The sequence below is a fragment of the Sylvia atricapilla genome, chromosome 6 (genome assembly GCF_009819655.1).
Source record: "Sylvia atricapilla isolate bSylAtr1 chromosome 6, bSylAtr1.pri, whole genome shotgun sequence".
NCBI classification, from domain to species: Eukaryota; Metazoa; Chordata; class Aves; order Passeriformes; family Sylviidae; genus Sylvia; species Sylvia atricapilla.
The window spans coordinates 50,172,381-50,295,415 of NC_089145.1; the positions used below are offsets into that span (position 1 = coordinate 50,172,381).

General features: G+C 38.3%; 4 protein-coding genes across 10 annotated transcripts; 3 read left to right on the forward strand and 1 right to left on the reverse strand.

Annotated features, from left to right (window-relative positions):
• Positions 1-56,356: 56,356 nt before the first annotated feature.
• CPSF2 (cleavage and polyadenylation specific factor 2) lies at positions 56,357-70,681 on the reverse strand. 2 transcript variants are annotated; one of them, XM_066321900.1, is made up of 15 exons: positions 70,533-70,681; positions 69,526-69,711; positions 67,802-67,961; positions 67,612-67,717; positions 65,991-66,120; positions 65,543-65,658; positions 64,810-64,997; positions 64,108-64,398; positions 62,930-63,030; positions 62,396-62,596; positions 61,647-61,799; positions 60,872-61,097; positions 58,905-59,204; positions 57,816-57,950; positions 56,357-57,667 (listed from the first exon to the last, which is right to left on the reverse strand). In XM_066321900.1, the coding sequence occupies exons 2-15, from the start codon at positions 69,672-69,674 to the stop codon at positions 57,575-57,577; spliced, it is 2,349 nt and encodes a 782-aa protein (XP_066177997.1). In that variant the 5' UTR covers positions 69,675-69,711; positions 70,533-70,681; the 3' UTR covers positions 56,357-57,574. The 2 variants fall into 2 exon arrangements, with proteins under 2 accessions (XP_066177997.1, XP_066177996.1); XM_066321899.1 differs by lacking the exon at positions 70,533-70,681 and adding an exon at positions 70,219-70,288.
• Positions 70,285-73,267, forward strand: NDUFB1 (NADH:ubiquinone oxidoreductase subunit B1). 4 transcript variants are annotated; one of them, XM_066321910.1, is made up of 3 exons: positions 70,285-70,443; positions 71,667-71,811; positions 72,952-73,267. In XM_066321910.1, exons 2-3 carry the CDS (start codon positions 71,672-71,674, stop codon positions 72,986-72,988), a joined length of 177 nt encoding a protein of 58 aa, XP_066178007.1. In that variant the 5' UTR covers positions 70,285-70,443; positions 71,667-71,671; the 3' UTR covers positions 72,989-73,267. The 4 variants fall into 4 exon arrangements, with proteins under 4 accessions (XP_066178007.1, XP_066178005.1, XP_066178004.1 ...); XM_066321908.1 differs by having other exon boundaries at positions 70,306-70,431; XM_066321907.1 differs by having other exon boundaries at positions 70,321-70,443; positions 71,670-71,811.
• Positions 73,268-73,927: 660 nt separating this feature from the next.
• ATXN3 (ataxin 3) lies at positions 73,928-91,415 on the forward strand. Of its 3 annotated transcripts, none has more exons than XM_066321895.1 (11): positions 73,928-73,996; positions 77,493-77,657; positions 78,189-78,233; positions 79,521-79,606; positions 80,054-80,120; positions 82,524-82,611; positions 82,856-82,988; positions 84,045-84,220; positions 84,626-84,749; positions 85,500-85,588; positions 86,143-91,415. In XM_066321895.1, exons 1-11 carry the CDS (start codon positions 73,973-73,975, stop codon positions 86,235-86,237), a joined length of 1,092 nt encoding a protein of 363 aa, XP_066177992.1. In that variant the 5' UTR covers positions 73,928-73,972; the 3' UTR covers positions 86,238-91,415. The 3 variants fall into 3 exon arrangements, with proteins under 3 accessions (XP_066177992.1, XP_066177993.1, XP_066177994.1); XM_066321896.1 differs by having other exon boundaries at positions 84,630-84,749; XM_066321897.1 differs by lacking the exon at positions 84,626-84,749.
• Positions 91,416-93,441: 2,026 nt separating this feature from the next.
• On the forward strand, positions 93,442-121,400 carry TRIP11 (thyroid hormone receptor interactor 11). The gene is made up of 20 exons (XM_066321898.1): positions 93,442-93,921; positions 96,293-96,369; positions 97,310-97,420; positions 98,506-98,781; positions 99,585-99,653; positions 100,340-100,505; positions 102,328-102,690; positions 103,393-103,433; positions 104,398-104,601; positions 105,616-108,645; positions 108,855-108,995; positions 109,211-109,404; positions 110,349-110,512; positions 110,834-110,937; positions 111,176-111,275; positions 114,825-114,906; positions 115,727-115,841; positions 116,475-116,597; positions 117,863-118,010; positions 119,329-121,400. The coding sequence occupies exons 1-20, from the start codon at positions 93,783-93,785 to the stop codon at positions 119,535-119,537; spliced, it is 5,856 nt and encodes a 1,951-aa protein (XP_066177995.1). The 5' UTR covers positions 93,442-93,782; the 3' UTR covers positions 119,538-121,400.
• Positions 121,401-123,035: the final 1,635 nt, after the last annotated feature.

A 123,035-nucleotide genomic window follows, 5' to 3' on the forward strand; every position in this document is an offset into this window, starting at 1 on the left:
AATTACCCCTCTCAAGCCTGGGAAGGAACAACTCATGGCTTTTGCCCGTGCTCGCATCATAAAACCTTTCCCTGTGACTTTACTCAGCCTTAGCTTTACTGAACTATGTGTTGCCTGTCGTGAAGGTTACAAAGAAGATCCAATGTTTTCAATCCCGTGTTCTGGGCAAGAAAACTCAAATAAGCCTTTATAATGAATTTTATACTCACTTCAGGCATCAGCAAATTGACCACAGAAACACCTAAAACATTTAAATATTCCATTAAAAATGTTTTGTTCAGAACAGGTTCAGAAACATTAGAGACTTGAGTTTTGTTTGTTCTTTATAGCATTTTAAACCACATTTAAGACCATCATATTTTCACTTGTGGGCAAAGGAAGTGTCCTGGGAGATGTCTAAAACCTTTTCCTAGTGTTGGAAATCGTCTTGATAATTAAAAGAAGTATCATTCCTACCATAAGTGGCGACTAGAAAAATTTTGCACTTGCAGACTGTAGAGTGGACTTCTAGCAAACCACCAGCTCTGGTTTGACTTGCACACTGAGCACCTGCACGTACCAACATGCCCATGGTGGCCTAAAGGATCCACTCAGAGCTGCCTCCCCCACGAAAGGTGCCAGATTATACTCAAAATGTCACCTGCGGTGTTGCCTGGGACCAGCTGAGATTTTTACTGACTTTCAGTTCCTCCAAAGTCCTTCTCCTTAAAACAACGGTTTTCTTCTTCATAGGGATCCGCAAAGAGATGGAAGTGTTACTGGTGGACCTTCTTGCTGAGAAACTTGTCAGTATTTTCTGCTCAGATAAGCCATAGCCACTGGACATTAGGAAAATTTTGAGGTGAAGAAGGGCAGACCAGATGCTACAAGCCTGTAACACTGATTTCACCATGCAGTATTGAGAGCACCTTTCTCCTGAAGGGTCGCACAGATGGTAACTGAGATCTCCACACAGCCCATAACCTCAGTCAGCCATGAGTGGATCATGAGGGAACTGGTCTACTGAGGCTTGGGACACTGGCAAGACCTTGCTCCCAGCAAACGCTGAGGAACAGATCCTACCCACACCCAGCTGGCTTGGAGGCACATGGAAGCAAACAGCCAGGCCAATTCACAACTGGCTGGCAGAGCACCATGGCATCAGACAAGTTGTAGTGATCATCATAAAATATATTTACACCACAGCTTTTGAAAAAGATAATTTTTACAATTATTTCTACGCACACACATCTTCAATAATAGCATAAAAATACAGCTAAATAAATCTTTATCTGGAGTAAAGTGATCGGCTGTCCTTTGACAATCATTTTAAAAAGTTGAACTTAACCTAGAGTCTCACAGAATTGGTTATGTTGTTGGCATTGACTATGAAAAAGAAAAGAAGAGAGGTGGGGCTGTGTTTTCCGCAATATTTTGTTCTTGCTGTTGGAAACCTATTGTAATTTTCCTGTCCAAGCTACCAAGGTGATTGATAAGCTGGAAATAAATCAGATCATTGAGGTGAATGTTTCATAGCAAGCTATTGTGTAACTGAACTGCTTCCTATGTCAGCCTTCCAAACTCTAATAAAATAAAGGCAAGAATTCTGGAAGATTTAACTAGCCTGAAATTTGTTTTCAGTTTTTAAATTAACCCTAATTAATGAATTTTTAATTATATGCAGAGCAAACCCACAAAGTCTCCAGAGGCTTAGCCAAGAAAACCAAGTAAAAGGGCACAGCTTTGTTTTAGTTGCTTTTGTCCCCCCAGAAGAGATCAGAAGCTTCAAGAGCCAGGCTGCCTCCTGCTTTCCTTTTGCTCTGTGCCTGGCACAGCCGACTCTGCCATGTGCCATGGCTGTGTGAGCTGCCATGGCAGACATCCTGCAATGCCACTTGTTTGGGGTGGGAATGCAGCAAGGAATCCCAGCTTTCAGGATTTGCACTGTTGCATGGTTTGTGGTGGTTAGGAAGCTAATAAGCACAAATACCATTCTTTCCCTAGTGATGGACCGTGGACTAGGTCCTAAGGGAAAAAAAAACTCTTCCAGCTTGTTGTCAAAACTCTGAGCAAGCCAGCCATCTAAAAAAAAAACAAAAAAAATTAAAAGTCATACACACAAAATAAAAATCATGCTCAGGCTCTGATATTTTTTCCACAATTGAACAGGCAGTTGAACCAATTCATGTGTGTAGAGTTACATCAAACCAGACCATTTTGCTGTCCCTGAGACAGTGCCCCTGACTCAGAGCTTTGTGGGGGGATCACACTGAATTATTTGTGACCAACGGACACTGAGCATTTGCACGCTCACCAGTGATTTTCAAATGCTAACCTACAATAGGTAAGTATCCTAACTGCTATTTTTCTCACTTACAGGCTGTTGAAAAAGTCTCAACCAGAAATCACTGCAACAGAATCCAAAACACTGAAAATCTTTTCCTTGCCTTGATAAAATATCTAGCTAGAATGAATACTCATGAATTCTCTGTTGAACTCAAAGATACTAAGGCATGATCACACTTTTAAAAATTTAATGTTATTTAGCAAGTAAAATATTTTACAGTCTCAGACTTCACTGAGAAGCATATTTTGAGGGAGGGAAAGAAAATGTTTTAGATCTAGCTCAGCAGTACTTTCAAACTTCTCAGTCATATCTCTTTTGCTACCTAAGGAACGTTAAAGAAGTGAAATCAAATGTCTGTCTGATTTTACGTGATGTGCAGTATTTATTCTGAAGGCTCAGGCAGCTTCTTTCACTCTTGAATTATTTACAACCTGCACACAGTGTCATGTCTCAATAGATCACTCTATAACTCCATTAAGTAAAATGAGTAAAACATTTTATATATGTATGCGTGTGCGTATGTAGAGGCTTAGTAAGAATCAGTATTAATGATCATCCATGCACACAAAGAACTAAATAATTTATTGAAGATAGAGAGAGGCTTTGCTGATGAAAACAAATACAAAAGCCAGCTAGTCCACCATGTATCTTGAGCACAAATTAGTACTGGAGGTTGCAAAACAAGGTTTTGCAAGCAGACTTGGTTTTAATGCCAGATAGCTGGCGACTAGTTTAAATGCTGATACTTAAAGCAGTTTGATCCTTCAGTACATCTTGTTTGTTTATGAAAAAGAAAGTATGAAGAAACCATTTTGCCTTTTCTAACATCTTATTTCCTTTTGCTGGGCTAGGACGGTTGTGCTAAAAAAAGAAAAACAAAGAATATCCTCAAGGCAAATATATTAGTCTCTGCATCAGTATCAGTTTCTCTATTTCTCCAAATGTGATTTCACAGTAGGAATTCCTGTAGGAATTAAAACACTTTCGTACAAAAGACAAATAGAGAATAAGAGCTACGTGCTGCAGAATACATATGGGACTCAGTCCCTAACAAGGCTGATAATTTTCTTTAGCCCATACTACTACGTATACACACAACCATAAAACCATAAAAATCTCTCATTAACAGCAAAACACTGAAACTTTGAATGGCTCCCAGCCCTACAGTACAAAATTTTTGAACATGAAAACTTAGGATTCTCTTGTCTGTTAGCCAACTATTACAGCTCTGAGTGCTCAAACTGGTTTTGTATTGTATAATACACTAATTGTTGTGATCAGGACCCTAACGAGGTTATGACTAAAACAGGCTACAGAACCTGAATAAGAACCTAGGAAAATCAATGCAATTTTTTTTTTCTTTTTTTAATAGGAACCAGATCTTTTCCTTACACCATAGTGAGCCATAGAAAAGAGATGACCATGCAGAAAATAATAAGAATAATAAATGAATTCTTCCCAGTCATCATTATTAATCACCTATTCCTTACAGTCATTCCAGCAATAGCTGCTTTGGATCAATTTGAAAACTGCTGTCTCAGGACAAGCTAAGAGAGATGAAAGGAAGGACTCTGAAAACCTCAGTTGATGTTAACAACTGTGATGGATCCAGGCTTCTGCAATCACCATCTGATCAGACAAACTTGTGTGCAGGGCAACAGAAAAGATCAAAGATAATATGTCTCATTAAGCCTTCCCAGAGCATTTTTTAGGCTTGAAAGACTATTTCAGAGAAGTAGGAATTAAGGAAAACCTTTACGTAGTGCCCTGCAAATATACTTCTGGGTAATAACCCAGTACTGAAATTTGATTTTTTATTTGGAGAAACCCCAGCTAAACCAGTAGACTGTGCATGGAGAGAAACTGCAAAGATTTGTTCTCTGTATATTTGAGGAGTTCCCAGATAAAGAGTTTCTTTGATATCTTCATGAGAAGATACTGCTTGTTTATACAATGCGTATACAACAATGCTTGTTTCATACCTTATCTAGGAAAGGAAAAGTTTAATAAAGGTAATATTTCAGAAACAAAGAAACAGAAATCATGTTGAGATAAGCTTAGCTGCAAAGGGACCAGAACAACTGCCACAGAGCTTACACCACTGGGATAGAAAGTCATATAATCCTGGCAAAGTCACCTGGAAAAAGGTACTTAAACCAGTGATACCACTGCAGCCACTATTGTGAATGATATATAAAATTAATTGATTTTTATAATGAAAAAGGAAAAAAAAAAAAAACCAAACAAACAGTGATGAAGAGCAAGCTAGGACATTTACAACATGAGTCTGTATGTTAGAAGGAGCCTCAAAGGAAAATTAGCAATTCCCCTGAAAACTAGACCCCATTTATAGGATATGCCACTAAGTCAGCAACTGTGACGCATGAGGAACACAACTTTCCCAGTTGTGTATATATAAACAGTGAGAGAGACAGAATTCTCTTTGGAATGAACATCAGTTTCTGTTATGTTTCTCCATTTCAGCAGGAGTTATTAAAAGAGTAAGAGAATGATATATTTTAAAACCCTAGAATATAATCACTATGCACCAGTGTGCTCAGCAGTGCAGAAAACACTTGACAATTCTCCAATTACTGGGGCACGCCTAACAGGTTAACCTTTTGTATTCACATGCTGACTTATCAGGCAGTAGGTAGGTCCATGGAAATATGGGTTGTATGATTACAAAGTGAGAACAGTGTGCCATCTGTCTATCTAATATTATCCATGTGGCAAGCACATCACTATTTTAAGCCTCAAACTTCTCAGTACCAAGGAGGCAAAAGACAAGTGTTGCCATTACATTGTAGTTATATTTATGATGTGTGTACATTTTACCTGAAAATCCAAGATTAACAACCAGAAATATCTGGAGAGTTATCACAGTACCGGTGCATTTGACTTTTCACTACACCCGATGATACTTCATTGTCCCAGAAAGAGCTAAAATTGTTAAAGCTGGCATATCTACAAAATGTAAAACACAGAAAAAATTCTTTTCTGTGTTTATGAAGGCTGAGTTAAAGAAGAAACACCAGTAAGAATAGTCCAGTGGCTAAATGTCACCTGCATAAGAAGCCAGAAATCAACACCTATCAGCTGTCACCAAATGGTATGCTGGGTTGCTAAGAGTGTTCAATGATCAAAAGGTAGAGAAGGAACATCTCCCCACGCTGAAATCAAGAATGGCATTTACAAGAATGTAAACAGCAAAACTAAATCTGAGAATCGTGTCTATGAAAGGAGTTAATCAATTCATATACTGATCCATCCATGAATGTGCATCATGAGGCATATTCTGTACTCATATGTATGTGTATCTGCTATGAAAAAAGTGATGAGTTAACTAAGCCCTGACTTCCCTTAGCAACAGAGAATGTTTTCCTCTTAGTTTAGAACAGTAGCTCTTTCATGCTTTATTACCAGGTAGTTTTCCAGAGAAGTTACTTGTGGCAAGAATGCATGTCTCCAGGAAATGCAGGACATCCTTGGCAGTTGTTCCTGCCCCTGCAGTTCAGGTTTGAGTACTCCCTCCAATAGCTGTTCTTAGATCTATGTATTTTCTAAGAATTGATACTCAGATCTCAAGATTTGAATATTTCACCATCTTTCATCATTGTGATTTTGCTTCACATTTGTAGTGACTGTATATATTCATGTCCCCATAAAATCAAAGTCTTCCCTTTTTGCCCTAAAACAGTTAGATCTTTATATGACCTCACAGTACTTAGAGTTCTTGAGTTTGCTGACTGGCAAGTGTCTCTCTTCCATTTTCGTGCGCTGGAGTAGTGCTGGTACTGCAGTCCCAGCTACAGTATCAGACATTGTGACAGATTACTTTTAACAAGAAGTATTCAAAATATTCTGTCTGGGAACAATTTACTGCTCATTTTCTTTGCTTTTTGCAGATCTCTTTTAAACTCTTAGCAATTTTATCTTTCTGTTGAGCTTTGCTTATTCTTCTAAGTTTTTTTTTTTCCTGATTCATTTTTTGCAATTAAAGATGCCTTAATATTGTGTCAGATATCCATAACTGGCTTGTTAGATCTCTGTGTGGGTCTGTGCTCATCTTATTTCAGTTAAGAATTCCCCTCTTTTTCCAGGTACCATTGTACCAATGTACCTGGAAAATTGATAGTCTCATTTTCTAAGTATCAATGTTTGGATGATTTGAAGGTATATTTGATAGAATGACTTGGGTGTGAAGAGTCAGTTGTACTTGTACAGATGTTGTATTTGTCTCACTGGTTCATTGATGTTTCACAAGAAAGGAGTGTCTGTATTGTTTGCATAGTTTATTTTCTATTGCTGCCTTTTTATACAAGAAGGCTGCTTCTAGATAAGACAACAGTTGTCTGTTTGTCTGCCTGTTGTTCTCTTTCCTGTAATGCAGATTTGCAGTTTACCAAAAATATTTTGGGCTCCACATGGCAGCACTGCAGGGCTTTGAATTTCTCTTCATTCTTAGATTTTTGAATCTAAGTGCTTCCATGTCCTTACATTATTGCAACCTCCATTGTATCAGGGTTGTTTTTATTCTGTTTGCAATACGGAAGCTGATGTCTACATCTTTCTGCTGAGATCACATGAGATTCTGAGCATTCCTAAGAGATTGCTTTCACTTGATTTTGATGTGAAAGCTACCCATCTTTATTGTGGTTCCAAATCTAAGCTCTCTCTATTACATGACTCATTTTTTCTGGGTGATCCAATTTCTCATCTTGACCATAAAGGAACTGTGCACTTTCTTTTGATGTTACACTACTTTTACTTGTGTATCCCTGTCTGACCGCTGCAGTTAAGGCCAGTCAGATGTTTGAAAACTATTCATCTTCCATCATGTCAGAGACATAACCAATCTCACATTTGAATTTGCTACTTTTTGTTTTACTATAGTGCTATTCATTTTTCATTTTATTTATTTGCAAACTATGCAACTATTGTTGCTTGTGACCAAAAACATGAAACATTTTCCACTCTCCATCACTCACCATCATATCTTCATGTTTTTCTTTATATTCAGTTAGTTGCCGCTGCCATTTGCGTTTGCACAAGTACTGGTGTATTTTCTATGCTTTTCAAGAGCAAACTACATGAGTCTCTTCACCACTTATGTCCTGCATTTGCAGATGAATGTGTTCACATGTGCATGTCTATGGCTGTCAGCAGTTAATGAGAGCTCCCTGAACAGTCTTAGTAAAGCACATTTGTCTTTTCTTACAATTTCTGACACTTTCTCCTCTTAGAAATGATGGTGCAGGACCTGACTGCTTTGTGATATGCTGGTTTATTGTTTTTCCAGATCTTTTCTCATGAAGAAAACTTTTCTTTATGACATCTTTTTAAAGATTAAGTGATTTTTAAAGCATCACTGAGATTTTGTGTTTTGTCTTGTTTCGATGGTCCTGCTAACTCATGTAGCTGTTTTTACCAGTTGCAGCTGATGGTGTGGCTGAGTTTATTCTGACTTGCATTATGTCTATAGACAAGTGCTACTAAATTGATCTTCCTGTCAGTCCAGTATTGCAAGGATAGGAAATGAACAGTGTTGCTATAAATATGTTTCTTTGAATTTATTTTTTTCTTCTTTTCCTGTATGCTATTTAGTATTATGAAAGACAGACATCTCACACCATGCAACAGGCAAGTCCTTTCTCCAGCCACTCATCTAGCACTTCCAGAAAGTAGAATTCCTTGAACTTTGAGGTATAATCATTCAACAGCATCACATATATGGAGTAATATCTATTGAAAATCACTGGTCAGTACCCTGCCCAGTTCTTCACTTCCTGTATGACCTTTGAAGGTTCACTCATCTTGTCTGTCCAAGATGGCTAAGTATTTAATTGTTGCATTTATGTCAAAAAGGACTGGTCTATAGCAATACAAATGCACAAGGACCATTATAAGGTTGATAAAGCTTGCAGAAGAAAAGTCACCAGTATCTTGCCCCTCAAGCTGAAATAGATCGATTGCAGGACAGAAAAAACAAAAATTCCATTTTTTCCCCTTCTTCCTCCTCAAGGTTACACAGAGATCAAACCAGTTTTTCTCTCTATTATGATGAAGATATTTTCAAAACAATCTTTAAAAAAACTTCAATCATGTTATGATGCTGTCCCTGTGTTGATATATATATATAAGAATGCTCCATACATAAGGGACTGTGTTGGCACATTTTGCGCTCTTACCTGGCTGGAGATGCCAGGATTGCAGCCTTTCCCTTCTCTTCAGTAAAAACACTTCTTCCTTGAACTGTAACCACTCTGAAGTAATGACATGAAAATAATCTCTCTGTAAACAAGGTAGGGGCTCCTGTCTTAGCAAGATCAATGAAGAATGACCAAGAGAGGTGACACTGTAAATGTTTGGTCCAGAATCCAGGTTTACACATGAACTGCCATCCCAAAACAGAATGAGAATGATAAGGGATACCCTATAGTTGAAAGTACCAAACCAAGCTTTGTAGGATGGGCTGGTTTTCTCTATTTTAGGCTTAGTTTTGTATATATGAGCTTGATTGGCCATATTCAAGGAATTTTCCCAGGCCAGTATTCATTTTCAGGGTTTAAGCCTAAGCAGTGCACAGACATCTTGAGCAAAACCATGCACCAATTTGTCCTTGCCCGTACCAGCAGGGTTAAACAATGTACAAGAACTTTCCAAGCAGCCAAATACACAAGGAACTCTCCCCCAGCAGCTTTACAAACTTAAATCTAGTGGAAAACTAACAGGTTTTAGGCACTTGTGTGGGATTTCCAGCAATCTCAGAAAAACCACAACCTGATGGGATGAGGACCAACTCGTACTCAATCAGACAGATAATCATGACCCACATGGAAAGTCATTTCATTAACCAGCCAAGTAGAGCTCAGAAGAATTTTTTTTTCTCAGAGGGAAAAGCAGTTCTGTTTTATAGAACATTTTCTTAAATATGCAAGAGAAGTTGAAAGGCACTGAAATTGTAGGTTTTGGTGACATCTAGCTTGTAGGTCACATTTCATTTTAAAGTGATTAGCAAACATGATTCTGTCTGCAGATGACATTAACGATGTTAACCAGACCTACAATTCCTGCTACCTTTATATTGCCTAAATTCAATCAGGATTTGTGCTCTTATGCACACCCTTACCCAGTTGATTTACTAGATTCGAGTTAAATTACCTCCAAGTATGTATCCAAAGACTTGCTGGCCCTCAGCCATTAGAGAGAGAAAGCTACCACCAAAATGAAAGCTCAAGTTAGCAGCTCTGTACAGAAGCATGATGCACAGGTGAAGGGTACATGACATTTTTTTGTTCAGTGAAACAACAACATCAATATTGCTTAAAATACTGCCCTCTACATCTGGGTATTTGGCTCAGGGATCACATAAGACAATTAAATTGGACTGAGAAGAGATGAGGAGTTTATAGACAGAAGAACAAGACTCAGGTAAAAGGGACTCTGTCAGAACTGCAGAATGATGAGACCTTCAAATGTACAGACGCCCACCAAGAAGCCAAATGAGTGCATCAGAGAGATAATGCACATCGACAGTAGGGTCACTGCTAGAATAAGAGCTACAGAATAAAGAGCGTGTCACCTTTTCTGAAAGATTTATATTCATGTGGCTCTCTGTAATGGTAATTTGTTACTGACAATAGCTCTTTTATATGTTCCAGACCGTTGTTTCACTGAGACCATCAGCAGTAAAGAATCTTTGTCCTTCATTAACTTCTCATGCAAGCATTAATTATCCCACAGATTCTAGTCATAATAGGCTTATGAAACCAATGTTTGAATATACCAATAACCTCTTCAACGAGCTGTCCCATCCATCAGCAAATCCAGCAAAGTAACTGGGAAGGTAATATATTCTTAGAGACTTTCTACAAAGATCCTTTTCCTCCTTTCAGGACAGTTGAAAAATAGAATGAGGAAACCTGTTTTCATTTCCCAGGCTGGTCTTCTAATTTGTAGCTTCTAACCACCATGAAACTTAGTTTTTGATGTCTCTGAAGTCAGACCTCAGATATTTGGTATATATTGTTACGCAGTTCTTTTGAAACAACACCAAGCACAGAAGGTGCTATTTTCTTCTGCCTGTTTCTGTTACTTCTGTTAATCTGTGGTGAGACTGTGCTGGAGCCTGTGGTGTTGGGCACTATTAAACACTGACCATCAAAGCCACATCCCCCTAGGAGCCAGAACAAGACAGCTGGAGAGACACACCCAGAGAGCAGAGTACAGGGACCACTGAAGCAGCAGGATTTAGTATGACCAGCACTGATTCTAGCAGATGAGCAGTCCCAAGTCCTAGCTTGATTAATGATGGCCCTGGTCCTTGGAAAATGCTCTATATGTGAGGAATGCTGCATGTACAAGGTGACCACTGAGCCTGCTGGAGCCCTGTGCAGACACTGTGGTTTTCCCACAGAGAACACCTTCCTGTGAATGCATAAAAATGCAGAATATCTCCCCAGTCTCCCCATGACCTTTAAGTAGCACATTGTCAGGTAGCTAAAGGAGATACTTCCTTGGAGTAGGGTTAGGAGAATGCTAAGGGTGCTTAGTTTCTGTGACTGCACCCTTGTATAGGCCCTCACACCTCAAGCCATCCCCCCAGTAGTTGGAAAACCTACTAGCATGCATGTTCTAGAAAGCAAAGTCCAGCAGAGTGTTCAGAAAATAGTTCCTACCCACACGTGGGTATTTTTTACAGTGGCTGTTAGATGCCATAATCTTGAAAGAGCAGCACCTTACACTGTGAACTGTGGATTTACATGCAGACCTTTATGCCAGCTCTCCTATTTCTAAAACTCTCATCATAACACGAGTTAAAAATACCTGAAGTACCAGGGCCTGTCTAATTTTCTGTGTGAGAAGTGAGTTTTCTGCCAGCACCACACAACAATGAGACCTGCATTGTACTTACTTTAGTGTGCTTCCTGGCCTTCTGTGGTACAGACACTAATGAACTGTAACCTGGGAAACCACTGCAAGTCTCTTGGCTTAATGCACGTGAGAAGTTTGGCTAGATTAAGGTGTCTTTCAGAATGGAAACTGAAGAGAGCTTCAGCCCCCACAACAACATGGTCTTAAGGCTGTTCTTTTAGAGTAGTGGTTTCTTGAAACTCATGAACCTAGTTTTGGTGGGGCTTTTCTTCTGCCTGCAATGAAGCAATAGCAGGTGCCTGGAAGTCACCAAAGTAACTTGTGAAAGAAAGAATGTATTTTTTAGGTTTGGGTAAATAATATTTTGCACTTTGATAATAGAATCATGCAGAGGTCTCTAAGCACATATATCAGTTAAATCTCTTACCATCCAATTAACACTACCCTTGCCTTATGAATGACAGGGAGCATAGAGGATGGTAAGACATTCTTTCAAACACTCTGGACTGGATTTGGACTAAAATTAAGAGTCCCCAACCTCTTCTGGCCCTCTGTCCATAAAAATGCTGCCCTCCATCACCTGGGCCTGACTTTCACTTACATGCAGATCTGTCCATCTGACAGCTGCTTATACACATGTGATATCTAACACAGAGTCAACAGAGCTACCACTTGTCCCACCATCTCTCCTTTTTTTTTCTCCAGTTCACTTAGGAAACACTGCTAGCCTTTCACCCCTGCCATTCAGTGTCTTATCTTCTGTCTCCATGGCCAGAAGACATGTCAGTCTGACAGGTTGTTTTTACCAGTATCTTTGCTATCTATTCAAAATCCTTGTCTCATTCAAAATCCTTCTAGAAAATTATTTTCCTGTGACACTATTTGGATCCTTCACTTTCTCCTCTCCTTGCATGGCATTAACGTCTTTTGTTTCTCATCTTTTCATTCCCAGTTCTTCAAACCCCTGCCCCTGTCTAGCTCTTGTCTTCTAGTCATTCTCACAGGGATTAAAATATGCTTCTAAACAGACTGTGGGAGGACACACTTATTTGGAACTCTAAAACATGTCGTCTTTATCTTGCCCTCACACAACATGAGTGGTCAATGAAGTTCCACAGACATGTTTATGTGTACCTCAAACATTTCTTTAAAATTCCTATAGCCATGATGTCACCAAAATGTTGTCAGCTAGCCAGGCTGCTGATAGCTGGAGCAACCTGCCTCTGACTGAGCATAATGTCTCCACTGGATCCCACTTACTAAGTGGGATCTTACTTAGATATTCTTACTAAGCTGTCTGCACCCTGCTGGGTTGTATCTTATTCTTAGATGGCAGGCTTGGGGTTAGAGGCAGAAATTAACTTTTTGTTCTGTGTTCGCAGAGTACCTACCACACTGGGAACTGAGTCCATCCTTCCTGATTCTTTGACATTAAAGTGATAAATAAGAAATTACAGTCACAGAATTGTCACAGGGAGCAAACGGCGGCACTGACAACAGAGCAGCAGCATCCCGTCTCCCCTTCTTGCTGTTCATGCCTCACTATTCATTGGAGTACCTCTGTGATTCTGCACCTGCACACGTGCAGCCACTGGAGCAGTCGGATTTGTCACTATCTCAAAGTCTCCTGTGAATTAGATGAGTAAGATCACATGGCTTTCTGCCAGCCAAATAGTTGTAAGCTCTTCATTTACAAGAAGCTTTCACTTGAACTTAGCCGCCGCAATCCAATTTGCTCAATTTCAGTAAGGTTTAAATTGTTCTCCCTGCTCTTTCTACACCAGCAGCCCCAGAACAGTATGTTAAGAAGATATATATAACATGTTTGAGAGAGATTTTCAACTGGATGTGTTAAAATCTTCCTTTTTTGACCGTAAAAATGTCCTAGTAAGAGAAAATTACTAGTTGCAGACACGTGTTTCTGTCATATTTATCAGCAACCAGGCTAAGCTGATTTGCAGCCTTGGACACTAACCACTAACATTACTTTCAGGTTGCTGAGGACTTGATTTATAAACATGCCAAAAGCTAGGATGCTCCCAAAATAGAATACGCTTTAGGATTCAGCATAGTTAAAGCAGAACATTAGGGTGAAAAAGCAAAGAGATGATCATATTTGGAATGGAGTGTAACAGCACACTTGAAAGAAAGTAAGTCACCTAAATGTTGTATAAGAGGAGATCACTAGGATTTAGTGAAGATGAGGGGACAGAGGGAGAGGCAGAACTGAGAATTAACTGGTTGTGTACAGGATAGGAAAAAGAAGTGCATTTTCCCAGCTTGAAGGATGTCCCAAAGTTGTTAAATGGCCTCTCAAGCCTAAGCAGACTTAAGAGTTGATGAATGTTTTCTTTTGATGTTTCTTCATGTAGGGCGCTGGCCATCATAAACCTCTTAAATTTCAAGTGCTATTTTTATGGCCTCTGTATGATTGGAGTAGCCTCACTTAAAGGATTACAGGGGTTACTTCATGTCTTTGTAGCCAAATGCATTCTGGTAAAGATCAGATTGATCTGAAGTCAGCTGTTATCTTTAGCTTTAATTGTTAATCATTCCCAAGACCTTTGTTCTTTGATTGTCACCAGGGAATCCTAAGTGCAGGGTATGTTAATTAGTACCTCGCTTACTAGCAAATGTGCATCACCAAATGAAAAATACTATATCCCTGATATTGTTAGGAAAAGTACTTGAAAGTAAATTTAAAATAATAAATTCACCTGATGATTCCCACAATATTTTTCTTGTTTGACTTTAGTGTTTGCAACCATTTTATAGCTGAGGTATTTAAAAGGGAAGGCAAGAAGCGTGCTCTATTTTTAAAGGGATGAATGCTCTCTAAGTAAAAGAATTCACAGCCTAGACTGAAGCATTTAGACAAACTAAAGTCAAATTAACAATTCAATATATTTGTGAGGTTATTCAGTGCCAATCTATAGTAGAAATGATACATGCACTGCTTTCATATTAAATAGCATGTTCGAGCTGATCATCACCAACGTCAGAAAACATCTTAGTGATTGATTAGAGTCTTGTTCTAAAGCTTAATGGTGCTTCTCAATGAAAAATACAACTATATAGAGTGTACTTTGAAAAGCACAGTCCAAGCACTGTGTGATGAGACCTTTCATAGAGTAAAGAATGACTTGATGTCTGTGTGCAACTCTGCTCTCTCTGAGACTGCCTCATAGCACCCTCTTGTACCTGCCTGCTCACCTTCTGCCTGAGAGGCACCTTTTGCTGAATTGCATCACACCTTTTACTTTTGAAGAAGGATGCAAGATCCCCAGGGCCGTTTTCATGTTGCCCAAGCCAAAGGGTGTATCCAGAGGAAGTTGTGGACGGCAAAGGAAGAACATGAATGATGTGAAAGCTGGCACCCAGAGATGCTCAGGTTTACCTGCTAGATCTATTTTTAGAAATTCTTCCTGTGGTTCCTTCCTTTAATCCCAAAGGTCTCAGAGAAAGGATTCCTTTTACTATAGTCTAGGTCAAGCTATTTGATTTCAGAAAAGAATTGCACCAAGAAATTGTTCTCATGTATTACATTAGCTAGAGCAAAGACATTCAGTATTACATTTGAGTGACAAGGTCATCCTCTGCCTTACAGTCTGTAACAGGGAAAGATCACAGAATCACAGAATAATTGAAGTTGGAAGGCACCTCTGAAGGTCCTCTTGTCCAACCCTCCGCTCAAGGAAGGTCACCTAGAGAAAGTTGCCAAGGACTGAATCCAGAGAACTCTCAGTTATCTCCAAGGATAGAGACACCACAGTATCTCTGGGCAACCTGTGCCAGTATTCAGTCATCCTCACATGGAAAAGTATCTTCTGATGCTCAGAAGGAACCTTCTGTGTTTCAGTTTGTGCCCATCTGCCTCTGTGGACTGGACATAGTGCTCCAAGTATGGTCTCACCTGTGCTGAGCAGAGGGCCAGGATCAACTTCCTCAATCTGCTGGTGAGGCTGGGCCTAATGGGCCCCAGGATACCATTAGCCCTTCTTTCCAGGGCACATTGCTGGCTCCTGTTCAACTTAGCATCCACCAGATTGCCCAGGTCCTTTTCTTCCAAGTTCTTTCCAGCTGGGGGGTCCCCAGGGTAAAGGATTTTGCTCTTCTTGTTGAACTTGAAGATTTTCCTGTCGGCCTATTTTTTCCAGCCTGTCAAGGTCTCTTTGGATGATAGCATAACCCTCTATTATATCAGCCACTCTTCCCAGTTTGCTGAGGGTATACTCCGCTCTATCATCTATTTAAAAAGTCAAAATTGACTGGAGGAATACTGCTTTCCATCTTGGGGATAACGCTAATGCCAGTGCCAGTCATTGCTTTCTTCCCTGGCATTCCAGATCAGTGGCACAATTTGAAAAATAAATTAAGTTGTTAACACCAGGAGCTTGAAGATAACTGGAGCTTTATGTTTTAAAGAATAGGAGGAATTCCAGAAATGTAGCCCTGGTATGTGAAAGCCGAAGGAAGTAAATGACCTGAGCATATGCACCAACTTATTGCTTCATTTTGGACTGGACAGTGGTAACTGAAAAAAGAAACTGGTATGTTCCACACTGGATACCAAGAGCTTTGCAAGTTCTGCTTAGAAGTGAATAAAATTCTGCTTTCCTGCTGTTTACCCTCAGCTGCAGGAAAGTCTCCAAGGTGTAATTATTCCAGCCTTTCTCATGTGAGCTGAACAGACTAAAGCAGCTCAAGCTCCCAGAGCAGGAAAAGCAGGCACATACCCACAATACGATGAGACAGGACAGGGACTGAATGGGGCAGGGACAAAGGAAGGCAGAGACATGAAGCACAGAGAAGTGCCAGCAGGCACAGCCTCACAGCCACAGAGATCTGGCTACACACTCTTCATTTAGTCAAAGCAATTCCTCTGCTGCTTGTTAAACTCATTAGAATTGATTGCTTTTTAACAAAGTTATTGCTTTGATCTTAGGCTCAATACAAAGGAAATAAAATAGCAAAACAGTTATTATGAGACAAAATAAAAGATTGGAGCTTAATGAAAATGTAAAGGTTTCTTTCTCCTGGTGTTTAATTAGGGGTTGTGTTTCAAACAGGGGTTCCTACATGAAGAGGACATTGAGAGTCAATAAGATAGTCATTGTATCTATTTCAATAATGAATTTAAATCATCCTAACTCTGCACTCTCCAGGTCTTCAAGCTGTGTTTACAAGGTGTCACTGAAGAGCAGCGAGTCAGGGCTCCTGGTTTCCTGTTATAAGCAGTATGAGAACCAACGATCCCCAATCTCAATTCAAAACCCATTAGCTCTGCTTGGTTAGACAGGACTTGGGCACAGCTCTGCACCCTCGTGGCCTCTCTGCCTCTTATTCACCAAGCTTTCACTATAGCAGCCACACTGGAGTTCCCCACTGCAGGTTTTCATCAGTTATCTGGTGTAAAAGCATTTCCTAGTGTGGTGATAACTCAATCTCTGACATCTAAGAACAGCATCTAAGAACTAAAGCTTAAATCAGCACAAGATTTAGTACAGTCTTTTTAAGATATAAATAAAATTAGAAGTTTATGTACACATATGTAAGGAGTATGTGGTTAGACAAGGTGAACAACATTGTCACAGGCTTAACGTTTCAGAGGAAATTCCAATCTCTAGAGGCCCCACTCTGCCATTTGATATATAATTACTGTTACAAACTAAGGAGCAGTAAATAACATCCACAAGCTTCGTGTGGATGTACCAAAGAAATTTTCAATCTACTGAAAATTTAAGACCAATAATAGAAGTTTTCAACCAAGCCAGAGACGGAGAGGATGGAAGAGAAATATTACTATCACTTGAATCAAATTTGTGTTTCTACAAGATAGATATAACTCTTACTTTCTCAGTATCAACTAAAAATGCAGTGACTCTAAGTTACCTTCAAGGAAGGTACAGCCAAACAAAATAAATATAAGCAATGTATTTCAGCTGTGAAGTTTCAATTTCAGCTTATTTCTGTCTTTCAAGATAATTCATCTTAAACAAAAGTTTAATTCACCAAGTTAATGTCACAGAGGTTTTGGTTTTCTCTGAAATTAGAAGAGAACAAGACTTTGAGCTAACAGTCTGGAAGAGGGGCATTTGCTTATGTACGAGCACATGTGCCTGATCAGAGTCAAGCAAAAGAGCACAATGACATCAGAGCAGGTATACAGACCATCAGGACAGTTTAAGATGTAGAGGAAATATGACTAGACTCACTGGGGAAAATTTGCTGAATTGTTCAATATTGTGCATTCCTAGTGAGACAGACTGAAGCCATACTCAAAACCAGAGAACAAAGTTTTTCATAAGATATAGTACTGTTGAGAAAGAATGATAGCAGAGCTGGACCAACTGCTTGGGCCTGTCTGATCTGTAACCAGTGGCTGAAAAGTAATGTTGTATTTTGTGCTGGTTTTCACCCAATCTCTTGAAGCTTATAGGTACAGAGAGCCATTGTTGCTGCAAGTACAGAGAACTCAAAACTCTAAAAAATATTCTATGACATTTTTTAGTACCTGAATAACTGTTAGTTTCTAAAAAGACAATTTGAAAAATTACTCTGAAGAGACCATAAGTCTCTTCACCTGGGACTTTGATTATTTTTTTCCAACAGCATTTCCAGCAGTGCTAGCTGCTTTTCTGTCCAGCTCTTCATGACTCAGAGGAAAGTCACAGAAAATAGACACTTATTACACCAGCTAATGGTCTACAATTAACAACTAAACCAGACTAAGGAATTTGGAACTAAGGCATGAAGAAGTTAAAAAATCACCCAAAACACCCAAACAAGCCTTTCAGGTAGAACATGACCATATCCTTGCCAGACTTGGCTTCATATCTGATCAAAGATGAAACTGGGATCATAACAGTCCACACTGCAGAGCTTCACAGAAACTCACAATTTATATCCTCAAAGGGGTAATGCTGACCTTGCCTGTCTGGAGAGGAAAACTGCCACATATAGTTACTCTGCAGGAAGAACTTTGTCCAGTTTTACCCTTCCACATACAACACAGCCTATTCCTAGACCAAGTGCTTCTCCATATGTGATTGTGAATAAATCCTATAATACATTGAGCTAATTAAGTAGAGGTATTTCCCATTACAGCCATGGCAAAAGTAGTTTATTTGCATATTTGGTCTCCAGGGGAAGTTTTGACTGAACGTTTGGAAGTTGTTTTTTTTTTTTTTTACAAGAGGGTGGTCAAACACTGAAACAGACTTCCTAGAGAGGGGTTGATGCCTCTGGTCGGTGTTTAAGAAGCATTCGGACAGTTCTATAATTAACATGCCATAAAATGGTCAAACAGTTGGACTAGATGGTCATTGTAGCTCCCTTCCAATTGAAATAATTCCATTCTATGTTTTATTTTCCAGGAGTGATGGTAATACAAGAAAAAACTGTTTTTCTCCATAAGAAAACAATTGATCAGATAGTGCCCAGAGTACTGAAATGCAGCAAGGTTAGCAGTGTCTTTTCAGGACTATGAAGAGCACAAGCCTCTTGACTTTTTAAAAGAGGGTGTTTGAATTAGCAGAAGAAGAGAGGACTCAAGGGAATGCAAGAACGCTGTTAGGTCTCTGAAGAAGTTTGTCTCAGGTTTGTTTAGCTCAGACATGCAGTCTCCAACCTGCCCCTGTGCGACATGCAAAGTTAGAAGATACAACACACTAATGTTTCACCTTTCTAGAGGCCTTTTTTAAAAATTAAGATCAATCACAAAGCAGACAAATTCGGTATTTTGACCTGAGAGCTAAATCCAAAGGGCACCTGAATTTGTCAGAGCCTGAGAGCTCACAGATCTGGGTAGGGTGTTTGGGGCTACCCAGGGAATACCACAGGGGGGTAGAAAGGGGAGGCTGGCTTCACTGAAAATGGGCACACCAAGTAAAGGGCTGCCTGAGCCAAGCCAACAGGGAAGGCCACCAAGGAGAACATGCAGGTGTGTCTGCTTAGAGGTGTCAGCTGTGAGCCCATTTCTGAAACTGGCTGTTCAAAACCAGGGTAAAACAGGTCCAGCTAACCGTTAGATAATTCCAAATCATCACTTTTGGTTGATGTAGAGCAAGGAATTGAACTCTGTGATGCAAGCCTTCATTTGAGCTCTGGAGACCTGCTGCATGCCAAAGATACTTCAGGAAATTCTAGTCCCTAGAAGACAGAGTCTTCTTTTTCACCAAATAATTTCCATACACTACTGGCTCTCAAACTGAAGACTGACATCCTTAAATCCCCTAGAGACAAAAAGGGAATTGAATTCTGTGGTTCCCCAGATCCTGATTCCTGCTCCATGGGCTGTTTATACTTTCCCTGCAATGATATATGCACATTAAACAGTTGGTCAAGACAGTAGCCAGCGCCAGCCTTTCAAGTCAGTACATCACTTACTCTTTCCTACTCTGTCTGTTCCAGCCAATACTTAATTTTTTTCCCACAGATCACAGCTATAATAGGGAAGGAAGAAAGCCAGAGTATTACACAGCCAAAAGGGAAGGGTGGTAAAAACTTTACGTCTTTTAAGCAGAGAAAGGGGGTGAAAGTGTGTAATAGGCAAACAATCCACACAAGAGCCATCACTTTGGAAGAAACATGTTCTATATTCGTACTTTACATGTGCTTCAAGGATGGAAGGTGGGTTAGCCTTGGCTGACAGTCAAACTCCCACCCAGCTGCTCATTCTCCATCCTCACACACCCAATAGGATGGGGTAGAAAACAGGAAAAAAATATGAACAAGAAAGCTCAAGAGATAAAGACAGGGAGATCACTTAGTAATTCCTGTATTTGGCAAAACAGATTCCACTCTGGGTAAGAAATGGAAAATGGGCACAAAAATTGTCAGGGGGCTGAAAAAGCTGGGGTTCTTCAACATGGAGAGACATTAGTGCAGCTTTTTATAAAGGGAGCTTATACAAGAGAAGGAGAAGGCTCTTTTTACCAGATCCTGTATTGACAGGATGAGGGGCAACAGTTTTAAATTATAAGTTAGATTTAGATTAGCAACAAGACAAAAAATATTTATGATGAAGGTGGTGAGACACTGGAACACGTTGCCTGGAGAAACTGTAGATGCCCCGTTCCTGGAGGTGTTCAAGGCCAGTTTGGAAATGGCTTTAAGCAAACTGACCTAGTGGGAAGATGTCCCTGCCCTACATGACTCTGAAGACAGAGTGCTTAGTCATCAGTGAATGTTTGTCTAATGCAATAAAACTTCAGGCAGTGAAGCATTTGCTATCCCAGCAAAGGTTAGAGCAGAAGTTCTTGCATTTGAGGCTCAAGACTGGTGACAGAACTGAGGGGGGGAGAGTAGCTGAGTTTTGCTTGGCCTCATGTAGTGCATCCCACCATGGTGGAAGCACCCATCAAACTCCCTACTCCTGCCAGGGAAGCTGCAGTGCTGGACCAGGAGGATTTGGTACAATATTTGAGCTACAGAAAGACCACTCCATGCATAACCCAAATGTCCTGTGGAAACCTCTTCCTCTTTCAGTCCTTTCTGGCTTTTTTTCTGGAAGCTTGGAAAGCTTTGTGGCATTAAGTAAAACCTAGAGAGGAAGGCTGTGAATGTGTGAAAGTCTAACTAAAAATTAAACTTCATCTTTCTTTGTGGGTGAAATGGAAAACTATTACTTTCTATGCTCCTGGAGGATGCATTTCAGAAAAGATCTGCATTGTCCTAAAGGCTTGCAAATAAATTGCTCTGTTTCAGGTTTTATTATAGTCCTGAGGGTCAGTAGAAAGCTACTAAAATTGAGCAATGCTGATTAAACCTAGTGAGTGAACCTAGAGGAATTGAGTCCCAATGAACATCACATAAATATTACTTTCAATTTCATAAAACAAGCAAAAGAAGAGCACTGGCTTCTGCTTGGACATTATGGTTCAGAGGGAATGAACTGCTGTTGTATGTAGACAATGAAGAATGTTGGGCACACACACTGCTGAGCCTGCCACTGGGCTACTGTAATCAGCCAACAGGAGATATTCAGCACAGGAATACAGATGTCACTGAGGCTATCTCCTACAGCCCTTCCCACTGGGATCCCTTAAAAGGAATGCCACATACAAGGAGAAGGGGAGAACAAGTAGGCCATTGCAAAACAAGAACAAAGAAAATGCTTGCTCACAGCCTGTAGGCAAACAACCATATCCCTAAGTTATAACCTGGATCTCTTCATCAGTGGATCTTTTCTGCAAACATGATCACCCACTGTCCTATACTGGAGACAAGGATAAGGAGTTTAAAAAATTAAATTGGTTGCAGAAGGACCGTTAGGGCTGCCCAGCATTGCCGTATTAGCATTCAGTGAGCTGCTAACTCTGCATTCATTAGTTGATAACACTTCATAATTTCCAGCTGTTAGAACCTATGGCTAGTGGCTTACTGAAAATTTCAGATTCATGCCTCCTAGTGAGCCTTAGGAAATGCAGCCAGTGTGTTTTGGTACAGGTTGTGATATACAAATATCTGACTTACTTGTAAAACCTGTCACCTCAGATTTGCTGTTAACACACTGCAGACACATACACCCAACTCTTGACAGTATCAGCAGGTACACCACAGCTTAGTGCATGAGCCTGACTTGAGTAGCTGTTTTCAAAACATTGAAAGTTTGAAGCAGTACACTATTTTGTCCCTTCTGCTTTTATTGCACCATTTATATCTATGTTCTAAAAACAACAATAAAAAACAGTAATCACTTGTTTCTAGTCAGCAACTGCAGTTATAAGGAGAACAAACCACAGAATTTAGAGGACGTGTCTGACCAAAAAGTACTTCCCATTTTCTATTTCTGAGGAGAAAAAACCTTGCAGACTTGCATGAAGGAAAATTATCAGAAATAAGTTTCTTTTTTTCCTGCTGTTATTCTGAACAGATTCTGATATCTGATAGATAAATTCACATCTGTTATCAAGTTTCTCTACTCTAGCTTTGTTCTAGCAGTCAGTGTCAGATCTCAGAGAGGTGTCAAATGTGCAGAAGTTCCCAGTGGGCAAAATTTCTGCATTTAACTCTGGTACCAAATAGCACTGTGGAGAAAAAAAGGGAAAAAAGAAGAAAGCTAAAAGATGCTTAGTATATCAACCTCCCCCAGAAGCCCCTGCCCAAAGGGGAGAGTTATTAATCCATGTGTAGTTATCTATCTGATTTCAGGGTGTGTTTTATTTACTAGGATTTAAAGACCTTCTAGAAACCTAAAAGAGGACACATAAAAAACGTGACTTTTGCCCTAGACTATAGGCTGGACACCTGGACAAACAGCGCAGATAAATCCCAACAGACAGAGGCTCCTTCAAACTTCTTTTCAGAGCAACATTTTTGGCTGCACAATCAGCTTTCATAAATCCTAAAATGACATTACTTTTGGCCCAAAAAAGAGCTTTTTGCCAGTGCCTCTGTGTTGCAGTTGTCTCTTCCCCATTTTTCCTGAACACCAGGAGCTCCCTCAGTTCCAGGTCTTACAGTCACCTGTCATTTGCCCTTCCCCCACAGAGGTACCTGACTCCAGACCTCTAGCCTCTCTGGCTAAATCACAACAGGACTGGGACTGGGGCCAAGTGAACCACAGTGGGTCATAAAATCAGAACAGTTTAGGTTGGAGGGCACCTTAAAGATGATTTCATTCCATCTCTCATGCCATGGGCCACACCTTTCACTAGACCAGGTTGCTCAAAGCCCCACCCAATCTGGCCCTGAAGGCTTTCAGGAATGGGGCTTCCACAGCTTCTCTGGACAATCTGTTCCAGGGCCTCACCACCCTCAAAACAAAGAATTTCTTTCTAATATCCAATCCAAACCCACCCTTCTCCAGTTTGAAGCCATTCTCCCCCTGTCCTGTTGCTACGTGCCCTTATAAAAAGTCTCTTTCCACCTTTCTTGAGCCAGTTAGGTACTCGAAGGTGCCTTCTCTTCTTCAGGCTGAACAACCTCAATTCTCTCAGCCTCTCTGCACAGGAGAAGTGTTTCAGCCTTCTGCTCATCTTCATATCCCCACTGCATAGACCAGATCATAAATGTCCTCTGAAGCTTTGTGTCCTTAAGAACTGGGACAGGTGATGGTTTAATTCAAAAGGCCTGAAATAAGATGACTTAAACACATTATGTGATTTCAGCAGAGTGATGATTTTATAGAAAGTGCAGGTGAAATATCTATACCATGTAGCAGGGCATTACAGGAGTGCTGGAGGAAGCCAAGCTTGCTGAAGCATGTCAGGGGACAGAGGAGGGGTCAGACACTGCACAGTATTTTCCATCATGGGAAATACTGTGAGGGATGTTGGGCACACATCACAACAGCCACACAAAGCTGTTGTGAGGGATGGTCTCTGGAGCACCATCTTCCCTTAGCCATGCCAACTGCCAACTGGCATAGCTCAGCCACAGACAGCAGTAACCTGCCAACTAAGTGACATGGATAATTACTGTCCAGTGCTAAAGCTCACTACCAGATGTTGGTTTATTTAGCTATGTGGACACAGAGTCTTATACTCAAACACCCTCCCAGAAAAGGACTGTATGTCAGCAAAAGAGGAACTCTAAAAGTGCAGATAACCTTTTAACCCCAAGAGCCTAATCTTATAGGTATTTTTGCCCTTTCTCCTTCCCTCCCTCAACTTCCAATAGCAAAAGGTGAGTAATAGTAAATCAGAGATGAAGCAATCAATTCACTGCAGTCCACAGAGCTTGGAGAGGACATTAAGCACTAGGAAAAAGCCTGTCCAGAAAACACCAGTTCTGCTTTCAGAGAGGACTCAAAGAGCACACAGGAAATCCTGCAGCAAACCTTACTGTGAATAACAAGAGCAGCCTCCAACACATGAAACTGGGCCCTGTGCTCTGTGATGCTGTTTTTAGCTCCACTCCAGATGGACAAAGGGCAAGGGGCAGTAACCTGGATTCATCCCACCACACTTCTGTGTTCAGACATGTAACTTAAGCCAAGCAAGTCAAGAGCTCTGCCACCCCTGGATTCTACTGATAATAGAGAGAAATGAGGTATAATTTTGTAAGATCCCCCTAAAACCTCAGTTAGGTTAGTTACCTACAATGGAGAAGGATGAATCTATAAGTGAGTAGTTGATTTTGCAGTGGAAATTATCCCATCAAGATGTTTTTTTCCGAGAAGGACCATAGCTGAATTATGCAGAGCCATCAGCATGCTTTTCATAAATGCATCAGGGTATATGGCCCTGTAAAGAAATGAGGCCACAGAGAGACTGTTTCAAAAAATTTTAAAAATTTATCAGATTTTTTTTCCCCAGGCAAAATTTAAAAGAACCAAGGAAAAGGATATGAAAGTTTCTTACACAATCCTGTTTTTTTAAAAATTCGAAATTTTAGGCAAGTAAGGCATTTTAAAAACCCAACATTATCTCTTTGATTAAAAAAAAAAAAAAGTTACTGAATAGCCTTTGCAAAAAGTTTTGAGCAGTCCTTTACTTAGGACCACAAAGCAGAGCTAAGTAGGTTGCACTGTTGCAGGTCAGCACAGATTCCTTCACCTGGTGGTGCTTATGAAAAGACCAAAAGAGGGTATTGGTATTAACAGTGAATAATACATGTGAATGTTCCCTGTCATCTTTTTGATACTGTTCATACAAAAAGGTTTCTAGAAAACAACAGAAATATTTTCAGATACCACCACCACTGAACTAGGGCACTGACCAGCTAATGGCTGTGAGAAAAATGAGGGAGGCAGAGCAGCACTTTGGGTGTGAAGGCTTTTTATATTTTTGTTCTTCTCTAATTGTTCTCAACAGATTTGTGATGGATCAAAGAAATTATTTACCACAAAATTATGTGGAAAGAAGAATAAAACAATTACTTCAATTATCATAAACAAGCCATCATTTGTTAGGAAAAATATCTAGCTACTAAATTTGTTTGAAAATATATATAAATGTCTTCAGGATGTTTGTTAGAGTCTCTGTTCATCTATTCAAAGATCATCTGCAGAAAATGCCCTTGTTAGAGATCAGCAATGCAAGACCTTCATCTCCAGCGACATCACAACTCAACAAAGACAGGATTGTTGAGATACCATATAAGCTAAATGTGTTCTTTCACTCAAAGTCACATAATACGTTACATAGCTCACTAAAGAGAGAAGTGACTTCATGGCTCTCTTACTAACTTCCTCTGGACTAGATTAAGGCTATCAAAACAGTGCCCATGTACAGCTCCAGGAACACAAAGATGCCACAAACGTGTTCCAAGAAGCAGGTACACATCGTCACTGCATGGAGAAATAAATCTTCAGGCAGTGTTGAGAAGACAAGATAAACTCTGTGTGCTGTTAATGCCCAGGGTACAAGTCCTGCAGAGAGAAACTGCCTGCAGAAGGGCTCTGGGGAGATATAACCAGGGTAAATGTGCTGCCAAGCCAAGTCGGGGGCTGCTTTAACACTTGCCAGGAGAACATCAACACCATGGGAATCACAAAGCTGTGCTGGGCTCTCTTTCTGCAGGTTAGATTCCTATAGAGTACAACACAGCCTGACACCCAGGCTTTAGGTTTTCATCCTCCCAGGCAGCCTGCTTGCCTTTGGAGAGGCAGAACTTGTAGCACCAGCTATATACAGCACAGGAGAAGTGCTCTGGTTACATGCAAAGCTGCCACACACCAGGAACAACCAAGTCAAAAATATTCAGTGAAAAAGCAGCAACTTTCAGAAACACTGGAGGAAGAAGGTCGTTTGCAGCATGACTACAATCTACTTGATTTGAGGCTGCAGACCAGCTGCAGTGCTGATTATAAAGACTGAGGCTGGCCAGAAATTTTATTCCAAAACTTATTCAACAGAAAGTATACCCTTTATATGAAAGATTTATATTATCTGAAGAGAAACTATAGCATGTTTCAGCCAAATACTTTTCTAAATACTCTTTTTTAAAAAAATACATTTTTCTCTTGGAAAGCAAAATAGATAAGTTTTGCTAAGGTGAGTTTGGCTATTTCCTGGAGTACATTTGCTGAGAATGGAAAAAAAAATCTCACTGATGTTTATGAATTTGATGTCTATGAATTTTATTTTTAATTAGCATTTTCCATGTAGAAAAAGAAGACTTCACCATGTCTAAGTTATCATTTGCTTACCCAGCAGCCTTCTGGTCCTATTCTCCCCAGTATGGCCCTTATTTCTCTTTGCCTTCTGCAGTTCAAGTTGTCACATAAAATTAAACACAGACCAGTAGGAGACTTAAGTGGGAGCTTTCCTCTGAGAAGCCATGTGTGACCAAAAGTAATACTGCAAATAACAAGAATAATGGGAAAGGAAGGAAAAGTTCTTGCTTTGGTCCACATTTCTTACATGCCTCTCTGTTATCAAGAACCACCATGCTAAACTTGCCTAGGCCATGGATATATTTGCAGCTACAAACATTGCAGCTCCTCAGGTTCCTGGTGCATACATCTAACTTCCATTTCTATAATTACCATTTTCAGGATCTGTGAAGGCATTCTGGCACAGCTTCAGCTCTCAAAAGTGTAAGTACAGGGAACACTTCAAGTTTTTTTCAAGGATTCAAACAGTGAAAGCTATATTAAATAGATAGGATTTAAAATTCTGCAGCAGTTGAAAATATACAGAAAGTTAAAAAGTGCCAATAGGGCTAAATATTATTCAGATGACAAAACACATGTACAGAAGTTTACCTAGTTTGAAAAAGCATACTCTGATTTTGTAAAAACAATACAGTCACATTCAGCATGACCTCCTTTCTTATGTTTCATTCGGTTGAGCAAGCAGATAGCTTTTGAAATACTACACAGATCTCATGATCTTTCAAGTGGTCATTCTTTCAGCAGCATCTGCAGCACCACATCCTGACTGAGGTCAGGTCCCCAGGGACATGCTCTTCCTTGCTCTTTCTTCAGAAAAACATTTTCCATCTGATACTAAACTGTAAAAGGAAAAGTGACCACTTTCTCAGTGACACTGGTCAAGAGGAAAAATGCTTGCTCATGACCTGGGTCTTGAAAAATTAAACCAGACAAATCCTACAAGACAAGTCCTCTCCCTTGGTAGCAGGATGAAACACATGCAGGGTTAAAGGCTGTTACTGGGTTTAATCTTGGGTTAAACCCATGATATTGTAGATTACCCTTGGGCAGCAATATTGAGGAGGGATAAAGCTCTAAAGCACAGCATCAGAGCAATAACATTTGGTACTACCTTCCTCACAGAATTTGCGACACAAGGTCCAAGACAAATCTCAGCCCTAAACAAGTGAATGATCACTTTTTCAACAAGATTTTATTATCCTGATTTTCCAAAGTCTGCATTTTTTTTCAGTTGTGGCTTTCTGTATCATGGAGTGGAGTGAAAAGCAAGGCTATTTTTTTCCATCACTTGGAAGATACCTATATCTTTGAATGTGCTTTCATTTAATTCTCATAAATAGCACTACTAGAAGAACTACCTAGCTTAGTATTGGGAAGGTGCTGTATCAGACTGCAAAGTGTTATTAAATCCACCCAATAGCAACAGTGTGATGAAACTCATCAGTTCCCAATTCACAGCGGCAGAACATCAAATGGAAAGCAGCCAGCAAAGATGAAAGCCCATTTTGGGTGATGAGGTTCCAGTTAAAGGATATTGAGGCTCAGCAATGATACGACCTGAAAAGATTTATGCAGCCTCTCAGCACATAACTGAAAAAGGTACATAGCATGCAGGGACTAGCAGGAGCTTTGGGGCACTAAAATAAATTTCCTTTACTTGATCATGTGAGAATCTGGAGACCATCCTGTGACTTATAAGCTATGACACAGCATTCATCACTAAAAAACAGCAAAAAATAACTCAAAGCAACAAAAATCTGACTGAATCTGTACATTTGAAAGTAGTTGCTCACATATCGGAGGGCACAAACACACAGAGGACAGACTTGGAATGGCAAAGGTGAAAAAACAAAATCACAAATTGCTATTTACCCCTAGATTATAGTTTCTCATTTACAAATATTATTGAGATATATTTTGACACCTCATCAGTATAATAGATTTCAAAGGGGAGACAGCAAGTGCTTGTCATAAATAACAGATCAGCCAGAGCTCACAAACAAGGCAGCAGTCTCAGCAAAGTGATACCATAGGAAGCTCATGGGCCAACTTCTGCATTTTATGACAGCAATGGGCAGTGCTGAGAGATTCCAACAACTGATTTCCACAGCCACAGGATAAGTCCCTTGGAAGATGTCTACTGGGAACACTGCTTTAACCCTCCTCACCTTTCTCTTTCTAATGGAGAAAAAAAAAAATGAAAAGTTAAAAAAATTCAAGCAGATATAACTAGATCCAGAGTGGAGGCTGGTGATGAGAACCTGCCAACAGTGAAGAGACTAAAGACATCTATTAAACAGAAGAGGAGGATAACAGAGAAGTAAAAAGAAGTTTAAGGTGTGAAAATCCGCATGTCTCTATATAGATGATATTAGTAAATCTAAAAGGAAAGAGCGGAAGCTGGAAAATCCTGCACACATTTCAGAATATAGCATGTTCACAAACATCGTACTATGTGTGAGGTTTTGACACCTTCAGCATCTTCAGCAGGAAAGAAATTTGCCATAAGTATTGGAATCTGCTGAAGTTCTAGTCAACTGACTAAGAGCAAATGACAGCTAGTTTTCTTATCAAACACTATGTAAAACATTAAAACATAGGTCTGCCATGTTAAATCCTCCCTTGGGATACTTGGCCTCATGTGTAAGCCTAAAGCAGCTTTTGCTGGAAGCAAATGAAGATGGCAAATCTATCCCACAACTATGTCCGAAAGCTAAAACACTAATGAGGCTCCAGCAGATGCTGCAATCAGCTACAGCAATCACCTGGCTGCTTGGCCCCTCTTCCACTCAGGATATGTTTTGGATGTAATGAATTTATGTGACTGGGAAAAGGTGGCAGGAAAAGCTCAGGTCACTCATCTGCAGTAGCTCAAGTTTTCTGAAAGAGGAGTCCTGCTGCACTGGGGATTCAGCAAGTGGGGTAGTATTGGGATACCTCCCATCATGCACAGGACTGGAGGTGACAGTGGGGGAAGAGGGAAAAGGGTAGCAATCACAGGTGCTCAGGAGGTGAGAACAGTACCAGGAGACTCACTGCAGTGAAAGGGAAGAAGGTGAGAAGAATATTCCAGCTAATTTCTTGGAGTAGAAGGAAAATAGAGACGTTAAAGCCAGGTATTGAGAGAGGAAGCAGCAACTGGTTTCCACACACTCACAGGAATATTGTGATCCCAGTCACCTCTGGAGGTACTGGTGAGGAGGGCACAGGTCCCTTCTGGGAAGCACCTTTGAAGAGTCAGGGTAACCAGTCCCAGACAACCCACTAGAAGACTGTGGGGTCTCCAGTCATTCCTTTGAGAAGTAGAGGAGTCTTATCCCTATTCCTCCTTTGCTACTACAGTGTTTATGAAGAGCCTCAAACACCAGCAGCAGAGGTAGAACAAAGCCTCACTCTCCAATTTGAAATCCTCATCTTAAACCACAATAGTCAGATTATTAACTTGTATGTTTTTCATCAACAGATCTCAAACCATCTTTTCTCAGTTCACAGATACAACCATGAATAGGTAAGAGACTTTCCTAAAGCCAGAGAGGAAGTGAGGAGACTGTGGATGGGCCCTGTTTGGGGACTGCCAGGCTCCTTCCTCTTCAGCTGAGGAGGAGGCCACAACTCAATAAAAGAACCCCCTCTCTTCCACTTCTGTTTTCAGGTCAGTTTGCATATCAAAAGTGACCAAATGTCACAAGGAGAAGCCAAATTAAACCCAAATTTGTTTTGATATCAATGGTACTCCTTTTGCAGTAAACTCATGCTACTGCTCTGCTGATTAAATATTTGAATGGAGAGGAATCAATTGGCAAGTGTCATGTGTTATTTGCAAGTGAATACACCAGATCTTTTACTGCACTGAGAAAACAAATAATCAGACCCCCAAATTCATGTACCTTCCCTTTAGTAAGAGCCACATTGTGTTGTTACATCAGCAATTGAAATATGAGAGGGTGCTTGTGTTTATACTCAGAGAAGTCATATACAGATTCCATCTGTTCAACATTTGGAGCAAATTTGCAGTGATTACTCAGGCTGAAAATTGCTTTGGAGTTTTGTCTCTTGTTGCTTGATTTGAAATAAATCAGCAATGCAATGCCTCACTTCTGAACACAGACACACATGTCAAAGTGACAGGACAGCAGATGAACTTTGGCTGTTCTGATTTGCAAGACTTTCAGGTGCTGTTGACTCTCACATGGTGGTTTTCTCAAACATAAGACTTTGGAGAAATCCAGGAAGAACTAAAGCTGCTGCTGAGGTGAGGAATTAATATCCTGGAGCTTTGCCTCTGCAAACTAAGAGTCATTCACCCTTGGACAAAGTCCATCCTGTGTCATGGGTTCTGGGACAGAGCCATTAATAGCCAATGTCACATCCCAGAGTTGCAGCTGCACTGCTAAAAGCAGTTGCCCAGGAGTCTGACAGAGGTATCAGTTAAACTGAGGCACAGATGATTCCCAGCTATTTGAACTGGTCAGGTTCAGACTTAGATCCAAGCTTTGAAGCAGCAGTCTCCTGCTGAACAGGACAGCCAGGACTCTGGATCTCAACACTATCAAGAAGAATTAAGAAATCTGGAGTTTCCTACAGCTTTGCTGATTGGGCTCTAAGTCAGAGCATTAGAAAGATTTTCAAACTCAATCTTTGATGCAACTGAAGAGGAAACCACAAAAGAGAAAAATTAATTTCAGTCATTCAAATGTAGTTGAATATGCTCAGCTGCAACTTCAGGGAGAAATCAGAGAGGAAGAATTTAGCTGATTGGATTTTGAACCAGAAACAACTCCCACTAAAGTGCCAGATGTTCAACAGTAGTCACAAATAATAAGGGTTAAGCCCTACATCACCATTATCCAATCCTTCAAAATTCTTGACTGATGGGAGGCTTTTTACATGAAGGTAGGCTATTCTTCAGCCCTGCCTAGCTTGTGAGATCAAGTGGAGTAAAGCAAAGGACTGGCTACCTCAGCTAACAAATTAGTAGGATGAGAGAGTGAAAGCATGTGCTGCTCTGAGAATCAGGCTAACTATGTGGGTGGCAAAGAGATGGGAAATGGGTTGGAGGGAGTCAGCATGCATTACCAGCCCCTGATCCTCTGAAAACTTGTTGACAATGGTGCTGCAGCCAGGGAGCTTTGGAAGATGAACAGCTTGGCTGGTGGAAAAACCTGTTCTCTGGCCACCCACACCATGGAAACCAGCAAGCAGTTGGCTTCAGAGGGATAAAAGGTTATTTCTACGGATGAAACACACTCAACAGTTAAGGGTAAAGCGGCAAAGTTAGGCATTGAGTGAGTCCTAGCTAACACCTGGTGACTGCAGCATGACTTGTGAGACACTGACACCATGACACCATCTGTTTATGATTTATGCTGAACAGACTGCATATAGAAACAGATGGGAGGTGTCAGGTCTGATCAGAATTGTTATGCTGGTGATTCCGCAGCACATTATATAGCCGACAGCCTTACTTTCCCACATACTTCTATAAAGAGCAAAGTGTTTATATTCATGTTACTCAGGGAATCATTCTTGCTGAATCCCCCACTGGACAGAATCCTAAAGTTATACAGCTGGGAAAAATCTTTATTATCATATTGGGTGTCACTTTGTCTTGTTCAATATTCCCCAAATAAGGTCCCAAAGTATCTTTTTCAGGCTTGCTCTCAAGTTAAAATCAGAAACTTGCTGAGACTGCCTTCAAGTTTGCTATGAAGTTATTCTCAGGCCCTGCTGTTCTTTAGCACTGCCATCCCTGGTATTTCAAGTCTCAGCTTTAGAAGGTTTCCTTTATGCTTTCATGACTTCATGTAGTTGTAAAAGCTGAGTTTTCATGACTGTGGAAAAAGACAATAAATGTAATTCAGATTCAAAAAACCAGAAATCTTCATTGGAAGGAGACTCCTTAATCTCTCACTTGAAGGTGGATCGTTTCCAACACTGGGAACAGGTCAACCATGGCTTTGTTGAACTGGAGCTTGAAAACCTCCAGCTTAAAACACTGCAAAACTTCACTGAGCAGCATGTTCAGAAGGCAAAATCCAGATATAAAAAACTTAAACCCTGCATTCTCCAAGACTGATTTATAATTTTTAACACAAACACCTGGCATAGATACCGTCAAGATGATTTTTCTAATATAGATAATACACCTTAAAGCACATATTCTGCATTATCACTGTCTGTGGACTTCCCTCAGTTATTAGCAGATTCAAAAAAATGAATATTAGATCAGAATAATAAAAAATAATAATACAGGTGAAGGCAACTGTTAAAAACTAATCTGATTCAAAACTTAAATTGTGTAGGAGTGCAGAGGCTTTCTAATATTTCCAGTTAGCTAAACTGGAAAGATAGGGTTATGAGAGGCTTTCCATCAGTGTTCAGAAGATTTTTTTAACCTGATTATCCAGAGATGTTCTCTAAGCAACAGTGCAATCATAAATAGTTTCAAATAATAGCAATAGCAGTAATAATAAATAATTAACTACTCCCTGAAATGACCAGGCTGCAAAACTACTGTGAGAAACCACATCAATGGGCAGTATGGTGCCATGAATGTTTTGCCATTGCTTTCCCAGTTTCTGATCTGGGTACAAGTGTCACTGAGTGATGTAGGGGAGAACATAAATCCCCATGTCCACCCTTACACAAATCTTGGGTAGTCCTACCACAACTGGAGGCACTATATTTACATTAAACGGGCACTAAGCCTCTCATCTCACTTCCACTGATCACTGAGGATGTAAAATGCCTGTGGCTGTGGCTATCAACATCTTAAACTCCAATGAACCTTTTTGCCAGTCAGAATAAAACAGCTTTCACTGATTCCAAGGGACTCAAGCCAATTGACACCAGCAGGGTACTGTTCACTATAGTTTTAAGCATGAATGTATGTGCCAGATCCTCAAAGTACAGTTAAGTAAAATGACAGAGATATAGATTGTGTAGCATAGAGAAAGCTGGCCACCTTTCCCTGGAAGCAAGGGGATCCTGCCAAGGCTGCCCCAGGGCACAGGACCACTGATGTTTAGCTGCAGGTCCTACTGCTACTGCAAAAGCAGGCACCTGAGCTGCTGGCTAGCTGAGTGGCACCCAAGAATAAAAAGCAGCAAATGGCACAACAAGTCATTATAGAAACAAACCAAAAAACCTTTTTACTTCTACCTTAAACTAATCAGGTTCTCTGAAACTACAGCAAGATGGAGCATTGTAGCACTCTGAGCTGGCACATCCTTCCTGGATATTGTGCCTTGGTATAGTGTTGCAGTAGGAGTCACTAGTGCTGCATTCACCAGCCACTGCATTTCCAGGACACCAGACACAGGGATTGTTTTAGAGATTGTTTGTAATTAGTTTGTAGATAAGAAAGAGTGGATTAAGAAGCAGCCATGTTTAGGCTGAAGGAGTTTTTCACAATTTTGCTCAGGCTTTGGAGTAAAAACTCACCATAACTCCCACATATGTGGGACTGTGTGGCTTCTCACAGTCTGTCCTTCCTCACCTCCCTGGCATTATTGGAATTCATCCTGAAAATCACCTGCCAGATGAATCACATTAACTTCCCAGGGCAAGATCCAATTTTGCACAATAAAGATGCAGAACCCAGCTGGCCTGAAGGGAGACAGAAACACAGGGTCTGGCAAGGAGAACACTCAATAAACTCTCTAGGAGCCACTTCCTCCTTAGTCAGCACAGTGACTGGTTTGCAAGAGCCATGGGAAGAAGCTGCTGGCAGAGATAGTTTTCCCCATATGTTTAGGGCAGAGGAGGAAAGCTGTGACCTTTGGAGAGATGCCCTCCCTCTGTCTTGCTTCTGTGTTTGGTGCTGCTGCTACATTGATTTCCTTCTGTTCAGCCACAAGACTCCTTGTGCTGGTGAGCTTAAAATAGAGTAATGTTCAGTGCTCTCACTGGACAGAGCTGGCAGGGTGTGGTTATGGTAGCACACCCAGTTTGTGGTTCAGGGAGCAAAGCAAGCTGCCCTTCCTCCAGCATCATCCAGTTCCCTCAGTTCATCTTTACAGTGCCTAAACACAGGCATATAGGTACAGCACAGTCCCTGGACACCTAACACAAGGACAGCCAGCATTACACTGCAAGAACTTTCCCCAGCCTCATCTACACTTGTCAGGCATCTTGCAGGCAGGTCAGCAGAGCAGGAACCCGACTAGGAAGGATTTTGGACTTGGCCAAGTGTTCGAGGAGAGGGGAAATGCTTTCATTTCTTAACTTTCCCTTAAAATAATGCGCACGATCTGTTCTGGGAACACCCACCCAGTGAAAATCCCTCTGGAGACTGCCTGCCAAAGCCTGTGAAAATCCCTTCTGGGAGCCGTGTCTGCTATTTCAGACACAGCCTGTTCATAGAACATAAATCTGCTGTCCTCACTGATGAAGATTATTCGAGCTGGATTTAATGTGCCTAGGCACATCTTTCTTAACTTAGCTCAGATAACCACCTGCTACTTCACGTGCATTTGTTGCTCAGTACAGATCTCTAACAGAGTCCTCCCTGCTGCTGGCAGCTGCACTGGGTTGCACACTCACCTTTTCCCTACTACCTGGCACAGTCTCAGCATAACTGGTGCTAGGGAGAAAGCCACTGATCTCTGCTCTGCCCAAATATTTTATCTTGGGATTCTCTTCTGTTGCAGCATTTTGCCACCTTGTCAAATGCGGAGCAGAGAATACCGGGTGCTTAGCAAAGAAAGTAATAGAGTATAGCACAATTCCCTAAAAACATAATAATAGAAATGACACAGAAACTTAACAACATCTGTAAAAAGTTCTCTATCTATATTACTTACAAGAGAATGGGTTTCTTTGCTGAACCTCTGATTGGAAGACCATACAGCAGCTGTTTTGCCACTAAAGTTTCATTTGGGGGTCAAAACCACTGAAGAAGAATTCTGAATTCTATAGGTGATCTCTCTCCATTACAGTAATTCCTATAGTAAAGAAGGGAGGTGGGGAGAGCAGGAATAAACCACATATGTTAGCACTTCTGCTGGCAGCTTGTTGGATTGTTTAAAATCAAAGGAATCCCCACATTTTTTTTGGGACCTCAGAACATTGGCACACAGAGACCTTTGTAAGGTTTGGCATGACAACATTGTTTTTACCCACAAGTAACTCGTGCTGCCAGCCACTCCAAACACACGCCCATCTCAACATGCTGCTGGCACCAACTCCACCTGCTGGAAACAACTTCACATCCCAGCTGGATTCAAGTTCTCTGAATGCAATTGTTATATTTGAGAACTGGACTCTGCTAACATCCTTGGTGATTTCTCAGTATTAAAACCTTCAGAATCAGCAAGTGCTTGGTGCTTTCGTATCTTTGTGAATTAACTGTTCAGAAGTCCATCCTCATTCTAATGCAAGAGTTTAACTCTGTCCATGTTCTTTAGAATTCATCCCTTTATCCATGTTTATCAGAAAATTAAATGCAAGAAGCAAAGTTTATCCTGTGCTTTCATTTTTTAGATAATTTTCATGCAATCAATGAAATTATGAATCATGCTTGATCACGCAAGCTGATCTAGTTAATCTAGTATGATATAAAATAGATTAAATAATCACAACGAAATATTATTTGTGTCTCTTAGCCAAGGCTCCTGGAACACATTGCAAGCATCAGGCATCAGATTTCATGTTCACAGATCCCCCCTAAGGGATGATCAGATACCCACCAACATCTTCTGTACACACACAGAGAACAAGATTTCACATGGTTGATCCAGCTCTGAATTGACTATTTATAAGACTCACAACTTTGAGTTGAAGCAAGGCTTCATAAGACTTTCACCTCCAAACTGAAATTCTACCCAGTGGGGAAACTACCCTGCCAGCTGCTGTTGCACTCAATTGTTAATTATCTTCACTGTTAACACGTTGCTTCGTACCTCCTGTGTCATTCATTTCCAAGAGATGACGGGCTTTTATCATCCCTTCAGCTGCCAAGCAAAGCACACTCTATTAGTATAAGTGTCACAATGTGGATGTTTATCAGCTGAATAAATTATTGCTTAACCTTTCCCTTAAGGCAGCCATATTTTTATTACTCTTGCATTCCTATTTTCCAATTGATAAACAGGAAAGAGGAATATAGCTGATATCTACACAGGGCAATAAAGTCAAGCATACCTTGCAGGATCTTGATACTCAAATCTCTGTCTCTGATGCTTTCCTCTAACTGACATTTCTGCTTCTCTCCTAATATTATTCAACAGCAACACAAACTGGCATGTGCCAAGCCATCTGTATCCAAGCACACAGACTGCAAGGTGGTAGAATACATGCATTATTAAAACAGTATTTTAAAGAGCTAAGATCTATTCACTCAGATGAACTAATACAAATCTTGTGATTCAAGGGATAGGAAATTGTCATTATGGGTTTGACTGAATATTATGGTCGAGTCAAAACTAATTACTTGCAAAAAAGTTTGATTCATTTAATCTGGGAATCAGCGGTAACATCAGGATTTTTTTTAAATCACTGTGTACTAAATTCACAATTTTTTAGTTTCCTACACATTTGCTGACATGAAACACATTCAATTCTTGGAAATATCTGGAAAATACCTAACTTTAGTTTTTTGTTCAGAACTTTTCAAAATAATCTAAATGAATACCAAGTGCTCAGACACGAGCAGGTATAACAGCCACAGGAAAGTGGCTGTAATGTTGTGTTAGTGAGTTTATGAGATTCCTGGCACTTTTCCCAGTAATTCAGTGATTTTATTATCCTAGCATATTTATTTTTTGCAAGAGGCAGATTAAACTCATACTATGTGAAGATACATCAAAACACCTTCATTAGAATTCTGTATGATTCAAAGTCTTTCTCAGGAGTATAAATCACTGCAGTAGCTATGATGGTCTAATGACACCAGAGATAAAATTTCTTGGCAAAACCAGAATCTCTTATTAGAAAAAAAAGTACTTACAAAAATATTTGTAGTTTCAAGATATGTCACTTAATCTAATAAAAGAGTTGCTTTCTTTCTACCAAATTTTGAAAATGTCTTGAGTGACTTTGGATCAAATATCACAGATTTTTTTTTGTTTTGCAGTAGCAAAACAAAAAGGTAGTTGCAACATATTCCTCAGAACATTTTTGTTTCTATTTACATCAAACATTGGCTTCAAAATTACATGGAAGTTTCTCTAATTTTATACTATTCTCAGTGTAAGTTTTCCTAGAAGACAAAGGCTGTAAATTTCACTCAATACTAGGAATGGTTATCTACAGTTGTAGTGCTCTTTCATCAACAGTAAAGATATCATCCATTTACTATGTGAGTGAACCAATTAGCTTTTTTATTTAAAAAACAAAAAACCCACCAACAACCAAAAAAACCACACAAACAAACACACCACCAAAAAACCCAAAAACGCCAGAAATCTTCCCAAGAAGAGCTTAAAAAAATAAATTTCCTTTTGATTAGTCCCTCACTTCTGGAATAGCATTTAATCATTATCAAAGTGTGTCAAGTGATGATCTCAGATGTGGCAATCAAGCACAGGCACAACTTTGATGCAACACCTCACATGCACAAAGCAAACAAGCAAAACAAGCAAAACATCTTTCTGGAGTTTGTTCCAACAGTTAAAATCTTCAGCCTTTTACAGGAGCTGAACTGCTGTGTAAACTCAGAAGGACACAAAGACTCAGCTGAAAATGCACTCGAGATCTTCAGTGAGCTTCCTCAGGTTTCACATCAAGTCAGGACTGTCCAGCCTATAGCCTGGCGAGAGCACTGTACCAACACTTGCCATAGTAGAGCCTCTATTACCACTTCTGTCTCAGACTGGGCATGAAATAATGCTTCAGACTGACTGCTGGGACATCTCCCATCTCTGGAGTCTTATCAACACTGAGAAAATGTTGACAATTTGATAATGAACCATTATCATTTGGGAAAAATGAGAGAAAAATTGAAAGCAAACATCTGGTAAATAGAATTAAACATATTCTCTCATCACACATTAGACGTGCTCAAATCACAGAGTATTTGCTGCAGGTCTGCTGCTCAGCATACACATTTACATCACAAATTACAAAACTTTTCTCCCCTTTTCTATCAGCATTTAGTCTGATGCAACTCTGATAACTGCTCCAAAATTACTCACTTACCAGCCACTGCAATACTGCTTCATGAGTATGTAAAAATCCTAACAGGCTATAGCATTGGATACCTTCATATTTTTTAACCTCCAAATGCTTACCTCTCCCTGCAGTGATCACCTAGTGACTTTTGTTTACAACTCCAGCACCAACTCCTCTCCCTAAAGCAGGCCAAGGTCTTGAGCATTATGAGCTTCGTGACTGTGGAAATTGTGTCATCTTATTCATACCACAGCTACTAAAACTAGTCTGCAACACTGTATGAGGACACAAGAATAGGCTTTTGTTGAAAAGATTTTAAAGTATCTATTTTTGCACCTGAACATCACATCAAATTCTTTAGTATCAAAAAGATTAGGTTTTGTAGTCCTCTTCTAAATAATGTTATCAACATTATCTGCTAGTTAAGTAGAAAAGGGCTATGCAATTTTCTAACAGCTGTTCTTTGCCAAGCAATGTACTCAGTGAGTTTCAGGTTAGTTTATTTAGGGGACTATCATAAAGTATCCCCTCACTTCTTAAAGAAATCCTTAAAAATCCCTCAAACAACAAAAAAAAACAGAAAGCAGAAAATTTACATTTTTTTCCTTCCTTTTACTCCAGAGGTAACCGACCTGATAATAAGCTTCCATTAAATGTTAATAAAACAAAGGTTACATAATTCACTATCCAGCAAGGACTAAGCAGGATAAATCTAGATACTAATGATGGTTTGTTTGGGATTAATGGTAAGCGTTGGATTAGTTGAGGGCTTCTTGGTATCTGCATTTCCCAGCTCACAAAAACTCCAACAGTAAAAGGCTAGTGCCACCTTTGGATGAAAATTCATATGAGATCCTTCAGTCAGATTTTCTGTTCTGCTATTTGATTACTTTGTTCTGCAGAAAGTTAAGTAACATTTAATCAGAAAGTTGTTTTTTCCTTCTCTCTCACCTCCTTTTTTCTTATTTTTCTCCCACTCAACTCTAATTTTTAAGCAATAGAGTTCTTCCCTCTTTTCAGTGCTCATATGATAGCTCTTTGGAGTTTATTCTTGGAAATGTATCAGAAGGTCCATTAATTGTCATGATACTTGACTAAAGCCCATTTGTAAGATATTTCTACAAAACTGTTAAGCATTTGAGGGATAAAAAAAAAATTAGTGAAACTTTTAACCTAAGTTTAGGTAAAGGTTTACATAACTTCAATTCCTATTTTGGTACTTCACACATTTCCAGACTTGTCCTTATTTTACCCTGCTTCAGATAGCCAGAAATATCCTCATCAGTCATCAGACCTGCAGCACCTCATTCATCTCACTAAGAAAGGACTTCTTCATTTTGAAAGGCTATATCCAAACGTGGTATACAGCCTCTGGCTGAAATGGAGTTCACTTTCTTCACAGGAGACCATGCCTGCTGTGTTCTGAGTTGGCAACTAGAGCAGCATTACTTAACACCCCAGCGGTTTTGGCTACTGCTGAACAGTGCCTGCACAACATCAAAGCCTTCTTGTTTGTCACTATGAGGGTGGGCAAGGATTTGGGAGGGAACAGAGGTGGGACAGCTGACACAACCCGCTAAAGGGATATTCCATACTGTGCATCTTCATGCTCAGAGATAAAAATCTTGGGCTAGGGGATGGAACAGCATAGCCATTGCTCAGAGTCTGGCTGGACATCAGTCTGATCATGAAAGATGGCGAGAGCAGCACTTTCCCTCTACCCTCCTTCCTTCACTTTTGAACTCTCTTTACCTTGACCCAGGCATTTTCTTGCTTTTATTCTTCCTGTTGTGACCCCCACCCCACTGCAGGAGGCGTGAACAAGCAGCTGTGTGGGTGTCTAACTGCTGGATCAACTCACACCAGGATCTGTAAAACTTGTGTCTCTGCAAAAGGCACATGGAAATATCCAGCATCTGATTCCCTAAGGCAAAACAGTAATGCATTACTGAAAATCAAATCTAGTCATTGTTGGTATTAATAAAAAGTGGAGACAGTAAGCAAAAATCCCAGAGAGGCAAACGATACCATTTGCTAATTGGCTTTGGTTTTCCATCTCTGTGTGGGTTTTGTAATTACATGTGAGCTTTATTTAATTTCAAGGGCTCTGCATTTATTTCTAATAGTAGTACTTTCCAGTCTTTATTGGATGATCCCCTGGAGACCTTTTACTAAGAAAAGAATGTGATCAACCAAAACCTTTACTTCCTATGTTCAGACATACTTCTACAGCAACATGAAACAGATGCCATTTAATCTACCACACACACACAGGCAAGTGACAACTTGAGAAAGACAGTCTGGAGTGAGTCAAATCAAAAGAAGGGACTTTTCTTGATGATTTCCCAGTACAACCAATTAAGTCCACTCCCTGCATGCCATGTGGCCTTGTTTCCCAATTTTTCATGATTTCTTTTTTTCCTTAACAATTTCCCTTATCCCCTTAGGGGTGAAAGGACAAGTGCTTGCTTGCAACTGAGGAAATGCTCTGACATCAATGCCCCTCTATTGCCATCCTATTTCTAAAGCTTCTGATTGCAAAGCTGAGCAAAGTTTGGCCAGCTGATGACTTCTGTTCTCTGCAAGTACCTCCTACACTTGAGGAGGAAGTTCATGATCATCTGAAAAAAAGGTTCACATACCACACATCAACACGTAACTGAAGTGATACCACTACTACCATGTGAGTCCTAAGACAACCACTTATTGGAGAAAAGGCACATGTTTCCAGTTTTTTCATATGCCCATAGCACTAATGCCTGAGTACCTCTACCTTATTTACCACTTGAGTCAAGGAGAGGTGAATGTAAGAATGGTATAGGTCAGAAGATACCTGAACTCCTGACATCTTAGAAAGATCAAGAGTACCTAAAAATCCTACCTTGTATAACAGCATTGCTTATTCATGTTTTATTTAAGTGAGTCAATGAAGTAAAGCACACATGCAAATCTACTACTAACTCTTACTTCCTTCCATTTTTATCCAAATGAATTTAGTATATATCCTAAAGGGAACTCTTAAGCTGCCAGCATGTCTGTGTACATTTAATAAAATGAAAATAAACCAAAGTAGACAAAACCTACCAAGGAGTAAATGCTGTTCTTTTCTCAGTTCAAGCTATGTTTCTTGGCTCATCTGGCACTCAAAGCCACCTTTATGCTTCCATGAACCAAAGGCCTGGGAATTTGAAAAAGATTATACCTCAAGATAAAAACACACATCTCCAGACTGTGAGAGCAATATCAAACAGTTTGACATGTGTTTCATCCCTGTCCTCCTGACATAAAATGCAGCAGAGCCAGCAGGGCCTTTCTTCCAATACAACCCATTTATTCTATCACTAACCCACCATGTGCCTGCAATCCCTGTTGCTTTCATTGGGGCTGACATTCACTCAGACCTCGACCATACTCAGCTTTAACATCATGTTGGGACATACTCAGCAAATGAGAGCCGACCACTTTAGTATTCACAGACCATCACTAGGTTTTACCTTTATGACTGCAGCCAACTATTTTTAAAAGTAGTTACCTGGTACCCAAGTCAGGATTTTAATACAGAACATAAATCCCAGCAGAAGCTGGAAAAATGCATCCAAAAGGCTGGGTAAATATTTGGCCAGAGGATCCAGCCTCCCAGGCTGGCTAGTTTAGAACATCAGCTGCAGCAAGAGAAAATTAATTTGCAGATTCTCATGAAGCAATTCATCAGAGCATATAGTTCACAACTAATAAGCAACACTCTGCTAGACTTACAGTACCTCAAGTATAAGCACAGGATTCCAAAACAATGAGCTTGTGACCATATCATATGATCTAAATTTCTGTACTACCTTGCCTACAAAGGCTGGCTCCATCCCACCCAGCCAAGATGCTGACATCAGCAGAAGCCAATAGGCTGACAATTTTGCCCCTCTTCTTCCTCTCACTAGACGGGAGCCTTCCCTTTCTTCAACAAGCAGATAGAACTGATGTGACTGCTCTGATCTGAGAAAATGTAAAGAAGAAACGCTTTTCTGGGGACACTGTCAGAGCCAGCACCATCTCACCTTGCAGTCTCCCTGGGGCAGGCTCTGGCTTTCCAGCACCCAAATTAATATCTCCTAATCCACATTAACCTACACATTCCTTCATCCACCACCCCAAGAAACTATTAGGCCCTCGTCCAACACATTTTAAAATGGCACAGCTGCAAAGGGTACAACAATACCAAAGAGAAACGTAAGTATTGTGAAAGATACAGGTGACTGTAGATAAATGTATTTCAAAATTTAACAACACAGTAGGCAGTACAACTCTAAATAGTCAGTTAAGGTACACTGTAATAAAAAATTAGGGACACAGAAATGCAAGTTGACTCCTTACATGTGAGGCTGTAAGTACCAGCTGAAACAAATAACCTTTCTCTTGAAATGCTAGCAGAAATCTCATGTTGCCCAAAACTTCAGCACTAACCCCTGACTTCCAGTGCTTTGTTGTAACAGCTTACAGAGCCAGGACCTCCCCATGTGCCTCCTCCAGAGCAGACAGTGCCTTACAGTGCTCAGCTCAACAAGAGCAACAAGAAAGTCACGACTGACACCATAAAGATGTTTGTTTCACATATGGTTGCAGCTCACACTTCATTAGTGCCTGTTCCTAAAAGACAAGTTTATCTGCTGCTTTGACGTTAGCTGGCTCACGCCTGCCTAACCATATTGCAGGCAACACGATTAACCCAACAGCACTTTGGTTCCAAGAAATTCCACATTCCCTGTAATTTACTTATCTGGTGAAAAATCATATGCTGGCAAAACCCTTTCAAAGGCAGTCATAGCAAATGGGATGTCTCATGAAGTCTGTAACACTGCTAATCAAGCACTAGTGTCTGGTAGCATGGATCCACTCACCAGATCCGTGGGCCCAAAGAGACACTCTCAGCATGGGCAGTCATAGGCCTCTCACAGGTGGAACACCCCAGGAACTTGGGTATTTTTTTCCTACTGTAATTTATTGCCAGTTAACACCAACTTCTGATTGCTCATCTGAGTGCTGAGGGGTGGGTGGGAAAGCATAAACACCTCCATGAACAGCTCTCCTCCTTTCTAATCTCCCTTCTCAGGGGTCTCCATCAGCCCATCCCACTGCCCGCTGAGGCAGTGGGTGAGGCAGGTGGCTGGGGTTGCATGGTAACAGTCCCGCCTGCTGCTCTTTCCTTCTGTTTTTCCATTGCCACTCCATGTCTTTATGTCTCCAGCTCAGTGTGCCCATTTAGATGGGTCCTCACCCTGGTGTGAGGCGCCCACAGCCCCCGTCCCTCAAAGGATCCCTCCTTTGGTGTGGGTCACCTTCCAAGAGCAGCCGCCCTCACTGTGTGGAGCCTCTGGCCCCTCGCAGCTGCTGTTCTGCTCAAAGGTGACAGCACTGATGACCACGAGCTGCCCACACTCTGGTGGGCAGCACCACGGGGGAGGCCATGGCCACGGGGCAGGCAGAGCAGCCACAGCCCCACTGCCCACAGTCACACACGGCTGTGCGGCGCCCAGCTGCTCTGCATCACACAGCTTAAAAGTGTTAAGAGACAAACTATTAGGGAAAAAAAAAAAGGCAAAAGAAAAAAGTAATCAGTCTACCCTTGCTCTTACAGCACTAGATAAGTCAAAATATTGGAATAATATTAAAGTAGAACAGCACTAATACTTCAGCAGTCTGACATGAAATTGTGGAAAATCCTCTCATGATTTACTTTGGATTTGTTTATCTGTTCTAGATTTGGGGTATTTTTCCCCCTGCAGATTTCCATTTGTTTTAGCATATATACCAACACTGGGCTGCTATTGCTATGCAAATTGTTTCATTCAGATTTCTTTTTATAGTAGCTTTTGTTTCAAAGCCTTGCATAACTCGCTAAGGAACTTGCATTTTAAAAATATACATGCTGAAAACAAATTAACATTTTCTGCAGGAGGTTTCAAATAACTCTACAAAGAGGAGCTAAAAAGGAAAAAAATCAATTATCCTTTTAAGTGGTGTATCAGAAGTCAGATTTTTTTAAGTGACTTGAAGGTTATAATGGATGAATTTGTTCAGACACAGAATGCAGTTTTAAACACAATGCTGTTTCAGAAAGAAAAGTTTCCTTAGTTCCAATAAGGTACTTTCCTGAAGAGATTTAGATCAGATACACACAAACATCCCGCTTTTCCAAAGAAGGTTCCCTAATGTCCACAGTGAACTGCACCATCAATGTCCTTTGGCCTTCAAAGCTCCAGCCTCAGACCACCCTGAGACACAACATGTGCCCTGCAGCCACAAACGCAGACTCTGTGTCTTGATGTCGCTGCATGTTCTAGAGCACAGAACCCGGAACTGGGCAGGTGAACGCGGCAGGCAAGACATGACACAAACACACAGCCCAGACACATGAGTCAGGTTTGCAGGACAAAGGATTGGCCTTCACTAATATCAGCCACACCAGTTCTGTTTTCTGGCCAGCTTGTATCACAAACTCTGCCTCTTCTTTTTTGCTTTGGTTTTTCAACCATCAAAATGGCTTGCAGTTGCATTTATATTGGGAATTCTTTTCAAACACATGACAGGCACAGAGAAAGTGTTTGCCTGGAAATTCTTTGCTTACTTTCATCTGACCATTGCAGGAGAATGTACTTTTCATCTCTGAACTGCAATGTGTTCTACCATGTTTTTTTAATGATGTAGCTAGTAGTAACTAGCCAAGAAGATTCTGAAATTAGTTATTTCTACAGCTTCTGGATATGATAAAAAGCACTCAAAAATATCTAGAACATCCTTCATATTTTACCATTCAAGACAGCATTATTATTTTCTGGAATGCAATATTCTGAAAAGACAGTTCTTTCAAATTTCACTAAAAGTCATGTAAAATCAGACATGTTTTTTATTCCCAGAAGAATAGAATCATGGAAAAAAACTTCATGCTTCAAACAGTGACTGGCAGTCTTTGTAACTTCCACACATTTTGTGACTGTATTATCAAGATGTTTATTCCATTAATTGCATTAGTTTAATCAGACAGTAAAGAACAAGCAGCTATGCAGGGGCAGACAATTTCTATTCTATAATTTCTTTTTTTTCTAATACCCCATCTATTGTCTGAAGCATTCAAACCAAGGACAGCCTTGTCTCATACAGGCATCCATGCATCCCCAAAGAGCAGCGACTGCTCTCTCAATGAACAGTCAATACCTCACAAGTGTGACAAGATAACCCCCAAGCTTTCTGAGCTACTGAGACTCTACATCCTAATTTTGGTTTGATTTCAGAACTGCCACTGGCACAAGCTGAAAAGACTACAAAAGCAGAAACAACAAAGCATTGAATTGACTACAAAGAGTTTGCAGAAAAAAACTCCTAAAAGCAGAGCTGCTGAGTGTCCAAAGTGAACCAATGAGGTGTCTGAAAGAGCCAGAATACACAAAACTGAAAACTGGAGTAAGAAATTCGAACATGCTGCTTTGATGTATGCCTCTCTCAAGCCTAGTCTCCCTAATAAAAAAAAAAAAAAAAAAAAAAAAAAAAAAAAAGGCGTTTGAGGCAACCACTGTATCCATGATAAACACAGACTCCTAAGGGGAAGCAATGCAGAGAGACCCCTGGAGATGGAGATGGGGTGCAGAATCCAGATAATACCAAGGGGAGATCTTAGCTTCTCATGTTCTGGATCACATCCTCCAGATAATACCAAGGGGAGATCCTAGCTTCTCATGTTCTGGATCACATCCTCCAGATAATACCAAGGGGAGATCCTAGCTTCTCATGTTCTGGATCACATCCTCCAGATAATACCAAGGGGAGATCTTAGCTTCTCATGTTCTAGATCACATCCTCCACTTTCCACAGTCAGCAAGGGAGCACTAGGCTTCTACTCACCTACATGATATACCTGGTGTTGGTAAAAGAGTAAGTGCTCTTCTATCCACACACCACAGCAGATCATAGAGTAGAACACTTCTACCCATCCAACTAAGAGAAAAAACCCCAGAGGAGGTAGTTATGCTAAAGCTGAGTATTAAAAACATACATCACAAATAGGCTGAAGCTGACAATTCAGAAAGTAACTCTCAAGTATTTGCCACAGGAATATAATTAGAGAGCCAAGTAGGAATCTGCCTGTCTTCACTTCCATCTTCCCCCGTGTCTTCCCTAAAGTACCATTTTATCAGCATAGATAAATGTCCAATCAGACTAGCTATTAGAGGTGCCTTGCTACTAAATTTCAGCTGCTTGCATAGCGACACAAGCAACTTAGTAACCCCAGGGCTACAGATTCAATCAAAAAAAGAAATCTAGGAGTTAAAATAGAGCAGCCGACTTGACAATTTTCAAAACAATATAAATAATGCTATATTTCAGCAGTTCACATCAGTAACACAAAAGAAGCTAAAGCTCTGTGCAGTAAGCACTGTGTGGCACTGCTAGGAGATTTTACACTCGTACATACATCAGTAGGCAGCAGACTTTCAAAGTGTAATAGCCTATTCAGAGATTCCCCTGCATGTTCCCTGCATCTAGAGCCACAATACACAGGAGATGTGGCAGAGCACTTGCCATCAGAAATCAAGGCTTACAGAAGTATATGCTTAGGAAATTAGCACTGTTTTAAACACTATTTCAGAAAGCTATGGAATTAAAAAAACTGCAACATCATAATGAAAAGTCATTTAACACGAGGAAGATTTTTCAGTATTGAGCAGCTCAACCATAAAAATTCCCTCTAGTTCTGGATTTCATACAATTACATTGCATATGATTGAACTATCTAATGAATAATTAAGTGGTAGAATGGTATAATCAATATAATGAAAGAAAAAGCAGAAGTAAGAGTCTGTTAGTCCAACAAATTACACAAAGCTGTGTATTCAAAACCATACAGACCAACGCTTTGACCAGTGACAGTGGAGCGCTGCATTTATTAAAACTTCATGAATAGACTAAAAATAGTCTTGTAACTTCTTGTTGGTGTCAACCCAGTATCAGTTGATAAGGTGGAAGTTTCCAAGAATACACATGATTTGCCTTTAGTGCATCTGTGCCTCCTGCATCTATGTCATCGATACTAAGCCTCATTTTTGCTTCTCTCCCCATGAGACTGCACAAAAATTTCATTTTTAACCTGGTGCCCCTAACCCTGCCCTTAGCCACAACCTAAAGTATGAATCTAATAAATCACCCAGCACAGAACACTTCATAAGCAACTTGCAGCCATCAAACCTAGACCTGCAGACTCTGCTATGTAATCAATGAATTTAATTCTATATGATGCTGTTCACAATCCTAACAACCTCATCCTGGAAAAAAACATACACTATTATATTCTTCTGCAATGACAGGCTTGCAGAAGCTAAAAAATTAGCTGAAACTTTCCAAAGCTAAAACTCATGCTTAATTCTATGGGGAATAATTGACAAGAAATCCATAACTCTCTCAAAAGCAAAGCAGAACACCATCTCCCTAGAAAAGTCATCACAGTTTTGGTTATTTATCCTTCCTTTTACGTTGCCTAAAGCTTTCTTCACACTATCCATACTGTATTTCCAAACCAATAATACCAAGGCAGATATCCTTTCCCAGTCTCAAAGAAATGCTCAGCTTTAAAGAAAACATACTGCCTCCTGACTAGGTAAAGTCATTTTAGAACCACTTCGGCATTGTTAAGAGCCTATGTTCTACCAAGCAGAGGAAAACTCCATTAACATATCAAAAAATAACTGTGTAATTTGGAAGCTATTTGTTTCTTTGATAACAATCACAGGGACAGTCCTGCCAATGTAGGAGTAAAATTACCAGAAGCACTCAAGTGCTGTACTCTTAGATATATAACCATTGACTTGTATGTACAGCTCACACAACACAGTCTCTAGCTGTTTTTGAGATCATGCACACACATATCAGAAATAGAATCTTTAATTCTGTGTTTAAAAAAAAAAAATGTACATTACCCATTTCCATACATGAGCTTAAAGGCACTCATTTTTATATATAAATAGCAGCAAGGCTACTCAAATGTTCAAAATGTTCAGTCTTTCCAATGCACTCCATGGGCACAGGGCTATGATTTCCTTTACTGGATATTCTAATACCTCCACGCCAGTAGTTTTCTAGGTTTCTTTAAAGCCAACTTTGTGCATCAAGTTGTCAGCTATGACTAAAACTTGTGTACATGTGAAATTAAGACCACATGCTGTAGCTGGCCACAGGCAGTGCACAATATTGCAGGACATACAATCAGTAATATGTGGTGGAACATCTTCATTACTTTTTCATTATAATTAAGTTATTCAAACGGTTAGACCAGACTACAGAGAATGGACATTAAATGCAGTTTTACAGGATGAGACTGACATGCAGGCATTTTACAGCTATTCAGCTTGGAAGGTTTGGACTACATATATGCCATCCAGCTTCTTCCAGTTCAACATTTATTTGTTGTTTTGCCTTTCCATTACAGAACCAAAAGAATTTTACATAAGGAAAAATATTAATTTCTTAATTAAGTACTGTCCATCCAACCAATGATGCAGCAACCTATGGGCTACTGAAATCACTTTTTAAAAATTCAAGAATTAAAAAAAACCCCAAAAAACAAAACAAAAAAAAAAAAACAAAACAAAACAAAACAAAACAAAAAAAAACCCAACCAAAAAAACCCAAACAAACCAAAAAAACCCAAAAAAACCCCAAAAACAACAACAACAACAAAAAAAAAAAAAAAAAAAAAAAAAAAATCCACAAGTAAATTAAATCATATTCCACACAACAAAGATAGTATTTTGACACTCCTGGAAAAGAAATTGGAAAAGAAATCAGAAAACAAAAAGTCACAGTGAATTTCTACAATAAACACAGTGTTAACTATTCAAGTCATTAGTGCACAGAAACACAAAAGCTGTGCTAAAAAATTGTTACCATCGACTCCAAAAGGAAGCAGATTAGGATCATGGTCTGCAATATCAGAGTGTTTTTTGACTGCAACAGAAACTAAATTTAGACCCAGTTACATAAAAAATACTAATAGCCTTAACACTTTTAATCAGCATAAGAGGTTTAGAGATACACAAATGATTTGAAGTCTGTTGACTAGTTTTATACTGCTTTTGCAATATTGTGCATTAGTAAAATCAGGGAGATTATGAAAGAAATACTAAAGCATAATAAAATTACATAAAACATGAAAAGCAGGCTATGCAGAGTGACTCCAAACATTAAGAGAAATTTTGCCAGAGTATGTAAAAAACATAACCTCTCTATAGACTCTTTCAGCATGGAGGTTAATCTAACAAGGAAAGGCAACCCAAGTACCTGGTAGGTTCAGAAAATAGGTTGGACTGTATAAATGCAGTATTAACTTATGTGATCCTACAAAGGGCAAAGAATAAAACGCTTACTATCTTCATACTGTTGCAAACTGCTGATCCATGACTAGCACAACAGCACAAAGCAATCTGGCAGCCTTTCAAATGCCAAGTCTGGCACGGTGACGGGCAATATGCTCCGCCAGCTGTGCAAGTCCTTCAGGAGCTGCAAAACAGCAGAAAAAGTAATTCCCTGATGATTTTTCAGAGTTCATTACTATGTCTTGCAGAGCACCTGCCAATAATTTAGGAAGTACTGACTACATCATGCTCAGGGATTTTTCTCCATGAAACTTAAACAAATTCTCTGAAAATAACCGAAGATACAATACTGCCCTAATAGAAATAATTACTTGAATATGCTATACCTGTTGCCCCAGACATGTAGCAAAATTACAAAATGAGTGGCAATGTTATCACATCCAATATCCCATTTTTATATGTAATCCAGACCATGAAAACGTTTTCAGGTGCACATATTGAAGAATATGCAACAGGCTAGTTAGGTATATGTGGGTAACTTTTTTTTGCTGAGCATTTTTTTTGACAGTTCACTGCAGTGGCACCAGAAAGCATTCCTGAGATGCCTGTTCCTATCACTGCATCCTATGTAGATATGGAAATTAAATGGCTGACAGTCCTACTAAATTTCAGTGATGATTAGGTTCCAACTATGTCCCATTTTTCCTTTTCAAGGATCTTTCAAAATCCTCTTGTATGATTTTACTACACAATTTGAGTGTTACTGTTGACAGACATATTGCCTTCCTGCCTCAGGATTACTTCTGAGAAACTTTGGTAATAACAGTTGAGATGAGTACACTAAAAAACTTATACAGATGGACTTAAAAGACTAAAACCCCCACACTTTGAAGCAACTACTGTAAAATAAAGCATACTTGAAAATAAGGTAGGATACCTGGTCAGTCACATTTTTGCTCTTTCTACAAAAATATAAACAGCTGAACAGGAAGCCGTGCTCTGGATTAGATTAACTGCAATGGTTTTACATAAAACTACAACTTAAGCACCAATAAAAGGTTATCTTACAACCTCTAGGCTATTAATAATCTCTTTGCTAGAACTCAGTGATCTAAACTGCCTCACTCCAAATTAGAGTTCTTGTTCTTATTTACAGAGCCGTAAAGCACTTGAGTAAATGACTGTGCCGTGTATCACAACACACTTCCAAAGTGGTGAGAAAACTAAATGAGACTTCTTGCAGACAAGGCAAGGCAAGTGACAACTTTAAGGTATCAATGAAACAACCACTGGAGAAATAGATCACTCCAAGAGCTGTTGCTTAACACCTGTGTTGCTAAGAGTTCATTCTTCACACCTATATATTCCTATAAACTAATTAGCCACAAACAAAGGATAAAATAATTTTGGTTGCATCTAAAATAAAAACCTTCAACATTTTGAAGATGGAATTTTTTCATACTTGCAAAGGTTCTAACATTGTTACTGACCTTAAATGTTATGCTTTATTTTCAACACCTTAAATACCAGTAAGGGCATGGTAGCCACTACTACACAACATGATGAACACTGTCCATTTATTTCCCATGTAATTTTCCAGAATCAGTTTTACAAAAACTGGTATCAACCTTGGGCGATGTTCGACAGAAAGCTTGTGGTTTGGGTTGTATTCATTTTTAAATTGAAATGACCACCATTGCAAATTTCTTTAGAATCATTTGTCAAAAGTAGCTTTTAGAGAAGTTTTTATCCCTTCCAAAAGGCTTCACTGAAAATGAAAAATACTTATGAAAAGCCTGCACAACTGAAGTAATGTATTTGTTCATTACCAAAATTGGTGACTGCCAGATTGCAGTTAGAAACTATACTTTTTGGCAGATGCTTAGCTCATTATCATTCAGCTGTTGAATTACAGATCCAGCTTTCATCACCTAAGAGGATTATACAACAACAGGCAGGTTTTTAATGCTTAAAGCTCATAGAGCAAACTTGTTTCTTCTGACCTTAAGAGTTTGTATGAATTCTTCTCTTCCAAGAGAACAGTTACATACTGGAAGTTCTAGTAAATAATGCAGGAGTGGGGTTGTTTTTTTGGTTTTTATTCCTTATCACAGTGGTAATACATAACCTATCAAAGACAGTAAAACTTGAAGTTCACTGTATGAAACAATCTTTTTCTCCCAAACATTCGTAACATTGTTCCTCTTCTACCACTGTGAGGAAGTTTTAGAGCTGAAAGGAAGGATCAGTTCACTTAGCACTGAACTGCAACTACTCCTCACAGTTTCCCTGTCAGAAAACACTAACACACCCTTTAAAATACAGAATTAAGAATTTTATTAATGTAACTAATGTAGCTGACCTTTCATCCCTTGGTTAATACTGGTCAAGCAGTGTGATATTCATTAACAGTTCCCAACATATATTGCTTATCATGCCATTTTAGATCATCCAAACCATTTGATGAAATATCTGCCCTTCCAGTACTCTTCATGGAAATCAGTTTCTACAAAAGCTTGTGTTGTTATAATGGAAGATTTCAACTTCACTGGAAATAAAAAAAGAACTCATAAAAACATAATTACTACTCACTTCAGCTCTGGCTAACCACCCTGTTCCACACTTGCACGAAACAAGCCATGCAACAAGACTCCCAAAATAAATGTTGGTGGTGCAGGATGGACATGATCTGCCAATGCACTCTTGCAGTCCAGAGAGCCATTTCTATCCTGGACTGCATACAAAGCAGCGTGGGCAGCAGAGTTGAGGGGGAGGATCTGACCTCTACTCCACTCTGGTGAGACCCCACCTGAAAGACTGCACCCAGCTCTGGGGTCCTCAGCAAAGAAGGACATGGATCTGTTGGAGCAACTGCAGAGGATGGCCACGGGATGATCAGGGGGCTGGAGCACTTCTCCCACGAAGGCAGGCTGAGAAGAGTTGGGGTGGTCTAGCCGGGAAATGAGAAAGCTCTGGAGGAAACCTTAAAGAACCTTCCAGTACTTAAAGGGATCCTACAGGAGAGCTGGAGACTTTCTACAAGGGCATGTAAAACAAGGGGAAATGGCTTTAAACTGAAAGACAGTAGGTTTAGATTAGGTACTAGAAAGAAATTCTTCACTCTAAGTGGGGGTGACATACTGGCACAGGTTGCCCAGAGAAGTTGTGGATGGCTCATCTCTGGAAGTGCTCATGGCCAGGCTGGATTCAGCTTTGAGCAACCTGGTCTAGTGAAAAGTGTCCCTGTCCATGGCAGAGCACTGAAACCAGATGACCTTTAAGGCCCCTTCCAAACCAAACCATTCTATGATTCTATGAAATTTTGATCTTTGTATTGTATCTCTTACCCAATCAAAAAGAGTCTTAAAAGAAGCTAAGACTTAATACTGTTAACAGTATTTTAAAAATAAATGTCAACAGGCAATTTTATAGATTCTTTTGACCTAGTTCTATTATCCTAGTTTCATTATTTTGAACTACCATTGGTTACTTACAGTTTTCAGACCAAGAACTACAATTCTGTTTACTAGACACATTTCTTTATCAGATTTGACTGTGAGATGATCTTCCCCAGCACTTCCTTTTAAAAACTATGAAAATATCTCTATAAGCCATGAAACAGAATACCATGAAACCTTTGGATCCTTACAGTAAGACTACTTTTGATAAAGAGACAAAAAAAATTCAGTAGTTTTCATGGTTTTCAAATGCTATTCTCCCATTTAGTGTTCCCACCAAAACATTCCAAACCATGTGCCACTCGCTCACTTCTCCCTTCTTCTCTCTCTCTCCCCTCTTGGGGCCGAAGAATTGAGAATCACAAAAAGTGAAGATCATGGATTAATTAATTAATTAACCAGAAACAGCAATGAAATAAGAAAATTAACAGTAACAGTAACAACATTAATAACAAAAGCGTACAAGGGAAGTGAGTGATTCCCATGCAAATGGTCACCCCTGCAACAAAAGGAGCTCAACAATAAGCGACCACTGCCAGGAAGGGACCACTTCCCCATTCTTGGAAAATGACCTGAGGTGGCATGGAATAACTACTGCGTGCTGGCCATGCCCCTCCTGGCTGCTGCAAAAAATCAACCCTGCCCTGTCCAGAGCCATGTTCAACTGCTCTCCCCAGGCAATAAATTCCCCTTTCCTACCTGAACTATTAATACATGTCATGCTTTGAAATCTTGATTCTGTACAAGTGTTTTAGGGTACAACCATCTTTAACAATTATTGGAGCATGGGGAGGGAGCATGTCTCTGCTTGTTAATTCTAATAAATAGCATTTGACTTCAGTTAAAAGCTAGTAGAGATATGGGAAAATCCCTACATTTCCAAGCAAGTTGCAGCAACAAGTACATCTCAAATGCTCTCAGAAGACTGTTACTCTGACAGAATGCTGGGCATCCTACCTTTCCATTAATAGCATATTTTGAGAAGTGGATCTGGTTAAATTTAAATATTGTTGAAGGATGGAGAAGACTTTCAGCTTCACTTCACCTCCAATCCATACTGTCAAAGTAAAAGGATTAAAAATCAAACTGTCACAACGTTATTTAACTCAGGGTAAAGCTGTGTTTTAATAATAGGAACAACATAATAATTACAATTATTAGCATAATTAGCTGGAATAATTTTTTATCATTAGAGTTCTGCCTCTTCATTCCCTTAATCTTTTAAAACATGTCTTTGCATTCTACTACAGAGGTCCAGTAAGAAAAGACTACAAAAGCTAGGATTCTCCCACAAGTACTACAGACTGGGTACCTCAGTTTAGGAAGGACATTGAGATGCCTGAGTGTGTCCAGAGGAGGCAACAAGGCTGGTGAAGGGCTTGGAACACAAACTCTGTGAGGAAATGGCTGATGGAGCTGGGGGTGTTTAGCCTGAGAAAAAAGGAGACTCAGATGTGATCTTATCACTCTCTACAAGTTTCTAAAAGGCGGCTGTAGTCAGCTGGGGGTCTCTTTCTCCAGCCAGCAACTGAAAGAATGTGAGGACAGTCTTAAACTGCACCAAGGGAAATACAGGTTGGATATTAGGAAAAAGTTTTTTACTGAAAGAGTGATAAAGTACTGGAATGGTCCACCCAGGGAGGTGGTGGAGTCACCATCCCTGGATGTGTTTAAAAAAAGATTGGATGCGGCACTTGGTGCCATGGTTTAGGTGAAGTACTAGGGCTTGGGTTGGACTTGATGATCTTGAAGGTCTCTTTCAACCTAGTGATCCTGTGATTCTGTGACTTGGGGGATGGAAGAAGGCAAGTTTCCACCTTTCCTGCACCTCCACATACTCATGGCTCTTCTTATCTGAGGAATATGAACTATATGCAGGAGCCCTGGAAGGCAATATTTTTAACTGGTTAACACCAAAACTGGTGATTTGAAGTTAATGTTCTTACCCTCAGGAGGAAGAGAGCACAGAATAAGAAATGGTACTCTGTCACATTTTTACTGCTAATGAAGAAAATGTAGAAGCCTGAAAATACATCTTATGGATCACGGCAGTACTGACATTTTGTGAAGGTAAGAATAAATTAATCTTCTAGTTCAGATAAAAACAAGGACTACTAATTCTGAAAATTATACAGAGAAGTTCAACTACTGGTTAATGCAAATCATAGCTAAGAATGTATCAGGGAATGCTCAGAATAGGGAAGATTAATGGGCATGGCTTCAGGTGCACACTGCTTTACAAGCACTGAATGCCCAGCTGAGGAGCATGCCTGCCCCACAGCATCAGTGCAGCCTATGATACGTTTCCTACAGACATCCAGAACTCCAATCCCAGCACTGAGCTGACTACTTTCACCTTGCATGTCAGCTTTCTAGGTCTGATTTCACACTTCAGCCACACTCATGCTAAATAGACTAAAATAAGAAGTCAGCTGTTTTGCTTATACTTGAGCCTTTTCCTCAGTGATGGCACCGATTTGGGATTCTCTGTTAGCACACACTAGAATTTAGTGACTGATAACACTAAAGTTTCGTGATCTTAGTTGAATTTGTATCAGTAGGTTAGAAAAACAAACAAAATTGATAGAAAGGTTTATGATTACAAAGTCTTGTCTTTATCTTTTGTTTAAAAACAGCACTATTTTGACTTCCTAAGGTGTTTTTTCTTTATTAGTATATTCCATGCAGCTGTATGTGACCTCTTCCCATCCTAAGCCCTCAAGGTTAAAGTCCTAAGGCCAATATGATTATGTACAAAGTATCTCGCTTTATAAAAGTTCACTAGTATCAGCAACAGTAGTAATACAATAGTATTCAGCAATAAGCATCATACAGATTTACATAGCATTGCTACAACAGCAGAGCATTTCTATGAATTTCTGGTTGTCAATATAAGGGAAATACACATTTTTCTAGACTGTTAAGGAAAAAACCACACAACACTGAGCTATCTAGCTACCCCTCGATTTTGTGTAAGAAAATACATTCTCACTCAGTATTGTATTTTCAGGTTTTTTACAGATCTAGTATATAGTTCTGTTAAATGTTTAATACAGTCTTCACTTATAAGCTACTATTTTAAACAAATAGTCTGTAGATCAGAGAGAAAACCTTTGTTGAGAATGAATTGCAAAGTAAATTATCTTTCCATTGATAGCCCACAGGGCTATTTTTTGCCACTTTTTCAAAAGGTTTTATTTAGGCATACACACAAAGAGCATATATTACATTGCTGCTTTATGTAAAAAACAAACAAACATCCACTGCCAAAGTTGGTGTTTCACACATACACAAGAGAGAAAAGGATTAAATAAACTCAAGAGGCTATTTATAAGTTAATTTCTGAGAAATTAATGAACTCAAAACTGTGTTTATCCTTACCTACAAAGTAAGGTAAAGTCCTAGCATCAGCAGCTACAATAAGTCTCACTGCCAGCTAGAATAGAACATGGCACAAAATCATTAAATACATCATGTGAACTCAGATTTCAAGAGAAAAGATTTTCCTGAACTTGGCTCATAGTGTTCTGAACAAACAGCAGTGCACGAATAAAAGCTTTAGACTTTGAAAAGTTTGAAAATCAGAACTCAGAAAACATTTTACAATTGGCATAATTTTGCAAGAGCTAGGAGTTAGAAATTCTGTAAGTTTGTGCAGAAGTTACTCTGATGCATAATTACTGCATTTTAAACTGCCTGAAAATATCATTCAATCTTCTTAGTATAATTGCCCAAGTAATTTTTTTATCCTACAGATTACAATATAAAATGCTGTTTCAGAACAAATCAGTAAGATGGAACAGATATAGCATTAACATGCAGCCAGATTTCAGACTTCAGACTGAGGAAACTTTAGGCTTTAAGTGGGCTGTTACTAATGTAGTTCAACTAAATTCAATTTAAAAACAAAAGAGGAAAATATCTAAGAGTGCTTCCCAAATCAAACTTACTAAAAAAAAACCCCAAGCAACTGAAACCAAAAACAACCACACAGAAACTAAAACAAATGAAACCAAAGTTCTTTATCCAGTCTTATTTCAGAACAAAAGAATGACTTTTACATGTTTCATACTCTGACAGGAAATCTGTGAAACCAAAACATGCCCTGACAAATTGAACCTTTCCTGAGAAGCATTCATAATCATAAACTCATTTATAATGTGTTATGTGGGAGATGCCAAGTTGTAACAGTTTAAGAGTCAACTACATGGAATGTACCAACAGATTTATGAACAACAGTAGCAGTTACTTACATGTTCATGGCAGCTAACTGTTCTTTATGAATTAGGATTCCCTGTATAAATTAGAAAACTACAAAAACTCAAAACTGGGAGAAACCTCCATTGTCTGTAAAAGTTCAACAGAAAACACCTTTGCAGCACTTTTCTTAGACAATAGCATATTGCTCATATAGAAGGTCTCTTATCCTATAGAAGTCCTGGCAGAGGCAGCCTTCCAATCCAATACGCCCTGTTTCAGTCTGAAACAAAAGACACGTTTCAATTTATTATCTTTACACTAATAAGAAATTTCGTTTATTATTAAAATAATATTTTATTAACTACTAAAATAATATATATTATTTTATACTATTATTTCCCAAAGAGATTAAAACACAGAACACCTACCCTGCGGACAGCCACCAGGTTGTTGCACACAAGCACTCCTCCAACAAATTCAGCTTGTATACCTTCCCGCAAGAGAACCTGCTTGAAGTCAGACAGTCTTGGCTCATTCATAAACACAGACTGATGTCCAAGAACCTTCAAAACAACACACATGTTTTTATTACTTCTATTAAACACCTTCCATATTTCCAAAGATCTCATTATTGTGTAGGCAGCAGTGTGGCCAAGACTACAGGACTCTGAATTGGTTCTATTTCTGTTCACCTGCAGCAAAACATCTTCAGGACAGAAAAGCCTTAGAAGTTATCCATCACAAAAAGCAAATGTTTTTCTTTGCTGACATATTGAAGACAAATAGAAAGCTACAATGAAGATCCCCCTTCCAAGCCAGGAGCCAAGCTGAGGTGGAGCTGTACTGCTGTACTGATCAGTACAGGGTGCTGATGGTCGTCATGAATCTGAACAGACTTCAGAGCTGTCTTCACAGCTCTCTAGCTCCCAGAACAGACTACACTTAGGACTGTGAAACAGAGAATCTTAAAAAGCAGTTCTAGGATTAAAAGGTACTGGAATCATTCAACAGAAAGATAAAATAATACCTCCTAAAACATGAAGTACTTTAAGAGTTGGGGTAAATTCATAGAAAAGATAAATTTCATGAACTCTCAAATCACTACTATAGAAGCAGAAATATCAATGTCAAAGACCTGTATCTCAAGTATATGAACTATTTTCCATAGCATCAACAAAAAGTAATAAAATCCAGAAGTGACTAACACCAACTGATTTCTCTATCTGCAAGTAATGATTACAGATGTGACATACACTAATTAAAAAGCTGTCTCATAAATACATGGTACTGTATGCTAGGTACTGTTAATTGATGTTAGGTACTGTTAGAAGATCATACTTACTGAAAAGCATAAAAGCCGAACAAAGCACAGCAACAGGTTTAACAAACAAAAACCCAAACACGAAAGCCCAGTTTCAATTGAGTAAGATCGCAGTATAAACCTCCAAACACGAGAAAAAGACAAATGAATACAAAGGTCTTAACAAAAGAAATCCAGACCAGCATCGTTTCTGTACCTCATGAGGTGGCAGAGGTTCCAAAGTAGGAATGATCTCACTCTCCTCACACATCTCCTTGTCATCATCACCAAAGAGGCTTTTCATGGCCTTCTGTTGTGCAATCACACTCGAGTCTGAAGAAGGCACATCCACTTGCATCTCTAAGTCTTCATCTTCTCTCAACTCTCCCTCTTCCAAAATAACTCCAGTATCCACTTTTGAAACCCTCATGTCCAGAACACCATCTATCCAAGCCAACTCGGCATCCTTGGCTTTACAGAACTGAAGAGAGCTGACAAGAGAATCTTTCAATCTGACCTGGGTTGCAGAAAAATGAAATTACTCTTGGTTTCATGGATAATACAGAAGTCTTCAAGTTTTAAAGATTAGTAAGTTTCTCCTTACCATCTTTCCAATGGGTTTGATTCATGCACTCTTGTGGAGAGAAAGGATGCAATTGGTATCACCAAGGCAAGATATTTTGTAATTTAATGTGTAACACTCATGTCACAACTTATATAGGAGCAGAGATCAACACCTTTCTCATCTTGGCTAAAATAAAAAAGAACCTATAGAACTGCAAACCTGACTTAAATTTACAGCAAGAGCAATAGTTTCCTTTAAAAAACCAGAAACTTTTTTTGCCGAGTTGTTCCTCAGTTGGTCTTGGCAAATTCAAAGAGTATCTACAGATAGACATTTAGGTTACTGATGAATAGTTCAAAATTTCAACCCTCCAAAAAATTGTAATTACTACCTTATTGTAAGAAAGGATATTCAAATACGAGATTTTTAAGTGCCCTTACCCTGATTACTCTGGTGGAGTCTGGGACTTTAATCCTTATTTAAAGCTCTACTCTTAGAAACTGTTATCCACATCAGAAAGTCCATTATTCTCATAGTGCAATCAAAGTTGCAACCATGTGAAAGATACAACCACCAGCTACCCACACATGTGCAGCACAGCCCACTCAAATGACACTGACACTTCACTTATATCTATTATTTTCAAATTCAACATTGCCACTGCACTTCTCCTGGGTCATTTCTTACACACCAGCAACTATCACAGCCTTAAAAAAACAACAAAAAAAACCCCACCCAACAATCAACAAACCACATGCAGAAAACACTGTTTTAAGGCTGTCACAACTAGATGATTTTTAATAACTGAATTTTTCTGCTTTCTAGATGGTAACAGATTTTTCTCTGGAAAGAAAGAGAAGTACCTCTTTCAACAATTCTACCAATGTTTTTCTATTAACTTTAAAAGAATAAAGGAATAAAGGACTACTGAAAAAGTCTTTGTGAGAGACTTCCCTCTAAACAACTTCAAAAATTTAATTGGGACCATATACAACTTTCACATAATTCACACAAGCTATTCCAGCTTTCTTATTTAGAAATTAATATATTGTATTTAATTTTCATGGCTAACACACAGCAATTCACTATCATAACCTTACGTTCCAAGAAGGATCACATTAAGTTTTTAGGAGGAACAGGTATCTTACTTGTTTTTATCACTAACTTGCTCCTAATTTTACATGTTCACTCTTAAGTACCATTTAAGTACAAAGAATTTTTAATTTTAGCTCTTTAAGGCTTTATTTGAGATTCCAAAGAGAATCCTGAATTGCAGCTAGTATACAATGGTATTCTAAACATAGGCATTATAAATTTGTAAATACTTCAATAAAGCAAACTGATGGCCCCATGGACACAAGAACCGCCTTTTGCACTTCTGGTAAAAACACACTGATCTCACACTTAAGCTTTCAAACACTTCTGAATAATAAGCCTCAGGAGAATGCTTACTAGAAAACAGGAAAACACTACTAATGCCTTGATCACACCAAACTAATTGTACTTACAGGTAGTACCACCTCTCCTCTCTTAAAGAACAGAGGGCAAACTACATTCTGCTCACATAGCTCTACTACAGTCCACAGTAGTTACACATCTAAAGAATTCCAGTACCTTACCTGGTAAATGTGAGTTTCACTTGTAGCATCTACAGTTTCATGAAGTTTGGGCATGTAAACTTTAATATCTTTTCCACCAAAAGCTCTGCAACATTCTGCAAGGTCCTGACTGGCCTCAGGTGGTCCATGGACAATGACCAGTTGTCTTGGTTTCATTTGGTTAATAATTTTTTTAATTGAGTCCCCATCTGAACGTCCTTCATAGTCAATGTACGTAACTCTGGCTCTAGTTTGAATTAAAAACCCAAGAATAATATGTTTTACTTTAAAAGATTAAAACTTTAAGTACTCCAAGATACTTCATTAAGATATTTTTTAATTACTGTATATCAACAAAAGCTGTCAACACAAGGTGGATCTGTAACATACAGTAGTCAAGTATAAGCATGTGTGTATTTAACACCATATATTCACAAAATTCACTTCCAAGGCTACCAAAAAAAAAAGTTATCCATGAAATAAACATAATTGAATATGTTATCCTTTTAACAAAACATATTTAAGTATCTATGCTAACATGCTATTGTATAATTTCTTCTGCCTCTACCAGTCGTCTCCCTAAGGCAGGAAACAACCCAAATTTCTGAAGAGTGGGGAACCATAAGACTGTTCTGTGCTCCCAGAAAGACTATTAAAATATAACTTAGCTTAGGCAAAAAAATAAACAAAAATCAAGGTCTTTCTCCCTTTCTTAAATCCAAGCTAGCTTTTTACCCAATTTGCACTGTATCCATGCCACTGCTCTAGCAGAACTGAGAAGAATAAAGCTACTCACTTAATTTCCATGGATTCTGTTGCAGAAATACATTTGGTAGGAACATCTGATAAATCCTGGTCCATAGGCTCCTCTCCATTTGTCAAACCAGACTCTAATTTGCTCTTTTCTTCTTCTGTTGCTTGAAGCTCTGGAACTAGAAAATCCTCAGGTCTAAAGAATGAAAGGCATTTTGCTTTTTAGAGTAAAACCAAAGCACTATCTAATATAAAAACAAACAGTGCTGATTATTACTGCTAAGACTTTTTTTTTGTAACTGTTATTGCCAGCAATTTTACTACACCTGCCAAATATTTTGGTACTTGAACAGAGCTGATTTGGAAAATATGACCCTCCTATCTTAAAAAAGAACTTGAATAACTTAGGAAATACTAGAAAACTGAGGATTTCTAGTGTAGAGCTGTCAAATACCACTAAATTTTATTAGGATGAACAGTGTTTTCTCACCTCACAAATTTAACAGTAAGTGAAATTTAAAGCAGAAGAAAGTCAGTTTAAAATAATTTAAAATATTCTATCTCAAAATATTAAAAAAAAAAGCCTGCAGTGAAAATACATCCCAAGAGGTGTGAACACAGGTGAAGGATCAGCACTCTGCAGCTTCAATCTTTATCACAAGCTTTCTGTAAGATTTAGCAGTTTGAAGAGCATATAGCAATGCTGCGAAAGAGACAAAACGGGGAATTTAATTCCTTCTAGTTTTTGATTATTTCCTAGCTACTGTGTCAGTATACATTACCACCACATACTTGATAATTTCACCATATTCATCCCATTTAATTCTTTCTTCAGGAGCTGGAAACATTGGATAAGATTTTTTTGCCTGTTTGAAGAAGCTTCCCTTCCGGCTACCTTCACCTTTCATCATCAAATCATGTTTGGTCTTATGCAAAGTCGGCTGATCAATATCCTCTTCAGCATCACTCTCATCACTGGAATCAATATCTGCCCTGAAATGACATCCCAAAAAAACCTAGCACTTCTTTTTTTACTTCAGGTTTCATATTACATAAAGACACTGACTAGAAAATAACGGTTGACATAACACTAACCAAGGCCAAAGGCAGTTCATGTATCTGAGAAAGAGCTCAGTCAAATGGCAAATGAAACTGTGTCTATAGGAAAAACAGATTAAAGACAACCCCTCCTGATTCCTCAGGGCCCTCAGACAAGGTTACTGAAACTCTAATTTTCATTTAGGCCTGAAAAGAGTTGAAAGAGCAGAATAATCACACAGAAATCTCAACTCTGATCATAACAGCAGAAGAAGCAAACATACTTACTCTTTAGACTGCTCTAACTTCTTAGCTGCCTCTTTCTTTAGTTTCTCCTTTTCTAGGTATTCTTCAAGTTCTTTTCCTTCCAACTTAACACGTTTTCTCAACTGCAGACAGAATTAAAATTAACGATGCTGTGAGTAGCTGACACAACTTTAATAATTCTCCTATATGCTGCTGACAAGAATATTTGTCCTTAGGTACCAAGGGCAAGTATAAATTGTACGTCACACACAAGACAAGACTACGGCAAAAATGTCAACATCATGATAGTCTCAATTTGTACAGTCTACTTTAAATGAAAGCATTTCTAAAAATATTAAAATCAATTAGGCTTTCCAAAAATTTCTGAAAATGTCTTCAGAAAATCTCTCTCCAATAAGCAAAGGCAAATACTCTTGGATGAACAGTGGTTTCTTAGTTTTTCTATCATTAACATCAAACTAGAAGAACCTAGCAAAGTCATACAGGCTGGCAAAACAATTGTAGATTTTGTTTCTTGTTTTCTGAGTACAGGTCACTTTGAATAAACTGAATTCTAGTAATAATCTAATACTGTAAGTCAATTATTTCAATCCAATCTAAAACCAAAATAAAGCAACATCATCAGTACTGAAATTATCACTGCAATTACAGGGGACTTCAATAAATTAGCAACCTAGAAAGAGGTAGACACAGGTGTACAGATTATTGAAAACAATTTGGAAGCTTGAATAGCAATTAACTATCTCCTAATTCCCTGCATTTGCTTATCTTTCTAATCCTGTTGGGATATATTATACTAATTTAACTTGATTCTCCCCACATTCAAACCTGGAGAATTTCTAGCAAGATTAACCCATCATATGTGGTGATCTGTAAAGTCAACTGCAAAAAGACTTTTTTCTATTATAGTAGAAACACAAAGGAAAGGCTTGTCTAAAAATAAATATGTAAAAGGGACTTCATGCTCAGCTCTAATTATTTTGCCACACCATGAAAAAGCATTTTGCAGTTCTTGGTTGGAGATCTACTTTTATGTAAATTTATCCACAATATGGTACATATACAATAGACTGATTTCAGGTTTCTCTCCACTATTAGAAACATTTCCAGAAGATCAAAAAAGAAACTATGTTCACTTTTGCCCACATGACCCCTGATGGCCCACAATAAAAACCTGGAGCTATAGAGACAACTCTTACCTCAATATCTATAACTTTTTCAGAAGGATTATCAATCAGGAATCGTGCTAATGTTCCAGGTGTAGTGCGATAAGTTAAAATTATGGAGTTTTTGGAATCCTGGCACCACTGAATGAAAAGATCTCTAGAAAACCCACACTCCAAGTCAGGCTGACTGGCAAGAACAACTTTTGGACTAGGCACTCGAGCCAGATCAGACAGACTGTGACATAAGGAGAGATGGCGGAACTGAAAAGGGTTGTTTCTCTTGTCTTCAAAGCACCTCATCAACTTGTCACTCATCCATTCAACCTGAAATATGCATTAGAGAAAGTTATCTATACAGATACAAGCTCTTCAGCAGTACAAGCTTGATATTAAGCACAGGATGCAATATGCCCATGATTACTTCAGTATTTGTCAGCAGGTGTAGAAATAATGTTGAGCATAACCAACACTGAAACAAGTACTTTAAGTTCTCTTTTTAAACAACTATAAACTAGGCTAACAAGTACTATCATAAAAACAGAACTCAGGATCAAGAAACACACCCACTGTCACAACTGCATGCTGTGTTACTTGATCAAAAGGACTGAGACATAAACACGCAATACAGAATAAGGGCCTTCCCCCAGTATTTTGCCATTTTTTACCTTTAAAAAGAAAAGATTTTGCATAAATGTTCTTTACACTTCATAATAGAATTTTAAAATCAAAACAAACCTGTGATTTAGAGAACTCCACTACATTGTAGCTGACATTATTCAGAAGTGCAAGAGAGTAGACTCCTAATCCTGCATCTTTTGTTCTCCAGATCTGATCAAGAAGCTGAGCAAGTTCCAGAACTCTGCCTGCTGTATCCACAGCTATTAATACATTTCCATCACCTCGTAATGTCTCCAAAACATTAGCTAAAAAGAATTAAAACCAAAACAAAATCTTACTTATATTTGGAATCAAAGTTAGAAGGTTTGTGGTGTGGCTGAGATTTTTTGTTGTTGTTATATCACACTAGCAATCGTACTCAAAAGTATACTGAAAACAGAAACAAATGAAACTTTGAAAGAGATCCAAATCCACACTTCCACCAAAGTTAAAGGGAGCTGGGGTTTTCTCAGTAGCTCTCAAGATCACTCTGCCTTGGTATTTCTTTCATTAAAAAACAAGAGAAAATGGAGTTTAAAAAAAAAAAAAAAGCATTGAGGAAGGTAATTTAAAAATCCCAGAAGAGATTTAAGGACACTGGGTAAAATATACTGTTTTCAAATACGGTTCATTGTTGTTAGGAAAACATTTAACTCACAGGATCAGTATCATCAGAAAAGAGTAATTCAAAACTTGTTACATTTTAATAAGGGTTCTTAAGTTTAAATGCTGATGAATTTCTCATAAAAAATAATTTATAGTAGCTAATAAATTACATTACTGGTATTTTTGAAGCCCAAACAATACATACTCAGCAGCTGTTCATCCCTTTGCTTCCTCCTGGGTTGTACATAAGTAGCATTAAATGAATCTGTAATAAGCAATGAAGGCCTGCTCAACATTTCCAAGGAACATCCATTCAGATGGCTGTGGAAAAAAGGAAAAATTTCACTTTTTTGCATTTCTATTTTACGAGAAAAAATAAGACAGATAGATTCCAGATATTTGCATGTACAGAAACCAAACTGCTCAGCTGCTAAATGCTTCCTGCTTCAAATTTACAAATAAATAAAAATGAATGGAATAAAGAAACCTATGCTAATGCTTGCTTCAAACTGATTAATCTGGATGCAAATGAAATTAGTGGTCTTATCAGAACTGGAAGTGCACTTCTGGTAATGCTTCACACTTCTTTATCACCCACTAAACGATACACACCTAACTCAGCTAAGAACTGTACATTACTATGTTGAACTTACATCTCCCTCTTGTGGTTGAAATCAACGGCATAAACAATTTCTTCCTCTCCATCCTTGACAATCTTCCAAATTGTGCCTCCTATCATGTGACCAGCTGGCAATGGTGTGATTGACAAACCATGTCCTTTGCCTACAAAGGTTTTCAGTATTTTAGGTAGATTACACATATTAAAATCCATTACTTTGAGTAAGAGATAGTAGCTTTAAACAACTGACTGCCTAAATTACTACTGAGAAAAAAAACAAAACAGTAAATATCTGTCCTTCCCTTCTAACCACTAATGTCAAAACATTTTGCAATTCACTTTTATATTTTCTCCAGAATAAAGAAACTAAACCAGAGATCAGCTCTTCTCTCCACCTCCCACTGACACTCAGAGGCACTGCAGGGCTGCTGTAACTATAGATATAAACAACAGTAAATTATATAAAAGCATATCACAAGAAAGCAAGCAAAATGATGCAAGCCAGAATCCTCTCTGGGGGTCACACTACATGTTTACTATATCACTCATTTTTCAGATACTTAAGAAAAATTATATAAATTACACAACCTGGAAGCTTTCCAGAATGACAAACACACAATTCAAACCATAGCAGAAAAGGTGTTCATGTACTGCAGTCAGGGATGACAGAATTTTTCAGCACCTAATGCATTTTTCAAATGCACTGTTGCTCCCTGCCATTGATACCAGCCTGTATCTTTGTCAGACTAAAAGGAGACTACCCACAACCATTACTCACTGACTCTGCTGCATAAAGTGCACAGTAATCATTAATAATTAAACATATATTATCTTCTTAAATGCCTCCATCAAGTCTTTTCAAATCACCTCCATTAAATATAAAAGAAGTTGGTTGTTTTAAAGAAGTTGTACACTAAAATTACTTTTTAGATGTAAAAATTGCCAGGACAGACATAGCCTTGCAACAACTGTCTTGAAAAGGGGCCAACAATCTTTCAAGGACAACATCCTCTTTCTATTTTCCAAATAAGAACACAAGTATTTTGGCAGCACTATTCATGAACCTGTAAAATACTGCACCTCAGAGACAAACTGCTGGTGGTCAGTCTGTATGTGTCTCTGGTCAAGAAGAGAGTTTTTATTTTATTCTGATCTTTACATTCAGCTCAACTGGAAAGCTGCTGATTGTCACAGGTCCCAGCAATACCCTACACTGAGTGTGGTCTGAATCACTGAAGGTCTCCCCATGAAATCATGCACATGCTGTAACTTCATCTCTGCAACCTGCTCTAGAAAGCTTTCCCTTATGTTACTGGTATGAAAAGTTCTGAGGTATATCTGCCACGAGACGTAAGTAAATACTCTTAATGGACATCAGTAAATTCCAAGAAAAGTCACGAAAACACAAAAGAGAAACAAATATCTAAACATCCTTTGGCATGACCTCTTCCATATTAAGTGAAAATTCTATTCATTTCTAAATAAAATTGCTGAACCAATTGATACAGACTGACCTGAGGCTAACAAAATCAGCACTGCAAAACACAGTATTTCAGAACTCAGCCCCTTTAAAAAAATTAACACTTAACTACTCTCTTGCCTTTCTAAAAGTAACTACTAAAAGTAATTCCTTGATGCTTTGGTGACAACTTTACCTTTTAAATTCACAATCTGAGAAAACTTCAGCTGTTGTATCTTATCAAAGGCTGCATCTACATCATCCAATGTAAAGAGTGTGAAATCTTCAGTATTATGGCGGGACTAAAACAAACAAAAAGGTACAGAGCATTCAAACACTCCACCATATGGAAGATGTTGTGTATGAAAGTATCAACTTAAACATACCTGGTAGAGGTCATACATAAACATCTGTCCCATTTTATATACAGGAATAGTTGCATAAATGGCACAATTCAACCCCATTTTTCCAACTGCATATGGAAGTGCACCAAGGTGTAGAGGGTCAGGGTGGGAAAGAAGAACAGCATCAACCTGGTGTACATGCCTGCAAAAAGAGGGCCAACAAAAGCCATTGAAAAGAGCTCTGTATGGTTTTGTGTCTCTCCTGCTAGGGCTATTTTGAGAAAACATACACAGTCTGAAGGTCAAACAATGAAACTTAAACCATTCAAGGCTTGGGACAGTTTTAAAAATCATAATTAAAACTTACAAGTGTTACATAATTAAAAAATTACAGGAGTTTCCTAATTTTCAAGCACTTAAAAACACAAGAGATTTCAGAAAGGATAACTTTAAGATCTGAAGATATAAGTTTTGCATCAAACTCCCGATTAAAAAAACCTCAGTATATATGCGAACACTAGAAATTAAATTAGTTGAGGGAACAAAAAATATTATCAGTACAGATGTGCTACAAATTGCTTACATATGCAAAAACAGACTACAACTTTTCTCCTGATGAGACTGATCAACTAGCAGGACCAAAGACACAACAATCATTAAATTTATAAAGATCAAATCGAAATAAATTTCTTTAAATATAGAAAAGATCAAATATATCATTTAAGGAAAGTAGCACATCAGTTTCAGGGATTTTATTACTCTTAAAAGCATTTTTTTTCCTTGCAAAGTGTTGCATAAAATAAGGACTCAGACTTAAATCTTTCTACATTTTATAACTGAAAAACTTAAGAGCATAAAATACATGTAACAAATGAAAATACAAGCTGGACTGACTGCTTTTTGTTCCCTTGCATTGTAAGTGGGGCACACACATTCTTCTCGATGGCTGTTATGAAAAAGGGAATTTTATCTAATCGGGTTATAGATAAGACACTTGAAAAATTTTATACATTATCCTTAGCACCTAACAATGCTCACTTAAAAGCTTTCAAACACTGCAAGTGTGTCAATGCTATAAAACTAGTACCAAAAAGCTCCGTTTCTTTCCCGAATTTCCATGTTTCAGTCCTAACTTGGCAATGAACACAGCTCCTTGCTGTACACTTGCAGAAGTTCACTATTAAAGTCCAGACAGATTTCGGTCCGGAGGGTTTTTTTCCCTTTGCAGGGCTGGTGTCCTGAGAGAAGGCACTTTCCTGACAGTCTATTCAACTTGAAACAAGAGCCAAGCGTTGAACTGCTTCGTATTCAGTCTACATACACAAAGGCTCATCTCCCATTTAAAACTTCGTTAACTATACTAAATTAGTTGAGAACCAATGTCAGTCTCCTCTAAACTGTGTCACATTTATGAGAATAAAAAACAAATTATCCAAGACGAAACAAACAAGGAACAATTTGAGAATTACAGTTAAGAGACAAAACTCACTGGACTGACATGAAATAATCCCAAGTTATTGTGGGAAATGTTTCAGCACTGTGATTCCCTTCACGTAAAACATACAAGAAACAAAACAAAACAACCCCCCTCCCGCCAAAAAAAAACAAAACCAAAAACCAAACAAACCCCCAAAGAAACAAACAAACAAAAAGAACAATTTTGCATTTAGCAACACCATACATTATATCACTGCATGGAACTTTGAAAACTACCAAGACAGACCAAGACCTATTTTTAAAAAAAGTGTATGAACTGAACTACTTACTTCCTCAGAGAATCAATAATATCCATAGAAAAGTTTTCATCCCAGCCACAGTCCAAAAGAAAACGAAACTCATCTACTTGCAATAGATAGCAAAGGGCAGATTCCTCCTGCACCCCCGAGAGCGTAGTTAACTTAATAATCGATGTCATTTTCCTCTCCAAGTGTTTACTCTCCAAGAGAACTAATCTGAATGGGGGACAAAATGTTTCATTGACTGACACAAAGAAAAAATCCATTTACGTAGATCTAGCTTCACAAACATGCATGCTAACGGTGTTAATACTGTCCAATACAGCTGTTTGATACCAATTAAGTCTGATATTAACATTCTACTGTTGCAGGTCTTATTAGAAAGAGGTGGGGTTAATTTTATACAGTAAACATTAAGAGTAACGAAAAAATAGATCCTTAGGAACAGGCAGCTAACAGCAGCTCCACGGAGCTGGATGAGGCCGCCCAGAGATGGCACACCCAGGGCTGCGACCCCTCAAACTCAGGGCCTGCCCGACCAGGGCCACAGCGCAGGGTGGGCCAGGGGCTCCAGCGCCCCACCGGGCCCCGGCGCCCGGGCCTGCACTGACGGGACAAGTCTCGCCGGGAGGGGACGGCGCCGCGGGGCCGAGCCCGGCGCCCACTGCAGCCCGTGACGAGGAGAACGAGGGGAAGAGGAGAACGGTGTGAAAGAGCCGATACCTGCCGCCCTCAACCACCCCCAGCCCGCGCAGCGCTCGCCGCCATCTTGCGGGAGGCGCGGAGGAGGGGCAGCGGGCGGAAGGGTGACGGGCCGCACCACCGCCAGCCCGCCGGGGGGAGGGCGCTCCTCCCCCGCTCCTGCGCAGCCCGTGGTCTGTCCCGGCCCGCCCGTTCCCGGTGCCCTTGGCGCGGCCGCTGCGGGTCGCGGCGCCGGTGGGAGCAGCGGTAATGGGGGGTCGCGCACGGGGCGGGAGCGGCGTGGGGGGCGGAACCGCTGTCGGGCTTCCCTGGGAGCGCCTCGCCCTGTCCCCTACCCCTTCGGCCGGGACACGGCGGCGGGCGGAAGCGCCGCTCAGTCAGCCGTGAGGCTTTATGGCGCTGTTGTCCCTGGAAGGGCGGTCGGGGTCCCGGGCAGGCCGGAGGAGGCTGAGACGGGAGGTGGCGGGGCCGTGTGGCGGGTCAGCGGCCGGGCCGGGCCGGGGGCCCTATGGCAGCGCCGCCCGCCGCTCCCGCTGAGGGGTGGGTCCGTGAGCGCCCCACGGCGGCCGCGGCGGGAACGGCGGCGGTGCTCGCCCTCGGGACCGGCCGGGGCTCCGGGCCCGCCGCTGTGTGACCGGACTTCACCGGTATCTCCTGTAATTCCCCACTCTGGAAGGCTTTGGTTGGGTTGGAAAGGTTTGCTGGGCCTCTTCAGTCTGGAGAAGAGAAGACTGCGAGGGGAATCTCATTAATACATGTAAATACCTCAAAGGCGGGTGCCAGACTTTTCACTGGTGCTCAGCGCAGTGGCCATAAACTAAAACACAAGTTCTGCCTCAAGGCGAGGAAGGACTTCTATAAACTGAGGGTGGCAGAGCACTGGAACAGCTGCCCAGGGAGGTCGTGGAGTCTCCCTCTCTGGAAACATTAAAAAACCACCTGGCCGTGTTCCTGTGTCATCTGCTTCAGGTGATCCTTCCTCAGCAGAGAGGTTGGACTGGATGATCTCCAGAGATCCATTCCAGCCGTAACAATTCTGTGGTTTTAGAAATGTTCTTCCTTATTTTACAAATGTCCTTTCTTATCTGTCAGCTTCCCACTAAGTATACAACTTGTCTCTGAGACTTGACACAGGTAATAGTGTCTGTCTACAGGAGTTCGGGTTATGAAAGTGTTTCTAATGTTTTACAGAGCATCAAACTTCTGTAGAGTTGCTTTAATGACTAAATTAAAGAGTTTCTGTTTCTCTTGTTTTCGAATGAAATCCTTTTCCCAGGGTCAACAGTTAGGATTATTTCTCAGAAATCCAGGTACAGGTTTGAGAATAGTGTGTGTCTCCTAGGAAGTGTTTGATAACCTTCATGTGTATTATGTCATCGTAGAATCCTAGTAAGTGAAAGTAAAGGTGCCAAGCATGCAACAGTTTCCAAGTGCAGATTTATTGTTACCTGTTCTGCTTTTCTTTCTAGCAGTCATGGTGAATTTCGCCCAAGCTGTGCGTGACCACTGGGTTCACATCCTTGTTCCCTTAGGATTTGTGATTGGATGCTATTTGGACAGATGGAATGATGAAAGATTGTCTGCCTTCAGAAACAAGAGCTTGTTATATAAAAGGTCTGCTTTATAATGCTTTATGTGCTTTAAGATGCCTCTTATATACATACAGAGTTATTTTTCAAAGTGCTTCTCAATTCTTTTTTCGAGTTATAAGCATAACCAAAAAAAGGGAAGAAAGCCCTAAAAATATCAAGCATTTATGAAGTGTTTTAGGTCAGTAATACCCTCTGAAAATGGAATCTTTACGACCTATCTTCATGAAAGAAAGGATCATTAACTGCTGTCAAGTTCATGAAATACGAATTATTTTGACTCTCTAAAACTTCAGCAGGAAACATGGTGTTTGAGTTGTAATTTTCTCTCTTAAATTTAAAATTATCACAGCACTTTATAACCAAATACTTTATAAATGTGTGTTACTTAAAAATAATAACCATGTTTTTGAAGATTAACACACAAGCTGCTATATCTTCGCTGAATGTGATTATAAGCACTGATCAGTTTGGGTTTTCTGGCTGTGACTTCTCAGGGAGAATTTACATCAGAGGGCTTCAGACACTCATCTGTGTCAGTTCTAATTCTGTATTAGATCATCAGGATGACAAAAGAAGGGGAAAAAGTCACGTTGCATAAACTGATAGTAGGAGTGCTATCAGTTTGCCAGTGGATTTTTTTCCCACCTCTGGCCTCACTAAATTAATTTTGAATAAGAAAGAAAGCTTTTGACATAATTTACCCCACTGGTACCTTAGCACTTTCTTAATGCATTTGTTAGTGAAGTTGGGCTGCTTTGCCAGCATCCTGTAAAAATGCTTTTTGCTTTCACACCTCTCTTTCCACTAAAGTAATGAATTATTATACTTAAAAAGAAGTAGAATTTTTCATTTTGGATCCAATTAAAAGTCTGTCAACTCCTTAGAAATCAGCTGTTCTGTGCTTCCATTTAAATGAATGGAAATTCAGAAGAGTCAGTCCATTGCAGCTTTTGAAAGAGAGGAGAAAGTTTATCAGTATGGAAAAATTTTTGACTGACAACGATTTCAAAGGAAGTTAAATTATTACATAAATCTCAAAATTAAGGTATTTTTGAATATAAACTAACACAAATAAATACTTACATTTATTAATATTTTTCTAAAAAGAAATATACTAATTTTATTCTCTTCCTTCTTGTGGTTTTTTTTTTTTTCTACACAGGGAGTTGAAGCCTGGTGAAGAAGTAACATGGAGATAAAAGCTGATGATGAAAAGGAAGACATTTTTGTTTGATTCATCATCTTATCTCACATATTGAAAGAACAGGAATATGGTTTTTACCCTGAGAGGATACTACAGTAAAGGACATCTGCAGTTCATCAGTGCTAGTTTAATTTCCGGTGTTACTTTTTGGAGTTGATTTAATTACATGACTTAATATGTGTTCAGGAATTCCATTAGTCCATAAGAGTTGAGAAATTTGTTCCCTACTCTGGATAACAGAGGAAGAATTATAGAATAAACTATGCAAAAGTCATTTATGTTGTTATTGTTTTGCATGGTGTGGAATCCGTGCGTTTATAGCTGATTCATGAACTAGCCTTTTAAGGAATACTTCCATAAACCCAGAATGGGGTTGACAGTTGTTGAGTTTTTTTACTGATCCTGGTGAAGTTTCTTTTTGGATTTCCTCTGTAGGCCTGTTTGGAATAGTGGTTAAGCAGGTGCTGCTGCTTTCTGGGCGGACAAGGAGGGTGTGAGGGGAGAGCAGCTGGTGAGCACAAGGCAGGAGCGGGCGGTGCCGGGCGCTGCTGTCTGTGCTCGGTGCGGGGAGAAGCGGCTCGGGGCCGGTGCCGGGGCCGGTGTCGGGGCCGGTGCCGGGGCCGGTGCCGGGGCCGGGGCCGGTGCCGGGGCCGGTGTCGGGGCCGGTGTCGGGGCCGGTGCCGGTGTCGGTGTCGGTGCCGGTGTCGGTGTCGGGGCCGGGGCCGGTGTCGGTGCCGGGCTCTCCAGAGGAGAAGCCAACCGGCGGCGCGTGTCGCTCCCTGCGGACACAGCCGCCGCGCGGGGGCGCTCGCGGCCAGCGGCAGCTCACCCTGCCGGCCTCCTCCCCGGCAGGGGGCGCCATCGCGGCGGGCGGGCCGGGCGCAGCCGGCGGGACCAGCCCGGCGGGGCCGGGGGCGGCGGGAGCCGCCATTGGCCGGGCACATCACGTGGGGCAGGGGCTGCGGCCGCCACAGTAAACATGGAGTCGATCTTCCACGAGCGGGTGAGTGAGTGAGGAAACGCCAGGCGGGTCCCGCCGCCCGCCCGTGGGCACAGCGCCGTCGGTTGTGGCTGTCCGGGCCGCCCAGCCGGGGGAGGCGCCCGAGCTCTCTCTGAAGCGCTGCTGGGGCGGTGGCTGACCGCGGGGCAGCCCCCGGAGCCCCCGGGCTGTGCTCGGCCTGTGCCGGGCCGCGCTGCCCCTCCCTGGCATCTTCATAACCTTAGGCAGTGGCTTGTCCTGTGCCTCGGCGGCGAGCCGGGGCCCTCGCACGACGGTGTCCGTCCCAGCTGGACGCTGCCAGCCCTGCAGGGAAAGGAGAGTCAGGGCTGAGCCTCAGCGTCCGCTTTGCATGGGGACTGTGTTCTGGGGACTGCAGAAACAGCCCCCAGGTGTGGGGAGGCGGAGGCTGCAGCTTCTCGTGTTCCTTGAGAGAGATGCCGCTCGCACGGCTGAGAAATGAGTATGAGGCTATATGGCGGCAGGCAGGGCTGTCCTTTGCTCTCAGACCCATCTCGTCGCCGAGCCTGTGTTTGTGTAATGAGCAGGGAATGGGAGAGCCGCTAAGGAAGTCGCAGTTCATATCGTGCGCTTCTGTCTGCCGAGCAGTATTTCCTGTTTTGGAGGACAAATGCTTCTGTGAACTGCTGTGATTTATCCTGGTTCCCAAACATGACCTATTTCTGTTTTAATGGTGTTCAAATAATGATTGGATTATTTTCTTGCGCTTTGTCAATGTCTCTTAACTTTATTGTGTTAATCTTAACACTAGTTCTATTACTTTGTTTTGATGTGTGGGATTGGTTTCCTTAAGAAGTCAAGATAGGTGTGTATCTTTCTTTTAAAAATTGCTGTTCTGAAATCCATAAAAAATTGGGGAACGTTCTTTCTGAGTAGGTTTGGGTTGCAAAATTTGGCAGGTGTTGTGGTGTTAAGTAGTTACTGTTCAGAGGTTGAGTGTTGGATTTCAGCTGTTACGGCCTCTGCTTCAGTGACCTTCAAGCTGGCTTTGAAAACACTTTAACGAAATGTACTCTTCTCTTACATGGCCTAGCCTATCGCAGTATGAATTAATTTTTTATTACTAAGTTGCTTTCTAGTTTAATATCAAAACTTACGAAATTGAAGTGACAAAGCGTAATACATTCAGAGTTACAAGGTGCTGGTCACTTGTAGTTCCTACTCATACTGAGGAAGGATGAGTTGACAGTCTCTCACGTGAAACAAACTTGCTCCCCAGTAAGTAAGAAACACAGCTAAAAAGTTGCACCTGAATGTGTTCTAAGTTGGAGTACCAAATATTTTTGTTCTGTTATTATTTTAGGGAAAAATCTAATTGAATTACTGTCTTTTTTTTTCCTAAGGGGTGTTTTTTCCCCTGTCAAGTGCTGTCAAAATAGTTTGAAGTGCTCCATGTTCCTGAGCCTGCATACTCCAGTTGTTTTGATGAAAAGACATGAGAAAGTTGGTATTTATTAAGAAATTCTAATAAAAAAACCAGCATTGTGGCGTTTTTAGAAAGAAATGATAGTTGCAGAAAGTAGGATTTAAGTATGGGGCTTCAGGAGTCTCAGTCTTAGAAGTTTGTCCTTTCCTTGATAAGATACAAGTGGTTGAAAACACTGAAAGCAGGGCAGCATTTTATGTCAGGAGAGGTTTTGATGAGGAGATTTCAGGATATGGAAAAGAAGCAATGTCCTCCGCACAAAACAGTGGAAGTTTGTTAATCCTACAGTTAAATACTGTAGGATCTGGTTTCTGCATTTGGCACTTAATGTGTCTAACTTTTACATATGAAAATTAAAGTTTAATACTTTCAGATTGTACTGTACAAATACAGAAAGGTCCTTTTCATTAAATTGGGATGTAAGCATGTAATACAACTAATTTTCACTGGTATTTTACTATCTCTCTGTTTCTAAACCAGTCACACATAATTCTAGTGGGGAAGCCTGTGATTGTTGAGCAGGCTCTTCTGTTACAGTTTTGTCATATGGCCAGCAGTAGGGATGTGGTCCTAGAGGGACAGAAGCTGGTGTTTAGTCTTGAGTTTCTTGTTGCAGGAAGGGCATGAGCTGGAGGAGGTTTCTGGATTCCACTGAAGCCTGGCTGTACAGCCGGTGTCACTTTAATGACTCATTGCTCAACTGGGTGATGAAACCATAGGAGGATTATGGACTAAAGGGAACTTTCCAGGTTTCAGCTGTAAGGGAGAACATGGGGGAGTTCTACACATGATTTGTATGATGCTTTTATGGAGTTTTAAAGAATATTCCTCAAAGGCATACTCTTGTGTTCTTAGTGTTTGTGGGTCTGGCTTGAGGGAGGGGTGCTCTGTATTGTTCTTGGGGGGTTTTGTTTTTAACAAATAGCATGTGTAATAGAGTTCTTAATGTAAATAAAAATGAAGACTGATTGTCTTATGTAAATAAGACAAGGTAATGTAAATAAAATGGAAGCAAAAGAGAAAAGCAGTATTTTAGAAGTCATGTTACTTGTCCTGCACCGGGAATTACAGGTATTTGTAGAAAAGGTTGTTTTTCATGGGAAGCTGCTTTGATTGGCTTACACTGATTTACAATCTTTAATGAGGTAGTATTTTTTTCTCACATATGAAAATGATGGAGCCTGTCATGCATTCATTCAGATTAGAGATTTTTTAAGTTTGTACTACAAAGTCATGACTGATACTGTTAACTAGCTCTTTTAAAATTTGGGCTGATGTTTTAAAAATGTTACACTATAGGTCTATTACCTATAATGTGCTGGATATGTAACAAAGTTTCTGAAATATTTTTTTATTTAAATGGTCTATCAAAGATATATTAATTGTTTAATATGCTAAATTTAGTATTTTTTTCCTTGTTTCCCAATCACTGTTTTCACGTTTTTCAAACTAGTGGTATGACCTTATCTTATCTACTTCCTATATGTAAATTTCATGGAATGTGGAAAAGGAGCTTTACTGTTCCTCCAGCTCCTATTCATTTTCTTGGCAGTAACATGGAGAGCAGATTGTCAATAGCCACACTTGGAAGGGGAGAAAAGTTAAAACATAATGAGTGTGTCTATTATAGAAAATGTTTGTTACTAGGAAGTAGTAATCTAAACTGTGTGATTTTCATGTATTGATGTTTTGGAAGAGGATAGAATCCATTGTTCTGATGGTTGCAGAGTCTCTGTGTGATTTGTTGGGTCATTGGCAATATTTATGGTGTTTTCAAAACCAATTTTTACATGAAATTTATTTCTCTTAAGGAAATGAGGTAATCTGCATATTGGGTTTGTTTTTTCCATCAAGTTAATGGGAGGATTGTATTCTATAGCTTGCAGCATAACACATTGAAAGAATATGTGGAATTCTGCACGAGTGGGGAGGGCAGGAAGTTTGCCAGAAATGAAACAGTTAAGTCATTTTACAGAGTTTGCATTAACCAGGGTTTTTTTTCTTTTTTCTTTTTTTTTTTTTCCTCATTGGTATTTTTTTCTCTTCCTTTATTAGCAAGAAGGCTCGTTGTGTGCTCAACACTGTCTGAATAATTTACTGCAAGGAGAGTACTTTAGTCCTGTTGAGTTATCCTCTATTGCACAGCAATTGGATGAGGAAGAAAGGATGAGAATGGCCGAGGGAGGAGTATCTAGTGAAGAATACAGAACATTTTTACAGGTAAAATTATCTTCATTTGAAGTTGCTTGATACTGCCTGAAATGTAATATTGTCTGGCACAGACCTGCTATTCTTGCATAGGTTGCATAATTACAGGGTTAATTTTCTAGTGCTAAAGCTTTTTAAAGGTATAGGCCTTTTCATTCATGCACCTTGGATATGGCATTTTCAAATGTTAGTAGTGCAGTTTTACAATAATTCTACAAAAATCTACATTACCTTCATCTTACGAGTAGGAAGATCAGGCATGATAAGGAGGATCAGTAATTTGCTTTTTGTTCTTGTAAGCCAGTGTCAGATAGGAACAGAAACTCCCACGTCTGTCTGCCCTTTATGCAGTGAACATCTCTAAAGGTTTGAGTTTTAAATTAATATCCCTATTTGGGGCATTGTAATCAGCCTTACAGACAAAGACATAAGTCATTGCTTTAAGAATCTGCAGTTACATTTATTTTGAAAACTCAATTATTTTTGACCTTTTATGCTTATGTCATTGTTCCCTTTTCTCCCTCCCAACTTCACATCAAGCAGCAGCCTTCTGTAAACATGGATGATAGTGGATTCTTCTCAATTCAAGTAAGCACAGCTCTCTTCTGACATCATTTTCTATTTATGCAATATATGTTCTCTTATATAATTTAAATGGCATTGAGCTTTTCCATCTAGTTACCAGTTTATGGCCTTAATGGGATTAGGTGCTGGACTTCCAAATGTTCAGAGTATTTTCCATTAAGAACAGTGACTTGCAGTTCTTCAGTTCATGGGCCCTCAAACACATAGGAGAAACATGGATTCAGGAGCTGTGAAATGACACCTGCTGGCAATAAGCTTGACTTCTAAACTGTTTCTTGTGGGTGCTTCAGGTGTAGACCTTGGCTCCCACAGACTGCAGCTGAGAAAGCAGAATTCAGATTGCTTTCTCCAATTATAGACTGGAAAGCCCTTGGCAATGGTTACAGTGTTATCACAGTGGTCTGCAGATTTTTCTTGGGTGTTTTTAGTTTTTTTAAGGCCACAGGGGAAAAATTACCAATAATAAATACTTAAATCAGAACAACAACAACAAAATAAAGTTTTGAACACAAAATTGGAGCTTTTGTCTACTTTAGAGCTCTAGACATCTTTGGCTGCCTCCCAAGCTTTCAGTGGTACTTGTCAGTGCTCCAGACTCTCTCAAGAGCATCTCTTCCTTATGGTTGACTGGGCTGTTTTTCTTTTTAGCAAGAAACCATTAACAATTTGGATTTCCTGTTATCTTTGGGCTGCTTTAGTAGCTGAAAAAATGATTCCTTGTACTTCTTTTTTGTCCTGTCATTGCTTTGTCATTTGAGGCACAGTTGGCTTGCTGAAAGGAATTTGAATTGTTAACTTAAAAGTTCTTATAGCATTATTTCATGTAGCTTTAAAGAGTTATTGTAAAAGAGTTGGTGCTCAGATCAATAAACTGATCCTGTGATAATCCAGTGGTACAAAATTTCCAACAGTTACTGCAAAGAAAGATGGAGATTATATGGGAGGAGGAGAAGTAAGGGCAGAGCAGTGCATTGCAAGCAGAGAGATGACAATTTATGAAGTGTCTGTGGAAGGTGAAATTACAGCTTTGTTTGGGGAAGTAAGTTCATTAACACAGTTCTATTAAATCCTAGTTTTGTTACTTCTCCTTAGGTAAGATATGAGTATTGTGTTTGCATGTAGATTCATGACAGCTGCCTTTGGAGTAATGTGATCCTGGGTTTCCTGACAATGCTTTGAAATCTAAGTTTCATGAAAACAGTATAGTTGTTCAATGTGGTTAAGATGGTTGCAGTGCTTGAATTTAGATTTGAACTAGTCTGATTTATGAAAAGTGTTCTTTTTTGTCAGGTTATAAGCAATGCCTTGAAAGTGTGGGGATTAGAACTAATCCTCTTCAACAGCCCAGAGTACCAGAGACTTGGGATCGATCCTATGTAAGACTCTTTTAGCACCCTGCTTTTATTTTACCAAAAAATACTCTTAATCTTTTTGATCTTTTGTTTTACAAAAAAAAAAATACTCTTAATCTATGTCTTTCTTTAAAATTGTTGTTTCATGCTCTGTTGCATTTTGATGTTTGTATTAGCTCCTGGCTTTGATTTTTTTTTTTCTTTTTGGGGGTGCATGAGAACATCTGTCCTCTCTGCCTTCAGATATTTTAGTATCTTGGCATCACAGATATATGGAGATTTCAGTAATATTGACAACTTCCAGAATTATAAAAGCAGTATGGGTATTCTGTAATGTAACATCAATGTTTGTATTGCTAAAACTTTATTATGTAAGTTCAAATTAGTGATAGCAAAGATCTTAAACATTATTATGTACTCTGATTTTAGAGTATTTAATTTTATTTATACCTTTTGTTTTTCTTTTTGCAGAAATGAAAAGTCATTTATTTGTAATTATAAGGAACACTGGTTTACAGTTCGAAAGTTAGGAAAACAGGTGACACTGTCTTTTTTTATTTTAAACTTGACATCAAAAATGGGTGTGGAAAAGTGGTTGCAAGTAGATTGTGCTTCCCTTTTGCAAGCTTTTGCTGCAGTTTGGTTTAATAGTATCCCATATTAAAAAAAAAGTAAACATTTGTTTTATCAGAAAAATGCCAGGCAGGTCATTGTAAATGTTAGCCTGGGAAAAAAACTGTAGGATCAATTCCCTAGTGAATCTGTCCTTCAGGGAGCTGCAGCTCTGATAGGATCTTCTATAGCTTCTGGTAGGGTCTGGTAGTGACTTTTTAAGCTTTTGATTTGCTTTTTTTTTCTCTGCATAAAATACTTAAGAAAAATTGTACTGGCAGGTCGAGGAGAGTAGGGAATCCTGAACAAAGATTCGGATCCCTGCAGAATTCGCGCTTATTTTAATATGATAAGATACTGGCATTGTAAAATAATTTTGTTTATTTAAATGGGCAGCAGATAGAAGAAAAGGTTTAAGGTTTTGATGGATAATAACTGATACTGAAAAGAATATCCGTTAGAATGAGGTTTGGGGATGTAGAGTCTCAACTTTGTGCTATTATAGAAAACTTTGAAACAATTGTATTCTAAACAAAAAGTAGCTGTTAAAGGTAAGGATGGCCATATTAGTATATGGTACCTATGTGCCAACTCAGTTCATATCCATGTCCCTTACAATACTAATTCAGTATTTTATTTCAGTAGCCAATCATTTTTCTGGATCATACTTTGTAAGGTTTTATACAACATGAGTTGTTTTGCTCTTTGGTTTTTTCAGGCCTTTTTTTCATAGAAAACATTCATGGAAACCAGCTTTCAGAGTCTGTAATAGTGGGGCAGGAGTCTGTTTGCCCATTTGGTTCATTTTTGCAAGTTCTGGCTACTTATGTTGCCATCCAGATTAAAAAAAAAAAGAAAGAAAAATCACCTGTGAGTGAGAAAAATAAACTCTACTGTTCTGCTTTAGTTTGAAAGTGTGGCTAAAGTTTACTAGCATTTTTTTGTTTATTTGATATCAGAAAGGCTGGGTGTTGTCTTTAAATTCTGGAAATGCTCCTTATTATACAATGTAACCATGTAGGGTGGAATTGTATGAGAGCATTCTAACATAAGACATCCTAAGCTGGAGAAGGGGTGCCTTTTTCCTTTTTTACCTCTGGCTTGTAACCATATGAAGACAATACTAGGTATCTGTTATCTAGAGGGTAATGAGAAAATTTGACAAAATAGGTTGACTTAGATTTATTTGACCTGCTTCTCCTCTGTTACAGTTAAAGCAAAATTAGTTTAACCAAACTTTTTCCTCCATAATGTCTTTTAAAAGTCGCTGTAGTCTGTCCATCAAAATTTTTACAGAACTTTTTATTCCCCTACTCTTCTACACAGCTGGTCTTTTTACTCTTTCCTTGTGGCAGAGAGTGTTTTTGCAAATTCAATGACTGCATGACAGGGTGGTGGATAGTCACTTATATTGTTGTATGGGCCTGGCTGCAGGTGTGTGGGTGCATATATGGAAGTCTGGGTAGATCAGTGCATTTCTGTGAGAATGGAGATAGAATTCTCAGTAACTCAGATGGTGCTTTCTGGATAGTATTGAATGAGTAGGTCCAGAAAATGTTCTTCTGCTTCATTGGAATATATGCAGGGGTTCAAAGATAGACTATTTTATTTCACATTGAATATATTTTCTCTCTAGAAGTTTTATGTAAGTGTAATACTGTTTCTGTTTTAGAAGTATTGTAAATTACTAGTTATGCTCCTTGGGGAACTATAAATTAATTGTGCATGTTTAGATGAAATGTGCTCTGTTGTAATACAGTGCTGTACTCTCAGCATATTAAATTTGAGTAATTTTTTCCTAATTTTTACATTTTAAAATTATCTGAGAGAAGGGTAAACGCTAGTTTTCAGCACCACCAGCTGTTAAAGGTGGAACGTTCAGTGGAAGTATGTAATGGAAATAACTGAATGTCTGTTTCCTGTATCTATTAATTTCTTAACACACAGCATTAACTGATGAAGGGTTTCTTACTGCGTTAGTCTCAGGCTTAAAACTAGGATTAAGCAGAATTTTAGAATGATGTCTGAAATAAATCAAAATACAATGGTTAAGGATTATCTGTTTTAATGTGTTTACCTGGTACCAGTATTCAGTAAGAGGAGAGAGCATGCAGTAACTTCCACACTTCAGATGGCCTGTTAGAGTATTTGAAGGATAACCTTTAGCAGTATAGGTATTATGCTACAAAAAACTTTTATTTGCTAATTTATTTTACTAGATTTTTTAGGATATTCCATAATAAAAAATTACCACAATGTACAGGAATGGATTACAGAGTAATCTTCATGCTAATTTGTTCTCTCAACCATTTTTTTTTCTTAATTACAGTGGTTTAACTTGAACTCTCTCTTGATGGGTCCAGAACTAATATCAGATACATATCTTGCACTTTTCTTGGCTCAATTACAACAGGAAGGTAATAGTAACTTGCAGATGCTAAATCTCATTAAATAAAAGTAGTAATAATCATTATTTCTTAGAATTTATGTATTCAATTGATTATCCTTAATTTTATGATTGAAATAGTGAAATAACCCAAGTACTTCTAATGAAAGGTAGAGTCTTGTGTCTTAATACATGATGGTATTCCACATAGCATGCATTTTAGAGTGTTTATATCTGCACTTTAATTCTGTAGACTTATGATTTCTTTCTCTCAGGTTATTCCATATTTGTAGTAAAAGGTGACCTGCCAGACTGTGAGGCTGATCAGCTGCTGCAGATGATTCGGGTACAGCAGATGCAGCGACCAAAATTGATAGGAGAAGAGGCAGCACAGTCAAGAGATCAGAGGTAAGGTAAATAAAGATTTTATTCTAATGATGTTCAGTATGATTGGTTTGTAATTTGGAAGTAATAAAAAGTACCTTTAGTTGAATAGTTACTGCTGTTGCACACAGTCAAAGCAAACTGATAGACAACAAATGGTGTATTTTTAAGTGGATAAAAGCTGCCTTGATAAGGATTGAGTCTTTCTATGTGCATAAGCATAATTCAGTGCAGATTTTTTACTTAGGGAGGAAAATGGTTTAGCAGATCTTATAAACTATCGTTAATAGCAGTTATTCTATAATTAAGACTGGTTTGTGCATTCTGTCATAATTAGAGAAGAATGAGAAACTGATCTTTGAGTTTCACATCATATAAATCATAGCACATTCCCTTTTGGAATAATTTTACTGTATTGTTGTGTTGCTTATTTTTGATGCATTCTGCTAATATAAAACATCCTTGAAAGCATATCAAGTTAGTACTTTATGCACTTCTGCAGTGATTTCATTGAATTTTCGTAGTGAACAAATTGCATACTGATAAAAAGACTTTATGTTTATCAGAAGAATTAATTTTTTTTTCTCTTGGTAAAGTTAAACTGATGTTGTAAATTGATGGAATAATTAGCAGTAACATGGAAAGTGTGTACAGTTCACATGGGTTCTGCTGCTTTAATGTGGCCTTCAAGGCCTCCTGAGAAGGAGACCATATGCACTCTTTTCTGCTGGTATAACTGTTTAAATAGCAGTAGGTTTGAATAACATGTTTCATGGCTTTTTGTGGGCTTATCATTTTTGATGATTTACTATCTAACAGCTTCTTGTCAATGTGTGCATTGCTTTAGAGGTCAGTGTGTGGTAAATATGTGTTGTGGTTGCTCTGCAGTTGCTTGGAGCCCTTTTGTGCTTTTTCATTATTCAGGAAAATACTTGTTTATATAACAGACTTTCATAAGAAAAATGTTTTTCCCAAAGTTAAACCTAGAATTAAATTGGCAGAACATACTAATTTAAACCTCGTGATAACATCTAATGTAATTTCTGTCTGAATTTTGGTATGAATGTATGAATTTCACAGGCTACCCAGAAGTGATATGGACCAAGCAATAGAAGTTAACCATCCTTTTGATGGAACAGGCATGTTAGATGAAGATGAAGAGAATTTTCAGAAAGCCCTGGCTCTAAGCAGGCAGGAAATTGATATGGAGGATGAAGAAGCTGATCTTCGCAGAGCCATTCAGCTCAGCATTCAAGGTGCAGTGCTCACCTGAATTTCTTACAGTGCTTTAAGCAGCTTCTGGGATCAGTTTGTCAGGCACTTTTTTCAGCATGTGTCAGTATCTCTGGAAAGACTGGGTTGAGGCATGGAAGGACAATCTAGGATTGCCTGTAGCTATCTCCCTCCTGCTTTTTGAAAAGTTGCAACTTGCCTGTTGGCATTGATTATTAAGAAGAACAAATTGGCAAGGGGTGGCAGGAGGAAAGGGAAACAGTCCTTAAGGTGAGATGGGGAGAGAGTATCAAGCGAAGTTACTCTAGGTGCTTAGTTCTCCGAAAAGTCTGTCTTCTTCTCAAGTCTGAGGACATTTTTTAAGTTATATTTCATTGACTAACTTCATTTTACTATAATTAGTAGGATATGGCTTGTTCTGCTTTTAGGTAGCCGTCGAAGTGAGCTCTCAGGCTCAGTACCACAGAATGTTCCTCAGTCATCTCACAGCAGTCAGTCAGACTCCCTTTCTTCAGAAGAATTGCGAAGGAGGAGACAAGCATATTTTGAAAAGTAAAGTAGCTGGTAGAAAACTGCATGTGGAAGTACATGTTGTATTTTTCAGTGCTTTTGGGATGTGGATGGGTTTCTTACTAAAGTCCAGCTCAACTTTTCTGTCTTAACATGATTTCCGGACAGTACCTGAATTTTACTATTCTCAGGTGGCTCTTACAAAGAAACCTCTAGTAACAGGGTATTTGTTAATAATGCAGTAGTCTTGCTACTACTGCAAGTCTTGTGAAAAAAGAAAGTAACACCTATATTACAGAAATGTTTTAAATTAAATCGGGTAAATTTCTGCAACTACCTTCCCAACAAAAAGTATTATTTCTCTAAGACTTTGCTTTGGGTCTCACAAAGAGAGAGACATCACACAAAAGCATTGTATATATTTTGTTACTCTTCTGGTGTACCTTCTTAATAGTTATTGTAGCTTTTCCTTATCTCTGTCTTCTAGTAATAGAGGAAACAAAGACCAAGGAGAAATGCTATGGATGGGAGGAGTTAGACTTCACATGGTAGGATAAGAAAGCAGAGCTTCTGAATCCTGGGAAAATAGTCTTGTGGCTTGGAGTATAATACTGGGAAGATAGGTATCTGAAGGTTAGCAGGGTAAAATGAAAGAGATTTTGGGCACAGGGCTGTTATTGTACTAAACAACTTCTACTTCTGACTCCTGCCCTTCCTTACAATGAAATGAGCTTGATTCAGGTCTCATGCTGATGTTAATCTTATTCTCTTATAAATTTGTGACACTTTCAGACAGCAACAACAGCTACAGCAGCAAGATCAGACCCCAAACCTACAGGACAAAGCAACTCTTAGCTCAAGCACTCCAAAAGCTGATGAAGGTATTGTTTTTTAACCTTACATCCAACACTGAAATGTGTCTTTTTCATCTTTGTATTGTTTCTTAATTTTCCTTGTCTGCCTATTTCATCACTTCAGCAGCCATTCTATTCTGATTGTGTATTACAGCCATTACTGTATTGGCAGTGAAGGAGAGGATCACTTTCCTGAAAAGCCTATTTGCCTTTGAATGTCAATACCCTATTTCAAAGTGAAGAGCATTGCTTTTACCCCAACTGTTTGTTTTCTAAATTACTTTTAAAGTTGCATGACAACTTGGAGTAGTATCTGACAAAATTACTGGAACCGGTTTTCAGAAGAACATGTGTAGACCTTACCAGTTTAGGTATTGGTGATCCAAAATTGATGTGTATTGTTACAAACTGACTGTGGTTGGTGAAAAACTACTTGCAAAATGTTCAGTGATTTTGTAAACAAAACCGGTTTTGCCAGTGGGATAGGAAAAGGTGGGTGTGGATGAAAGGAACAACAAAAGCATTAACTATAATTAAGAACTGTGAATTTATTACAGTGTGTATGCATGTATTGTTTTTAGGAGGTGATATGAGTGAAGAAGACATGCTTCAAGCAGCCATGAATATGTCTCTGGAGTCTGTTAGAAACCACTTGAATTCAGAAGAGGAGAAATAACATCGTTTTTCCCCCCTCTTATTGTCAAAAAGCTAAGTCTCCATTAAAATTCTACTGTGTGAATGTTGCACAAGCAGGGTTCATTTCAGAGTTCTGGAAGCAGGAATGAAAGGGGGCTGCTGGAGGTCAGATTAGAGAGGATCTACAAATACAAAAAAGATTGCACTAATTTAGAGAACTGTAGGACTCCTACTACAAAACATCTGCTCACAAGAGTAGTGGTGTTAAAATCACTGGAACTATCCACACCAAGTTAGACAAGGGTAGCAGCTGTAACTTAAAAAAGTAAAGTTTTTAAAACTTGCATTAAAAAAGCAAGTTTAAATTGTTTTGAAGAATTCTATAGAAGATACAAATGATGCTGAAAACAGCATCAAATTATTTTCTTCAGTACTAGTGGAAAAACAAATACAAGTAATAAGTTATGCTCATAAATTCTTTTTAATAGATCACTCTAAAATGGGGAGAGTAATTAAATTCCATTCATCTTAAATAATTTATTTTGTGATTGTTTATTATGAATGACTTAACATCAGCTTTTTGACCCTGCTGTCCACTTTTGAAATGATCCATTCTGCAGGAAACAAGAATCCATAAATTTCATACTTTTCAATTCAAGACAAAATTTTCATTGTATTGTTGACTATAATGGTACACCTGAGTCTTTTAGTGATTTCTGACTTTCTAACAATTTTTGGTTTTACCTTCAATACCAATTGTACAATTTTAGATCCGTGTTTAACATACTGTTGTTTAGTAGATAACTTGCCTTGTTTGGCTTGGGGTTTTGTTCTTGTTTGTTTTTAATTATTGGTTTTTTATTCTTGTTAAAGCCACTGTCTTTTTATTTCAAAAGCAGCATATACTCAATTGGGTTGAACAGGTTTTATTTTCTACCTCTTCCAGAGTCTTTTTCTCTTTAAGCTCAACGCTTAGTTCTGGCCTTTCAGTATGAAAGAGTTGTAGCTGAGTCTAGGAGAAAGTAGGAGGGGATTTAGGTGCCATAAAGTCAGTGCCACACACATAAGGTGCATTCCTGCAATCTGAAATGACCCCTGTAGCTCATTTAAGAATGAATATTTATGCCTGTGTGGATGTTTTTTTTCTGAAATGCTTTCTATGAGTGTCTGTTAGAATGTTGCAGTTTTTTCAGGAATGGCCTTTATTCACGCACCTTACAATTTTTTATCATGTTGTTTCTGATCCTGAGAAAAATTGGGAAGCAAAGTATGTGAGATAGCTTATGCTATTGGTTGTAGGACATTTGCTTTGATAACCAGGATGAATGTGTAACAGGGTGACCAAACCTGACTTTGAACTTCAGTGCAACAAAAGAGAGATGTTTCATTTTCCTAAATGGTGCTTGAAATACAAATTCTGTTTACATATAAATTATATGGAAATATGTTGTAGATAGAGTATAGAAGCTGTAGTCCAGTTAAAGCATTAACAGTTAGCACAGGCATTCTAAGAATCCTTCATAGATAACCCCAGTTTTCTTTATCAAAATATTCTAAAATTACATCTTTGCACAATAGTAACATTTAAATAAAATCAGTAGGAAATGAATGGTAGCTAGATGGAAATACACATTCAGCATCAAGTAGTACTGTACATGAAAGGGCTCTTACCTCTCAGTAAAGATTTGTTTACCGCAATGGTTTCCTGATAGCTTAGGATATTATTATTTTATACATAATTGGGCGAAATTCTGTTTTTCTTATCTATGTGCTGGATTTTCACCAATGTCACCAGAATCACTGGTATGTGTTACACAATATGGATTTTGACATGAGAAAGCAAGTTTTTTTAAAAACTGATTTTTGTCTTTTTTTAATAATCCTGTCATGAACATTATAATTATTTGTAATATCTCAGATTAATATAGCTAAACAATGACTTTAAAAGTCCATGTGTGTGTATGCCATTTTGAAATACTGTATTTTTCAGGGTGTGATTTTCTGCTTTCAGTTTGAAATTTTTATGAAACTGAAAGCAAGAAAGGTCTAAAGCACTGATTTTATTTTTTTTTTCCTCATCAGTTAACCACAGCTTAATTTTCCTTTTTTGGTTGTGCCATAAACTAATGCTGAAATAAGACTCATTTTTATAAATAGGTGTAGACTGGCAATCTGATGCCAGTACCTGGAACTCAGAACTTTTATCCTCTATTATAAAAACATAATAAAAATACTATTTCTATAGCTCTAGCAGCCCTATATTAAAAAAAAAAAAACAACAGCTCACTCAGCCCTGTAAATCTCATTGACTGTAACCCAGACCAACTATGTGATTTTGTAATCACTAAAACATGGAGGTTTGCCTTTGAACTTTCATGTTTCATCATAAGTCACTTCATCACCCAGTTATTTTAATAATGAAAGAAAATAAAATATCAGTGCCTGAAAGGTGCAGCTGAGTCAGTGATCATAAGGCAAACCATTTCCCTTTCTGTGGAGCAATGCTGTCATTCAAATGCCAATTTGATTTTTAGAGAAATGTCAAGTTGAATGATGTAGGCATATCTATCTAGAGAAGCAGTTACAAGAGAGCAATTTAAGCTACATCTGTTAATTCATGTAATTTTGTCACTGGAAAAGACCCACAAGAAACTAACCTTTAAGCCAGCCCAGTCCACCACTAGATACAATGTTCTTAGGCACCACAGCTCCACCTCTTGTAGATAGCTCCAGAGAGGAGACTCAACCACTTCCCTGGGCAGCCAGTTCCAATGGTGGACAACCCTTTCAGGGCAGAAATACTTCCTGATACCCAACCTGAACCTCCCCTGGTACAAACTGAAGCCATTTCCTCTCATCTTGTCACTTGTTACCTGGTGGGCTGATACCCACCACACTACAACCTCCTTTCAGGACTTGTAGGGAGTGACAGGGTCTGTATTTGAACTGTACCCAAGGAAAAGACTCATGCTAATTGCTGACAGTACATATTTTATAACCCAGGTCTCAAGTTCAAAATGTCTGGACCTGCCAAGAAGCTGTCAATAAAACACTGCTGTCATTTTTTGGTGTGCATTCTTTCAATGATAAACAGTTCTCAGTGTGGCTCAACTATGCTTCCGATTTACTAATTTAGTTTGTACTTCTGGTGTTATCTACCCTGTCAAGCTGAAGGGTTGGTTTTTCCCCATGTTACAGCTTTAGGCCAAAGTCCATTGTAAAGGAGCAGACACTGGTTTTTTGTTTTGGTGAGAGGAGTTGTTTGTTTGTTTCAATTACAGAATTATACTTGAGGGAATTTCAGACTTAATTCATTCAACAGGTTTTTACTATTTTCCAGTGAATGATCTGTGTGAAATAAATTTTGGTTTTCTGCCAGTAGAAATCAAAGGGGAAGGGGGAGTGAGTAATATAATAAATATCTTCCAAAATTACTTCTCTAAGTATAATTCTGCAAAGTTCTTTCATGGTCTTACAGTGAGGGCAGGAGGAACAAGAGTTTTAATGCAATCATGCTTGCTTGCAATTCTTGTTAGGTACAGCAAGTACAAATATGAGCTGTTTAAATGCTTAGAAATGCTAGAAAATGCATTTTTCTAGACCTGAAACTAATATGATACTGGCTTACTTTAATATTTGGGCTTCCTGTGCCCTTCAAAGAAATGCAGCAAATTCAAATGTCATTTTTAGCTAATGTATTCTTCTTACTTGTCATACTTTATTACTTTGCAGACTACTTGAAAATAACCAATACAAATTTAAATCCATGATGTATTTTAATTTTGGACTATCATTTCTTTTACAAACTTACAGAATATGGGGGGGTTTAAAATGGCTTCTGCAGGTGTCAAGTAGACAGATATTATCATTTGCAAGCTGCTTTGTCGTATTACAAAATTGACAGGCTTAAAAATGAACATGTTACAGTTGTAAAATATGAAGTTTTCTAGTATTAATTATTGGTTCAAATAATGATGAAAACATAAAAATGGTGGGCTTTGTACTGAAAAATACAGTGTAGGGGAACAGGATCAGAGAATTAGAATTCAACCTTACAAAGAAGTACTATTTTCATGTTACCATCACATGACTTTGAAAGGAATTTGAAATAATCATCCAAGGAAAAGAAAAACTGATGTGGAAACTTTTTTTAAGGGCTTAGATAGAAAATTACGTTGTTTACTTGGTAAGCCATTACTGTCTTGCATAGAACAAACTTAAGTCCTGGGAAATCTTGATAAGTATTTACAAATCATTACAAAAAAAAAAAAAAAAAAAGGAAAAAGAAGTCCAACATGTGCTAAGTGCATACCTATTCCATAGACACAATCACTTATTCAAGTGAGAATAATACTTAATACATTCAAACTGGCTAGGTCCAAATATTTAGTTCTTTGGTTTAGAATTGGTAGCTCTGTCTTGTATCTAGGGTTTCATCTTAAAAGCATGAGCTTTTTCTGCAATAAATTTTTTTAATCTTCATACACACATTTTGCCTTATTTGTGTTTTAGAGATAGAGGGAATGCTGGAGTATTTAACCTGCCATAGTCACCTCCTTCCCCAGTTACAGTTCTTCAGACAGTTAGTACATGTGACTTTCCAACTGCTTTTACCAAATCAAAATACTTATACATTTTCTTTGTTTAGAAAAATAATTATAGCTACACTTTTCATCTTCCCCCATCTTCAATACAGCCACTGGGCGATTTCAGGAGGGGACTTGTAAGAGTTTGAAAAAAGGGATGTAATAGTTAAATGCCACTGTGCAAAAGCAAATTGAAAAAAAAAAAAAAAGGAAAGAGAAGATAAAAACCTTGGTCCTTGTCTTTAAAGCATGTAAGCTTTGATAAAATTTTATTTTTTGCTACATGAAACCCCCTGTGTACAAATCAGTGTAGAGTTACCATTTTGTAAGGGAATAATTTTTCATCTCTTGCTTAATAGTTGTGTATTTTAGAAATCATTTTCAGTAAGATTTTTTGTCAAGACTGTTTCCATATCACATCTTTGGCTCTGCATTCCTGTATAATTTTTGCCTATTTTGTGTATATAAAGCATAAAAAGATTTAAAAAGGGAGAGCTGAAATGCTTTGTCATTGTTTTGACTGGAAAAGGGCAGCACTGTTTAATATTTTGAAAATGCTTTCCAAATAGGCATGAATATATATGGTTGTATTTGATATCACTTTTTTAAATAAATATGATTATAGCTTCTAATGTTTCTCTCTCAAGTATTTGTGTACATGCTTTCCCTTAAGGGCACAGAATCATCAAACATTGAAATCTCATCCCTGGTATCAAGTGGGCTTTGCGCTGGAGCTGTGTAGACAGAGCAGTGGGATGGATTTCTGTTGCTGACATTTCATCATCTCTGATGTCTTTGTGTCTGTTGATACTCCAAAAGTTGTGTAAAGACACTTGTGTTAAGGAGGGAAGTTGGTGCCAATTATAGTTGTGTTGCATCTTTAAAAAATACATGTTTTCTAATTTTTAAAGTAAGCTGAAGTTTCCTGCTTTGCTGCCAGAATATTCATTCTTTTTGTGACACAATGCATCGCTCTTGTAGCTTAGTCAAAACAGAGTATACTGGATAACTTCTGTGTGCCCTTATTAACAGTGGATAAAGTCAGTCAGCTAAAAAAATTACTTGCAGTGTTAAATAGTTTCTAGTTTTGCAAGAGTAGTAATTAAAAGAGCGGTACAAAAAGTCTTCTGTGCTGTGTTATAGAAGACATTTTTATCATTCCTAAATATTTTAAATGTCTGCAGGACATCTGTGATCTTATTTGAAAAAATGCTAAGAGAATTTCTTACAAAAATTATTTAGTCACTAAACACTAAATGAGGACCCATATGGCTTTTATTAAAGCATCAATAAGGCATCTTTTGAGTATTGTAAACTATTAATCTCTATTAAACCCAGTATTGCAAATTAATAAAACTGATAGAGGTACACGTCTACATTCCGTGCTATATCACAGCACTAGTACTTCCTACAATTCGGATAGTTTTTTGTGGGGGGAGCATTTTTGGCCAGAAATGGATTTGAAGTGGTTTATGACTGGTTTTATAGTGGATAATCATAAGGATGACAAGTATGGTATTAATATACTGGTGAAATCAGTTATAAACTTGATAGAAAAAATTGTTCAGTGAAGAAGAGGGGGAAAAAAATGTTTAACTTCTAAACTCCTCAACCACATACCGTGCTCACCCTTAGAGTTGCCTGTGAGTGACAGAGGCCACTAAAGCTAAAAGGTAATACAGTATTGCCCAGCCATGAACCATTCACCGAGGCTCTGCAAGATCCCATTTAGGAAGCAACAAGCAACTTGTTCCATGTTCTGGTAATGTTTGCCGGCTTGTAACTCTAGAGCCTGTGTTTTGTGCCTGCTGCATTCTCAGACTTCTGAGATTTAACCTTCTAAGCTTTATTTTGCTGTTGATGTGGTGCTTTAATTATGCATCTTTTTATGTAGTTATCAATTTGAAATGTGCAATGTATTTTATTTCCAGTATCAGCATTTTTTTATAACAGTATCATTGTGAGTGATACAAAACTGCTTTTTCTGTAACAGTGCAGTACTCCTTGTAGTCCCAAGTTTAAATACCCCAGTTGATCAAAAAACAAAAAAGAACTTTGAATTGGAGCAGGTTTTTTTAGGTTCTGGCTGGAAATACAGCCAAGAATCACAGAATGGGTCGGGTTGGAAGGCACTACAGTGGGTCACCTGGTCCAACCTCCCTGCTCCAGCAGGGTGATCTCGGAGTGCATTGCACAGAACTCAGATGATTCCTGACTATCGCCAGTGGGGGAGACTCCACAGCCTCTCCGGGCAGTCTGTTCCAGTGTGCAGTCACTGCACAGTAAGCAAGCTTTTCCTGATATTCAGGAGGATCTTCCTGTGCTCAGTTTCTGCCCGTTGCAGAAGCCTTGTCCTACTGCTGGGCGCCAGCGGGAAGAGCCCGGACCCAGCCTCTCGGCACCTCTCCAAATCCGCTCAGTCGCCTCTTCCCTATCCACTCCATGTACACCCAAAGCAGCCGGGGCTTCAGGACACATATTCAAACACAAATCGTGTCTGATCTTGTCCATTGCACACTGTTTTGCTGAAGCCCCAAGTCCATCCCGGCGGGCGAGTTCTCCATTACCACCCAGCCCTCCCCGCCGCCATCCGCCGCGCCCCGCCTGCTGCTCCGCCGCCATCCCGGCATCCTCTGCTTCCTGCCACACGCCATATCCGCCTCCGCGGCGGCGCTCTGGCCCGGGCCGCCGCTCTCGGTGGTGTTTGTGAGGGGTGTCATGGCGGCCGTTGAGGTGGCAGCGGCCGGAGGCGCCGGGAGGAGTCGCTGAGCCAGGACGGGACAAGACAAGCCGCGACGAGCAGCTGAACCGGAGGACCCGGGAGGATGCGCGCGGCCTTGGCGGAGGAGTTGTCGAGCCCGTTGTGCTGAGCCCGCAGCAGGAGGCGCGACCCGCTGTAGAGACGAGAAGGGAGGCGGAGGCGGCCGCTTGGCCCGCAGGAGCCGGCTGCAGCGGCCGCCCGGCAGGGCCGAGCGAGGCCCGGAGCCCTCCGAGCCGCGATGGCGTCGTGGCTGGGCGGGCTGGGCTCGGGGCTGGGCCAGTCCCTGGGGCAGGTGGGCGACAGCCTGTCCTCGCTCACCGGGCAGATCTCCAGCTTCACCAAGGACATCCTTCTGGAGGGAGCGGAGGAAGTGGGCGGTAAGGGGGGCTCGGGGTGGGCCTGGTTCCGCGAGGGAGCCCTTCCTCCTCTTGCTCCGGCCGCCGGTGCCTCCGGAGCGGCAGCCGGGAGGGAGCTGCTCGCGGCTCGGTGCCTTTCGCGAATGCTGCTGGCTTTGCTGCAGTTGTTTTTGTTTTTATCCTGTTCTTGTGATCTCAAGATCTGGAGAATGCACAAATATATTCCCAGGCTCTAGTAATAGATGTGAACCTGTTTTAGGCTTATTATTCGGAGTGTTCTGAATTCCGTGAAGTGTTATGTTGCTCCGGAATGACAGCACTCAAGCAACACTCTTTCCTTGCTGTTTGCTTAGTTTATCTAAACCCTCAGTTAATTAGCTGCTTTTACACCGGTTCCATAAAACTGCAGAGTTGTAGTACAGAGGTTGTTTTGCCGCTGGTGTGATCTAAGTCTGACGTGTCACACAGACGAAGGTTCAATGTCTGTCACTGTTTTGTTTATATTTCAGTTGTGCCCAGAGAAACCTGTCGAATTCTACAATTCCCCTACAGCCAAGTAGGAGAGCATGGCCCTTGTTGCTTTATAAGGATTAGAGGCTAGAACGATTTATCTTTAAAACAGAAAGAACAAAAAAACCCAGAGTCATCAGAGTAAGATATTCTATAAAACAATAGTAAATCTATTTTAGAATATAATCTTTTCTTCATATTTTGAATAATGACTTTTGCTTACAGATTTTTGAAAAAACTTTGGTAAAGCAGTTGTACAATGTGATAATAAGTATCAATAGATTAATATCTCTATTATTTAGTATTGTTTACCATCTTGTAACTATAAACTATTTTAAAAGTTAGCTTTCTCAAAACTGTGTTAAGAATAGAAACCACAAATAACAGCTAAGACTTCTGAATAGTCATCTTAAATGTGGGATTAAGCAATTCTACTTCTTTACAATCTCTCATGTATGAGGCATTGTGAAAGAATATTACAGAAACGTAGGTTGTATAAACCTCGTTGGCAAGCTCATATGGTCACGTATGGATGGCCTTTTTGTGCACAGGTAAAATGCTTAAAAGAGAGAAATTCTGACAACTGTGATTTTTTTTTTTTTCACTTTTCTGAAAGACTTACTTAGAAATGTTTTAAATTTCATAATCTGTAATAATTTAGTTTGAAAAGTTACTTTATGTTCCTGAGCTGTGTCGTCATCTAGGCTGTTTGTTTTGCTTTTTTTAAAGATAAATTGTGAACTCACACAGTTGTTCATGAGTTTGCACAAGAGAGATGTTTAGTAGTTACTTCCAGGTGTACTTCATTGCTGGATACTGCTGTGAACAATTTCAGTTTCCTAAAGATTTCTGGGTAGTACATTTGTATGGGTGACTAGACTCCAGCGTGCTAGACTCCAGGCATCCAGGTACTCTTCTATAAAGGCCTTTAAATATTGTGTGGCCTAAACAACACTTGTCAGGTACTTCCTTACAGTTTGGGCTTATCAAATTTCATAATTAGTTTCCCTAGGTTTTAATATTATTCCTTACATTTAGTGTTTTGACTCCAATCAGTTGTTTCTGGATTATGGACTTGCACATCTTCCGTTTTGTAGTTTTCATGTGTAGATTGTTGCCTCTGCAGTGCTTGAGCTGTTTCAGTTTTAAACAGCATGTGGGAAATTATAAAATATAGTATTTACTTGGAAACTGTACTTATTTCAAATTTTGAAGTATTGTTAAGGTTGCTTTATAGTATAGGATGATTTCTCATTGCTAAAGGGCAAAGTGGTGTTTCTGTCCATTAAAGGTGGGACATAGGAGAAGTAAACATGGTCAATTTGGTGACTGTTGATCATTAAAATGTATCTGGGGTTATGTGCTTTTCCTGTTGGATACACTGGGATGGTAGATGTAGCACCTTTTTTGAGGCAAAGAGTCTTATGGGGCTGATCTTTTGTTATGTGGGTTTTGTTGGGTGTGGGTGGTTTGGTTTTTATTCTGAAAATTCAGTCGCTGTTATGTGTATTTAATGGAATTAATACTTGTTTTGAAACTTTGCATGGCATTATAGAGAAACACCCATCTTTCAGGCCAGGGGCAAGTCTGAAATAAGAAGCAGATTCAGGGACACAAAATAGTCAAATACAGCATTTTTATCTCCCTTACTTTAAAGCTTAAATCCATATTCATCTGATTTCACTTAAAGCCTAAATATGACTAAACTAAATTAGATGCAGAAAGACTGTCTAAAAAATAATTTTTACAGTGTTCTGATAAAAACAGCTTTTGATATTTACCTAGGAGTGAACATTAAAGCAGTCTAAAGTAAGATACGTAGTAAAAGCTGGTCTTAACAGAAAGGATTGTAATTTAAATGAAAATTTTCTCTTTTTTTCAGATGCAGCGACAGAACTCCATGTATCCAATTCTAGACTCAGAGAAATAGAAAGTATAAATGCAGCACAAAAGTTTGAAGTAAGACATTTTAGATCATTATTGTAATTAAAAGCAATGCGTAGATTTTGTTCTGTATGAAGTTGAAATACTGCACTGAAGTTGTTTATCCCTGGGTAAATCCAGAAACGAGGGTGACAGTGGTGTTAGAATGTGACTTTGATTTTGTGCCAAGCTGCCATCACAGTTAGGGACACACATGCCCTATTGGTGTGTGCATGTGCTGCAAGTTTTCATCTTTTGCTAACTGTGACTGTTCCTGCCCTGTCAGGTGGACTTGGACTGCAGCAGTAGGCTTGGCTCTGGAAAGAGTTTGTGTTTTCCCTATTCCGTTCTCTCTCTGTTGTCCTACTGGCAACATTTGGTCATTCAGACGTATACTCGTGCTCCTCCAAAACCACTTACAAATCTCATGTACCTTCATGGAAAGTGATTTTCTGTGCTCTTATAAAGGACTTGTTGGTCTTGTGGCTTTATTTACATCTCTAAATAAACAACTTTCATGTATTCCTTCAGGCCTCAAGAGCATTATGAAGTTAAGATACTATTTTGGGGACATAACTGTTCCTCTTTTCAGTTTCTTGCCATCTGCTCTTGGCTGAGATCAGAGAGAAAACACTGGATATTAGCTCCAATTTGTGCTTTGTGGCTGTTCTTAAATTCTGCTCGTGGATCTTGCTAAGATGTGATTCAGCCCTGAATTTCTTAATTCTTGGCATTTATCTCTGGTCATCACAAACCTTTTTCTGAAAGTGAACTGGAGTCTGTGCCATATAAAAATGGAAAGCTTGGACATCATCATGATTTTGGGCCCACACATTGCTGTTACTGTGTGTTTTGAATGAAATAACATGAGAAATCTGTACAATTTTAACTTCTTTGCTGTCCAGTAGCTTTATGGTTTTCTGATTCTTTAAGGACTGTTCTGAGTTAACCAACATTCATTTCTCATTTTTGCTAGAATGATAGACTGAAAAAAGTCTGTAGTGACTTAGAAGAAAAGCATGAAGCAGCAGAGCTGCAAATAAAGCAGTTGTCTATTGAGTACAGAAATCAGCTTCAACAGAAAGAGGTAGGACACAGAGTAAAAATTCTTCAGTAAGTATGTCCAATAATCTTAACTGTTGGGCTGTTAATGCCGATGTTATAGTGTCTGTTCTCTTCCAGTGGAAATACTGGTCTTAGATATGGTTTCTTGGTTTGTTATTGTAGACTAAGACGTATTTCATTGAATCGTGTAATGTAAGCCAAGCTGCCAGGAGATAGTTGAGACAAGACAAAATGCTCAGGGAATGTCACGCAGCTGTCAGATTTTCTGTTGTTTCTGGGATCACTATGAGAACAGACTGCATTATATTTCTGATTCAGTTACTTTTAAAGAGGGCGACAGGACCAAATTCCCATTTGAAGCAATTATTTTGTCTTTAGATATCATTATTTATATCCTAACATACACAGTTAAAGACAACTGAGCTGGCTTTCAAAATATGTGAAATATCCCTTTGTGATGGAAGCATCAGCTTTATAGCCTATTGTATAACATGAGGTTACATAGACCTAAATGAAGAAAGTTGCCAGCATGCTGAGAGTTACACAAAAGGGAGTTTTATGTTTGATTTATTCACAAATTCATGTGGGAACTAGAGGAAGCAGAACTATGAGACATATAAAATTCTGCTTGTTAAATACAGTAACAGAGTTGTTACAAGAAAATTACATTTAGCTAATTTCACTTTATTATAAATAAGTAAATTTTCACTACGCTGAGTTGTTAAGCATAAAAGAAATCAAATGTAATAAAAATAACTGGAAAAGCATCATATATTGCTTAACTTTCCTATCTGAATACCCTGTTTATATATTTAAATTTTTTGTGTAACTGGTTAGCCTGGATATTGCTGTACTGGTTGTGTACCTTGGCTGCTAAAAAACCCCCGTGTCTTTCTGTGAGGTATTTCATAACACTTGAGCTAAGGGTAGTTTTTTTCCTCCATTATGAGAATGTGTGGAATTTTTTTCTTTTTTTTAGTGAAAGTGATTAGTTATTTGTACTGGAGGTGTTGTTTGGTTCACATTTCATAAGGCCAGAAAGGGTAAAGTGGAGTGTATTTTGATATTCTTCTTATTCAAGTAATGCATTTTATTTTGTATATTCAGGTGGAAATCAGCCATCTAAAAGCCAGGCAGAATGCGCTACAGGAGCAACTGCAGAAAGTACAGACAGCTGCTCAGACTGCCCAGCTGGGAGCTGGTGTTTTGCCAGCAGCCGCTGCATCAGCGTCCTATGTTCCTGAGGTCAGACATTCCTCAGGTTTTGAAGGAGATGACATGGATTTTGGAGATATAATCTGGTCACAGCAAGAAATAAACAGATTGTCCAACGAAGTTTCCAGGCTCGAATCAGAGGTTGACCACTGGAAGCAGATTGCAGTGGTGAGTGGTTTCTCTTCTACCCTGCCTTTCCTTCTCCCCTCCAAATTATTGTTTTCATTGCATTTGGTGGATATTTTGAAAAATTTCTAGAAGCATCATATTTTGATGGAAAAGCTGAAACTTTTTGTGCTGTCACATGACTAAGGACACATTCAGTGACTAACTTCCAAATGCTTTTTCGTGATGCTTTTATGAATGATTTGTCAAGTTAGTTAAAAGCTTTTATGAACATTCACCTACAATGTCATTTCAGGGTTTTATTTTTGTTTGGCCTTTGAAAAAAAGACATCCCTTCCTCCTGGCTACGATACTGATTTTTATTGATAGCACAGTACTGTTCAAAGTAATATTTGGATACTTGCATGCTTTTTATACTTCTCCCAGTCCTTGACATGTCAGTTATAATTCACGGTCTGTTGAGATACAAAAGAATATAATCTTTCAAGGTGCTGCTGATGTGGGTTACTATTTTTCAAGGTTCAGCCTGATTTCAGAGATATGCTTTTCCCATTTGAAAATACTCAAAACTAAGCAAACTTATTGTCTTACTATGAGCAATAACTCCTCCACTCCAAACTTTTACCCATTTTATGTGGTAATGTAATAATAAAAATCCATGAAAAATTAAAATATTTCCATTAGAATGTATTTTTTAAAAAATTTAAATTACAGTGGATTTTTATTTTGCTTCATGTTAACTTTGTTGTTTTCTACTTTTGAGTATCAATAGAGGAACCGCTTAGATATAAAATACATGTATGTGTCACAATTTTCATATGGATATGTGGTTTGGGTTTTTTCAGTCTTCCAAAGTGCAAGGCACAAATGATGCTGAACAAAGTGAAATAGGCAAACTACAAAATGTTGTTAAGGTAAGATGACAAACTAGTTTTATCATGCTTTACTCTTCATGGTTTTGCATATGGTCACATGAGTTTTAAATATTTTAACTAGCACTATTATAACATTATTAAAAATGCACAGACACATGTAGTAGCATAGCAACGCTTCAGTCAGCAGTACAGTATTTAAAAACAGTTACTCTGAGAAAGGGTGTTTGTAAGAATTGGTAATTACAGTATGTTAGCTTGAAACAGTGACATTAGTAGTCTGAGGGCAAATCACTTTGTGAAGCTGTTGATGAGTTATGAGACTGAATTTTAGATACACAGAATAATTTCTCCATTCTCAGAAACATCTTGCCTTTTTTTGTTTAAGGTGTAAAATACAGATTTTACATATCATCCTAGAAAGTTACTAAAAATGTGTCCTAGTGTAACCACTTTGTATGTAAGACTTGTAATTGCTTTACATTGGTTTTAATATTTGTTGTTACGTAAAGCATACTATTTGTGTAAACATATTTTTTAAAGGGATTTCTTTCCACACATTCAAAAAATTTCAGCAAAAATCAAGAAACCTGACTTCTGTGAGAAATCCTTCAATAAATCCTTTAATTAGACTGGGGAAAACTTCTTTTCTTATGTATCATATTATATCTTTCATAAGAAGACACTGTGCTGTGTTTTGCCATTTTGTTTCTCTAATGATGTTTTAGGAGCTCAAACAGAATTTAAGTCAAGAAATAGATGAACATCAGCATGAGCTGTCAGTATTGCAGGATGCCCACAGACAGAAGTTAGTAGAGATCAGTCGCCGACACCGAGAAGAGCTGCGTGAATATGAAGAGCGAATTGAGGAGCTTGAGAATCGGTTACAGCAAGGTCTCTGTTACCACATGCTTTCTGTTTTGTTTCGTGTAGAGTGAGTTTTGGTTAAAATGTTGAATATGCATGTAGCAGTGCAATAGATATCAAATATATGATGTTTAGAATTTGAATTTCAGTTCAGCTTCATGTTTAAGACACATGTCCTGTATCTTTCATTCACTCTGGTTGGCTTGAACAGTGGAATGATAGCATTTCATCTGTGGCATGTATCAGTCTGGAGGGTCATTTTCTATACATACCAGTTGCGCTTTGAATTATGCACTTTCTAGGTTGGTTTTTTAACTTACACTGAATATAGGTAGGGATAAGATATACTGAATTGAAGATGAAGAAAGTAACAGAGCAAAAAATAACTTTTTAAAGAAGTACTATGTGCCAATTGGGTTATTTGACAAAAGCTCAAAAATTGAGTGGTGAGACACTGTAACATGTTGCTCAGAGAAGTTGTGAATGCCTCATTTCTGGAAATGTTTGTGGCCAGATTGGATAGGACCTTGAGCAACCTGATCTAGTGGGTGGCGTCCCTGCCCATGATGATGCAAGTGTTGAAACTAGATGTTCTACAGGCCCTTCGAACCCAAACTATGCTGTGGTTCTGTGATTGCCATAAGGACCACAACTTAGTGTGTGGCACAATGTAGAAGCTCAGTAGTTCCCACAAATAACTTTTTGTTGACTTGTAAGTATTTCATAGTCCCTAAAAGTAGTCATGCCAGTTAGATTTCCTTGAGAGGCTTCTTTGCATAAATACATAAGCGTTGCCTGTAAACCTCTGTGTTTACCTGGTAAAACTTGGACTTCTAAAGAGTATATACACTCTCCTTTTGGAAGGAAGAATCTGTTCTCTTCTTGGAAAGAAGGGAAATATTTTCACAACTTCTCTAACTTTAAAGGTACTTACAGGGAATTTATTTCTTAAAATCAGATACCTGTTAGGTGTACACCAGCAGGACTAATTTAAGGAAGTTGAAGACAGAAGCCCCTTATCTTTTACATTACCACTTATCTGCAAAATAAATACTGCTCGTGGTTTCTGAAGAACTAGAGTATTTTATATTTATTTTGTTCATTCTGTCTGACAACATAATAGGGACTAGGGCAGGGTGAAGCATTTGAGCTGACACAGAAATGAATTCAAAGGTAGCGTGCTTTCGTTTAACTTTTTTTTTCTGCACTCTTCTGATGATGCCTTTTTGTGCTCTCTAACTTACCTCGAAATTGCAGAAGATTGTACAGATATATGAATGTCAATATAGTATGACAGTATGATGGATCTGTAAAAAGGTTAATTCTGAAATATGTTTTTATCAGTTGAAAAGCTTTGTGCATCATTTAGCAAATTGTTTGGAGCAAATTGTTCCCTATAACAACTATTTGGCAAACTTTTGAAATGTAATTAATTAAATTATAAATGGATTTTGTATCGATCTGAATTAGATGGGACTTGATAGTCTTTTCTTAGAAAATTGAGAGATTCCAAATCCCAATAAATTAGATTGTCATCTCCTCACCAAGAGAGGTGAGGATCAGGTATATTCTAATTAAATTGCATACAGAGTATGTTTTGCAAAACTTATAATTTAAAATTATTTTGAGCCAGGCATGTGAAAGTATTAAAAAAGCTACTTGTCATACCAGTAATATGTAGAGCACAGCTTCAAATGTTAAGCCTGTTTAACCAAGCTTTCTGTTGATGATGACCATGTCTTTGTTTTAGTCTGTCTCCTTCTGTCAGGAGAAGAGGTGAAAGAATAGAAATAAAAGGTCTAGAATGATTGTTTTGGTTAATATTGCAAAAAATCTCTTCTGTCTTTAGATGGTGTGAGCACTGATGCCATGGATGACTCTAAAATTACTGAACAGAAAAAAAAAGCTCAGAGTCTAGATGGAGGACAGGTGGAAGAGTTGCAGGTTGTAAAGGACCTAGAGGATGAAATAAGAAAATTAAATCACAAATTGTCTTCTGCCAAAGCAGAAAACAAAAATCTTCTGAAAGAGCAAGAATTGGCAAAGCTAGAAAAAACCCAAATAGCACAAGATTATGAAAAGCTTAAATCTGACTTCAGTGAGCTTCAAAGATCTATGGCAGAGCAAGATGCTGTCCTGAAAGAACAGAAGCAGCTCCAGTCAAATACATCACTACCACAAGATGTTGTTGGCCTGCAGCAAGCATTGTTAGGTACTAAGACTCATTTTTTGATTATTCTTTTTTATTTTTAGTATATTTTCACAGGTTTTCACTTTTAAAACTCAAAATTTATTTTATGAATTTAAAACTGGATATGTACCTTTAAAGTATTGCTGTTTTAGAAGAGCATTGTCCATTGAAGTAAGGTCAAGCTTTATGTTATGAAGCAGAACATAAGAGAATGTTACGATGAGTATGTCTATCCTAGGGGTTTCTGATTAGGGCAGTAATCATGTCTGCCAGCTGTTTCGTAGGTTTTTTGTTTTTTTTTTTTTTTTCTTTAAAAGTAACTAAGCCTCAGTAGAAGTTGTTTGTTTAAATTCAAAAAGTATATACCCGTGTTTGTGTATAAAGGTACTCAGTTGCTAGTATCTTCTTCTTAAGGAAACACTAACATACCTGTTTAAGAAACATCTGTAAGTCAAAAATATTTTAATATTTCATAACTGATAAACTCCAGTACCAGTGTCCCCCTAATGTGGGATTAGTTGTGAAAGTAATACTCTGGTTTGAGGTTGTGACTGATGGTATGTTTGAATCTTTTATGGCACTGATGCTTGTCATCACAAAATGCTGTGAAACTACTGTCTTCTGAGCAGCAAAGTTCTGTTTGGGCAAGGTCGGAGAATGATTTTGTTTTATTGTTGTTTGAAAAGTAGTAATTTGTCTATTTGATTTTGTTTTCCTTTATAGAAGCAGAAAATGAAATAGCAAGACTTTCTAGCTTAAATCAGGTAAAGCAATTTCTAAATTAAGACAGCAAATAAGTTCATAACAGTAGTAACTGATGGAAAATACATTTTGGTAGTTTGTTGTTTTGTCATTTGGAGTTTTTTTGAACATGTGCATTTCTACATAAATAACATTGAAATGTAAAAGGAAATAATTTTAGTTTAAGTTTGTAATTATAGGTGGAATTTATAGAAACAATACATTTTTACTTGTGAAACTCCACAGTGCATTCTATTAGGAAAACCATTCAAGTTCCAGCTTTCTCATTGTTATCTAGAAAGCTATAACATACATTTTTAAAGTCCTAATACTACATTCTGTAAAATATGTCATTTTTCACTTCTGCTTTAGCATGTTTCAGTTTTGCCACCTAGCAGTTGTGAAATACTTCTCTTCTTTTTAGTACTCATAATAATACTGCATTCCATCTTACTGATGAAATGAAGCAGTGGAACATGACACACCTTTAGTTTTTGGCATTGTCTTGTATAAACTCTTGAAAATTTGTAAACTCTCAGACTTGAGAGATTTGGTTTATTTTACGTTGTATCCAGTAGTACTTTTCAACTGAGTTTTTCTGTGTTTTACATGCATTCAAGAGGTCCTGTAGCATTTTTCATGATGATGTTGTTTATATGCCCTTGTTTAAAATTTCCTGTCTCACCATGCAGCCTGCCATGTTAAGGGTGGCCTCTTGCAGTTAAAATAGTTTATCCCAGCTGTCAATCCATACCTCAGAGGTGGATATTACTTCTTACTATACTGTGACTTTTTGTGCAGAAGTTTATGAACTGTACTCCTAAACCAAGTGATGAAGAAATAAATGTGTATGTGTGAATGGTGGAGAGAAATGCTTCACAGCAAAGAATTTTTAACTGGGGTGGCATTCATGTAGACTTAGAGATTCTAACATAATTTCAGCAAGATAAAGTCTGATATTTACAATTTTTTTTATTTTATTTTGAGGGACTTGAGAAGGAACTGACACGTGCACAGCATAAACATGAGAATATTCTTTCTTCGAATACAGAGGATCAGAATTCAGAAATAAATCAGTTAAGACAAGATTTGGAAAGGAAAAAACATGAACTAGATGAAAGTGTTGCTGAAAGAGAAACATTAATAGCAGAGTTGGAAGAACTAGACAAGCAGAATCAAGAAGCTACTCAGGTAGTAAATACTACAACTGATTATTGAACTGCTGAATAAATGTTTAGAATTCTGTGTGTGTGTGTTTGTCTTTTAGGTTGATCTTTGAACATAAATAGCAGGGAAATAGAAGTTATCTTTCGAGGCCTAAAAACAAATACTTGGGGCCGTTATTTCTCTATATCTACCATCTCAATGTGAAATTCAGAAGTGCAAGTAAAACCCACTTGTTATAGACAAAGAAGTAATACAGCATGTCAGCTATCTATAAGAGATGTTATTTTATGAAGTCCAGTTAAATAGTCCCTGATTTTTCATTGCAGCATTTCTGATGAAATTTATTGTGGTAATATTCTGATCTGTCTTATGACAGTATGCATTACAATGAATTTTGAAACTTTTTCTTTTATAATTTTTAATTATTTTGAGCATTTAAGTTACTTTATTGCAAGTTCTTTATAATACAAGCATTCATGGAGTAAAAAAGTCACCAATTATATATAACCAGAATTAAATTATACTTTTTTTGTCACAGTTCCAGTATATTTGACCTGTAAATTTGAGTTGCAAGCCATGTGTTTTCAGTTACTGATTTACCAATGAATCACCTATGAAATGCATCCAAATAAGTATGTTGAAACAAAAAGCTGAAAATAGAATATACAGATAATTTCAATGTAATGCCACCCTTTTTTATGCAATGCATGTTTGCTGAATTCCAAATGTCTTGACAAATTCTGACAGTTCTTTTTTTAAGTAGTTAATTTTTTATTAGTTAAGGTTCTTTTAGGGGCAGTGGGTTTTTTTGGTTTTGTTTTTGGGATTTTTTTTTTTTGTAGTGAAATGTAATCTTTCCTTATTTGGTTTTAATTAATTTAGTATTGACTAGTTGATCCTACTTGCCAACTTACGTTGGTGACTAAGAAACTCTTTTCCTCTCAATTTTTGTTACTGTTTAGAGGATAAAAGTGAATGAAATGCATAGTTCAACTGGTTTTACTACCCTAATGAATTCTGTTTTGTCTTCATTTCCAGCATATGATTACACTGAAAGAGCAGCTGTCGAAGCAGCACACAGAAACTGATAATATCATCAAACAGCTGAAACTTGACATAGATTGTGAAAGAAAAAAAGTATCAGAATTAGAAACTGAGAAGATAAAAACTATTAAAGAGTTAGACAGTCAGAAAGAAAAACTAAGCCATTGTTCATATGCACTTAATGATTTGCATATAACTAAGCAGCAGCTACAAGATAAAATTAAAGATCTTCAGGAACAATTAAGGAAAGCCCAGGACTGTAATTCGCATAGTAAAAAAGAAATTGGAGAGTTGCAAGAGACACTAAAAGAGAGAGAGGAGGAACTTCGTGTATCCTTGAGCAAGTTAACAGAAAAAAGTAATGAGGAATCTAACTACACTTCTCAAGATCTGGTTCTGAAAGAAAGAGAAATAGAAATTGCAAAACTACAGAATGATGTTTCAGAAAATAAACAAATAAATGAAGATCTACAGAAATCTCTGTCTAATCTCAGAACAGAAAATGTAAAGCTGATAGCAGCCATTGAAGAACTAAAACAGGAGTTAAGTGATGCCATTTCTGAGAAAAAGAAAGTTTATTTGGAAAAAGATACTATTGTGGAGGCTTTGAAAATGGAAAAAAGACAGTTGGAGAGTGAATTAAATGAGACAGAAAAGAGGCTTTTGGAACAAGCACAGAATTATAAGCAAACTATTGAGGAGTTATCAAAGGCACGTAGTATGGATACCACTGCATTGCAGCTGGAGCACCAGCGCCTGGTTAAGCTTCATCAAGAGAAAGACTTTAAGATTGCTGAGCTTAAAAGGACCATTGAGCAGATGGAAACTGACCATCAAGAAACAAAAGAGATGTTGACTACTAGCTTAGGAGGACAAAAGCAGTTGACAGATCTCATAAAAGAGAAAGAGGTATTCATTGAAAAATACAAAAATCAAGCCTTACAGGTTAAGCAGGAACTTGAGGAATATATGAAAGTTTCAAAAAAGCAGGATGTCCTAAAACAGAACTTGGAGGAAAAAGACAGAAGTCTTGCAGTCATGAAGGAAGAAAATAATCATTTGAAAGAAGAAATCGAACGCCTTAAGGATCAGCAAAGTAGATCTACACCTGTGGTTGAACCTAAAACTTTAGATATTATTATTGAACTTGAAAGTGAGGTAACACAGTTAAAAGTGATAAAGAATAATCTTGAAGAAGAAATAAAAGTTCACAAAAAGACAATAGAAGATCAGAATCAAGCTACAGTGAAACTTCAGCAGTCACTGCAGGAGCAGCAAAAGGAAATAGATGAATCCAAATTTCAGTGTGAGCAAATGAATGTCACACATGAAAGACTCTTTTTAGAGAAAGATGAGGAAATCAAAAATTTGCAGAAAACAATTGAACAAATTAAAACTCAGTTGCACAAAGAGAGACAGATTATTCAGACTGATTCTTCTGATCTTTTTCAGGAAACCAAAGTTCAGACTCTAAATGGGGAAAATGGAAATGAAAAACATGACTTATCTAAAGCTGAAATTGAAAGACTGGTGAAAGGTATCAAAGAAAGGGAGATGGAGATTAAGCTGTTAAATGAAAAGAATGTTTCTCTAAGTCAGCAAATTGATCAGTTGTCTAAGGATGAAGTTGGTAAACTTACTCGGATCATTCAAGAGAAGGATTTAGAAATACAAGCTCTTAATGCTAGAGTTTCCTCAGCTTCCTACAGGCAGGATGTTCTTTCCCTTCAGCAGCAGCTGCAAGCTTATGTTCTGGAAAGAGAACAAGTACTAGCAGTTCTAAGTGAGAAGACAAGAGAAAACAGTCAGTTAAAAACAGAGTATCGTAATATCATGGACATGGTCGCTGCTAAAGAAGCAGCTTTGGTGAGGTTGCAGGAGGAGAACCGAAGGTTATCCAACAGATCTGAAAACAGCAGTCAAGAAATGTCTAGAGAAACGATCCAGAATTTATCCCGTATCATTCGAGAAAAAGATATTGAAATAGATGCCCTAAGTCAAAAATGCCAAACCTTGTTGACTGTCTTGCAGACATCCAGTACAGGTGCTGATAATGGGGCAGGGGGTGTGAACAGTAACCAGTTTGAGGAACTTCTGCAAGAACGTGATAAACTTAAGCAGCAAGTAAAGAAAATGGAAGAGTGGAAACAACAAGTAATAACCACGGTCCAAAACATGCAGCATGAGTCAGCTCACCTCCAAGAAGAGTTACAGAAGCTGCAAGCACAAATTTCAGTTGAAAGCGATAGTACTTCAAGGCTGCAGGTAGATTATAATGGCTTGATTCAGAGTTATGAACAAAATGAGAAAAAGCTGAAAAGTTTTAGTCAGGAATTAGCACAAGTTCAAAACAGCATAGGACAGCTTTATAACACTAAGGATCTTCTCCTGAGTAAACTGGATCTGGTAACACCGTCTGTGGCAGCAGCTTCCACCATTTCACAGCATTCAGGTGTTCAATACAATCCCCCTGAAGCCCTCAGTGAGGAGTGTAAACTCCTTCAAAATGAGTTGGAACAACTGAAAAAAAAGTTACAAGAAAAAGATTCAACTATTAGGACTCTTCAGGAAAACAATCAGCGATTATCTGATTCTGTTGCTGCAGCATCAGAGATTGAAAGAAAGAGTCAAGAAGGGACTGAATCAGAGATGAGGCAGATCAAAGAAAAACATGATGTGTTACAGAAGTCGCTTAGGGAAAAAGATATATTAATTAAATCTAAAAGTGATCAGTTACTTTCCGTGAGTGAAAATCTTAGTAATAAAGAAAATGAAAATGAGCTTTTAAAGCAAGCTGTAACTAATCTAAAAGAAAGAAATTTAATTTTAGAAATGGATATTCGTAAACTGAAAGAAGAAAATGAAAACATAGTTGCAAGGTGCAGGGAAAAAGAAACAGAATTCCGTGCACTTCAGGAGACTAATATGCAATTTTCAATGATGCTGAAAGAGAAAGAGTTTGAGTCTCACTCAATGAAGGAAAAAGCTCTTGCTTTTGAGAAGCTGTTGAAAGACAAAGAACAGGTATGCATGTTCATACTTATAACTATCTCTTCAAACTAGACAAGTTCAAAATAATACTCTTCCTGGATGTTTTTCTGTGTTGCAAGGCCATAGAAGTCCTGCCTTTCTCCTTGTTAGATCTGTAGTATCTTTACACTCTTCCTGGCAAAGACCAGGCCTCTGGTAAAATTGTTGGCCATGTTTGAAATACTTGTTTATGTCTTTAACAGGGCAAGACAGGAGAATTGAATCAGCTATTAAATGAAGTCAAATCAATGCAGGAAAAGGCTGTTACTTTTCAGCAAGAGAGAGACCAGGTCATGGTAGCACTCAAACAGAAGCAAATGGAGAGCAGTGCCCTGCAGAGTGAGGTACCACCAAATAATTTCCAGTTGCATGAAATAAATGAAAAAAGAATAAGAAATTGCATCTGTAGTATTTTTTGGATTATTTTAGTAGCAGTCACTTCTTAAGAGCACTTAAAATTAATACACTTGCAATGTGCTTCAATGGGCATGTGTTACATTTGCTTAATTTTTTTAATAAGAAGTGATAGTCCAAGCAATTTAAGGTATGTTCTACACAGGTACAGCATTTGCATGAGAAGGAGCAGCGCCTGAATCAGGAACTGGAGAGGTTGCGGAATCACCTTTTAGAAATGGAAGACTCCTACACCAGAGAAGCTTTAGCTGCAGAAGACAGAGAGGTCAAGCTAAGAAAAAAGGTTTTGATTTTGGAAGAAAAACTTGCATCCTCATCTACTGCGGTGGAGAATGCCAGGTAGTATTTTAAGTATCACAGTTAACCGAACTGGTGCTGATGCCTCTGTTATAATGAACTGCCATCCTGTAACATACTAAGCACTTGAGAAAACGAAAAGATAAAAACTTCTGTTACTCAGAATGAAGAGGGTGATTTGAAATATACTTGACTACTGTCAAGAATTTAATGTGTTTCTCCTTTTAGTAGCAACTATCCCCAGCGGTGCTTAGAACTAGAAAAAAAATCCTTAACCCATCAATTTAGATGTGTATTGAAGAGTGACTTACTTTTAAGTCAAGGCTTCACTCAGTTTGAAAGAGTCTTTTTTTATACACATCAATGCACAGATGGGGCTGTCATGCCTTTTGAATGCTTTCAAGACACATACACATTCTTACTTTGGGCCTGAAACCATGGGAAGTATACACTGCTGAGACTTTCCTTCTTCTTAGTGTAAACATTAGAACAAGATGCATTGAATTTCTCATGGATAGCAGAATCTGGGAGGCTGGAATGTTTTTGCACAATGGGAAATTAAATGGAGCATGGTTAACCATCGTTACTAACAATTATTAGTAAGTAGCAAGATATACTGAGTTCTTGGTTACTGAGTTTAAAAGTAAAAACTAGTAGAAAGAAAGACCTACTGATTCATAGCAATTGAAGCAGACAACTGGGAAGATACGAATTTTTTTTAATAAGATGCTGTTATAATAATGAACAAAAACTAGGATTTTTTTTCAAAATGCATTTCAAAATAAGTTAATTGGGATTTTTTTCTTCTATTGTAAAAATTTTGTTGCCAGACTTCTTTAAAATTTCTTTTTATGTTTTGTTTCGGGAAAATGCCGTAATGTTTGTAAATTGAGCTGAAATTTTTTTGCTAAGGTATGTTTTGCTGGGATTTAATTTTCTCTGTGATAACTTCTGTTACATAAGTGATGTGTCTTGTTTTCATATAGTCATCAGGCTAGTCTGCAAGTTGAATCTTTGCAAGAGCAGTTAAACCTAGTATCCAAGCAGAGAGATGAAACCATGCTGCAGCTGACCATCTCCCAGGACCAAGTGAAGCAGTATGCACTGTCTCTGGCCAACCTGCAGATGGTACTAGAGCAGTTCCAACAGGGTAAGGTTTGTCAAGAAATAGCAAAGATTGCAACAAGTATTTTGCAACTGGAAGTTACCATATTTTGATAACTTTTGAAGTATTAGTTACCTTGTTTCATTTTTGATAGCCTGAATTTCAGAATCTGTTGTCTCTTAAAAAACTCTAAAAACTAATTCTGTGAAAACTTGATCAGTATCACATTTATGAAATTTGAATTCCACCTCTACCTCATGAAGACCAGATACAATAATGCTGAGGCTTTGCAATTGCATATCCCTAGAAGAGTTACATGTTGTAAATTAAGATAGTTTTGTTTTGTCTGTTACTTTAATCCTTTAGAAGAAAAAGCTATGTATTCAGCAGAGCTGGAGAGACACCAAAAGCAGAGTGCAGAATGGAAGAAGAAAGCAGAAAACCTAGAAGAAAAAGTTGCATCACTGCAGGTGGGCTGAATAATGGAATTGAGCCTTGTGAAACTAAATTGTAATTCTTCACTGAGCAGGCAAAGTAGCATTCTTCTGCTGACCCTCTATCTTCTGAGGATGTTAACAATCCAGTTATTTGAAAAAAAAAGAGATTGCAGTCTCTTCAGCTGTTCTGTCTGATGTGTGTGGAATTAGAGCAGTTGTGATAGTGATCTCTCTGCTTCTCTTTTTGTCCCTTTCCTACCCTCTTATTTAGGTGAGTTTAGAAGAGGCAAATACTGCCCTGGATGCAGCATCCAGACTTACTGAGCAGCTTGACATCAAAGAGGAGCAGATTGAAGAGCTTAAGAAAGAAGGTAATTACATTTTTTTCATTTCTGCTCAAAATATTTCAAGCAGCTGAGGAGATAATGTAGTATTCCTAGAAATTCACTAAAATTCATATCCTATGAAGGACTAATTCTGAGGACTTTCTTGTTTATAAAGCAAATATGAAATGTTGGGGGGTTTTTTCTCTGTAAATACCAAGACACTTGTCTGAAAAGTTGATGAAATACCAGATGTTCTCAGATTTTTCCAGAGTAGCTACCATATTTGATATAGATACAGGAGTACAGTGAGGTAAAGATATGCAGTTGGTAAGAGATGCAGAGGCAGCAGCTCTTGCAGAGATATGACTGCCATCTCTGCTGGATGCAGTGGTAACTCATGCTTTGAACATATGCAACTAATTATTGCTATTCTTTTTTAAATGATAATCAGTCTTACTCTTGTAATAAGCGATGTTTTCTTGAAGCATTCTTGCTGATGACAGATAGGTGGTATGAGATCTCATTTGAAAGCCTTAAAAATTCCAGCAAGAACTCTACAAAAAAGTTACTACTTTTTTGCTATGTATTTGAATGTGTCCTTACTTACATTTAGTTCTAAGTGCAATTTGACAACCAGGTGGGCATCATAGAAGTGCTCCCTGAGTTCACATATGAATTTTACAAGCTAAAATAAGTTTCAAACTGCTGCATAATGTACAACTACTGATCTGTTTTTGAATTGACCGATTTGTATAGCCATGGCTCACTACAGACATTTACAGCAAAAGTTCACAAACACTGTGGATTGAAATTAACTTTGGCATAGGCAAATACTGCACTCTTAAATGGGAAGTTCTTTATTACTGTTTCAATTTGATATTAAACCCTTGCATAAGAAAGCAGGAGGGGTTTAAACTCAGAGAGAAAACTGAGTATCAAGCAGTGTTGTATTGGCAAGCAGTTTACTTGATAAAAAAATTTTAATGGAATTGTTGCCTAAAGGAAACAGCACTTAAATGTTGTAAAGTAAATCATGATTTTTATAGGAAAAAATATCACTTTGTCTTCTCTATTTATACAAGAAAACATAAAATGTCTTATTGCAAATTGGCCAAATACATTCCCAGACACAGTTTTGTTAGCCAAATCTTTTGAAGGATTTCTTTATAGATTATTTTGGCAGGAGAAGTGATTTTAATGGAAAAGTATAAGATGTACCAGATGCAGTTTTCTGCCATAAATGGTTAACAAATTATTGCAGACTGTAAATGTCTGGTTTACAGCAGTCCATGCTGAATTTTGGCTCAGGACCTTTTTTTACTTAGTCTTTTCATACACCCAAAGTACGTGTTTAAGTCCTTTTCAGCTGTAGGAATCTGTTTTAGAGGGAAATGTTCCATTAAAAAATATATTTAATGATAAAGTTGCATAGTCACTGTGGATGGAATATAGCTTGTGTAATGGTCCTGAAAAGTTGATCCTCTTTGATATAAAGTCTTATTTTCATTTAAATTACTATTACTAATACTAATAATTTCATTTAAATTATTAATACTTTTGTTTTAAAATCCATCATAAAGGAATAAATGAAGTGAATAAAAATTGAAAAAGCAACTCAAAATTGTCTTGCTTTGTAGAGAACTAATAGCAGTGTAAAATTTAATTGAAGTTTGTTTTCAAATGCTGCTTGTTTATCTTTTTGTGGCATTGGTAGTATAGCTCTCTTTATTCCCTTCTGTTCTGTGGACATCCAAATAACAGCTCACCTATGTATGGCCTGTATCATTCTATAATTATATTGCCTATGTTTTCCTTCAAGTCATTGGTGTCATATTTAACCACATTTACAAAGTAGCATAATTTTAAGTAAATGTAAACCTTGAAACCATGGATGAATTCTCCTATGCCTCATCCTGGTGTGTTTAGAGAGGAGTGCTGAAGAGCAGTCATAATATTGGAAGGGATTCTCCTGTATATGGATGTAGTTGCTACAAGTTATATTGTTGTATAATACATGTTTTACTTTAGTTTTTAACTTGCTTTGAATGAGGAGCTTACTCTGTGTGTTGCTTAAATAAAAACTTTCCCAGCATGACATTAGTTAGTTTGTTCTGTTCTGTACTCCTTAAAATTCATATTTGTGAAGTAAAATGTTTGTATAAAGATGTGGAGTATTTGAACAGGGCATATTAGGCTGTATCCATTTCACAGACTGGCTCTTTGATGTGTATATATACAAAATCTCTTTGTGAGTTCTTGTGGAGTTACTGGTGTTAATTGAGAACCATGTTTTGTCAGCATAGTTGTGGCATGCACTTTATTATTGACAGTTGTGGAGATCCTTTCCATGGACCATATATTATTTGAAGGTTGTAAAAATTCATAAAAGTCATTTTTCTTTTGAAGGTGTAATTTACAAATCAACTACGAGATATATAAAGCATAAGTATGTATTTGGTGGCTTTTTAATGAAGCATTTTTAATTAATATGAGCCCAAAAGTTGTTAAAAACTGAATTGATCAGCAGTTTTTCCAAAGTGTTTGGAGGTAAACGTTAAACCTCATACAGAGAGAGGAAAAAAAGTTCTTCCTATCTGCTTGTATCTGTAGGGTAGAGTTGGTCTTCACATGGATAGTCCATATTACAGTATATTCATCAATTTTGTTTGTGTGAATCAGGCTTAATTTAACTTTTATTAGGCTGCAGAGGTAGTATCTGGCAGAACACTTTTGCAGTCTTTATGGTCTTAGAACACCTCACATTCATTGGCTTATAATTCTGGCCTAGTCATTGAACTTGCAGGCCATGATGCCTGACTGAAGTGTTTGCCATTTTTCTCTCAATCTTGTTTTTGGTTCACAGGAGCTGTAGCATTTTATCTCTTCCCTTCATGTTTTTGTTCCCAAAGGAGAGGTAATCTTGCATATGTCTGCCTCTCTTGCCAGTATACTGAATTATGAAGTACACCACCGTTTCTACAATGCATTAGTGTGTCCCAGCATGCTATTTCCAGAGCTTGTATCAGTAACAGGAGTGGGAAAGGTCCAAGCAGAACAGACCCTCAACAAGCTCCTGATGTTGCTCTGCTAGCCAGTAATTCATCTAGGAAACTTAAGAACTCCTTGGTGCTTCAAAGGCTGTATCCACCTGATAGTAGGGTACACAGAATACCTGGGCTTGGGTAATGTTGGAGGTCAGAGTAGAGATCAAAGAGACCTGATGCCAGCATGGATTTTGGTCACTATGAAAAAGATTGCCACCACAGGACTACAGACATTGCTCTGAAGAGGTTTTTTCTTCCAGTTCTGTATTATTTAGGTAAAAAAGAGCAGTTCATCAGGCCTTCTGCAATGGATTTATTTAATGTGTGTTTCAGTACTTCAGGTATGGGTATCATTCCTGCAATTTCAGCTTGTGGTTTTGAATAGCAATCGCTTACTAAGTTGACACCTTTCTATGAAAAAATTACATCAATTAATGATTCTGGGTTTTATTTAACAGCACCAACAATATTTATGAAAGTATGTATTCTTGATAAATTTTGCAACATTTCAAAATTTTGATTTTTGTTTCTTTTGCTGTGACATTTATAGGTGAGATCAGAAGAGAAATGTTAGAAGATGTACAAAATAAATTAATGAACCTTATGAACAGCACAGAAGGAAAAGTAGACAAGTAAGTTTTTAAAGATTTGGTCTAAGCTTTTGGGTTTATTCCTCTTAATGTATAGATGAGGCACTCATAGTTGCAAAAGTAGTACAGTAGTTTACTTCTGTATATATATATTTATTTTTTTACAAACTTATACTTTTTGTATACTTTTTTTGGACATTTTTCAGTTGCTTGGCAGTTATATAAATAGTTAATTTGATTAGTAAAACCAGTAGATATGTGACTTCGGCTCACTGATGTGCTTCTAAAGTAGAAGTGCACTTTTCTAGCATGAGCTCTCAAAATGGAGATAAGAGTTCTTAATAAATGTATTTTGTAAAGTTCAAGGTGTGAACAGCAAACCTTTTCATGTGTTTGCATCACCTGGGTGTCATGCAAATCTCTTCCTTGGTCCTTTTTTTCCCTTCTCTACCCAACAGAACTGGAACAGGGATAAGCAGATGGGGTCCCCTGTCTGCTTTGTTACATCCTGGTTTGGGACTACACAGAATTTTCTTTTTAAATGCTGTCCTGAGTCAAGATCTTAGAACAAACATTTTCCCTGACTGCAGTATGTACATCCAGATTTGCTCATGTTACCATTCACTTTCCACCTTACTGCATACAATATTGGTAATACTGTCTAAATCCACACTGTGTAAGAAATGTAATAACTTACAGAAAGAGGAAATTGGAGACGTACCTTTTAGTTATTTGTATTTGATGTGTTTATTTGTATTACTGTAAATTAGGCAAGAGTATGAGGAATAAATGCATCAATATTATGGCAGCAGCTGTTAAACAATAGCAGCTTTTATAAGTACCTTTTTTTTTTGTTCTGCAGACTGTTGATGAGAAATCTCTTTATTGGACATTTTCATACTCCAAAAAATAAACGTCTTGAAGTGTTAAGGTTAATGGGAAGTATCTTGGGACTGAAAAAGGAGGAACTTGATCAGGTACTACTTTGCAGAAAACCAAGAACTTTTTTTTTTCATCTTTTTTTCTGTTTTTTCTCTTATTTTTTTTTTTTTTTTTTTTTTTACTTTTTTTTTTTTTTTTTTTTTTTTTTTTTTTTTTTAAATTTTTTTTTTTTTTTTTTTTTTTTTTTTTTTTTTTAGTACCCTTACCTGAAAATAAAATGACTTGCAGCTGAATTAATGTGACTGTCCCTGCACATTTTGTGGGGAAAAGTGTGTTTTTTCTTCTTTCATCACACCTTTTTTCTATGTGGGACTTTTTAATGTATTTTTATATGATATAGGTTTGATTTTGCTGTGGAATGCTAATACAGAAAGGAAAGGATTTAACTTGGTGCTGTTACGGAGGGTAGCTGTAATAGATCAGTTACAGAAAAGCCTGTTATATATGTACTAGTAGTTACTGTGAAAAATATGAGGCTTATGTTTTAAAATAAAGAGCCAGGTTTTTAGACTGCCGGTCTTTGGGAGGTGGAGAATATGATTTTGAGAATAATAAAAAATTTTATTTATCTCTAAGAGTGCATTGCAGCTCATATTTATTCACTTTATTTTATGTGCTGCTTTATTTTTGTCGCTTCCTAACTTTGTTTTCTTTAAATACTTCTCTAGTTATTATCTGAAGAGCAAAGAGGAGTTACGAGATGGGTGACTGGCTGGCTTGGTGGAGGAGCTGGGTCAAAGAGTGTTCCTACTACACCTTTGAGACCAACTCATCAGAACATTTTTAATAGTGTAAGAATTAATCATTCATTCTCTTGATTTGAGTGGAAAATGGGGAAGTTGCATATTAATGCTTATGTTTGGTTCATCAGTATATTGAGCTTCATTTACTGGTCTTGCTGTATCTTGTATTGTTTTGTGCAACTACTTTGGCAAAAGTTTTTTTCCTGCACTAAGGAAATATTTAGACATTGAAAATTATACAGTGATAAGGCTTGGGGTAATACAGTTACTGTTTTACTGGTTCTTGGCATCACTGTTCTTACAGTATCGACTTCATCTTGCAAACTATGAATGCTGGAAATTAAATATATGTGAGAGTATAGAATTCCACAATACTCAACGGTATAGAAGACCATGACATTGTATTTTGATGACTGTGTTCCCATATGTCCTTTAAATTTAAATTGAAAAGCTTTTTCAGCTGCTGCAGCTAGTGCCTTTTATGTACATCATATAAAACTGATATTTTAAGTTTTCAAGTACTGTAAAGCAACCAATCTCATAGCATGATCCATGGGAGCAGTTTATCTGTGGAATTTTCCATTTTGCAGGCCAGTAAATAATGTACTCAAGGACCTAGCACTGAAGGATTGGGGTTTTTGGATTGACTTTGGGTTTTTTTGCTCAGTTGAGTTAAAAATGTTGAGAAAGGATTCCTGTAAATCATTTTGAAGTGTAGGGATTGGGTTTTTCTCCCTAAAATAGTGCAGGCACATAGGCCACTAGTCAGACCAGACTGTGGTCTGACTAACTATAGAAGTAAAAGAAAAAAATTAATGCTTTTGTGTGAATAGTACAGGCTTTACTAAGCCAAAATTTATGTTGTCGTGCTACCAACACCTTAATCATTCCATGCTTCCTTTATTTGAGATTCTTTGTGAAATAAAGCATACATGGGCTTTAAGAGATAAGATTGGGTTTTATGTGTTTCTGGAGGAGAGATTGGTTGAGCAAAGACTAAGGAAATACTGTGATGTCAGTAATAGCATAGAATTCTTGAAATAACTGTCTTAAATCAATAATGGAACCATGGTGGGTATATGCGTCTTACCTTTAAAGTTTATCAGTTTTATGTAAATGACTCTTAGTGAGACAACAACTAAGAGTATATTTTGAAAATAAATTTCGTTGTCACTCACTGAGAACTACTAAGTACAAGTACAAAATTGATTGCAGGCTGTTGACAGCTTTTTTTTTAATCTATGTATGTATTTTTGACGTAGTGCTTTACACCAGAGCATCAGTGAAATATAATAACTAGTAGCTTTTTTCAGTCTTTTTCAGAACTGTTCGTGAAATTCCTTGAAACTGAATCTTGTCCAAGCCTTCCCCCACCCAAGCTCTCTGTTCGTCACATGAAACCTTTAGGAGCAGCAGGAACTGGTAAAACTAGCAGTACTCCACCCAACAGTCAAATGCAAGGTAACATTGAAATCTTTACAAAGAACGTAAATAACTAAGGGTAGAATTTTCAAGAGGTTTTTAATGATTCTATGCTTCCTCACTTGTAAATTATGAACTTGATTTCTTCTCCCCAGCCATGTCCTACTTTGTCTTTTTTTTTTTCAATCCTTCTCCTATTTCTCCTTCCCACTGGATCTATGCCTCACTTTCTAAACCTTTCATACAGAAGATTAGAGAGACCAAATTCCCTTTGATACAGGAAGGATTTAACAGCACCTGTTAGAGCCAAACAGTTGCTGTATAGACAACTTTGTGTGGTGTAGCAGTGAACCCAGTCCTGATTTTCAGCATCCCTGTTGGTCAGCTTATGTTGAAGTGAGTGAAGAATGCAAGGAACGCAACTTTGCAGTGTCTCTCTGGTGTGTAGGAGCTGGTTGCTCAGAGAGGACCAAAAGAAAATCAGTTAAGTGTATGGCCAGGTATGAAATTTCTGTAAGCTGTGCAGGAGAGTTGACTTTGATTTTTCTAAGACAGAGAACAGTTCGGCTTTTATTATGCATGTTAAATTAATGTACTTTGGTCTTAAGTAATTTAAGATTCAAATCTTCACTTTAACTGGTCCAATTTATTCTTAATTTTTTACACGTGTTTAAGACTTCACCTTAAAATAGGCCTGCTGATTGGCAGAAGCTTGTTTGGTTTGAAACTTAGCTGTAAACTCAAAAGAAAATAAAACAAAAAACCCCAAACACCAAACCCCTACAAATTATATGTATGTACAGAGATGAAATGCTAAAAAAACCTCTTCCAATTCACCTGAAGTAGTTGGATGTTGCAAAGTGCTGTTTATATCTGGGGGTTTTCTTGGGCAAGCTGTGCCATGTGTTGGGAAACCTTCCTATGCTCTGCATTGTAGTGCACGTGCCAGGACCCTTACACCTCTGCACGGTGCTGGAATCAGCATGACAGATACTTCATGTCTGACATTGCAAAGGTGTCATGAACTGCAGAGGGTGTTCGTGTTGCCAGTCAGATATGCACCTTTTTTTGGGTAGCTTGAGCTGTTACAGAATTTTGGTGGTGGATTTGGCATTGCTGGGTTAACAACTGGACTTGATTTTAAGAGTCTTTTCCAACCTAAATGATTCTATGATTCTGTGAGAGTAGTCAGGATGTCTACTGTCCGTGGCAAGGAGATTTTCAAGGACTTACATGTTGCAGAAGTTGTAGCAAATTTTAGAACATTTCTCTGAACAAATGCTGAAAAATTGGTTAGATTTAGGAATGCTTTTTAACAAAGTGTTTTCACTGTTGGTTTGGGTTTTTTATGTTCCAGATTCTCCAGTTGCAGGAATGGGTAGAAGACCAGATGCAAATCCATTTTTAGCACCTCGATCTGCAGCAGTGCCTCTCATAACACCAGCTAGTAGTTCTGGACATCTGCTTATGAAACCTATTTCTGATGCATTGCCTACTTTTACTCCACTGCCAGTGTCCCCTGATGCTAGTGCTGGTGCTGTATTAAAAGACCTCCTAAAACAATAGATGATCTTGTATCAGTATGATTATGCACTTTAAGGAAAATGAGAACGCTATGTTGTATATAGTTTACCACAATGAGGCCTTCTGTAAAAAGTCATGTATTTGATTGCAATTGTACCTTTCTTTTCTTGTACTTACAAACTTATCAGTGCTTTGGAAATTCTAATGGTGAAATGAATAATTGCCTTCTGTATGGCAGGCATTAATTTTGGGTGTGGGTTAAATATTTAACTGAGAAAAAAATCTGTCTTGTTGTTCACAAGACAAATTAAAGGATTTTTAAACCTTATGTATACTGGGTTGTTTCAGATATGCATAGACAGCATTAACTCTTTGGTGTTGAGATCTGCTTTTCCGTTAAAATGATCTGCCATTTACCTTCAAGAACCAGAAATTTAAAAAAATACATAGAACACCAATTAATGGTGTTTATTTAATGTACTTTTGGATAGGTATCTCTTATTTACAAGTTCAGTTGCATTTGGGGGCAGTTTGAGGCACATTGATCTCTTTGCACAGTGATTTGATATACCCCCCCCCCCGCCCCAGACTAACAGCTGTTTTCAGCAGTCAAACCCATCAGCACCAAGGAGACTTCACATCCATGTGAAGAGTGGGTAATTTGGCAAATTATACATTTACATATATAAAGACACTGTGCTCTAATAATCCAAGGTGTATATTTGAGAGACTTTTTATCTTGCAGGATTTTGTAGATGCAAATATAGACTTAAAGCTTAAACACATGTATAGGATTAAAAGGGAGGAAGGTGCTTGCTTATCTCCAATGTGTAAATAGGTCTTTGTACAACTAAGGCCAAAGTCAATTATTCTGTAAATTTTGCTGCGATAACCTGTACACTTTGTTTAGCAGGTAAAGAATGAAGTTGCATACTAAAGAGTAAGAGTCATCCTCATAGTGAATCTGAGATAAATGTCTTCAGTTTAAAATGTGTAATTTCTACGTCTTTTTATATGCCTCTCCTTGTTAAGTCAGTGTTAAGATAACTGTTGTGGAAGTTCTATATTAGAACTGTCAACCTTCATTTTCATTAAGGTCCTAGATGAAATTGTTGTAAGAATTATATTTAAATAAAATTAATTACTGAGCTTGTACAGAATCAACCAAAATAATGCAAGAAATCTGCATTTATTTATATAGAGGTCAATTTGTGAGTTTCTTTTGTTGCTTTGAAACCTGGCAAAGATTTTTTTAATTGCTGTACTTACCTTAAGAGCTGTTTGAAACCCTTTTCTCCAGTATAGTAGTGTTTCATGGAAAACTTGGCAAATATATGTAACTGGATTGACCTACCATATTGGATTTTGATTTTAATTTTTTTACCCCATTATGGACAGTTTGACAGTTTGATTTCTGAAAAGATAGCAGCCACATTTACCAAAGTAAATTCTGTGTTATGTAATGAATGTAATGAGAATCTCAAATTACCTCAGCTGAGAATATTGCAGTTAGGTATTCAAATGTACATCTTCATTTAAACTGGACTGGAGCAACTACCGTTCTTTTCTCTGTAGCAATTATAAAGAAAAGTGAAATCAAATGGCTTCTGTGCAACCTCTCTTGGTCTTGTAGTCCTGTCTGTTTAATGATAAATAGTTGCTTCACAATAAAATTGCCTTTTGGTGAGCCAAAGCCGAAGGAAATGTTTAGTTTTAAAAAATTATGTGACTTACATGTTGTAAATTACAAGTGGAGTCATGCTGTTCACTATTCTCTGAAGATACTGAGCAGTTCTTAACTTTTTTATGCATTTTTTTCTTCTTTAACTGCAGAGAACTTAATATGTACACATTTCTCTTCCAGGAAGCTTTCTAAATGCCAATAAAGAAAACATAGTAAGACCATTTATTTTATGCTGTAAATCAGTTCCATTTATACACAAAGCTATGAATTTGAAGAGGAAAACCTAATACCAAGCAGAGGTACTGAAGAACTTCAGAGTTCCTCATTAAGCTCCTTGATGGAGAAGAAAGTCATCTACAGCAGAGATACAAAAGGCTTAAGTCCTAGGAGGTGAGCTCTGTTGAACTATGGAGAAAATCCGCATGGCTTTAGGATTTCTGTTCTAAGGCTCATTCCACAGGTACATGGGTGAGGTTTGATGCTTTGTTAGAAATCAGCTGGGCTACGTGTTCCAGGCAGTACTTCCGTGCAGAAAAGCATAGAATAACTTCATTGCTTTGTTTCTTTCTTCCTTCTTTTAATGTTTCACAGACGGTTACGAACATTCAACTTTTGTTTTCATTGAATGATTAGTAGATATATTTTTTCCTCTAATTTTTCTTCTGTGTTTACTTTGTTCTTGATAACTGTTCTGTATATAGTTTCCTTACCAGTTTCCCACATGTACATACATGACTCATGTAGTCTGTTAATTGTGTTGGTCTTTCACACAGCAGCATGAGGAAAAAAATCTCTGGAATTCATGAACAAGGTGGAGCAGTTGAAATTTTTCATCCTTTCATTTAACATAATTGTTTTCTGTGGCTTTTGCAAAGAAAAATGGTGTCTGGTTCTCCTCGTTTCGGTCTAACAAGCTGTCAGTTATCTTTAGTGGTAAGGTAACAACTCTAGAAGCAGATTCATTTTGCAGTCTTGATGTAAGGGGGAAAATGACGGTTTGGGTTTTCCATTCTTCTCTTTAGCCTATCTTTTTTTTTTTTTTTTTTTCCTGTTCTTTGCGTATCCTGCATTCCACACAAAGAGAAGTAACTGGTTGACCTTTCTGATTCCCACTGTAAATGAATGCAGAGTGTGGATTTGGGAGTTTATGCGGGGGGGGGGGGGGGGGGGGGGGAGGGTCAGGGATGGAATGATGGGAGTTTTTTCATTTGGTTTTTTCACTTAAACTTTCCTGTATTACACCAGCTAGTCAGTACTATAATTTCACACGTTATAATGACCAGAAATAACTGTTTGGGTTTTTTCCCAAGTGCCAGTCCCCTGCATTTTATTATTGTTTGTTTTTGTCATTATTGACCATTTTGCTTAAGTAGTTACCAATAAGGCAGGCAATCTGGACTACGTATAGGAGTGACTGGTGGCTAAAGCAGAAGAGACAGAATGGAAGATGCTCTACCTTGTAAGTATTTCACATTATCACATACCTCATGAAGACTTTACAGTTAATTCATGTCTTCTTTTTGCTTGTGTTGATATACTGCTGGGTTTTTGTATTTTCATAGGATCATGAAATGACCTGGTTTGGAAGGGGCTTTCAAGATCATCCAGTTCCAACTCCCCTGTCATAGGCAGGGACACCTTTCACTAGACCAGGTTGTTCAAAGACCCATCCAACCTGGCCTTAAACACTTCATTCAGCAGGGGCATCCACAGCTTCTCTGGGCAACCTGTTCCAATGTCTCGCCACCCTCACAGACAAGAGTTTATTTTTAATATCTAATCAAACCCTATCCTCTTTCAGTCTATAGTCTGTAGGAAAAGTGAAAAAATAATATTTGAGTTACAGTCAACTATTA

Coding starts and splice junctions, on each gene's coding strand:
- CPSF2 (XM_066321900.1), bottom strand. CDS start 69,674: ATGACATCGATTATTAAGTTAACTACGCTCTCGGGGGTGCAGGAGGAA. Junction 65,659..65,990: donor TTCAACCACAAGAGGGAGAT/GTAAGTTCAACA, acceptor TTTTTTCCACAG/CCATCTGAATGGATGTTCCT. Junction 61,800..62,395: donor GAATATGGTGAAATTATCAA/GTATGTGGTGGT, acceptor TTCATTCTTTAG/ACCTGAGGATTTTCTAGTTC.
- NDUFB1 (XM_066321910.1), top strand. CDS start 71,672: ATGGTGAATTTCGCCCAAGCTGTGCGTGACCACTGGGTTCACATCCTT. Junction 71,812..72,951: donor AAGAGCTTGTTATATAAAAG/GTCTGCTTTATA, acceptor TTTTCTACACAG/GGAGTTGAAGCCTGGTGAAG.
- ATXN3 (XM_066321895.1), top strand. CDS start 73,973: ATGGAGTCGATCTTCCACGAGCGG. Junction 79,607..80,053: donor AGACTTGGGATCGATCCTAT/GTAAGACTCTTT, acceptor TTCTTTTTGCAG/AAATGAAAAGTCATTTATTT. Junction 82,989..84,044: donor GCACAGTCAAGAGATCAGAG/GTAAGGTAAATA, acceptor TGAATTTCACAG/GCTACCCAGAAGTGATATGG.
- TRIP11 (XM_066321898.1), top strand. CDS start 93,783: ATGGCGTCGTGGCTGGGCGGGCTGGGCTCGGGGCTGGGCCAGTCCCTG. Junction 98,782..99,584: donor ACTGGAAGCAGATTGCAGTG/GTGAGTGGTTTC, acceptor GGGTTTTTTCAG/TCTTCCAAAGTGCAAGGCAC. Junction 108,646..108,854: donor TGTTGAAAGACAAAGAACAG/GTATGCATGTTC, acceptor TGTCTTTAACAG/GGCAAGACAGGAGAATTGAA.